Source organism: Gymnogyps californianus, chromosome 18 (assembly GCF_018139145.2).
Source record: "Gymnogyps californianus isolate 813 chromosome 18, ASM1813914v2, whole genome shotgun sequence".
Classification (NCBI taxonomy): Eukaryota; Metazoa; Chordata; class Aves; order Accipitriformes; family Cathartidae; genus Gymnogyps; species Gymnogyps californianus.
This window is the reverse complement of record NC_059488.1, coordinates 11,489,348-11,601,756: the sequence shown is the minus strand read 5'-3', so window position 1 is coordinate 11,601,756 and position 112,409 is coordinate 11,489,348. Positions and strand designations below refer to the sequence as shown.

General features: G+C 40.8%; 2 protein-coding genes across 4 annotated transcripts; one reads left to right on the top strand and one right to left on the bottom strand.

The window, feature by feature from the left end:
* Positions 1 to 5,507: 5,507 nt before the first annotated feature.
* Positions 5,508 to 32,601, top strand: PSMB7 (proteasome 20S subunit beta 7). Its single transcript, XM_050907818.1, has 8 exons — positions 5,508 to 5,569; positions 5,689 to 5,782; positions 6,159 to 6,256; positions 6,573 to 6,713; positions 8,020 to 8,135; positions 15,977 to 16,035; positions 30,283 to 30,434; positions 32,384 to 32,601. The coding sequence occupies exons 1-8, from the start codon at positions 5,508 to 5,510 to the stop codon at positions 32,493 to 32,495; spliced, it is 834 nt and encodes a 277-aa protein (XP_050763775.1). The 3' UTR covers positions 32,496 to 32,601.
* A 2,884-nt stretch (positions 32,602 to 35,485) lies between these two features.
* On the bottom strand, positions 35,486 to 104,323 carry NEK6 (NIMA related kinase 6). Of its 3 annotated transcripts, none has more exons than XM_050908035.1 (10): positions 104,300 to 104,323; positions 78,217 to 78,338; positions 68,936 to 69,076; positions 67,520 to 67,582; positions 61,884 to 61,994; positions 58,339 to 58,447; positions 56,979 to 57,086; positions 46,564 to 46,658; positions 39,811 to 39,924; positions 35,486 to 35,806 (listed from the first exon to the last, which is right to left on the bottom strand). In XM_050908035.1, the coding sequence occupies exons 2-10, from the start codon at positions 78,307 to 78,309 to the stop codon at positions 35,696 to 35,698; spliced, it is 945 nt and encodes a 314-aa protein (XP_050763992.1). In that variant the 5' UTR covers positions 78,310 to 78,338; positions 104,300 to 104,323; the 3' UTR covers positions 35,486 to 35,695. The 3 variants fall into 3 exon arrangements, with proteins under 3 accessions (XP_050763992.1, XP_050763990.1, XP_050763991.1); XM_050908033.1 differs by lacking the exon at positions 104,300 to 104,323 and adding an exon at positions 103,969 to 104,040 and having other exon boundaries at positions 78,217 to 78,341; XM_050908034.1 differs by lacking the exon at positions 104,300 to 104,323 and adding an exon at positions 103,969 to 104,040.
* Positions 104,324 to 112,409: the final 8,086 nt, after the last annotated feature.

The window sequence follows — 112,409 nt, the reverse complement described above, 5'->3', positions numbered from 1 at the left end:
GCTTCACATTTCAGTGCATCATCCCCTTGACTGCACCACTTGCTGCTCCCAGCTTCCACCTCTTCTTTCAGTTTTCAAAGTAATGGAGACACCCGCTTGGACTCAGGTCAACTCTCTATTTCCTGTAATGAGTTTAAACACCGCAAATAAATCTCCTGCTTTCGGAAGCTACAGTTGCACAACAAAGAAGATCCCTGAGAGATCACCTTCTGTCCAGACCCGGGCAAGCACTTACTCGATTAGCTTTGTTTTAGCCACAGGTTGGTAAAGTTTTAGTCTATCTAGTTCTGATCTTGTCAGAATTGTATTTAAATTCTTCTGACAGATTCTTGGCCTGCAGTTTGTTAACAGATCGTTGTTGAGGCAAGATGTTTGAAATTAGAGCGGTTCTGAACAGGAGAGACACATGGCGCATTTATTCTCCAGTTCAGTGATTATCTCTCTGCCTGGCTCGACTCCTAAAACAAGTTCACCTTGGGACATTACAGGAGTTGCTGGCTAGTTTGGGAACTAGTGAGTGTTTGTTGGAATATGCGCAAGACACAGCCATGACCAGGGCTCGGGCGCAACTGCAGTATGTGCTTTCAGCTTCTGGACAATTTGCATCCCCTCTGGCCAGCTCTAATGAAAACCAGTCCCATACAGGGTTGGACGGTGCAGGGCCCCAGTATATTCTCCCATGAATTCTGCAGACAGACGTTGAACATAACAGCAGTCGGCCATTCAGTTATCTGGACTTCATGCAGCAGAGATACCAGTGTGGCTACTCGTAGCACAAGAAAGCATTTCTTGGGTTTCTCTAACTGACTGTCATTTCACATGCATGTGCCAGGGGTGATTTGTCACCTTTCATTTTGAATGGTTGTAGGCACCAGTCCCATAGCCACAAGCTAGTGGGCACCACATTCCCACCAGTGCTATACTGGGATCCTTGCTGACTTTTACCTAACAGTGCTGCAGGCTTCACGGGTGTACTACAGAGCGCTCGAGACTGTCTCAGTGTGTGCAGCTGGTGGGCTGACTGTGGCTACCAGGGCTGTCTGGCTGTCCTTCGAAAACCTTAAACAAACAGGTTTAGGTGCCAAGTTATTCCATCAGAGAGTGCTGGAACAATGGAAACCCTCTGCCTGTCGCTCTATCCCGTTACATAAAACCACTCTTGTCTCTGCAGGATCAAAAGCCTCATCTGCTAAGACTTTACGTTTTGCAACTCCCTTATTCTAGAGAGCAAAAAATTGACTGATGATTTACACTTGTTACCCTGAAGAAACAGCATGTTTGTCTTTCATACTGCAAGAGCAGGTGCAAGCTTCATAGAGTAAAGTTGTACTGAAGATTTTGTTAAACATTCCAAGTTACCCAATGTCTCTTTAAATAAGGTCCAAGAATTCAAGATGTCATTTGGCACTCACGCACAAAGAAAGCGCTGAATACAAAACGGGGAAACCAGGCAGGGTATAAATGCAGACACCAAAATACCTGGGAGTTTATACGTTATATACACACACATGCTGTAAAGACATAGGCCTCAGCTTGAATGCCCACCTGTTGAGAAAAACACTAACATTCCTTGTATCCCAAATAAGTTTTCAAAAATGTATCTGGAGTGCTATTTAACTTCCCTGTCAGATGTCTTGTAGGATGATAAACCTAGATTGCCGCTTTGTTAACGCTAGAAACTTCAGGACTGCTTAAAAAAAATGAGAAAAGTTTGCATTCTTCAGGCTTCAGCACAGTTCAGCATGCCAGGTGAAGGTAAGCCCTGAAAGCGTGTGGCCCTAGATTTTCAAAGAGGATATTTCAGACAGTACAAAGATGACCTTCCTCATGCTAAACAGAAACTGCGGAACAGACCATTTGCCGTCTGTCAGGGTCAGGAGACCATGCAAGCACTCCTTTATATATTGGCCCAGAACCTTAAAAAATCATTTACCGTGATACTCTTTCCCCCAGGCTTCTTTCTTCTAAATACTTTTAGAGCTACCAAGCTCTTCAGAACAGGACCATCACATGATGTCTCTTCCAACCCAGTACGGTGGGTACCCAGCGACAGCGGTTACCCAGCGACTAGTGACACCACCCATTACCCCATCATCTGTTCAGAGGAACGCAGGGCAGTTGTCAGGGTTCAGTGGTCCTGATGACACCTGCACTGGAGGACTCTGAAGGACTGTAGCAAACACGAACAAGGCATCTGTGTATACAGTGGAGGACATCAACCCAGAAGCAAAGTTTGCAATACAAGGGGTGTGAAAAAGCCCACGTAAGATGTTCAGAAAAGATCTTATTCTTAAGACAATCAGTTGTATCTACATAAATGGGACTGGAAATAGGTATCCTATAAAGTTGAGAGGGAGAAACAAGCATTTGTCTGAATCTCAGCCAGCCATCAACCAGCAATAGATGGAGCTAGTGGTGCACCAAGACGGCTTTGAACTAGGGAAGAGATGTACCTGCACATCTGCAAAAAAGCCAGTCGTGTACCTGGGAGGATAGGAAAAGACACTATATTACCAGAAGGTAAAACAATAATTGTAGGACATCTGCTTAGTTGTCAAGGACCAAGAGGGAAATAAAGCTGTTGTCCCCTCTAGCTAAAACCTGCTGTTTCTTTTTCCCCAGACTCCCAACCACCAACTGCTCTACAGTTTGTATGCCAATCCAATTTTGACGCCTGTAATTCACCCCAGAGACTGTTTATTTTAACTTTATCAAGTGAAGAGAAAAACAACTGTGTTAGAATAAAAAAAGAGCATCTGGCAGCAGGATATTCTTTCTCTCAGACAGCTTCCCAGCCTAACTGGTGTACAAGAAAATGGGATTTTAGTTACTCAAGGTTTGAAAGAAGGGGGAGAAGAGAGTGCAAAGTGCGGGTTCTCTGTGTGCTTATCTTAAAGATGGTCTTTCACGGTCCATTGGAACAAATGCTCTCAGTATATTGTGCTCCACCTCAAAAGAGGCAGCCAAGCCTCATCCAGGCCCTACAGGACACAGCAGCGGTGAATCCACACACAGGACACTGTCCGATGTAGCCTATGCCAAAAAAAGTGACCCCTGGAACTCCACCAGCTTAGTAATATATCTCCAGGAGCCCCTGGCCTGTGTGGGACAGAGCAACACGGCTTTCTGACAGTCAAGAGAAACCAAAGGGCACTTAGGAAAACAGACGTGTCTGTTCCTTTTTCCAGATTTCGAGTATCAGGCGCCTCTCCCCCCCTCTTCAGTGGCGCAGCAACTTTGAGCAATGTCAGCACATGTCACAGAGTTCGCCATCTGCAAGGCGTCCTCAGTGAGAGCTTGTAAATCAGAAGATTGCTCGTTTCCCAATCCCTAGCATAAGCTGATTCTTTCATATTTCATGACAGGACTTTCCTATTCACTGGCAGGGGCTAGTGCCACGCTTGGCTCTGCAGCTCCTCCAGTCTGAACACAGCGGGTGTTTTTTTTCTGCAAGACTGGCACAGTCAAGAAAGAGGTTGGGGTTTGGTTTTCTTCCCCGTGGCTGTTTCTGTTCCCTCCCATTGGCAAGTATTTTTGAACACTGGAGGAAAAAGCAGACATTGCACAATAGCTTTGCCCACCCACCCCATTTTTGTTTGCATACTTTCATCTGCGTAACACACTGATGGAGAACATTCATTTTTAAATAATGAGGAGGGACTCTGCAGACTTGGTCTGGACACATGGGACCCTAGTTTCATTTTTAGGCCATCTGCTAATTGGGTACTGTTCAGAGGGAGTCTGCAAGATGTCTGACTTGCTTCTGATGTAAGAGCTGTCGTTCCTCTTGGAATGAAACGCAGGCCTGCTCCTCTCAGCAACGCCACCTACTCTAACGATGTCGTGTTCTGAGCATTAACTACCTCAAGGAAGACACTTTACTTGGTAAAATACTTGGGAGAAAGTTTCCTTTAGGCAAGAAGACAATGCACTACTTGCTTTCCTGTGTTGTTCTAGAAGAGAAAGGGCCTCATGGAATTAACATGTAATGTTTGGAACAAATAAAATTTTACTTTTTTTTTTAATCAACAAGATTTTTAATTTCAGGCACTTATACATTAGAAAGCAAATTAGATATGTGGTAGACTTTGAAAAAATCTCACTACGTGTCTGCCTTGCTTTAAAATGCATCCTTTCTTGAGATGTTTCCACAAGTTCTTTTCTCTATGGATACATTAGGGCATTCCTTTTAACAGGTCAGTAAGCTGGAAGAAAAGTTAAAGTGGAGGTTGGATGTAGTGTACCAAGAAAATACTAAGTTAATTTTACTGACCTCCTTGACATACAGCAGGACTTCCCTAATTTTGAAAAGGGGCATTTATCTTTTTTCTTTCACCATATCACCATTAACAGCACAGCAATTTTAGGTGGGTTTCCATTTTCTCATGCAAGTATAGGTTCTTTGTAAGATTGAAACATAAAAGTTTGGGATTTTTTTCCCTTTTTGTCCTTCACCATCCTTTCATATTCTTTGAAAGTCTGAAAGCTTTTTACAAAACCCATTAGACAAGTCCTACAACCCAGTAAACACAGCATTACTTCCATTTTAAATATGGTAAAACAAAGGCAAAGGAAGGAATAAAAAGACAGCCCAGGTTTACACACAAAAGCACAGTCAGAGCCTGGACGAGCATCTCGTCCGTTCCTGTCCTTCCCTGCTCCGACCAGTCCTGTTCCCGGGGACCAAGGCACCTTCTTCATCATCGATCACTGAAGCACGTCATGGCCGTTGGACGAGCAGGCGGAGGAACGGGGTTACGCAGCTCGTTTAGCGACACAGGACAGACCAGCATCAACTGCTTAGTATAAATTACACGTATATTGGTAAGGTTTGTCTGTGCAGGCTTTGCCACCGCTCGTTTCGGCCTGGAGCGGCACCAGCACTCGCTGCCCAGGGCTCAGACACCTCCAGCTTCAAACCAGGAACAAATCCTTCCCCGTCCCACCCGCCAGCGGTGAACGCGCCGTCACCCACGGCCGGTCTGCGCCCAACTGCGTGTGTTTAACATCCCAGAGATGACCGTGCCCTGTGCACAGCGTCTGCTGCTGCTGTAGCGACCAGGCTCGGTCTGCTGCCTCATGCATTTGAGAAACCCTCCTCCTCCTCAGAAACCAGAGGATTTTGGTTTCAGTCGCCCATTTCCAGAACATCAGCAGGCCGCAAGCACGGAGGGCAGATGCAGACACGAACCAGGGCAGGATCAAAGCCAGGCACATCCCCCGCAGGATCGGCCGGGCCCCCAACCCCGGGCCCTTCCCAGCGTCACCGGGGCCGGTAACCCCGGAGAGCCGCTCCCGCGGGCAGCACCCCGGCCATCTCCCCCCCCCCCCCCCCCCGGCACCGCCCCGGGCCCGGCGCCACCGCCGCCATTTCGCGGGCTGCGGGCAGGGAGAGGCGGGCTCGGCCCAGGCCCCGCCCCCACCAGAGGCCCCGCCCCGATGCGCGCACCGGAGGCTGACCCGGAAGCACTCGGCAGGCGTCGCCCCGTCCCTGCCGGAGCGATAAGATGGCGGCGGTCTCCGTGTTGCAGGCGCCGAGCGGCGGCTTCAGTTTCGACAACTGTGCTCGGTGAGGCGCGGGGCGGTGTGGGCGGGACACCGGGACTGGGTCCTGGTGGACAGCGGGCCGCGGGGGCCGCGGCGGGAGGGAGCCCTCCGCCCGGCTCCACTTCCCGCCCTGTGTTGCAGGAACTCCCTCCTGGAGGCCGAGCTCGTCCAGAAGGGACAGCGGCTGCCCGCCGCCCGTAAGACGGGCACCACCATCGCCGGCGTCGTCTTCAAGGTGAGGCGGGCGCCGGGCGCGTCCCTCCGGCTCTTCGCGGCGTTAGGAGGCCGGCCCGGCCCGCGGGCAGCTCCTCCGCCCTCAGGCCGAGGCGGGCGGGGGCGCGGCCGCCCCTCGCTCCTGAGCCGGGGCCGGGGAAGGGCCGCTCGTCCCCGCGGTGGCCTCGTCGGGAAGCGGCGTCCCGGCGCGGCTCGTAGCGGAGGTTCCGCGGTGCTGAGTCATTCTCGGTGTCCCCGGCCCCGCGTCTCGGCCTGTGCGGAGCCGGCTCCTGCGGGCCCCCCGAGCTGCCCTGGGCCTTGCAGCCGATCTCGCCGTCGGTGCCGGAAAGGTCCCCTTTGGAGATCAAGGCTTTGGGAATAATTCTCTTTTTCTGTAGGATGGCATAGTCCTCGGAGCAGATACAAGAGCAACTGAAGGAATGGTTGTTGCTGACAAAAACTGTTCAAAAATACATTTCATTTCCCCTAATATCTAGTAAGTATTAAAATTGTTTATTGTGTAATGGTATTGGTAATTGTACTGGGCTTTTTAGCCATGGCCTTTGCTAACAGCAAATATTAAGGTGTACTTTAAAATACCTTAATTTATTAGCAAGGCTTGGGGATTTTTGGTATTTCATTTACACTTAAAACAGGCTATCTTGTTTCATGCTGTGAAAATACTGACTGTATGAGAACTTAATTTGCTCAATTTTGTAATGAGACAATTTCTACTTGTGGGATAAAGCAGAGAGTTATTTGTTTCCCCTGTCCTCCCCACCTTTTCCTAACTTACTCTTAATATTTTTCAGTTGTTGTGGTGCGGGAACAGCTGCAGATACTGATATGACAACTCAGCTGATTTCTTCCAATCTGGAGCTCCATTCGCTATCTACCGGACGACTTCCAAGAGTTGTCACGGCTAATCGAATGCTAAAACAAATGCTTTTCAGGTAACTGAATGGGTTTCTTGTTTATTAACAATGCTGTTAAAACCACTAGATAATATTTAAGCTCCTGTGAAGGAGCATCCTTCCTCAGCCTACTTAACCTTCCTAACAAGACTTTAGGAAAGATTTAACAACTACTCTTTGCTTCATAGGCTTTTGAACCGAAATGGAAGAGAAATCAAGTCTATGGTGTTTTAGAGAATTGATAGTATAGTTGTACCATGTTGCTAGTGTTTACATGGCAAAAATAGAAGGACAATAGTGTAATAAACTGTTGATCACACCCATGGAAACTGTTGTGTATCTTTGTGGTGAGATGGCTGGACCAGTAATAATCTTGTAATGTGCAAGCTTGTAAAATTGAGAATTTCATGTGACTAGTAATAGAATCACTACCTCAAAATGTTTTGTGTGTGTTTTTTTTTTTTTCAAAAGAATGAAATGTTTAACCATTTGAAGCCCACAGCTGTTAATATAGAAGTCAGCCAGTGGTATAGTGAGATAAATGAGTAAAATGGTTGGAACTTGTACTGCAGTTATCCTAAGATTTCATTTGATTGCTTGACTGATCACAAACAGTCAGTGGCAGCTGAGTTTCCTAACTAGCAGCATGATGTAGAACATGCCCTTAGATTGAGGGCATACTCTCCAAACCTTCAAGTATTCCAGTACTGTTTAGTACTGTCTTCTGCAGAAGTAAAAAATGCTGTTGAAAGATAAGGAAGGAATGAAACGAGTGTATTCAATTAAAGAGATTTTTCAAGCTATTGGAAAGTCTCCAGGAAGGTGAAATAAAGCGGTGAAAAGAAAATGCTTTGTGCAACCAAGGGACTGAGATAAGTGACAATGATTCAGCTCAGTTGCTTAATGCTGTATTGCTAGACAGTTTGCCTTTTTATAAGTGTGTCACAAAACAATAAATTAAGAACTTAAAGCAGCCAAGAACATCTCATGGGGGAAATGAAGCAATATGTTTTCTTTGAAGTCTCTAAATAAAAACTTAATTTCAGATACAGGAATTCCGTTTAAGGCTTGAAAACTAATCCGAATTCTCTCCCTGTTAGCACAAATGTATCATGCAGCCTACTTGCTTGTCCAGTGCTTGCTTGTTCTGCTTGCCACTGAAATATACCATATTTTAGTAAACTTCTTAATTTAAACTACTGCTCACAGATAGTACAAGTGGCCTTTCTATTACGGAGATGTACTTGGTGTAATCGTGGAAAAATTCTCAAATGCATACATTGCGTTAAAAAGAACCGCAGCTTTATTGTGGACTTTCAGATTCACATATAAACATTGCTCCTAGGTATCAAGGCTACATTGGTGCTGCCCTAGTCTTAGGGGGAGTAGATGTCACGGGACCTCACCTTTACAGCATATATCCCCATGGATCAACTGACAAATTGCCTTACGTTACCATGGGTAAGTGATACTCCCTCAGTATTGTAACGCAACTGCCTGGTAAAAAGGGTGAATGTTTCAAATTACTATTTAAAGTGTTTTTACTTAAACTTCATTGTTTGCTGGGAGCTCTACAGACTTCAAAGATAAAGTTGTACCCATATTTGTAAGACAGGTGCACTGTTCTATTTCTTCTCTAACGCTTTAAAAACATGGGCTATTATACTATTTAAGCTGCCAAAAACCTGATATTAGGAAAGTTGCTGTGTGCATTCCCTAGCGTACCTTAAAGTAAGAGAATTGTGGGATTCCCATAAACTTGCTGTAAAAAAAAAAAAAAAAAAAAAAAAAAAATCCTAAGAAACTTGATTTGCAGATAGTACTAACTCATGGTTCATATGAAGTCTCACTTGGGGAATTACATTCTGCCTGAAGTTTTTCTGTAGTTTCGTTAGGAAAAAAAAATGTGCCTTGCTTCTCCTTTGGGACGGTTGTATTTCTGTATTTCTTGCTAAGTAGCAACTGTATTTTACTCAAGAAGGGTGCTTCACTGTAGTAAAGCAACACCTGGTTTACTTGCTACATATAATAGTTGGTCTTAACTACTGTATGGAGCTTCTCAATAAAGAAGTTTAATTCTGTCTGTTTTAATTTCTGCTGGGGTCAACTTGACATTAGTAGCCCACCATCAGGTTATTAAGTGTTAGTACCTCAACTCTTCTGTCTATGTAACATTTTCTGTAATAGCAGTAATTTGAGCTATAGGTATATGCAGTGCTGTGTACATCTCGTTCAGTTTTGAATTAGGGATTGTGATAATACTGAAAGCTGAAACCACAGATTTTTGCATGCTGCTTTGGCATTTAGGTACTACCCTGTCAAGACCAATTACAAAAGCAATGTTCAGGATATATTGTAAAATACAATCTTGGTAAATATATTCTCATTTGCTGTTTTTTCAAATATAAACAAGAATATGGGATAACGTGGAAATAAGTACTTTGTGGTAGCAGAATGCAAATCATAGATAGCTTGCCTGGAGTGTCCTGCCTTTCTCACTTAAAGCAGAAACATTGCTGCATTACTTCCCAGTTGTACAGAAGGAGATGAAGAATACCTACAGGAGAGAATTAAACTTTTGAACTCCTCAGTGCTGCTTTGCAGTAGCAATAATTTCAGGTTGTGAAGTGGCTCTTGAGCATATACCCTTTTACCTGTGATCTTGCTAAACAACCCAATTAGAGGCCTCTTATGAGTATGTTCAGGAAGACACTGTATTACAGAATACAAAATCTTCATTTATCTCTAATCTTGATTTGTGAATTTAACTTGTCATTCCTACTATGTCTTCTAACTATTCTTTGGTCGTGTCCTCTAGATAAAATTGTTTCTTTAGACATCTTGTTCTGTTTCTTAATTACTGAGGGATGCTTGGAGAGTCCCTGTGGTAAGAATCCTGAAGTAATAAGCTATAAGCTTTGCGACTTGCAGGAGAGCCTTAGTGATCACCACCATCCTCGTGTCTTTTTGAGAAGGGAAATAACACATGCATTGTTGAAGGGGACACACACATCTTGAAATATTACAGAACTTGCCCAGTCTTTGGCAAAGGGAGTATTTTCAACAGTAGTGTCAGCTTGTTTGATTAGTTCTGAATTCTTTTGTGATTTATAGGCAGTAATCTGTGAGTAAAGGGTAAAAATGGTAAGAGATGTCACAGACACTGGTAAGCGATTAAACTATAGTGCCTTCTGAGCTAATAACATTCTTGTGCAGTTTCATCTGTGGCTTTTAAGGTTAATGCCCTACTGAGAATATCATATATCTGGAAAAAGGAAAATTCCAAACATAACCAGGGTTGCAATAATTTTTGTTCTCTGATCACTCAAGAAGACACTGTATCATTTCAGACTTGTGTTTCATTTTGAAGACTTGGGTGATTTTAAATGAAAGCTTGGTTTCAGTAGAGCTATGGAAGTGTAATGTAGAGTCCAAATAAATATATCAGAAAAGAAAATTGATCTGAAAATGAAGTGTGTCAGGTTAGTAAATCAGATTCAGCCTGTGTCTGATGCAGCTTTTGTGCTGACTTTGGTGGGAAAATATAACTTTAATTTTAGTTAATCTTTTTCTGTTCATGGTTGGCATCTCTAGATAAAACACCTACTTACTATATTCTTGGAAGTGTTAAAGATTTTTCTTTTTCTTCTGGATCTTTGCGCTACTGAAAGGGTGCAGCTGTTAAACTGAATCCTCTGGTTAACTGTGTAAGGAGAACTGTGATCAACTTGCAGAAATTCTGCAGAGGCGGTGCGGGACCAATAGATGGTGCCATTACTTCAGGAACTGGGGAATCAGTTACTTGGCAAATGAAGTCCCTCTAACAGTCATGTGATGTCATTGTTTAGCTTTTGATTATATAAAAAAGTAAACGTCTGATTCTTGTAACTGCCCTCTACCCAATTTGTAGTAAACTGTAACTGACTCTATACTGATGGCTGCTAGCAGTTGATTGCCTGAATAAAGTCACAGTTTCCGTTATATACATGGTTACTTTCATGCCTATGTTTTAAAAGCTTTCAAATATGGCATTTCTGAAAATCCTGGCCACTCCTCTTTCCCTCCATAAAAATAACATACTAGCAGAATAAGTTCAAACAAGTAGGAAGTAGAATATCAATGCATTAAGTTCCTTGTAGCTTAAACTTTGATTTGCTGTCAGCTGCACCAGGTCTGTGTCTGGTGATTACATGTTACTTTTGGCCATGCTGTCAAACAAAGCTCTTCTCCGCATAAATGTCCTTTACCTTTCTACAACCAGTACACTGATCCTTTCTCCAGTGACTAGGATACATTTTAGTAAAAAGATTAGTTTATGCATATAAGTGAAAGATAGAACTGAGACAGCAGAAAAAGTATCAAAGGTCAAATCGGAGATAGTAGTTGGAATTGTATTTCAATCTTATTTAGACTAATCTATTGTTTGCTATTTTTTTCCAAATGTTCTAAGGGCAGCTTATTAAATCAAGGTAGGTATCTTTGGCCAGTTGATTTCTGGAAATTCAGTATTAAATAGGAAAGGTGGTTGAGGTGTTGGGTTTTTGTTTGTTTTAATGGGCTGGAGTGTGTTTGTGGATGGACAGAGTGGTGTCCTCCCTTGCAAGGGAGATTTAAAAGATACTCTGTGCTTACTCAGGAGTGAAAACATCAAATTAAACTGTTTATGCTGACAAAGGACAAAATTGGGTTTCAGCAAACGATGCAAGATTGTCTGATTGCTTGGCTTGTCTAGGAAAGCTTCTGGCCAAGACTTATAATGAAATGCATGCATAAAATTAAAGCACTTGAAGTCTGTAGTTCAGCTTTCGGAAACAGTAAGTATGTTCCAGTCGTCTCTAGTGGCTAAAGCTAGTCCCCTGGTACCAGTGTTGCTTCATATTCATAAATCAGCTCTTCATGCATTGGCAACGTCGTCCTGCAGAGCAAGCACTACCACTGCTGAGACTCAGCCCCTCAGCCAGGAACCAGGGTGAAAAATGATCCCAATCGATGGGGCTGTGGAGATCACCGAATTTTTACCTAGAATGAACAGCAAATTGAATAACAATGAGTGCGTGTGAATAAATGCCCTGTCAGGGAGCCCTGACACTGATGGATTACGAAGTGCTAAATGTTACTCTCTCAAGGCTCTGCACATCCTCCAGTGTTGCAGGCTGAGGTAGCAAACAGGTCCTTGGGTGATGAGAATGAACTGTGCTTAGCAATAAGAAGTTGTCTTCAGTGAATGTTCTGCTAAAAAGATCCAGTTCATCTATTTTAGAAAAGCTACTGCACTTGCAAAACACAGTGGAAATTATTGTCGGCTGGATTTTTTTTCTGTGTATCAATAATTATCTTTCACTTTAAATCAGTACTGAAGTGGTACAACTGCTCAAGTAAAGACCAGATGGGATTTTTAAAGTGAGTTTATTACAGTTGAGTCCAGAAAATTTTTTAATAACTTAGTTGTGAAAACTTATGAAATGACCAATGTTTCTTAAAAAAGAAAAAAAAATCTATTATAGTCTCATAACTTACCTGGTTCATGCTAATTATCAGACTGAAAAGCATTCGCCTCAGAGCTTTGCATCTCACTTTCTGTAGTTCTTTGTAACTTGTTTGGTAATAAATATATATTTAGATGCTAGATTAATACTTCCTGAATATTTGTTTCTAAAGTGTAGCTTACTGAAAATATATGTAAAATAAATTCTTTGGAATTGATATGGCATTTTTTCTTGATGATTGTGTTTCCAAGGTTGTTGAAGTGTAACCATTCATAGCAGTTAGTGGTTTCTAAAAATCTAGCTGAAAGGTTTTTTTTTTTTCCTGAATGTAATATAACACAAATACATGGTGACTTTACCAATTATATTTCAAGTATCCTGATTGCTCTTAATGGAACAGTTGTAAACTTCCAACATTTAAAAAAAAAATTCCAACAAAGAAAATTTCCTATTGCTGCATTGGTTGTGTGTTAAGATTTCAAACTGAAGTTATCTATCTAAGATAAATATCTGGTTTGGTATTACTTTGAATCTGAGCTTAGTTAAAGACGCTATTTAACGATACATTATCTCACAGCTTTCCGGAATGTTTTAATAGATTTGAGGTTGAACTGCTGCATCTTAGCAGTGTTGAATCGTAACTGGCAGTGACTTAAATCAGTTATTGTGTGTATGAGGTGGGAACGTCTATCCCTAATTAATGGATGGTGTTTTGCAATGTTTGGATTTTATCTTTCTCCAGACATTATGTTTGGGAATTGTTAAGCGTGTTTCTACATAAAGGCAAAGCATGCTTGTTAAAAATGAATTATTGGTGGGCACTGAATACATGGACAAGAGAACAGCTGTTTCCCCACATACAAACAAGTTCTCCATAGACCCTTAATATCTAAGTTTTCTGGGCTTTTATAGGTCCTGCAATAAGAAAACCATACTTCTAATGTTTACTCAAGTTCACAGATTTTATTGCCAGCTCTCCTGTTACAATGCATAGCTTTCACAAGTCAGTTGAACTACTTGGAACATTGTGGGTTGTTTGGATCGTATGTGGAATTTGACAAGTAGAGGGAAGTCGGTGTAACTGGATAGTGAAATTCGCAACTGTGCCCAAGCAACTGTCCACTGCCGGTTTTCTGCGTTTCTGCATGGACGGTCAAATGATGGGGTTTCAGTCCACCAGCAGTGCAAAGAGGGGGACTGAGGGATTTTTCTTAGTTAATGTGCTACAGGTGAATATATGCACATCGTTAGTATTTTTCAAAACAGTTCATATTGCTATTGTCAAACAGCAAATGATTTGTTTTGATGGAGAAACTCGGAAGTGTACATCTATTTGTTTCTAAAAACACAGTATTTACATCTGGTGCTAGTAAGAGTAAAGAATTTTCATTGTGCTATTTAAAATCACAAAAATCTGTTCTTTCAGAGAATGCTTAGCTGTGCTGTGAGACTATTGCTAAGGCACTTTTTTAAATGCAAGCTTATAAAGCTTATGTTTAGGATTTATAAGCAGTAGAGGAAAAAAAATGAGTTTATTTGGCTTTTGCAGCTTTACTTCCTGTTCTGTTAGAACCTTCTTGGGATCTTGGTTTTCAGATGTAAATGTCTACGTGTAGGTTTAATTAAATTAAGACTTTCAACAACTCTTTGGAAACTTACATTACAGGACTGTCTGCATTTATTTAAAGTTGGTATTACGTTTGGCATTTATTTGCATCTTGGTAACATAGTGAGATAATTCTTAAAAGTATAATTCTTTATGTATAAAGGACTTCATGTAATGTAACATAAGGTTTCTCCCCCCCTGCCTTTTTCTTCTTTATAAGTCTACTGAGTTCTTGCCCATAGGTTCTTTTGGGAACTTCTGTTAAAAAGGAGCTGGAGGAATGCATCTGGTCTGAGCCATCTATGAGATTATTGCAATATTTGTTATTGATAATTTTTATTTGTCAGTAGAAGTTTTAAGAAATTAAGACCACTTTTTCTTAGCTCTAGCTAACGTAGTAATTTCTGTCAGATACTACCTTTTATACTTTCATTCTTGCATGTTTTTTAGTCTTTATACTCTAATTTTTTCAAAGAACCCTTATCTAAGGGTAGGGTTGTTTTCTAGTTTGAAGCTTCCCATTCTGCTTATGGTAGGCCTTCATTTGAGTGTAGTAAGAATGTGGTCCTATTTTGAGACCATATCTCTGATTTTCCACCCCCTCATTAGAAATGTTCCTATGTCATTCCACAAGAAGAATTTTTATGGTTCAGGTCCTGTATTTGTTTTGGAACACACCTTATTTTGACCTTGTTTGAAGGATCAGTAAAATTCCTTTTATTTGTGATTTGTTCTGTGATATCAGCTGTTTGTATCAGCAGTTCATTTCTGCTGTTAGTTGCTTAAAAATCTTCTTTATTCCCAGTTTCAGCATTTAAAAAATTGAGTCATGTATTGCTCCAAGGTGTAAATGAATAGTCATTGCCTGTAATACAAGTACACACTTAGAGTGTCCTACTGCTTTTAGATGTGATGTATTTGGTACTGTAAAGGTAATGATCCTCAACCACAGCAATATTCTGTAACAGGAATATCTGTCATATTCATTGGGATTACCATGTTCATTGATTTGTGTCTGTAAATCTGCTGTTTCTACCCTTTAAATTTGATCTATAATTGGACCTCCTTAAATGGTTTGGGTAAGGTAGTCTGTATTTTCTCAACAGTGTCACTGTCAGCTTCTCCTTTTTCATTATACATTCAGCAGACTTGATAAAATCAGCAGGACACCTCATTTGAAACTGTTTAATCGCTGCCTTTTTCTTTCACTAAACCATTGAGGTGGTCAAGCGATATACACAAATCATTTTAAATAGAAAATATGGCTTTCTCTGTGACCCAGCTAAACAGATAGCAGTATGCAAAACAAGTTAAAAAGTAATAAATGCCAAAAAATCTTCTAATTGGAGTAAAAAATTGCAGGTAACTTTATTCACTCCCCAAAAGTAGCGCTCTCTGAAATATGGTTAGGGCCACAGACAGACAAGATATCTTCCTGAAGACTCACTCTTTCTAAACAAAGCAAGTTTACAGTTTCAAATAGTATCATACTGCTTTTCATGTTAATTTACAGAAAGCACATTTATAACACCTGCAGTTACAGTGCTTTGGGTAGAGATGGCTTCTGTTCCATTACTACACTTGCACTACATCCTTTAAGAGAAGTAATGTTAAACTCATGTTTTTGTATCTGTCATTTTGTCTATTCAGCTGTTATTGTTCAATGTAAAAATAATGGCACAAAGTAAATGCATAATAAACTGTTTAAAAGTAGATATGGGAAATAACCTGATGGCAGCAGCCAGCTACCCTATTACCATTGCTAGTTTACTCATCCCCATGCGTAAAGGTGACTGTGCCAGGGCAGCTCGTTAAAGCAATCTGTTCATTCTGAGTGTCTTAGTATTAAGTGACATACCCTCTAACGTGGCAAGGCACAAAAGTGGGACAGGAGAAATGGAGGAGTAGGAATTACAAACTGTGGCATTCGGTTAACTCTCTTTTTCTAATCTCATCTTCGTATCTTAGTGTTCAAAATAGTAAAAGGTCTGTCAGAACAGGGACCATGACAATTCTGTGTACACTAGCTATAAATTTAGGATTAAATTAGGTGCTGGACTTGAGAGTTGTAGACACTTTAGAGTGTATAGTAAGCTAAGGTAGACTTCAGTCTGGTCTGTGCTGCTTATATTTGTTATCTTTTTCTTTAAAAAAAAAATACTGTATCTAAATACACTGGCTAAATAAATGTCCTAATTTTGTTACCATAGGTTCTGGATCGTTAGCAGCTATGGCAGTATTCGAAGATAAATACAAACCGGACATGGAGGTAAGAAATTTTTTTTTAAAGCTTAGTGTTTCTTCCCTCAATAATTCTGATGATTGTAAGAATTTAAGAGGTTTGAAGCTTTAAAAAAGTTAAATCTGCTCTAGTTTCCCTGCACTTAAAATGTACTAATGTCAGCTTACTGCAAAGCTGTAAGAGTTGATGGTCAAAATAAATTTAAAGAAAAATAGCTTCTTGCAAATTTATATATGGAAAAAACTTGTGTGATTTGAATGTAGTGAAAGCTTTAAAAACATACAACTTACTGATCATAGTTGACTTCAGGAATTTAACAGCCCTTGCATAGTCAATATTGCTGGTTTTCCGTCAGTAGTCAGTCCTTCTCTCTTAATCTTGAAAAGAGAATGCATGATTGTAAAAGCAACAAAAAAATGTTCAAGTAGTGTATGAAACCAATTAGATGTCCGGTTGATTGGGTATGTTCAAAACTAGTAACTGCACTCTTATTTTTAATACCTATTTAAAGGCTGATTATCAGAAGATTTATAAGGTTGTGGGTGGTTTGTGTTTTGCTGATGGTCTTGATAAAAATTGAAAAATGTTTGGTTTTTCATTATAGAGAATCATTCAGGAGAGCTAAAAGCTGGAGTGTCATGATTAAGATCAGAATAAGTTATTCAGTTTTTTTATGAATGTATGCAGTACAGTATTTTTGTATTATCTATAGTATTTCCTTACACTTAGTTACACCATGTTCAGTGCCTGCTAAACTAAACAGTGAAAAATCCAGTTATCTGCAGAAAGACTATTGATGAAAATAAAACCAAAACAATTAAAGGGCTTTCTGTGACCATATTTTGTAAAATGCCTCAGTAATGTCAAGCCCTCTTTTAAACCGTGTTAATCTCTTCAGAGTTTCTGTGAATGCTCTTTCTCATTCCAATTGATTAATAATTTCACAGTAAAGAAAAAACTGAGAATTGAACACAAAATTGAACCCATTAAAAATGACTTGTAACACTAACAGCTGCAATCATTTAATCCTAAAATGCAGATGTAACAAATCTTACAGCCATTTACTATCACTGAATAACATGGAAAAGGAAAAAGTTGATTTACTTCAGAAAAGGTCTTAAGATGTTCCTCATCTTTGTACTGCAACTGCTGTGGGTCACTTCCTCCCTTTCAAATATTGGTGTGACTGCAGTATATTTTCAGGTGATGATCCCATACGTCCACCTAGTTCCTCTCTAAAATAGGTTAATTAAAGTTAAAATTTAAAGTGATATGTCATACCCTGTTACCTCTCCTGAAGAAATGTGCTGTGTAATACCACTTGATATAAAAAAAAAAACTCAAAACTTGTTTTGAGAAGTTTTCAAGTAGTTAAACTGCTTAAGAGTTTGTAATAAGCAGTTTTCCAGTTATTCCTGGAACTGGCTCCTTTTCTGTCAGCATATATGAAATAGTTGTAGGTGTGGAAAATTATGAAAACGCAGCAAGATCAGGATTCCTGTGTCGCTGCAGTGTTTTGGGCAATATCTGAAGACACTGGACTTCAGAAAATTCAGATAAATGCTATCAGAAATATTGGAATATTTTTAATAGGCACTCAAGTTTCTTCTGTAAGTAGCATTACACTAGATGACTGATGGAAAGAACCACTAGATAGAGGTAGACTCTCTACTTTTTTTTTTTCTCTCCCCTCATGCCGCTGTAAGAATGACAGAGTCTCTTTTTCCAGCCTCTTGTGTGACTGTGCACTTGGCATGTGTGCTATTCATACTGAAAACATGGACTACAGATCCTTGGAATCAACAGCTACAGCATAATAGTCCGCTTTCAAAGATACAAATGTCAAAGAGCTGTGCTGTGAAACTAAAAATTTCATTTTATTCTCAGCTAGTTTTCAAGCCTGTATTTTAAGTCATTCTTCATGTAAGAGCAACCAAAAAAGGCACCAAAAATGGGTAAATCTCCAACTTTTCCTATTCAGAAAGGTCATCCTAATTAAATTGTCTTCATACACAACCATAAATGGCAGCAGATATTCACTGTTATAACAAGCACGTAGAAATGCAGCCTACCAATTTGTTGAAATAATGTTTAGATCTGAGACTTGCATGCACCTTAACCTTTCCTTTGTTTTTACTAGATATTCTGTTATCTAATAACAATTTAGTAATCATATTAACTAAACCAGCAAAGTTTTAGGTGATAAAGCTCAACTGTACTCTTAAACACTTCATATTCTGTTACAGCTGCCAGCTTAAAATATTTACCTTCTAAGATGTGGGTTTTTCTCAGTAAAGCAATGAAATAACAAATGATATTTCTATTGAAATTAAAACAAATCTGAAGTACACTATATATATATATTTATGTAAAATTTGCTATGAAATGGCAATGATAAACTTAAAAATCCTGGAGACTCATTTAATAAAATGGGTAGAGGATTAATATTTTTCTGTCAAGATCAATACTGCTTTCTTTTGCACTAATTGTCAGAATATCTTGCTAGGGCTACTGGAGGGTAGTGGTGTGCTTCAAGACCATCACATCACAGAAAAATGATTCAAAGGCAAACTGTCCTGCACCCTCTGGTATCGACTTGCAAATTAGCATCTGGAATGTAATTAAACAAGCTTAATGAAAGTAGCAGCTGAATACTACTGGAAAAGACAATCAGCTTTTTTGCCTCTGATATATATTCTGTACTATTGAAGCTGATCACCAAACGCATCGTGTGAGCACAGTTAAAAAAAATTAGCATTTATTTGAAGAATAGGAACTGTTTTTCATTCTGTTATGCTTTTGGCATGCACTGGTGTCCCATGAGAGCCATGCCACAGCAGATAGTGCACAATATTTATAAATCCATGACAGGCAATAATAGCAACTTGAAAAATTCTTTTGCTAGAATTTCAAGTTGAGAGCTGCCAAAAGCTGAGAGGATCAAATCTGCAGTGGCAGCTGCTGTGCCCTACAGTTAGAATCGTAGACTTTGAAGATGCTCAACTTAAAAAAAAATAAAAAAATAATAAAATAAAAAAAGACGACTGCAGGCTTAGCCAATTTTTGCAGGTTTCTAGAGCCCTGGCTCTCTGCCTTTTGAAGATGAGTTGCTGAAGCTTCTACCACTGCCTGAGGCATGCTAACACCAGCAGGATGTGTTTTTTTTCCATAGACTTAGTGTGTCTTCAGATTTAAGTAGCACATGCTTTATCAATGCCAAGTGTGATGGTCCTTTCCCTGGTTGCAATGCCGGGAGATGATCTTTACCCAACATCCTTCAGAGAAACTGCTAAGATAGATGGTGACGTACACAAGTGCCACTTCTGCAGTCTGATTTATGGAGGCATGTTTCATTATGAAGCAAGTGCTGGCCTCTAGAGGAACCATTATAGATTGCTGAAGATGTGAACACTTTCAGCCCTGAAGGCCTGTAGATGCTTCAAAAATGTAATGCCAAGCACCTAACTACTGTGGAACAATATTAATCTGTCATGTGGGCAGCTATAGATCTACTTTAAAAAACATAAGTGGAAGAACTGCACATCTAATAGAGTGTTTTGAGCTTAGATCTTTCATTGCAGCCATTTTTTCTTTCAATAGAGTTTCAGTAGAGTAGCCACATGGTTTTTAAACCTTACAGTCAGATTTTTGCAAATGCATTCATGCCTTCTGGTGTTAAACAATAGTGAAGAAATAGTCTGAGTCAGTGGATATGGAAACCGTCATGATCTGGGAAAAAAATGTCTACAGTATTAAATGCTGGAATTCTGGATTTATCTATACTGTGGTTGTTGAATTCCTAGGGAGATTGGGGGGTATTATATATGTTATTCTGGTATTTGACTTCTGGTGTTTGAAAAGTAGAAGCTTTTTGTCTGTAGAAGAATTACTTGATGTACAGTGAGGCTATGTCGTAGCCCTCTGACAAGAGCTTCATGTTTAAGCAAGGAAACAGGCTGCTTGTAACTTCATTTCTTTTCTGTATTTCATCAAAACAGCCAGGTTTAATAAAAAGAGGATCCAAAAGGAAGAGAATCAGTAGAAGCCACAAAGCAGAACTATTGCAGGGAAAGAGAAGTAAATCTTTGTGTAATGAGTTCAGGGGCATGGAATAGGTGGGGAAAAAAAGGAAGGAGGTAGTCTGGCAGATATTTAATAATTATTTCTAAAATAGATCACCCCAAAAATGGGAGATTGTATTTATTGTCATTTATTATACCATTTTAAGTGTAGCAGGAAATCAAGTACTGAATGAAAACAAAAATACTCTGGGGGGGCAAGAACAGATTAAAATTCAGAGGGGGCTGTTCTGACTATGTTCCACTTGGAGTGTAGGCACTTACCCTCCTGCAGCAGCTGTGCTGTCCAAAACACTGCATCTTGTGCTCCTACCAGTGATTTGCACTCCTTCACCTGTTGGCCAGGTTTGCTTTTGTGATCATTCTGCAGTGATTACTTTTGCTACCTTGTTTGGTTTTGACAAACATGGGTTAGGGAGCAACCTTATGAGTGATTCAGCTGGCAGATTTGGGTAATCCTCTGTAAAAGGAGAAGTGACAAGCAGACAGGAGGAGTTGGAGGTAGTAACCTTTTTCAGTTAATAGTTGGAGCTGCCAGAGTACCTGTGTTCACAAAGAAATTATAGGAAGGAAGAGGACTGGAAGTTGCAAAATGTGTAGACTCAGGCTATTCTGGTCCACAGTTTTGTTTCTGGCTTTGCCACTGATTTTTGAGGTACTTTTCAGCAGCCCCATATCCCCAGAGTGAAGCAGCTGAGGCATCGAGAATGCTTTCCTCCGGATGCTCGATGTGTGCTGACGGTCTTTGCTGTATCAAAGTAAAAAGCAGTCTAAATGCAACTTCCACTGTGTTGAAAGTTGCATTCTTTCTTCAGTAAAAAATACATCAGGCATAGTACAAAATATTATGAAAACATGTCACTTTCTTCCATTTTTAAACAGCTGACATACAGATCATTCAAATGTTTCTGTGCTCATATTTCCTACTGTCCTTCAATATGGTGGTATTATTTTTGTTTATTAACTACTGACAATAATACTGAGCTATTTTTGGAAACTGTCAAAACTCTCTAATCTTCAACAATAGTTGTCTCATCAGTCTTATTTAGCCTGCATCTGTGTGATTCAAGGCTCAAGAGCAATGACAAGCTGCATATGAATTCTGTATTCATTAGTGATGGTGATCAAAATGCCTGTGTCCCTGCCATAGGGCTCAGGTGTGGAAGTCTGCAGGCTAATCCCACCAGCTGACATTCAGAGGTTTAATGACTCCATAGGAAGGTGACCACTTGCTGGGAGGTTTGTCGGCTGAACTCAGACAGCAGACAATAGAGATCAAGCCAGACTATCAGAGTTAAGCTGGAGAGCCTGCCTGAGATACTTGAACCCCTGTTGGTGTCAAACACAGAGATTAAGTAAATGGGGGGGGGAAAATCTGACTCTGTGAACAAAAATAAGTACTTAGTATTTATGTGCTCTGTGTATCTGTTTATTTCATTACCCAGTGACAATAACCGAGACTGTTAGTGGCATATCTTCACTGCCTTTTCTGACAGAGCTCCTGGCGATACAGATTTCATGCTTTCTATCCATACCTGTATTATTGTCTCCTTCAGAGACATGAATTTCCATGGGTAAATACCAGGTGTTAGTGCATACAGTAATCCAGAAAATAAAGGCTTATCATTCTGTTTCTTATTTTTAGATTAGATTAAAATTATTTTATGGTAACTTGGTTTCTGCTTGACACATTGGACAGTTGGTACTGTTCTCATCTTTCACAGAATTGTGCCTTGGATTGATTTCCTTTGCAGAACTAATGTTAAACAGGAAATATGAGGCTGATTTAAAATGTGCTAGCTAGATGTGCTCTGGAATGGCTGGGATTACTGGAGAAGTGTTTTGAGGTGTGCTTTTTGAATATATCAAAGCACAATTTCTGTGCAGAAATCAGGTGGGAAACTGCCGACAATATCAGTCCGAGTTACCAGTGATAACCAGTAGCACCTTCTTCTAGTTTTCTGTTTACAGACTATATCGAGGGCAATAAATTTTACCTTAGTTTAAATTGGGCCTTGCTGCATGACAAAGAGCAACAATTTCTTCACCTTTATGAAAGTAACACTTAAACTTTGTATGTAATAATGTAGACAAGCTAGTCAGAAGCAGGGCTCCATGTTAAGAGATCATTTCACTGCACAGGGTAGATGTAGGAGAGGTAATTATTTTTGATGCATTTCTCAGGAGCAGGTGTTCCCGCTTCAATTGTTGCAGTTTGTATATCTCCCATAACTGCAGAACACAGGCAAAACATACTGGGAAATATTTCACGTGGCACGAAGCCCGAGTGCGGCTCCTGCGGCGAGGGCTGTGGAGGCAGAGCGCGATTTCTCTCTGAGCAGGGAAGGGTGAATGGGCATGAGGCGGAGGGTGGGAGTCAGCCAGGGCCGTCGGGGAGGCTCCCTCCCAGCCAATAAGCTTTATGGAGCGTTTTGGTGTATTAGGAAGGAAAAATTAGCAGCGGGCCCAAGACTTCTTTTTCCAAATAAAACGTTGACCTTCATTCCCTTCCGTCCTTTTTTCAGAGGTAAAGTAATAATCATATGAACGGAGATTTGCTTTATTTGAAGCCAGACATGGTATTGCTGCATATTCTTTTTTTTTTGGTATGCAGTAATAATATATGGTAACTTTAATCGTCATCTTTGGCATGGTTTACATATCTGGCTACTTCCTGGTAGCTCAGGTTCAGTATGTTACTGTATGGTAATGCAGCTGTACAGAAAATTGAGGGTATCACATAGTCAGACTGGAGCTTGCAGCCTGGCAGAATTTATGGCTCTGTTACTGTTGAGCGAGTTCTTTTTATTTTGAGAATCGGTTCCCTAAAAAAAACGTGAACTTCACCCAGACATAAGAAGTGATGGATTAAATGAGTTTTCATATTCATTCTTAGTTCAGAGTAAGGGGATAGTATTAAAAGAAATCCTGTGGTTGTGAGAGGAGCTTGTAATTTAATCCTGTACCATTGGAAATATGTATTGTACTAATCTTCATGTAAGGAGTGACATATAGGAACTACTGTTATTGAATAGTAGTTCCGAATCATATAAGTTTCTTGCCTTGGCAGGTAATTTGGCATAAATTGTTAATGTAAATCCAGGTTAGTGGGGAAGACGTTATTTTACTAGAAAAGATAAACTGCTGATTAATTCAGTATAGAACTCAATTACAAATTGAAAGTGTCTCTGCGGGACACCAGTACCCTAAAGACAGCAGATGTTGAATTGATACTCCAGCATATTTCACAGTGGTATGAAATATTAACATGGTTTATTATACTTGTGTGGTGTACAATATCAGAAAGGGGGAGGTGGTGATGAGTCTGGGCTTGCAGGCGTCTACCATCGGAACATGAAAAAACTGTAATCACTGAGAATAATAATTAGGGACTAAGGTGCATTTTATTTGAAAAGTTCTTAGTAGAAAACAGTTAGAAGAATAAACATTTACTAACATATTCACAACAAAACTGACATCAAATGCAGTAAAGAATTACCTGATCTATGATTCTGTGATCTATTAAGGAATGAATGTAGGTACATTTGTGCGAAAACTCGAATTGCTGAGTTTTAACAAGACTGCTAGGTCAGTGCTATGCTCTAATTTCTTTTTGCATAATTTCCTGCCCATGCCATATTTGTGCTGAAAATTGCTACTTCCTAACAAAACTAATTTTTCTGTATTTTTTGCGTAAAGTAGGCAGCATGTTAACCCTGATGTGTTCATAATCCAGGAATTTAAGCAAGTTGGGTTTTTGTCTTTTAATGTACTGTTTTGGTGATGGTGGCACAGACAGGCTCTGTGGGCTTTGCATTTGAGAAAGTGCCCAGTGATGAATGGAGTAGTAGTACAGTGGCGCAAGGAAATACAGGAATGTATATAACAGAAACTGGCCTGTGCTTTTTTCCTTTCTTTTAAATAGAAGTCCAGCTTTGAAATCTTGCAGAGAAGTTAGAACTTAGACAAATGTATTTGAATTCACCATTCCAAACAGAAGGCATGTTCCACAGTGTTTGAATAGGATGTATTCTGGAGAGAAAATTCTAATTATATTTAATAGTCTGAGTCCTTGACACTGTTTGTCGTGCAAATATTGAGTCATTCACTTGCCTTCCTGCAAGTGAATGAAAGTAATGTTTCAGAATTTGGAGCATTTTAGTTTCTTGTTAAATAAGGCTGTGGAAACAGAGCTGGAAAATAACATGATACAGGTTACCTTGATTTAAAATAACTTAGCTGTTTAACACACAAAGTAAGAGAGTTATTTCACTTCCCCCCTCACTTTTGCTTTAGAAACTACTAAACTTCTGTTTATCTTAGTCTTTAACAGCTGTTCAGTAAAACTAAATAAACTTGTATATAATATTTGAAGGCATATTTTTCTCTAGATTTAAGTTTTTTCTTTAGAGCATACATGATTCCAAAACAGCATACTGTTGAAATTCAGCAGAATGGAAGCGATGCCATCTTTATACAGGGCACAGTGTTAGTCCTAGATATCTTTAGCTAGCTGAATTTTTCCATCACATGCTGGGAACAGTCTGACAATTTCTTTATGCACAAACTGGTGGTTGTTCCCAGGACCCATCTCTGTGTTGTCGTGCTCCATGTCTGCCTGATGCTGCTAATCTCACAGATCCTGATTTTTTTTTTTTTTGTAACCCTTTGCCTTTGGTGTGATCATTGCTTTAATTCTTTCTACTTGCAACTTCTATCCTGTGTTTGTGCTGTGGTTATTTGGCATGTCAGTTTAATCCTGTTTTCTGTGATTTGGAATCCTGATCCTACATATTCATCACATATCTATTTTAATAGCCTGTTTTGCATTGTTTGGACTGTTAAATCTCAGCATTCTGCCTCTAACTTCTTTTGTGACTTTTTAGAGCACAAACAAAAGATGGTGGAGGAAGAAGGGCAAGGGGGAGAGCTAGAAAGACTGGCTACTTTTTAAATTTCATTCACCTGATCAAAGATGAAAGAAAAGCAAACTATTTTGATTGTAGCACAGGTCTACTTAAAAAAAAAAAATTATGAAACAAGGTATGTCATTCATCTGCTTACGAGGTACTACTTGAAATGCGTACTTTTTTTGGTGAAGACTTGTTAAACCTGAGTAGTTTAAATTACATGTGCCAGCCCCTTTCCAGCTTCAAAAGGTAGCCAAAACAAATTCATTCTCACTAATGGAGTCTTTCAACCTCCCCTTACAAGAAAAACACAAAGTACTTTGCTTCTCAGTTTTGTTCTCTCTTTGGACTTAGCCAGCAGATTTTAGCATTGCTTCCAGTTACATATCGATCTCTACCACAACTTCTCCCAACAGGCAGACTTACACATCCTCTCACATGTTGTAGTCTGCTGATTACTCTTCCAAAGCCTAATTATGCTTCTGTAGGTGCTTATGTCCTTCAAGAGGTATCACTTTCCTAGCCCCAAATTCCCAACACTCCTTTATAGATTTATTTTTTTATTATCCTTGTCCTTCCTGAAGCTTCTGATTTTTTTTTTCCTCTTCTCTTCCCATGTGAGTCTTGTGGATTCTAACTTTAAGTACGATCAACTTTTTACATTATATAATTTGAACAAATTCCATTCTGTTGTAAAAGACAGTTGTGATAAGTATTTGAATTTTTTTATTTTTACAAAAATTGTTATACACTATCACATTCATTCTATACTAATATTCATTGTGCAATATATTTCAAATTCTTGGTAAGACTTACTATTGCAGAACTGCACTGTGTGTCACATATCTAACAGCGTACTGGTGACCTGCAGAAGGTATTCATTTCACTTTGGTAAGAATTAAAAAAAAAAAATCCTTTCTACAGTTCTTAAATCTGGAAAAGGCATCTCCTGTTTAACTTGCTTGCGAAGTTACAAAATGTTGAGGAAATGATATTCACAAAGCCGTTCCAGCTGCTCCCTTTACTGCTGGAGGCATAATGATAAACTTGTTTAAAAGCTATTAGTAAAGGTAGTATTAATATGATGTAGAAATAGCCACATCTTCTGTAGGAAAGTCTCTTTTCTTTTTTTCCTTCAGTAGCATTTGAAATCTGGAAATTGCTTAAGTGAGAAGGGAAACTTGATTCAAGTCATATACAAGAATAATGTGTAAAAGTTCCTTATTGGTGCTGTTTGGGACTTGCACCATAGCAGCTGTGGAGAGGTAATCTATCAGTTCTTGAGTGTCTACAAAATGCAACTCTCCAGATAACAGGTTTAAAGTAAAGATTTAATACAGGCTCTATCTACTATGATGTTGCAGTGACAGTTTAAAACTCATTCTCTAAATCTCAGCAGACTTTATAGCTAGCAGTGGGCCCATATAAAGCTTAATGGCATTACAACACATAAATCATCTTTTAAAGATGCTACCAGTAGCGCCAATATTAAATGCAGACAATTGTCTGTGTTATAAATAATTTATCAAACACCATTTCAGATTAGCCTTCCATGCTGAGTTATTTATTTTAGCCTTTACTGTACTATTCCTCAGACACACTTTGAAAGATCCATGACTGGTCACTTTAATGAACTTGGGGGTCTGTTTCTTCCCCCCTCAAGCACTACGGTACATCTGCGGTGACCATTACAGGGCTGATCTGGACCTCTTTGCGCCTTTTACAAGTGCTGCCCATTTGTCATGTAGTGGTAAATGGAGTTGCACATTGGAGTCCTGGGACACATTGTGTGATGTGGTGATGGAGGCAAACAGATAGCTCTATAAAGTGCAGCTTGTCACGACTGACTTGTATTACAGTGCATCACTCTTGCTGTAATCTCATTTAAGCAGCAGTGTGGACCCGAGAGAATGATATTCCCAGTTAGCTTGGTCTTTGCAACCATAAAGTAGGAAGTGCTCCTTTTATATACTCTGAACTTTTAGGGTTTTTTAAGATTAATTATTACAGTGACTCATTCATGCCCCTGTACTTAAGACTCAGTCAGCACTTTTCATGCTAACCCCCTATTTTCTGATTGTAAAATAGCAGTCCTTGCTAGAACTCCGCACGCAGCATCTCTATCAAGGAATGTTGTGGGTTTTTTTCTTGTGGCTATTCTGGTCATCTTTCTAAATTATGAAAAGAGGAGGAGTAAACAGCACTGAAGCAGAGTTTTCTAAAATTAAAGCTATTCCAGGTTCATGAACTAGGCTGCACTTATCAGATGAAAGAGCTGAGATTACATTTTCGACTTTCTCAGTGTAGTGGATGCCTTAGTGCAGTTACAGCTGAGCTCTACTGACTGTACTGGGTATTTTTAGAACTATTTTGATAACAATAGGTTGATAGAGTACATTTTAAAGTAAATAAAATTTAAATTAGTGAGAGGACTCTGTGAGAGAGATTAAATTAAAAGGGAGAGTGGAACAAACCTCCACCAATCTGCTTTAGTTTTCCTAAGCTGTGGTGCTTTTCTTATACTAACACTCACATAATAGCTTAAAATTATTCTGGTTTTGCTACCACTTAATTTTTAAAACACATCTACACGTACTTCTTCGTTTTATTTTAGTATGTTTGCTTTCACTATAGTACTAAAATACCCTTAGCATGCAACAAATCAGTGAAAGTAGTCTTCTATCAGTTGAATGAGGAAATACTTGCTTATCAGAGTTTTATTACCAAAAACACTGAAGAAAGGTACAGGAATTATTTTTACAGCATGGCTGTTTTGTTCTAGTCAGCTTGGTAGAAAGTGCAATTGAATTTTTTAAGAGTAATACTAATAAAACTGGGAGTGAAATAAGAATTTATGCTATTTCTACAGCTTACTGAAAAAAATGCCCCCCTCCCTGGTTAATACCTTAATTAAGCTGTTAGAACAGGAATACTGTTATTAACGAGCTCTTTTATAGAGGGCCATCGGAGAATGCCGAGTATGCGCTGGGAGCAGACGTGGTTGTAGCTGAGCTAATTTTGGGCTCCTCTTCAGCTGCACTTGTACACGGGGGCTTGTGCAGCTGCTGTCTGAATCAGAGGTTCTAGGAGCGGGCTGCGGATCTCAGCATCATTATTTTCCTGTGGCAGGATACTGGCAGAGACACCGAGGCCTTTAAAATGAAGCAAACTTTAAAAAGCTGCATTTATCAAAATCAGCATTGACTATTTGCTCTTCCATTCGTGATGTCTAGTGGCAGAAGATTATTCAAAGGTGTGAAATACCAGCAAAGCAATGACGAGTGAGCATGGTAAACTGAGTGTTCAGTTATGATCGTGTTGGGCTAGCTGAGCAGCAACTCCCGTAAATGACGTGAGGATAAAACGGAGTCCAAATTTCTTTGTTCATACATGTGTTTCAGTCTTATTCTGTCTTTACTGGAACAGGCGTGCTCTAGTGGTAGTTTTCAAGTAAGTTCCTTATACACCTTTGAGAAAAATTAAGGGGTGTTACGTGCTCTGGTATGTACTCAAGAGAAGACTGAAGAGTGTGTGTGTGTGTATATGGATGCAATCTGTTTTCGTTGCATTCTGACACTTTCACCAGATGACTGGAGCACTGGCACTTACTCTGCAGAGGCTTCAGTGGAGCTGAGGGCGCAGGACATGTCCTTGCTGGTTTTATCTCTCTTAGCAATTAATGGGGTGCAGGACAGAGGACTCGACCCCCACACGGAATGGCAGGGCTTTGTATCCTTTGTTGTAAGGACAGGCACACGTCGGTACTGAGAACAGATGCCTGTACCTGGTTTTTACAAGATTTAAAATGACACATCAGGAAAGTTGGTTTGCAACATTTCTTCATGCTCACCATCTTCAGTGCAAAACTAAGGATTTACTGGCTGTATCAGATTATTCCTAATAGCACTGGATCTGATCCATGATTTTTCAATAAGCTGCCTTTGAAATAAAAATAAGCCCTGCCTGGATCTGTAGAGGGAGCCAGCGCAGCTGCAATAGCCTTTACTACAAAAGAGGAGGTTATCAGGCATATCACAACTTGTATTTCTGATGCCTTCACATCAATACCATTCATGCATTTTATTGGGGGGATGAAGGTGATTACAGATCTGTAATATTTAATGGAGAGTTTGATGAATTTGAAATGTTTCCTTGTAAAAGACACTCATCTGAATGTTACTTGTGTTTGTGTAACGCAAACGCTATTGCACTCTGTTTCAGGCTATTTAGACTGCTTCTAAATAGTAAATTCTCAGTTAGGTGCAGCATGCGTATTTCAGCAGCTGCACGTTTGCCCTTTTAAAAGAAAGTAGATAGACAAAACCTGTAAGAAAGCAAACATTAGAACTTCTGCAGGATTAGTGCATGGTTTCAGAAGCAATAAAAATGGTGAGCTTTATTTCCTGTTCTAGTTTTCTCTTCTAGTTTTGTTGCAAATATGATTCTAGCAGTTGTACAAAGTAATTTAGAAATATGATTTTGAAATATATACATACAGTATGCATTAAATGAACTATATTAAACATATATTTTGCTTTAGTTACCTATGGAATTTCTGCAGTGTACAGCAGAAAAACTGTAGCAAATTTTCCATTTTTTTCACTCAAATGGTAAGAACTGAACTACGAATTGCAGTATTTTGACAGAGGTGCCTTGTTTGACCGGTATTTTCAGCAGATTTCTTTAACTCTTCTGCACTTGTGTTCAGGACTAGAATTAAAAATACTGGCCAGCTGCAGTTCAGTACAGAGCAAGGCTGCTTTACAACACAGTTACTATTGAGCTGAATAAATTTTGCAAAGCAAGCTATGTTACAAAATCATAGAAATAATTTTGGTGCTACAGAGGATGATTAAATAGTCCCTACCTAGGGAAGCCTTGTAACTAAACTAGTCTGAATCTTTAATTTGTATGCAACTGTTACGCAGAGGGCTCTACAGGGAACTTGTAACGCACATGTGCACAAAAGCCTGGAAGATAAAAATTGTAAAATTTATTTTCTCCATTCGTGAAGACAAAAATCTTAATTTTGCTTCCTTGACTGTCTTTACTAAGTCTGGTCGGTCCTGGGGGGTGGTGGATCACGAACAGGATAAGAGGTTGTCCCTGTAGATAGTCCCACTGTTCAGCACTGCTGTGTTAATGCTCTGCAGTACTCGGGTGATGAAGGCGGCGCTGGTATCTCATTTATTGTTCTGAGAGCTCACAGCTTCCACCGTCACGTGGACAAACACTTCTGTGAAATGCCAACACTTGTGCAATGACAGCTTTTTTAACTTTTCCAGGAAGAGGAAGCCAAACAGCTTGTGAGAGATGCTATTGCAGCTGGCATATACAATGATCTGGGCTCCGGCAGTAACATAGATATCTGTGTTATAAGCAAGAACAAGTTGGATTTTCTCCGTCCATATGATGTGGCCAACAGAAAGGGGGACAGGTTCGTATTCCTGAAGCCGTGCGTTATCCATGCTCTTCCCAGCAATTCCTACTTTCTGTAATACTAAATTTTGTCAGAGTGATCTCTAGATCTGTATATGAACGTCAGCTAAACAAGAAAACAAAATCAGTGGCTGTACCTGCAGTTGAATAGAGGCTGCTAGTGGCACGTACAGATGTGTGAAGGAAACAAATGAACTGCTTGCCTGCTACTGCTTTACTGTGCCAGGAGGCTGCTCTTGAGTTTCAGGCAGTTCGAGAAAGTCACGAAGCTTCGTGTTTGTGACTGAGCAGATACTTGGGTTTCTCTTGCTGTCAGGTAGCAACAGCGTCTTGTGCTGCTGTGTTCTTGCTGAAATTTGTGTGCTGTCAGAAAGACCAGTGGCAGCACTGTGCCCTTGGCAGTTCTGGGGCTTTGAAAAAGCAGGGTCGGGCAGCACAGCCTGCCATTGGCCACTACATGCGAACTCACTGCAGGACAAAACCAAAAACCAAGAGAGAACTCCACAACTCTAGCCTGTGACTACTAGGTTGTGTTTTATTCTATTTCTAGAGGCCCCTTCTAGCCAGTGGCTGGAAAACCTGCCCTATGCAAGACTTTTAAGACAACACAGACATTGTTTTGATCGCTACAGTTTCCTCAAAATTGTCCAGAAATATACTGTGGTGTGTGGAAAGGACAGTTTACAGTAAATACCTAAATACAGCAAAGATTTTTTTTTTAGTTGGACTAAGCTTGAGCCCCATTTCATGTGTAAGTAAACTAAAAAATGCTTGTAAGCATTCATGCTTTCCTAATCAAACAGTCCTCTCTCAACCATTTCCACTGTGTAGAAACTTGTGCTTTTTTTCCCCTAGCTCTTTCATGTGGCAAGCCCCTCAAAAAGGCAGATTTCTGTACAGCCCCCCCATTTTACTGTTCTCAGTGTTCACTTCCTTAAAGCACATGGAAGGGTTGCACAGCATGTGAAACTGTATTATAAATCCTTCACAGAGGTGATGTTACTCTGCTTGTTTCCTTAAGACAGTAACTCTGAATCTCTTAATTTTCTGTCATATATCATGTGGTCTTGTCATACTGGTAATGTTCAGGATGCAGAGGTGATGAAGTTCTGAAGTGAGCAAAACTTGGCGCTGGCAGATTTTACTTCTGAACACTCGGATACATCGCTTGGTGAAGTACATTACATATTGCCTCATGGGTGAAATCCCAGCCCCCGAGGCAGCTGAAGGATTTTGCAGTTTTGTACTTTCATGTTATGTGTAACGAGTTGTGCAACTTTTCAATCCACTGCCAAAATAGTACAGTTTAAAGAAACTGCTTTTTCCCTTCATTTTAAGGCAGACACAGTGGCCAAAAGCCGCACAGAATCGCACTGCTCCAGTTAAGGTCTTTTGCACTTCTTACTCTACAACTCCATAAGGCTGACACTTCATTCTGAGCAGAAACATCTATAGGTGGTCAGCTAGGAGAGAGTTTTTATTACACATTTTAAGTGAGATTTTGGATTCTACTCCATAAATGGCTGAAAAGGGTGACAACTCATTTAGTCAGATGCAGTTAAGATTTCAGAAGCATGGCTTGATTACAGGCAGTCTTAGTGTTAAATGTTTGCTAATTACCAAAGCTAATAATTGGTAAAATTATTTTAGAGTTGCAAAAAAAATAAAATTGCTTGTTCTGAGTGAGAGTACACACAAGAATGTGCTATGCTATGAGATCCTACTTATGTCAAAAATTATTTTTTTAAAGACTGTGTTTCCTAAAAATGCTAGTTTATCTGAAACTTTATCAGTTATTGCAATCAGTTCAGATTTTGCAGTAAGCATTTTTCCTTTGCACTTTCATAGGAAACTTCTAGAGAAAGCTGGTTAGTTGTAAAATTTTAAATGAGAGTTTTCCTATGTAGTACTGGCTTCCAGCTTAATTTTCACCTATTTCTTTAACAGGTATGGTAGATACAAGTGTGAAAAAGGAACTACTGCTGTTCTCACAGAAAATGTAGCACTCCTGGAAATTGAGGTGGTGGATGAAACCATACAAACCATGGACACGTCCTGAACCATCACGCGCAGCCCTTCTCTCTCACTGGAGACCAGCACGAGTTATGTTTAGAAGCCTTCCAGCTGATACAGAATAAAGAGGGTTCTGACCCTTCTCCTACCTAGTGATTGTACGCGGTGCTGATTTCTTTTGCTGCTTTTCCCTTCTTACGCTGTTGAAAATGTGAGGCGCGTGCAGAACAGCACTGCGGCGTCTCACCCTGCTTTTTAGTGTTGTGGGCTGTGAAAGTAAGTTGGACTTCACCCTAAAAGAGCTGTATTAGCACATAAAGAGCACCAGGCTCCTGGAGCAGATCCCAAGCATCATACTGTCACTTGGGGCAGAACAGCCACTACGTACAACGGCTGTTTTGTGACTTCACTGTAGGAACAAAAGAGGAAGGGTAAAACTATTCTGTGTAAGCCCCATTTGACAGGTTTTAATTTAACAATGTTCTTTTCTTGGTGGATACGTACCAGATCAAGAAATGGTATGAAAATAGTGAGCGGTGGTGGACCTTGACCTACAGCAGAGTGCTTCTACCTGCATTACAGGGAAGTAATACTGGTTATCATGGGATGTTTATGTTAATTCTTCCCTGTTTCCTGTAGACAGAAACAGGATACAGAGTAGATCCAGCCTCCACACTGGCACACACATTTTCATTTCTAAACTACATGACTGAAGACAGCATAATTCAAAGTCTAATTGTCTTGTTACTTGCCTCCACTTGGACCTTTTTTGTCCTAAAATCCTGAGCTTGTACTATTTGAGGTAAGCTGATTTCAAACTGTTTCATACAGTACCACATAATCCTGGGGGGGGGGGGAGGCGAGCAGAAAATCCACCTGCAGAATTATCTTCTCATTTAGTCAAAAGGGAAGGCGTATGATCTGCAGGCAGCTCCAAAAGGTTAATGGGAACCAGGCCCTAGTCTTAGCATCCTGCAACAAACATGCAGAAAAACAGCTTTAGATGTGCCATAATATAGAGGCACAGACTGATACATAGTTTTCCATCCCGACGACTGATACAGTTCATGTAGTCCATTCCTCCCTTTTCTGGAAAAGTATCTACACATAATAATAGCTGTTAGGAACAGTTTCACACAGAGTTAGGCCTGGTTTCAGTGTTGTGCAGTTTTTTTAGTATTTTCCTTAATACTGGACTCTTACTTTTTTTTAAACAAAGGTGTTTATTTTGTAAATCATTTTTTTATTTATCTAAAAATGCACAATTGCAAAAAATTACCTTTTGAAATACATTTACTTATAAGCACTAATAAATTTTATGTAGCAAGAAAGTGACCAGACTTCTCAAGATACTCAAATTTAAGCTGAGCTTCCCTGGAAGCCAAAGATCCTTTTCCATGTTACACCAAGAGAGGCGCAGCACAACCATCCCTCTGAATGTGTAGCTGCCACCATGGCTTAAAGGAAATCTGCAGTGTAGACGTGACAGTCTTCAGTCTTAAATCTAAGAATTGCTAAAGACACTGGGTATAAATTAAACAAGTTAGCCTGGGAATGTTGGAAGCAGTTTGGTGCCTCCACTACATTCGTGTGCTGATCTGAACTTCCTGAAGCTCTCATGAGAGCAGCAGGCTCAACTTTCTGCAGAGAAGATTCAGTAAAATGGCACCTTGCATTAACGATACCAACATTATTCACAGCAATTAATAGCTTTTCTTTGCTACCCTATATAAATATTTTGAAGATGGCACTGCAGTTTTCCTTTAAGTAGAGCAAATCAGGTTAAAAAAAATCCACTAAAAGCATATATATGTATGTAACCCTCTAACCCTATTTCCAAAAAATTAAGGATTGTATGCTTTTCTTAAGAAAAAAACCAGGCACAGGCTGCATTCGAACTGTCACACACGAATCTACATTTTGGCATGAGCCGCCGTCACACATGGAAGCAGCGCTGTAACAGTACAGGCTTATTTCGTTCCCCCGCTGTAGCCCTCGAGACCGTTAAGTGCAGCCCTGTTCCTCTGAACAGGCAAATGAAATGGAAACACTTGAACGTGAATCCACGTTTGTTCCTAAAGCAGTGAATATTTTTCATCGACAGTAATGAAACAAATCATTGATTCAATGAATGAATTTAGTTGGTTGAAAATTTTCATGTAGTTAAAGAAGATGACTCCTTCAAATCAGGTTGAGATTTTATAAAAATTCACATTCTGTAAATTAGCTTTCACAGTTAAATAGACGGGGGCTGATCCTTATGTAGAATTAGATACACAAAGCATTTTACTTATTTCTTTTTTTTTAAAAATTTTCTAAGTGTTTGAAACACTGCTTTGCTTAAGTTTTACCTATAGTACCTGACGTACTACTGAACGTGCACAAGTATCTTCACCAAAATCTAGTTGGCTTAGTTAAACACTGGTTTTTAACAAGAACTTGTAGTCTAAAAAGAATCATACCAAATGGGAAAATAAGTTTAAAGAGAAGTTATTTGCAGAAGCAATGCTTGTTTTGGGGTTGGTTTGGCATGTTTTTCTTGTTTTTTCCCCAGGTACGTGCTTAACTCATCTCACTGGCTGTAGCCAAGTTAACAGATAAATGCATCAGCAGAATACTCACTCTAAGTTTTCAATTAAAAAAAAGAAATCTTGAAACAAATGTGTTTCCCACCCCCCAACCCTTCCCAGTTCCTAAGTCTGAAGAGGAGGGAATTAATAAAAACACATAAATGGCTGCTTTAAAATATACGAAGTAAAAACTGAATTTGCTATTAACCATTTGCAGAAGAGGCAAAGTAGCAGTTATACAAATTACACAAAATCTACTGTAATTCTTACATTAGTATAAAGTGATTTCACTGAAGGAATTATTTCAATATTTCACATTACAGTTAAGATAGAAGGGGTGTGTCGAGTGCTCTGACACCCCTGTTAATATCATCTATCCTAGATTACACACGACAGTTTTAAGAAAGGACCCTTAAATGATCTACATCTGTAACATGTTATTGGCCTTAAAAAAAAAAAAAAAAAAATCACTTGCAATACCTCACAGAATCTTCACTTTAAAGCATGACCACCTTGTCAGAGTCCTTGTCAAATAACCTGCAGAAATAATGGAGCATCTTGCTACGAGTGCTCAACCCTCTCACTTGTGTGACTAGGCACCAGTCGGTTTCATCTGAGAAAAAAAATTCAAGTAAGACTGAGCTGCGCTGGCTCCTTGAGAGCGTCTGCAGATGGTTCATGTGCTGGAGGTCCAAACATGCATTTGTTTTGCTATTTGGTGCACGTAACCAATGTCAGGTCTTTGATCTGGATCAGGGTATATGCACATGCTGACCAGCTCCCGCAGCTGAAAGACAGGAAAACACGCATGCAGACGTGAATGAATGCGCCGATTTCTTACTGGAAAAGGCTACAGGAATGTTTGTCCGACCACTGCAGCCCAGGGCAGGAGCTGGGAACCTCTCTTACGCGGACGTTCCTGGGCAGATTGCGGCACGCGTCTGTCTGTCCTGTCCCGTGTCCCCCCACCCTACAGAAGGGCCAGGAAGAACCTTTTCCACCAAACCTTCAGCAGTGAAGATTTAAGTCTTCCACACAACACAGTGGATTTTACATCGTCATTTACAACGCGCTAGTAGCATATACATACCTAGGGGTTCCCTGCTCAGTGGTTTAGTGTGGCTCTACAGAGAATGCCACCACCACCTCTGATCCGTTACTCCTGACACTGGGAGTTTCAAAGCTGCTTTTTTTTTTTTTTTTTAAAAAGTATTTTTTCCTGGGGGATTTTTGATTCACTTCAGAGAACCAGAGCAGAGATGACCAGTAGCATCAGACGACCAGCAGCTCGCGGTCAACAGGAGTCTGAAGCACGAGACAGGGCGGCGGGCTGGCAGAGCGGGGAAGGGAGCCCGGCGCAGGAGGACCCAGCGAAGTGCACCCAGGGCGCGGGCTGGGGAAGCAGCGCGGGGCAGAGGGAGGCACCAGTGGCATGAGCAGGACATGGATGAAGGAAGGAAAACCGAGATCACTACCAGAAATCTGACGGAGCTGACAGGCAGGGATGGACTTTTCAGTGCAAACGGACTCTGAGGAAAGGGGGAAGGAGAGGGAGGGGTTTAAAAACGTGTCCTGAACAGAGCTCTCCTGTACGACTGCACTCCCCTTCCACACCAGTCCCTGGTAACAACCCAGTTCAAGGTTTTTAATGTAAGAACAGCACTTGTGTATCTTAAGATAGCGGAGCATGGCTGTCAAACACCAGTGTTTCCTAAAAACCTTTGTGAAGAAGAGACTGGTCATTGATTATGTTTAATAAATAAAATGCAGAAGGGCTGAAGTCTCCCCACCTCCCAACCCTCTTTATTGTGCACATGAAAGATTGTAGCTTTTAATTATACAGACACTGAAAGCTGCTCGTACCCCCGAGGCACCGGGAGAAACAGCCTTGAGCCTCTGATCTTCTCACATCCTCCCAGTAGCCACAGTGCCAATTATTTTAATGGTAATTAAAAGCATGACCATACAGCTATCAAGCACACGGCTTCAGCTCCATTACTGAATGTACTCAAGTGAGGTTTTCAGCCCTGGATGGAGCAAGGCCCCACGCTTCAAGTTGTCGCCGGGCCCGACGCACGTTTCAGCGAGGATTCCTGCAGGGCAGCACGCGGCCGAGCGGCAAACACGCAGGCAGGATGGAGGCAGGGGCACACAGGCAGTGCAAGCAGCAAGGACACGATGTAATGCAGTTCCTGCTAACCACCCTGCCTGTCATTTTGTGTGTACACACTAAGAGCAATACAATCCCCCGAGCCAGGCGATCTCTGGAGTAAATCCATCTCCATTGCCTGGCCCTGGCCCATTCTCTCCTAACTGCTACGGTGACGTTTTCTGATTCATCTGAGGGCAGGGGGGTGCTGCCTTTATAACCGTTAGACCCCAAAGATTAACATATACATCAGCCCTGATCAGACAAGATTACCACAAAACGCCCACAAACAAATTAAAATGCTTCTAAAGCTCTGACCAGAGCCTGGGCTTATCAGTACAATTTGTCCAACCAGTAGCTGTGCTCCCATGTAAATACAGCACTTAAACACAGCCTGGGAAGTTCTGTCCTCTATTGATGACCAGGACAGCACAGGCGTTTCACCATCATCTACAAGGAACTGGCGGACCAAGCCTTGATAAGCACCGCCAACCAGTATCTCCAATTACTAGCAAATTTATTCCTGATACAGAAAACTAATGCTGGCTGGAATCCCAGCTCCTCCTCCTGCTACAAGCAGCATGCCACTTGATCACAGGAGGATTTGGACTGGTTAGCCACAAAAGGCTACGGAGAAGAGGAACATCACTGAAAGGAAACACCATTAAAGCAGGCATTCTTCCATAAATGCTCTGCCTTGTTCATCTAAAACAACGCTGCAACTAAAATATTCACGTGACCAGCAGCCAGCCTACAGCCGAAGCTTCGCTTCGAGACCACATTACTGAGGCGAAGGAAAGACATGCCGATGGCTCTGGAGCATCACTGAAAACTGTGGTAGCGGGCACAGCCTAATCCTCACCCCTGCCCTCAGGCGGGAGGATGGAAAGGCTTTACTGCTTTCCCACATCCCTCACAAACCTGCAGCAGTGACAATACTAGAGTGGTTGTAAAGACTCTGCCCTTTCAATCTAGAACAGAGACATTCGCTCTTGAAGGAAAATGCGTACGTCCAGACTGAGATAACCACCCACCCACAGGCCACGGGAAGAACAAATTCTTTCTGGTGCAACTTGCTGCTGCAGGCAGCTGCCTCTACATTTCTGATCCTGCCTGCCTGCACGGTTTATCTAGCTTGGCTGCTGGGAGACACCAACACACCTTTCCCTTTGGCTATCCACTCCAAAAACATCTGAACATCCAATCTTTAAAAGTATGCACTAAACTGAATATTGTTCATGGTGGAGTCATGTTCTAATATTCACAAAATTGAAGCTCTTTGCGGCTTCAGTATGAAGCAGCAGCTAATGCAGCGAGATGAGCTACAGCCAAAGGCACAGCCCTCCTCAGACTTTGTCAAGCATTCTGTTAATAGTGTACGAACACCATCTGGAGTCTAGTTCTCTGGGACCTGGCGCCTTTGAGCTTTAAACCATCCTTCTCACCCTGGATTGTATCACTACACTACACAGTCTTTAGCACTGCCAGAGGGAAGCAAACAGACAGTAATTGTAAAGACAGGAAACACATCTGTCAACTTACACTAATTCTTGCTGCCAGCAGGCATATCCTGAAATGCATGCTACAACAGCATGGCAAATGTGAATGCACAGAGCCAGGACTTGCTGCTACGGCAGCTTGGGGTGGGGGGGGGAAATTTTAAAAATTCACTTTTCCAGAACAGTTCTCAAATAATTTTTTTGCATGAGTTACTTCACAAGTAAAAAACTAAGTAAAACGTAAAACGTGTGGTGCAGGAGGCGGTGCACCCTCTCAGGGTGGAGACCAGACTGTCTGCTGCTGGCCACGTAGAGTATTTCCCCTGCATCCTGCCTCTTGCTCCTCAGAACTCTGAGGCGGAGTAAAACAAAAGAAAACCCCCAAAGGATATGGTGAACATTTCAAATTACATTAGCTATTTCCTTTCAAATAGAAGGTAACTGTAACTGAATGAGGAGGTAAGGAAAAACAGCTAGTTTGTCTAGGTAAGGGGAAAAAAAATAATAAAAAAAACCCAGCTCAAAAGACCCTAAACAAAAACAACACGTGTGTTTGCAGCTGAAGTGAAACATCGCCGAGCAAGCACGCACAGTGACAATTTTTTTTAATTTTATATACTCCAGTTCAGCTACTGCTGTCCATCCCTTGCTTTCATATGGACAAAACCCAGACTTTAAAAAGCCCCCATACAGCTGCTGTATAGATGCTTATTGCATTAAACTAAATAGCTTTCCTCGCCCTATTTTTCTTAAAAAGAATCTTTCTCCCCTTTGTTACACACTGAAGACTTCATAAACAAAAGTTTAAGCACTGTTTTATGGTATGTTATTTTAAGGGAAAGGAAGCGAAGGAGAGGGCCTTCCCACAGTTCGTTGTCGGTTTCTGCCAGCATCCCAGACTTTCAGTTTCAAGATATTCCCCACATTAAAAAAAATCTTCTTTTCTGTCTTAATTTAGCTTGTCAATATTCAGACATCACGACGACAGTTTCCTTAGCCAGCCCTAAAGATACCCAGGACACTCTGGCCATCTCCTGTTCTGCCTTGGATGTGGGGGGCTTCTCCCGGGTTCCCTTTCCCCTGTGCAGGGGAACTTCACCGCACCCCGCCCCACATTCCCCTGCAAAAATGCTCCCAATTTACCTTTTCAGAATAATGTTCAGCTGGAAGAGGTGGGTAGTCACATTGCTCTATTTTTTGGCAAAGAGAAAACAGGTTCATTTTATCTCCATAGAAAGGACTCTGAAGAGCTGCCATCTGGAGAGAAAAAACAGAAAATATTTCAGAAACGCCAAGGATTTAATAGCCCTCAGTGCCGCTGATTTGCAAGAGCAAGGTTTGTTCTTTGACAGTGAGCAAGTGAAGATGCTGCTCCCCGAGACTGCCCACAGCCAAAGTTGCTCCGAGGTCACGACAGTTGTGCACACCGTCACAGGGCTTGTGCCAGGCGCTTCCCAACGCCCTACCGTCCTCGCACGCAAGCGTCAGCGAGCGGAGCTGCAGCAGCAGCGCGGAGCTCCTCCTGCCACGCAGCACCCTGTCTCCGTTCAAGACGCGGCAGTGCCAGTCCTGCCGCCTCAGGCAGCCAGGCCCCTGCTCCGACACTGCTGTTCTGTGCACCCCTGTGACGCCAGCCCCTCGTCCCTGCCTCCCACCGGAGCCAGCCGTGACCACGGCACACGGCCACTGGGCAGCACCAAGCCTGGAAAAGTCTCTACGTTTTCCTGTCACTGGGATTCTTTCTGCCCAAAACGTTTCAGATGTGGGACCTTGGGTGCGTACAGGCAATTCTACAGGTACACAGAAAAAAGTACCTTTTTCTAAAAAAAAAAAAAAAACCAAAAACCACAAAACAAGAAATAGGATGCTCGGACCATAGGGCAATAGCTTAGAAACCAACCGGCTCAAAGTAGACTATGAAAACCTCTCATAAACACAATCATCTCTTTTAAAAAGTAGAAGTTCTTCTGCCTTGGTGTTTCAAACCACGTGTCGTGGTTTCAATCCTCCTCGGTTATGACCATATTCAGTTCATTTACTCTCTGTGACTGGCAGATTTTTAATAGACTGCTACAAAGAATAAATGGATTATTTCTGGACATCTAGCTACCTAGAATATGAAGAACCTTATAAGCATGAGCAATGTACTTCAGCCTTTAAAAAAAAAAAAAAACAAAAAAACAAACAACCCACAAAAAAAACCAACCTCAAAACAAACATCCCCTCCTGCCAGAAATCTGCTATTCAGAAAAGAGCATCCCAGGCAGATTTGGGAACCAAACTACTGAAACTTTTCCTAATCAAACTGGTCTTTTTTCTCTTTCAATTCTGTTTTATGAATCCAGTATTTGCATCTCCAAAAATATGACAGATGTCTGAGATAAACAGGCTGTTCACACAGCAAGGAGAGCATGACGGAAGGCTCTGGGTGGGGAAGAATTCCTTCCAGGGCATGCGGAGACTCCTTACAAAGATATATTTATATTATACTTAAGTCTCAGGAAGGAAATGGCATCTTTGTGTGCGGAAAACCATTTACACTGCAAGTTCTCAACCAGGAGGTCTAAACGAACACTGAACGATGAGCCTCAGAAAAACAGCCGTAGGAACACAGGCATTTTTGAACTTACAAAACGGGGCTTAAGTCGTGTCTATTAAAGGCACACACGATGAGCTAAGCACCTTCCCTCTCGCTTTCCCACACCAGGACCCAAGCCCAGCAGACCCACCCGCGGCCGCTGGCCATGCTGGGCCCATCGTCTTCTTAGTCCAGGGTGTTACTCAAGTGCTGCTCATCGCTGCTCGTCACTCTCACCGCCTGTCAGAGGCGGCCCCGTGCAGCCCAGTGATACCTCCTTCTAATGAAGCACCACTGGATAACTGCGGATATTATCCACTCTGTTTAGATCTCTAAGCTATTTTGCTACAAGCCACATCAAATCAGCAAGCTTTTCATACGGAGGCCAGCTGAAGTTGATGCTTCTCACTATGGCTTTAACAGGGGGTTATTTGATGATTATTAGTCTTTTGCTCATTACCATGCGCTGTGAAAGCCATCTGAAGAACGCTGTCTTGTTGCTGACACACACAGCAAGCTCCCAGCAGAATTAAAAAAAGTCAATACTAGATCCTCCACTCTATTATCCTGCAGTTAGGAATCAAGATTGATGGATTATTAGTGATTTGGTGACAGACAAGTAGTTTTGATTAGGGCAGGGTTTTGAAATGCTGCGTTTGGGCTGGATTTCCAGCAGTAGGACGGGCCCAGCGCAGAGGCATCCCTGAGCTGCCCCGCACCCCGGGCACCGCAGGAGCGGGCTGCAGCCGGGGGTGTCTTACCGAAACCTCATTACCATTAACACACGTCCAAGAGTTAAGCAATGCAGGACACATCAAGATAAACTCTCCTTGGTCAAATCATAAGCCTATCTTTTAAATAACTTAAAGTTATTATGTTTCTTCCTTGCTTACTTGCAAGACATATTGGATACTCTGTGAAATTAGTGAAAACATGCCTCAGCTGCAGGGGGTCACCTTGTGCAAGACAGCCGTGCAGGGGTGTGAGACCCTCTGCAATGAGTTCTGAGCCATTACGAGAAGTAGTAAGATAACCTTGGAGATTAGGCCAGAATGTATCTCCTTAGGTATCACCAGACTAAAATATTTTTCAGGAAGCTCTTCCAGAGGTATTTATCAGGTATCCAGAGAGGCTTATAAATGGCAATACAGAATATACAAAGGTACCCAAGTTACACTGAAGGACAAACTGAGTACACGGCTCCCAAAAACATCTCAGAAAATTCCAGGCTTGTTCAGTTTTCTGTCTGTAATGCTTCATGCAACGTGGCTTGAGATATTTGCTGTGCTAGTGGCATTTACTGTGCTTCGCTGCAGGCTGAGCGAGAAGAGGAATTACACCTTTAACAGCTGCACAGAACAGCGGGTTGGGGAACGGGCACACTTTTACCTCTCTGGAGTTTCACCACTATTATCAGTAGTAATGCTAAGCCATTCCTCGTAGCCCTAGAGACCTGAGTTGCCCAACAGGCTTGTGAACAGAGCCCCAATGGCCGGGCGAGAGCCCTGACAGCCCCGTGCTTGTGGCCTTTTGGAAGTCTTTGAAGGCAAAAGGTGATGTTGCATCGCCGTTACTTCATTACTGTCATAACAGTAACAGGCAAATCAGTGGGGAAAAAATTACAGACTCCAATTAGAGACTCTAATCTCCAATTAGAGATTGATAGCAAACTGCTCTCAATCAGTTAGAACAAAACTGGAGCACCCAGCACGCAAGATTGTTCCAAGAAAAACACTAATGGGCACATTAGGGAAGGCACAGAAGGCAATCAAGGGTTAAACAAGGTCTCCAAGATTTCAATACAAACATCAATAATGCCAGTAAGGTTGAAAGGGATTTTTCAATTCCCATTAACTTTTCTTTCCAAGTCTAGTTAAGCGGTCATGGGCAAAAGAGGAGGAACGAAAAGGAAACACTGTGGGGTTTGGGGCTGGTAAACGCAGGAGATTAAAATGGAAAGAGATAGCACACGCATTCTGACTAAAACAGTCAGGTCTGCGAGGGTCATGACCACAGGCACTCCAAATATCTCACTAACAACAGTTTGTGATGCTACGGTGGGGTTTGCTCCTGACATTTTGATTAGAGCAATTACCACAGGACAGCTAGATCTCCATTTAAAATGACCACCATGCAGTATGACTGGTTAAAAGAGAGAGAGAGATATATATAGGAATCACTGTTAGTGTTTAAATTGATCGTCTTGCCCGAACCGCTAAAGTCATTGCTTGTAGCTATATTCTGGGAATTAACAACTTATTTTTATCCCCTCCAAGTTATCTTGCTGACAGGTATCTACAGGAAGTGAGGGATGAAGACAGTTACTACTATATTGATAAGATTTAATAAAAATCACTGTATGATTATCAATGTCAAAGTTAAGTGCTGCTATGTGGCATCACATCCCAAACCCCTCAATGTGCCCTAAGTGAATTCCAGTGGACATGCGTGTCTCTGAAGGCAATTTGTACATTAAATCTCTCTGCAGCTTATCTACACAATCTATCTGGAGAAATATCAGAAGTGACTCATAACCAAACAAACACCGCTTCCTTACTTTTAAGCCAAATGGAAAAACATTCTCGTTACAAGAAATTAGTGAAGATAAAACACAGCTCCTTCAAAAGACACACAAATTTGATTTTTAATTTTCCACATTCTAGAAAGTTTAAAAAGTCAAGTAGCTGTTTATCTACTGAACACAAAATTGGTATCTGTCCAGTCCTCCTTGGAACTTGCAAGATCTCACAGCTCCTGTTCACAAAGTTAAGGCTTACCTACGTAGGAAGTAAATTTAAAAATGCTTCACATGCCAAATCTTTCACGTTACTATAGTACTGCTACTCCTACCAGAGAATTATGTTTAGTGCGCAATTAAGTCAGCTTCTTGAAATATAAGGAGTACCAAGACTACTGTGCCATAAGGGGACCATATTGTCTGCAACAAAAACATATCTTAGCACAACGCTAAATATTTCTCTCTGCATAAATCTGGAATCCCATCTCCAGCAGAGCTCAGCCTCAGAAATGCCTCAGAGCAGCCTGACGGAGAAGCTGTACACTACAGCAGCAAACGAGTAGCATGTCCAAGTTGGGCAACTTGGACTGTTACTGATAGACTTGGCAAGTCCAACACACCATGGCAGGGCCAAAGTCCTCGACTCAGCAAAGCTTTAACCTGAGAATTCCTCTTTAGGCCCAATACGTGAAGCGTACCTGGAATTGTTCTGCATGATGAATTACTGGGAGCTCAGGCTTCCTTCCCCCTGTTCCCACAGAAGAGTCTCCAAATTCCTTTTCAAACGCTACTAGCAGACCCAGGTACATACAGCTATACTGTACCATTCCAGTTTTCAGTATCTCATTAGAAGCATTACAAGCAAAACCATCCTTTATAAAAACATACCAGCTTCTTAATGGTATGTTGCTGCTGCTTCAGGAATTATTAAAAGTATCTTGAATTCTTTCACTAGAGGTAATGAGAATTTGAGGATAGGCACAAATCCACTCAATTTAAGCTCACGATTTTCCAAATATTTTTGATCAAGTACTTAGTAGGGTTTCTTACACCCTCTCTCTCCCTCCTACCCCATGGAATTTTAGCAATAAAACAGTGATACAACCATGTCCGGCTCCAGTGTTTCCACCAAAGCAGATCTTCCCTTCAGCAGATCTGGCGGCTATTTGCTCTGATACTAGGAAGGCCAACGCTGGGACTTTACACTGCTCACGGTGACGTATGGGGCATTTATGCCAGACACGCAGATAAGTCTTTTTCCTTATGAAACTCTATGCCATGTCAAGTGTACAGGACAGTCAGCAGTTGTGAGCAGGCTGTCTGAAGCACTGTGGAGATACAGTCTTTGGATGGACACTGGTAGGAGTATAAAAAGAATGGACAGTTGTGGGGTTTTTTCCCCCCAAGAGCATTTTTCAGGCCACACAAGTTCGTAGCCACTTCTGGGCCAGCTGTGCTGCTCTCTTACATGTGAGAAGCAAAGGGCTGTTGGAGTTGAGCCCCCAAGACTGCTTAAGTCCCTTCAGCAGGATTTTATCGATTTATTTCACTGAGTTCCCAGCACCAATCTCTCTCACTGAAGATGCACACCACATGGCACTTTCACACTCTGCCAACAGTACATCAGCACCTATCGAACTGTATGACTCAGGGCTTGGTAACACACCGACGACAGTGGGTTACCTCGCTGAACAAGCATTTAGTTGTATTAGATGAGTGTTCTTCCCAGAAGTACGTACCAGTGACAAGCACTGAACTCCTGCTGGGTAGAGCGATGTTACGGGAAAATTTACTTTTATACTGTCTTGTCCTAAAAGGTTTGTTTAATCAACTAGCTGAAGTACATGCTCAACTATAGTAGTTTTCACATCTGATGTGTACACAAAATAAATTACATTTCTGTTTATTCTCTAATTCCATGTGGTTACGAGAAGTTGTAGTGAGACGCAAAACGTCATCAGTTCACGTAATTCTTATTACTAAATATCCCAGGGATTTTTAATTCTCTGGGCTGGGATAAAAGCTTTCTAAATGTTGACCTGCACTTACACTTGAATTCAAAGATGCATACATCTAAAAAAAGATTAAGATTAGATTATAAATGAGGACAAGACTGTTCAATACCCTTTGATCCCTGCTGAAAATGAAATCACAAAACTCAAAGTACTGGTATAAAATCATAGCGCTTATTTTCAAAATATATGTAACAGCTTTTAAGAAGAAGTTGCACACTAAGCATGTAGTTCATACAAAGTGTGCCTGCTTTGTATCTGTGCATTTGGCTAGAAGACAATGTACAATTAGAAAAAATCCCAGCTGTAGTCCAATAAAGTTAGAGAAACTGATTCCACATTACATAAAAACTCTATTTTTCTTTATCGAAAGCTCCTAAAATCAAAATACTCCAATGGGTCAGAATTCAATTTAACGAACCAGTAGCTCACATTCAAATGAATTTGCTACGTTTAAAACCAAGGCAGTATTCAGGAGAAACTCTGAATATGCTGCGCTAATAACAGCTCTGCTCACAGTAGGAAGAAAGAATGCAGTAAGCTGGCTTGTTTATGTCTATATCCTCAACATCTGCCGTGACCTCCTAATTAACTTTGTGTAAGTACTGTGCTGTATGGCACAATACCTTTGCTGTTCATGCTCAAAAAGCACATGATAAGCACAAAAAAAATTAACTTTTCATAAGGTTTCTCAACAATTAAGCTAAAGTAAGTCTGACCTACTCAATTCCTGTACTGTATTGTGCGGTTAAGACAAACCTGGGAAAAAAAAGTTAGAAGATACTTGCCTCATACAATAAACAGCCCAAAGACCAGATATCAGATTTAAAGTTATAGCCGTTTTCATGTATTCTTTCTGGGGACATATAGTATGGAGTTCCCACTGTAAAAAACAAACAAACAAACGAGGAGTTATCATCTTAAAAAGTGACTGTGCAACCTGTATTATACAGAAGTTTGACTTCATTAAAGGATTAAGTTTAGCACGAATAGCTAATTAGAAGAGATTGGCACAAAAATTTGGAAACAAATCATGGTTTCGAAGGCGTAGAACCAAATATATCATCACATACAGAGCTAGAGGACTGGTGAACATTACTGAAAATATCTTCTGTATTTTTGAAATTTGAGGAATGTTTTCCTCCCCTTCCAGTCTTCCAAGCACCTTCCGAGTGTCTCAGACGGACAGAGCAATCGTAAAGGATTATCCTCCTTTGGTTCACGCAACAGCATTGAAACGGCAAGTCAGATGTCATGAATGTGCCCTGCTACAACAAGACTCCTGTGACAGCATATCGACTGAACGTTCACCTGACACACACTGCACTAGCAGCATGACAAGAGTGGCTCCAGATATGACGGGGTACCCTTTTTAAGAGTTCAGGAGACCATTTACTGCAGCAGAGAAATGGAAGTAACAAGCCCAGCACCAGACAGGTATTCAAAAACTTTCTGAAAGAACCAAGATAATCATTCCAAACTTTAAAACACTGCCCCAACTTGCAGTCACATCAGAAGCTGTGGGATTTCTATGTACTTCCAGAAGCCTGTATTCTATCAAAAGAAATTTACTCCAGCATTTTGGACAGAAGTTACAGGAAATTATTAATAAATTCCTTACCTCAAAAAGGTTCTTTTTTAAATCCTAAATAAGTTTCAGTTGTGGTACTGAAAACACAAGACATCCTGGCAGTCTCAACTACATCAAATAATCCTCAGATACATCATTTATTAAAACATCCAAGGACTTTATATGCTCTCTTTTCTCCTGCTTCCCCTGCCTGCCCGTCCCCTGTCATTTTTTTTTTTTTTTCTTTCTGCTTTTGGCATTCCAGTGTATCCTTCTCCTAATTAAAGACCCTTCCTCACAAGATGGCAAATGTTTAATTTGCCTGTAACATTCAGTTTACAATTTCTCCATTTGAAATGCTGACTGCAGACAGCTGGAAGACTAATAAGCAGATGAAGGATGGTGTTAGAGGTGGAGGGGGAAGAACAGCCACCACCTTCCCCCAACGCTCCTAAGGAGGGGTTTGCACACTGTAGGAAACAAATGGGTTCTGGGGCAGAAAGCAACAGCTTCCCGAAAGGCAAAAAAATCAACCCCCGCTGAGTGCACAGATGACCCAGCACAAAGCTGCTGCCGTCAGTGCGATATCTGAGCAAAATCATTTTGGGGTCCCTCTAGCTTAGACCACGCCATGCTCAGTATACGTGTGAGTCCAAATCTTAACTGCATTCCTCTGTCATCCAGAAAACCTAAACACAGGCCAGGATCCCCTTGATACAGGCACCATACAAGGCCTGTCCTCACAGGACAAAAAGATGTTTACAGCCCCAAAGAATTCACAACACATCTATAAACCAAGACACAGAGGAACAGTTAGAGGTGGGGCAGCACCTGAGGAGTCAGACAATACTCGTTCTCAGTACATCAGCACCCTAACAGAAGCTGGAAATCAAAGAAATACAAAAATCTTCTCTTAGGTTATTTAGTCAAAACAATGAGCATTGATTTGAAACGAGTACTGTCAATGCTAGCATGCAATTATCCAATTGACTCCAAAGCATCCTCAACATTCCCCCTTATGTAGGTCTTGCTGGAAGTATGGATGCCACATGCACCAGATCCTCCCAGTTTAACCCATTACTAAAGTCTCTACTGTATCAGCATTCTGAAGCCCTAAGTTTTCTGTGGGGTAAACTGGGATTCATGTTGCACCAGCTACTCTGCCTTAAATACTCAAGGCATTTTCTTTCTCTGGGGTGAGAACTAGGCAGCTTACCTCAAAACAAAAACAACAACCCGCTCCCCCCCTCAAACCAACACCCTTCAATCTTTATTCTACATTTTTGTCACACATTTATATGCCCAAACCTTGAGTCTACTGAACGTCAATAATTTTTACGCAGAGCTATTCAGAAATGTAGCATTTAATGTGAAATTAATCCTATGGCATCGGTGTGAAACATAAGATGTTACAGGAATACATATATAAAACTCTACTTACCAAAATAGAACAAGTAACCAAGAAAGGGGACCACTGCCCTGACTGGCTCATTTATTTGGTCCCCCAGGACTTTCAGTAATCAGCTGCCCTATATGATAAACTCTGCTTGTGCTTGCAGGTCATTCAAATAAGAAATTACTTCACTTTGAATGTGAAGAGTACCCTAATGTGAAGTTACATTTTTGCAAATTCTATACAAACTACAACACAGGAAAAATAACACATGGAGATTATTATATTTCCATGCTGAGTAATATCATATCCAGCCTAGGCGCATGCCAAACTGACATTGTCCCAGATCCGGCTGGTTTTAATTGCCAGTGAAAGGCCTCTATGTATGGATGAGGCCAGAGTTCTGTTAATAGTTAATAATTTTTAACAGACTGCACAGAGTAACTTCACAGAACACCAAGAGCAGACAGGACTCATTCAAAGAACCCAACAAGGCTTTCCATGGATCTCTCCCATGTGCATGCAAGATGCACACAATGGACAGCGCAGCTCTCCAAGTAATTCCCACACATTTGCCAGATTTCTGTACAAGAACTGACTTGGTTGGAACAGCACTGATTCATTTTCCTGCTTAAAAATATGCAGCTGCAGAAGAAACGGTGATTCATTATGTGAAGTTCTTGAAGACAGTTTTGGAAGTCCCCACTGAGCATCAGTGTGTAAGACACTTCCCTACCTTCAACTTCTCAGTGCTGCTGCTTCTCTCAAATCTGCCAGGAGAGCTAATGGAGCAGCTGAAGCAGAAGACATGCTAGCCCTTCACTGACAGCGAGTACAGGAGCTGAGCACGGGTGGACAGCAGCACACAGCTGGCAAGAGGGAACACGAAGATCATTCCCACTCTTGCTCCCCGAAGTCTTTGTGCTTCACAGTGCTGGTGCCAGGGGCGGCCTCCAGCCATAGCTGTTCTTGCGATCAGTTATTCTGGGTCACTGCGTGACAAGCTCAGAGCAAATAATAACGTGTGGGCTCTAAAGTTACGGCCTCGCCTTCCACGTTTGCAGGGGTCTGCTTGGTAGGCTAAAACTGTCGTTTCAGATAATGCCTTAAAACAACCTTCGATCAAAGCAGAATGACAGGGTTTATAATACGGATGAGTGCGTTATAGTCCGTATTTGATTTTCCGTGCATTAGTCTGTTCCATTATATTAATAGGTCTATGGAGCAGTCCACGCCTGAGCTGATTTTATGAAGTCTACCTTGCACATTTACCTATCATTACTGTAGTGTTGTCAGCAAATGTACGAACAAGCAGGTCTCTGCATTTCAAAACTGATGCATTAATTTTTAAATAACTGTCATGATAAAAGACTGACAAGCCCAATTCTCTTTATGGCCTGTCCAACATTACGTGGGAATCTCCTGTAATGAGCATCTACTAGAAAACCGCACAAGGCTTCCAGTGCAATCAGTCAGGGCTCACCATTGCATTACATTAGTCAATTTGACAAGAGTAGTCTAATCAGAGACTATTAATCAGAAACTTTCTTTGGCATTTGCCCTGCTGAAAATACAAAATATTGTTCAGATTCAATATTACTTACCAGGTGGTAGAGTAGTGCCTTTAAAGTTATAAAGGTCACAAAACCGTAAAGAAGATTATGACTAAGTAAGCATCTTCCCATTCTGTTCCTGAAAGTTGCAACACTTCATTTGAATATCAGCCTACTTCAGCGATACCAGAACAACATTTCTTCCTACTCTCCCCAGCACTGTCTGTGAGCACAGCTACAACACCCACACGGACCAGAACAGCTCTGGGATACCTGCAACACCCAAGGTAGGGAAATGCTAATTATTCCCAGTTAGATTAGGAGCAGAGTCTCCTGTTTTACCAGGAAAACACACAGGCAAAGGCAGCAAAGTTATTCCAGAAATAAAATCCAAATTCCTTTCCTCTCCTATATAGTCTGAATTAAAAACCCTACCCGTGCAACTACAGCAACCAGTGTGCATAGGTACTCTGAGCTGAATTCCCACATCTGCCACAGAAGCACCCAGGTGAAGAGCTACGTTACTTCTGAACTCAGCAAGTCTTTCACTACACAGGGAAGACCATGCTCACCCATTCTGAAAACATTTTTCAGCTTGAATCAGAGGAGTTTTGTTGTTGTGAAAGTGACAGCGGCTGAGTTATTAGAGGAGTCACACACAGGATCATTATCTTCTATACAGAGCTTCTCCCTGTGCAAATACAGTTCAGCCAGGGATCAATGCTTCCTGTGAAATTCATCCTTAGCTGCTCATAGGCAGAAACAAGAGAAAATCCGATTCATACTTTTAGGAGGCTCCAGAGTCTCATTCACTGAATTTAATGCGCCACAGACGAGGCTCTTGCAGCAGTGCTTCTCCCACACCTTTAGGCAGATTGTCATTAGACTGAAATCAGTGCAGAATATTTCCAAATATTTTAATAGGGTCTGTATGTTGGGGTTTTTTAAATGCTATAAAAAATAAGCATTTCTTGAAATTAATCAAACTCCATAGCCATATTTGGCTGCAAAGTACAAGAACAAGTGATAAGGAAAGCTTTTATTGTTCTGCGTTCACCAGCACCTTCCAGCTACTCTTTAATACCAAGCTGAACAGTGTTTCTGAATCTATCACTTTTCGTTCTCACAGCAGGGAACAGACTTCTGAATATGAAAGAACCTAACAAATTCTGACCTTTATTGTATCTTTACAGAGTATTCCCAGTTTCAAACCAAGAGATATCAGAGCGCAACGCGGGCCTCAAAGGGGTAATACTGATTAAAGCATTCCTTCATTCTAGAGATGTTCCACTCCTGTCAAAACAAACTTTGCAATGTTTTGAAATACTTGTGATTTTTGAAACATGCTCATTACAAATGAAAAAGGCAAAGAACTATGCCCAAAAACCTGAGATGCCATCCATGAATTACAAAAAAACACCCAGCTTTTAAAATAACAATTAAGTATTTCCAGAACTATTAGCTTAGCTTTAACATGTAAGACAACACTATTACATATTCCATGAACATACATACAGTTGAGAAAAATATTTTAGTATGTTTTAATAATATCCAGTGGTGCAAACACAGCAGGGAAGCAATTCTACTTGAAAATGAAAGTCCACTCCTCTCACCTGTCTCATCTCTCCAGACATGCTTGTAGGTTAGCAAGAAAAAATTACAGCATTATTTAAAAAGGAGTCTAGTTCATAAGTATCTGTTTCTAAACATCTGCATTACGTGGGGTGTATTTCCAACGAGAAGGCTGAGCTCTTTTCCCAGAAGGAGAATTTGGGAATTAGCTCAACTTTTGGGAATTAGCTAAAGTGAAACAGTGGTCAAAGGCACTAAAATATACTTTCAATTCCTTCGAATCTCAGTGTGAGGTACCCCCACTAATTGTTTCAAGGAGGGGAAAAGAAAAAAAAGATTAAATCTACTTATTCTTACAAAAGAGAATAAATATTTTGTGCATAAATATTGCAGCTGTTTTTGCAAGACCTGTTGCTCTAAGCTCTCTATTTTTTTCTTATTAGTATTTAATTACAGACACAACCCTACCAAAGTCCTTATAGTTTTTGAGGTTTGTTGTTGGTTTTTTTTTTTTTAACACGTAGGTAGTACAATATACCTGCAGTAATTGTGCAGCAATCTTTTCTTCCAGAAATACCATGCTACAGGCACAGACCAAAAGGCCAGAATTTCTCAAAATGCACAGAATATTAGCTGTTTAAGTTTTAAGCAGATTTCTTGTGTCCATTTTTTCTTAACAAGTACTGCTTACTAGCCCCTTGAAGTACTGTGATTTTGTTTCAGATGGCAAACTGGCTTGGCAAGCAAAAGGGGGAAAAAAAAAAAAAAGGCAAATAGTCCATTTATAGAAGAGCTGCTCTTATGACTGCAGTTGCTCCCTGTTTGCCCTCATATCCAACAAGAAACCAGAAGAAACATGTAACACCCCACGTACTCCAATCCAATGCTATTTGCATGTTCTAAACTGGGAAGCTTTGACTTACATGCATTCCCCAAAAGGAAAATCTGCTCCAAGTTTATTCTTGTCCAAGAATAAATAATTAATCATCTGCTCCAAGACAAGACTATTCTGTGTAAAATCGTTGTTTTGGTTCCCCCCCCCCCCCCTTTTTTTCTTCAAAATGTAAAGCCAATCAGAAGCTTTGGATAATGCCAAGTTTATTTGGCTAAAAACAGGCGTTATACCAGTTCACAATAAAGTTATCCATTTTAATATTAATAGAAATTCTCTATATTTATTACAGCTCCTAGTAAAACAAAATCTACCAGCTTACTGTTAAGTTTTCCAAAGTCTACGCAGTTTTCCAAAGTCTATGCAGTTTTTAAACATGCTCTGATATTCATAATTTTTGTCTTCTAACTAATTAGGTTTTATAGCAAAGTTAATGACTTAAGGCTATTCTAATATGCTTGTTAGAAAGTTTAACTGACAAGATATTTCACTGGATGCCCACCTCAGAGATCAACAAAATAAATAATGGACACAATCAAACATTAAAAACAGACAAAAAGTTACACCTAGCCCTATTAAATCTTGAATGAAAGAGACAACACTTGGAAGCACATCACACACCAGTACTATAAAAATCAACCCAAACTGCATGGTGTCACACACCCAAACTCCAGCATCCAGATGTCATTTCATCATTACTGGGTGCAAAGCCTTGGGTTAAGTACAGTCATTTTCTGTAGTGAAATAGCCTGTCAAACAGGTATCATATGGCTCCTCCGGGGAAAAAAATAACCACACAAACAAAAGAAAGAAAGGGAAAAAAAAGAAAAACCACTATGAATGTAGTAAAATGCTCACATTATAAACTACAAAAGAACAGGCTGTAAAAGTTTTTCAAGAAAATAGTAAGCAGTACTGACAAAAAAAAAAAAAAAAAAAAGAGGGGGAGAAGCATTCCTCCTCACTTCATGCTGAATTGCCCCCCCGTTCCCTCCTACACCCCCCAATAAAATGAAGTTTCTGTGATATGCAAATCTATCTCCATTAAACTAAATCCTGCAGCTTCTGCTACAGGGGACCTTAAATTAGGAAAGGAAGGACGGTAAGCCACCATGTTGTAACAAGTAGTAGTAAAATTCACCTTAGCTACACTCATTACCTTTAAAACATGGGAGTTTTCTGGTAAAGCTTGTGCATAAAGAGCTCTCCCCTATGGAAAAGTATCCCCTGTCTTCTCTCTCGAGTCATACAGGGAAAAGGGGAAGCGGCAGAAGAGGTGTTACCTGGTGAATTCACCCACACGCTCCAGCCCCCGGCTGGGTTCCGGTGTTTATCACCCATCCTGCAATACTGCTGCTTTTCCCAACACCGTTTTGTTACTGAGTGAGACAGGAGGTGTCCACGTTTCCCCTCTCGCAGGTCTGCCTGTGGAGGTTTTTCAGGGGCTGGGGCTTTCCCTGCCTCACAGTCACCCGCTGCCCCAGCGATGCTCCCGACCGGCCGTGCTGCCGGTCAGGCATCCTGCCGCTGCTCCCAGCAAGGCGCTCGCCTGCATCTCACGAGCTGTGTATGGGCAAATCTTTCATTTTTCTTTCATTACCCCGGCATGTACTGTCACTTAATTTTTATGTATGCAATCCTTCCTGACAAATATGATCTGCTGCCTGGTAATTCATCTGACGTTCATTCTGTTCCTTGCTCTAATTACGGCTCCCATTCCTGACACGGCGACGGCCGCGCCGCCGCAGCCCAGTGGTACACCTGTCAGACGGGTTGTGGTACTGCCTAATGCCCTTTTATGCCAGTCTGATGCTAGCAAATACAACGAAAGAAAAAAAAAAATTAGATGAATATATTTGCATAAGCCACGCGTTCAATTCATGGGTCAGCAGCCAGAGAAATGATGGTTCAGGGTGGTTGCCGGGGCAACGCGGCTACGGGAAGTGCCCGGCATCACAGCCTGGGTCCGTGCGGGTACCACGCTCTGGTTTGCAGGGTGTTCATCACTCACAGCTACTTAAACAAATGTCTTAATTAAACCAAAACCAAGATCAGTAGATTTCCTGCTGCTACAAAACCTGTATGTCTGGCAAATTACCAAAAAAAAAAAAAAAAGCTTCAAGTCTGCATATTTTTTGATTGTTAAAATGTTCTTTTTACCTGGATACAAGAACCACTGGAAATGGTGGTGTGCCCATCCCTCCCACAACACAACACGCTGTCTCCAGTATCACCCACTGCTGCTCCCTGAGTGTTTTGCACCTTATCCACCTGTTTCCAGGATGCTGTTGATTTGAGGAAGGGCAAGGTTCGCACAGAAGAGGCTTAACTCTTCCTACACGAGCTTTCTCAATTAAGAGAGAGCAAGCCTGGTAAAGGTCACAAGCTTGGCTTACATGTGCAGCCAGTTTCCAAGCCCCAATTTATTCTTATTAATATAGTAAGTGCAGCAGTCAAACTAGATAAGATCATATAATTAGACATGATCATATTTTTTGCCTGTTCAGATGATGTGACTGTAACTTTCTGTGAAGAGGATTTATTTTAATCTATTAAGTAAAGTGTGTATATATCCTAGGATAGCTTTTGATGCATATATTTTATGGAAGTAGGCTGTAGAAATGCCTCTTTTTTTTTTTCTTTTAAGCACACACAAAATAAGGTACATATCTTCCTTTCTTGAGCACTGAGAAGCCCCAGTGTTGTTGCTGAGTATTATCAATTAAGTTCGTACACATATAAGAAACAATTGAGCGAGACTCACACTCAGTGGAGGAAATTGCACAAATAGTGTAACAAATGTCGTGTGTTCCAAAACCAACTGTGAGAGTTAAATGTAAAAGAGCTTAAATACTGCACTAAAACCCAAAGTTCCTTCACTGCTGTAACACAGAAGTACCTTTCTGACTCAAAAAGTTGAGACCCATTAACAAAAACAGAAAAGTCAGCCACCTCTCAAGAGATTACAGACACAATTATGAAATACTTTATACTGTAAGACTTAAAGAATGAACTGTATATACTGTATACTTTTCTATAGCATTGTAATTAATGCTAACAGTAAAAATGAGGGAGAGAGGAACCCAGCTGCTCTAAACCAGTCAACTTAATTTCAATTCCCAGAAAAATGCTGGAGGTATAATGATACTACTTGTAAAACACAGAAAAAAGAACACAAAACGAATCATCATTATGACTGGTCCACAAAACATCATGACAAATGATGAAATTTTTTTCCATGATAAGGTAAGAGGCTTCAGAGGGAGGGAAACAGAAGCAACAGATGTATTACAACTTCAACGCTTTTATCAAAGGCTTATATACCTTTACTTATAGGCAAGCTGTTAAATCTGTCTAAATGAAACTACTTAATGGATGCAAAATTGGTCGGAAAAGCAGTTCACTGTCAAAGTAGAAGGCTACTTCAAGTGAAGTCCTGCAAGACAGCCCATAGCTCTAGTTCTGTTCAACACAGGCATTAACACGGGGGACCGTGGTGATGCTATTGTCTTTGTGGATAACAAGAAGCTGGGATGAACCAAAGCACAGCAGAGTACAGAATAAAAATTCAGAGTGATCGCAAGTAGGATAGTCTGGAAATGGGATACGGTTCAATAAGAATAAAAGCAAGGTACTACGCTTTGGCAAGAACAATTAGCTGCACTGACAGAAGAGCAGGAAAACCACCTTGAGATATGTGGAAGACATTAAGAAAACCTGGATCTTTAAAGCCTAAGCTGAGTTTCACGTGAAGTCCCTTTTTGGAACAGATGAACCCTGAGGGCTTTGAACACTTCCTTCACCTCAGACGACAGTCACAACTCCTGTTCAGGGCAAGATGGCTGATCAGCATCTGCTAAAAATGGTGGTGGTGTAACATTTAATTCCAGTAAGCAGAGTGCAGGCAAACACGCTATTTAGAGTGGAAAAGCTGCATTTGTTTCATTTGCTATAAATCATACACTTACCAGGCCAGACCTTCCAGAAAAAAAAAACAAACAAAAAACCCAAACAGAACAAAACAAATCAAGTGGTGTTTTAAAACAAAAAATACCTATTAATTCCATATGAAGCGTATTTAAAATACATATCACAGAAAAGGTAGTATGCATCCACTGAATCAAGCTTCTGTCATAGTAAGAGGACAGACATCACTTCTTTTGAACATCACAGCTGACAACTGTATGGCAGTGCTTGCTTAACATCTACAAGTACCATCTTACCTAAGGAATGTGCTGCAGTGGTTTTAGAACTAAAAAAACGGCCTAATCCAAGATCTCCCAGCTTCACCACCCCTGTGGCTGTTATAAACACGTTGGCTGGTTTTATGTCTGCAAGAAGAAAAAGGTAAAAGGTCAAAGCCACAAAAGGTTATTTGGTTCTACTACTGCAATAGAAACATAGCCTGGAGCGCACTCTGTACAAAAGAGGCTTGAGCAGAACCATGTTTCTTTATAGCTTTGATAGGCTGAATCTTCCAAGACTTCAAGCTCCGCACATACACAAAAATCAGAGTATACTTCCCAGCACACAAGAAATACCAATGAGGGAAAATGTAGGAAACAGCACAACAGAATAGAGACAAGCTCTTTAACCGATGGAAATCAAAGAAATAACTCTGCTTCTCTTCGGAAATGATCGTTTTCTACAGGAAACTGTACTGCCCACTATCACCCCCTCACACCAAAGGCTAATTATTGTCCCACATATAATAAATTCTGGGCTCTATACAGCCCAGTTTGTTCATGGAGTGTAAAAATTACTAGAACCCCAGCTTCCCAAGCAGTCATGTCAGGATTGAGTTAGTGAGGCTCCTTCCTCACGTTAATGCAGACTACATGTGTGAGGCTCCAAATTACAGCCACCAATTACAGACCTAATTCAGGTACAACCGATACACAGCATCAGGGGATGTATAAAGGAGCAAAAATGGTGTCACGTTGCTGAAAAAAAATAGTGAAGAATTCACTACTTCAAAGGAGAAAGGAAATAACAAGCAGTAGAGATTGGTATTGGTGCCTTTTGGGATATTTGCATTTCCTGGGTCAAGTCCTTCACAAAGCATTTCATTTATGCTGAAAGAAGCAATGTAATTTTTGGATAGAGCTCAAAGTTACGAAAAGTTCCAAGACAAGAGATTCAAAAATAATTAATGAAAATAGAGAACACGTTATCAGAGTGTGGGACATTTGTATTAATATTTCAGAAAAGCTTGCAAGATAGAAAAACTCTTCTAAACTCTCTAAGGTCACACCTAATATAATGAAGACTATTTCTTAGAGTTCACTGTATCCAGTAGTCTCAGCATTTTACTTCTGACACTTTTCTAATGGTAAGTTTGACACTTCTACTTAATATCAGTGTCTGGAATACAAAGCAGCTCATCTTCCTAATACCACACTCACTTCGGACTGAATCCTTTAACAATGAGGTAAAGAGACAGAAGGAGAAATCCATCTTGCAAGCTCCAGCCTCTCTAAACATGCATTGGCTGAACATCAGCATAATTGTTTTTGAATGTAGGCGCTTACTAATTGGAACATTATATTATTATTCAGTGAAAAGAGACTGAATTAATGTTACCTCTGTGCATCACCCTGCGGGAGTGCATGTGTTCAACTGCACTGCATAACTGCACAAAATATTTCCACACCGTCCTTTCCGGGATTAACCGTTTCTGCTTTTTAAAATACTGTGGGAGGAAACAAATAAAAGATCAGTGAAAAAGCAACATATTTGACTCGTTCCTGGACTGGTGTTAGTCAGCTGTAGGTTGCTCATGTCTTCAAGATCTGCAGCAGCACGACTTTTCTTCTGATTAGCTTTTAACTCCTTCTCTCTGTATGTAAACTTCAATGCAGCTCACTAATTAACAACTATTATGAAAAATACACTTAAATAGGTTTGACGTTTTTGAATGGACACCAATTATAATTAGCATTAATCTCCTTAATTACCTTGCAAAACATATTTAAGGCATCAAAACAACAAATGTCTCAAATATTTTGCCTTAAGTAACAAAAGATCGTTAAAAAAATAATCTTGTAAACATTCATTATTGTACAGTCTATTAATAACAATAAGGTAATCTGTTTCCCCTTTTTAAAAGATGGCCAGAGCATCAATAAAGTATCCATGTTTCTTCTGTGATCAGGTAGAATAATATATTCTATTTCATGCATAATAGGAATACTAAATTAACTGAACTATCTCTAGTGAGACAGAAAGACACTACTGATCAAGAGACACACAGATCTGGAAAAAGACCGTTTTGTGTGCATTTATGCAGCGCCAAGTATAGCTGAGTCCGGATTCAGTGGACCTCTGGGCACTAACAGCTCTCAAATAAAATAATTGTAAGCATAATGCACACAATACAAAGGAGTGCAACATCGTGATGGTTCTCTGGAATACTGAAGTCGTCTTCCCAAGCAACTTATTACAGGAATAAATAACCAGCTGCACACTTCAGTGAAGGCTAAACGTCATATATCTTCAACTACTCTTTCTCCATTTCAGAAATGCACAACAGCCGTCTACATCACACGCAAAGCGTGACCACTTCCTCCAAGGCATCTCAAGATGGCACTACTTCAGATTATTGGTCCCTGACTTCTCATTGCTTGTCCCTATGCTAGATACTGAGCCAGTTCTTCATCCAGAGCATTAACAAAATACACTTATAATACGCTTCCAGAGGTTTAAGATTTATCCTCATCCTTTGATATACAAGGTGTCATTGGATAACGACCATCTCTGAAATGCTGTACACCCTTCTAGCACACTACAACTGCATTTTCTTTTGCATCGTACCCTTGAGAATTTCCATCAGCAGCATGCAAGAGCAAGAATAAAGGAAGGGAACTGGTTGTTGCCCCTTTCTGCATCTTGTGCTTTTTCCTCTCAGTACAGACATCTGATGTCCGTTGTCACATTTTATATTTTATGTGAAATGCTGTTACTGGTTTGTGTTTGACTCAAGTAACAGCAAATTTTCTTTTGCAGATCAGCTGTGAAGGGGCACGACTGTGCAATTCCCCAGGCAGCAAATCTGACAGATTGCAACAGTTTCAAACCAAAACTTGATAGAGAGCACAGAGGAATTACAGAGGGTAAGGGATAAAGTGTTATATACACGATAAAATTATTTAATTCTCATTAAAGTATTTAAGAGTGGATATGCAAGACCACAAGTGATAATTTTCTAAATGTCATGTCCAATAAGATTCGCCTGACATTTACAAGAAAGTCCCAACTCTCCAGTGGGTTATCCTGCAGCACTCTCTTACATCAGCTTTACAATACCTCATAAATAATGCAGGCACCAGGGGCGTGACAAAGACAGTCCCTGTTTTTATCACTCTCGCACCTTCAGAGTGTTGTTACTGCTGCTCCTACCGCCTCGCCGAAACTGAAAATCCTCGCATAAGCTTAAATTCCCAAGGGACGGGTGGGGCGTGGGGGTGACAGAGGGGCAGGCAGGCAAACTCCACTGCTGCAGTTAAAGCTGTACTTAGGAGGAGATTTTTGTTCCCTTTTGGTTTTAGGGGTTTTTTTCCTCTATTAAAAAAAAATGGAATGCCAAGATTTGCACCAATGGAAAAACATAATTTATATGACCTTGAAAAAACCTAGTGCATCTTCTTCATGCCTGCGATAAACATGTGGAAAAACAGACCAGACTGGGGAGCACTGGCAGAAAGAATGCAAGTTACAGTTCTGTTCAAGTTATCAATCTAAGAATCTACAAATTATGCTTTGGAAAATGTAACTCCTATTTATAATGACATAAAAAGTAATATAAAAAAAATTAAATAACCAACCCCGATAGATAAATGAGCATATTTATCAGTAGGGAATGTTTTAAACTAAAAACTGTAAATGACAAAAAAAAAGCAAATATTTTATATGATCTCACAATTATGTAGGTAAAACTTTTTATAAGCTAAGATTTAAAAATCAAGCAAAACACTTGCACACCCCAGGATGATCACAGCCCTAACTCCTGCTCTCACAATCCTCACTTTTTTCCTATCTTTAACTGCAACTACCAAAAGCTTGAGATAAACTGCAAGTTTCCCAGGATCTGTTGGGAAAAGGGTAAAACATACAAGAAGCCACAAGAAGACAGTGAAAGATGAAAATACACACGAGCCCTCCCCAGGCAGAAGGACAAGCTCTGTCTCCACAACCCTCAGTGAGAGCAACCAAGACCCTGGCACTCGCGGCTGCAGGAGGCGGCCGCCTTTGGCGCGAGTCACCGCGCACTCGAGGCGGCGGCACCAGCCCGCACGTACAGCTTCGGTCACCACCGGCTCGTCCCTCGGGCTCGGGGCAGATCCGACCATCGCCCCTGCTATTCAGCGGCTGCAGAGTAAGGCCATATCTGGAATTTTGGGGCTGTCCCCAGGAACGTCTCTGCCAACTGCCTGTTCCCAGCTCGCTCGCCCAGGGGGACTCTCCTGTGAGATGGAGCAGATTTTCATGGGTACTGTAAATTTAGCCGTTGACTATGGACTAAATGGATAACTTGTTTGACAGCCTTTGGCCTAGTGCCTCATAGCTCTGCTGGCAAAGAAAACAAATCTGTTAATAAGATATTTTAACTGTGACAACAAGGAGGAGAACTTCCCAAACATTCATTTATGATAATTACAGAATAATCATGGCAAAAATCAGGTAAAACATGGAGAGAAGGTTGAGAGTGCTAACAAACATGATAGAACACATCTGTTCTCACAAGGGATGTATGTCTAAAGATTAACATGTCAAAGAAAATATAAAAGCAGGTGGTAACAGCTTAACTAAAGCTGGTTTGCAGCAATACAAGTATTCCTAAGAGCAACATAAAAGAACAACAAGTACTTGAAACATTTTCTCAAACCCAAATCCCCATTGCAAAGAAAGTCAATACACTTTCTTGAATGTCTTCAGAGTGGCAGACAGGCTATGCGAATAGTGAATCTAACAATAATTAAATCTCCCCATCAATCACAGACTGGATAAATCAACCTTGCAAATAACACATACGTCCCACCAAATCAGAGAGAGGCTTGTTACCCCCACCGCCTCGTGCCTCTGTCTAATCCTGAACGTTTGTAGCACCTCTAGAACTGACGGGTCCATACCTTAATCATCTGAGAGAGATCACCAGCGTCGGCCAGTTCCAGGACAATGTTAAGTTCATTGTCTTCAATAAAAGAATCCAAATACTTAATTATATTGGGGTGGTTCAGTTGCTGCAGATAGAGGGAATGCAAGAAGAAAACTTACAACTCTGTAGTAACGACAACTCCAAGATACAATACCTGTACCGCTTTTGTAATCATTATGCAAAACAGTTCACAATAGGTGCAACTACAAACTGTGCTCTGAGTCACTACAGACAAAAATCCTGTAAGAAATACCATTTATCGCAAGCACAGCACAATAAGTGTCTTCAGTAAAGAGCAATACGGCCCAAAATAGCATGAAACAACCTTTTCTATTGTAAACTCACAAAATATTTACAAGCAATGTCCTGAAAGAAGCTTTGTTAAGCAATAACTGATTTTTCCCCCATTAAATACAAACAAAAACCCCAACTGTTGATTACAGTACTCCTTGAGGTCTCTTTGCCCCTTAGAAGAAGAACAGAATTAAGTTAAAACTCTGATGGAGGAATATAATGCACAAATTGCATAGGTCAGTTTATTTTTCTGATTATTTATGCTTGCATCTTCACTAATTACTTTTTTTCATTTCAGTATAGCTGCTTCTTATATTCACAACTGATTTAACTTTTTCCTTCTATGTTTCTTAAAAAATTGCATCTTCTCAGATTGTTACACTTTACTCACAGGACTAAATTAAGGAACAGGCTCAACAAATTAAAATTTCTGTTTTAATATTTTATGTCTGAATTTCTTAAAGCGGAAAACTGCAATTGCTTAGAAGATAATGTAGTATCTGGAGATCTCTATTCACTCTCTCTTGCTCATTTTGCTTTAGATTATCTTTCTCTTGTGCTCTTAGAAATGCAGTAAATTTAGAAACTACTAAAGTGAGCATTTCATCTACTAAACAGCTGTGACTCAACCTGTCTATTCCAAGGGTTACAAAGCCAAAAGAAACACTGTTATGATCCATCACGCTAATCACTCCTCTCTGCGTGCACATTAGGGGATAGATTCTCCTTTGCAATGCCTTGACACTAGCACACATTAGCGTTAATGGGATCCATGTGCAGGCATCAGGAGAAGAACATTCCCACAAGCCCAAGCCTTAAATAAATAAATAAATATCATAGCCCACCATTTCTGTTGAAATTTCTTTTAAATGTCTGCTCTCAGGTACATCAATCAAAGATCAACTTCCAGTGAAAAAAGCACCCAAATCACGAGCAGAATAGCCCCTGACACCTAATGCACATCAGGGTGCCTTTGCCCCCCACGTCGTCACACGCACCGTCTATCATGGCAGACCCGATGCCTGGGTCCTGCATACTGCTCTTGTAGATACAGTTAAGCCTATGATTTAAGAGATGTTTTCTGTCCTCTTTAGGATGCTCTGATGGGAACTCTCTCCTGAGTTCCCAAAGGCATCGGGGAGTTCAAGCTGTCAAGCCTTTTTCTAAGCCTCAGCACCACGTGCCAATAAAACATAACATCAAAATACTACAACTGTAACGGGAATGAAGACCGCACACAGCTGGGAGAGCTACTACGCTAACATTTTTCCTGTCCTGCACCCCAGCCTTTACTTAGTTTATTGTGTATAACAAATCCCAACTTACTCAGACCCAAGCATTGCTTAACTGGTATAAAGAATTTAAATATCTGTTTTGTGAGACTGTACACACTTTTTACTGATGGTTTGTATTGATCTAAGAGAAACTCATTAGATCTAAAAAGGAATGTTTCTTCTATTATGATGAAGTTGTATAAAATTTAAAGCAAACAAACAAAACCACCATGCTAACTTCTGTGCTAGCCCTTTTGATGAGCAGATCTCCGAGGGCTCCCCTTTCAGCAGCAGAAGCTGACAGCGCCCTCCGCCAAAGCTAAGCAGAGGGATGAGTGCTCGAGGAGCCACCTTACTAGACTCTCTTCTCTGCTGGAAAACACAGGAGACTGCCCACGACCTTTTAGAGGTGTGAATGCAGAAGTATACATTTTTTCTACGATTCACTGACCTTTGAACTCTGTTCTCCCAGAACAGCCAGGTAGACCGCTCTGGAAAAGCCAAACTTCCATTCTCCACTCTTTCTCTTGTCAAACTTATTTTAAATAAATATATTGACTCTTGGTTTTTTTTATAACTATTGCATATTCATGTGGCATGGAAAAGGCTACCTGGATTTTCTTTTGTCAGAAGGAAAGTACATTCATTCTCACAAATCCTTAAATGCACAAAACATTACAAACACTTTATCTTGGGTTAATGACATTTCCTATTTCTTTAATGCATCCTAAAAGTATGATGGCAGTTAATGCCTGATGTGTATGCACAGCAGCACTGTCAGCAAGAGGCCTGTGGAAGGGTAAGCCGCCTCTAAATGAGCGAGTGTGGGTGCTGGCAGCCCAAATGCTGATTACAGCCACATTATTGAGCTGCTTTACCTAAACCTTTTAGCCAGAATTACACTGAAAGTAATATACAATTTTGTCTGGCTTCTGTTAAATTTTGAATAATTATAATTCATTTACAAATCACAAAAAACCCCTTTGTTTCCATGGTCACACAGAAGTCTTTGATCAAAAAAGACAAAGTATTATTTTGACAGGGATGGACTACAGCAAGTCTATGTGATTCCTTCACAAATTCCTCAATGGTCTACACTAAAAATAAAAACAACAAAGAAAGAAAAGCTCTTACAGCAAGTTGTTTTAGTAATAAATACTTCATACTAGACACCAGAATTTAAAAGCAGCAAGAAAGTTTTAAAAATATGAATATCCCATATTACACGGCCAGACACTAGACAATTGCAAGGCAGACATGTACTTCACATCAGAGTGATGAAAAAGAGCTGAGCAAGATTTAAACAGACTCCGAAATACTGTGCTGAATTGGGTCCTTACACACTTACACTTTCTAGACACAAGAACAAGTATCTTAACTGATAAACTTAGGAAGTGAAATGTATTTTATCTTTCAATATAATGACACTGAAATTAAAATTATTGAGAATAAATCATTCATTTGAGAAAAATACACTTGTCCTACTTCCCTGAAGCTGCACGCACACTATTCTAAAGGAAATCAAAATGTGAAAAGCTCACAACAGAACAAGAAACCCCATGAAACTTCGTAAAAAGCCAGGCCGGAGATCACGCGTACTCTGCAGCAAGAACTGAAGTCTCACTTTTAAAACTTTTTCCTACTTCCAGGCACAGACTATTCTGCCCCATGCTGCATAAATGGTAACATCTACTGCCCAGCCCTGAGAAGGGACCTGTGTCCTGCTCTGATGAAGCAGCTCTGAAGTTTTGAAATAGGACTTTTCATGACTGTCCCAGCACATGCACATACAGACCTTCAGTTATTTCTCTGAAGCTGTGAGAACAGGCAGCATGGGAGCGATCAATTAGCAAAAGATAAATTGCAGATATATTGATCTGATCAGGTATTTGTGTTAGGGCACAGAGTGACGTGCAGTCCAGCTGCTGATGCTGACACACCAACCCTCCCCTGCCTGCAGGCAAACCCTGAGTAACTCTGCCCGGCTGCCTGCGGGGAACAGCCAGCGCCTGCACCGGGTTAGCAAGCATGCTGACCAGAACAGCATCATCAACACGGCTCCAAAACTGGTAACTTCAACTTTGATTACTTTTTACTTCTTATCTGCTGATCTCCTCAGAAGCTGAGCTACATGCATCTTGGCTAAAATTCAATGGATTTTGTTGGCTCCGAGTTGAAAACTAGCAGTCATTTGAAGGAAGTGAACTATAGGCAATATTAAGAAATATATCCCCTTTGCATCTGTAATACAACAGGATTCATCAAACTGACTTTTTAACATACTCAAACTTTAGATTCCTTGGATGGTGCTACACAACTGTCCAAGTAGGAAGATTTGTTGACATTCAACAATAAATAATAAACTACAAGCACAGTAATGTTTTGCATAATAAACAGCATATTAGTATGTTTCTGTAGACTGTTGGCAACCATTCTTGCTTCTCCCTTCACCCCCAACTAAATGAATTTACTGGGATGTTTTCTAGTCTTCTGTAAAATATTATGCAAAACAATCTGATTTTATCAACCAGTATTTTTCAAAGCAGAACTGCACTCTGCTGGTAAAATGGAAACTCCCTCCCTCCAGAGAGCTCCAGCTACTATTTTAAAAAAAAAAAAAAAAAAAAAAAAAAAAAAAAAAATCACAAACAAGGAGTTGTAAGCATGGCAAACATGCTACTCTGCTCGGAAGACAACCACCAAAGACTTCAGAATACGCACAGATATTGCTTAACTCTGGACAAACAGGAAGTTTTTAACTTAAACGCATTGGCTCAGAGACAGATACAACAGCTTTTGACTTCAAAAGGAGCTGAATCAGGCTTCCAATACTGCCACAGCTTGACTAGACAGCTTTGGTGATGGTGTTAGAGTGGGGAGAGTAAGATAAAATTTAAATGACTTCAGCAGTGGATAGGGAAGCCCTCTGTAGCTCAGTGCATCGTATTCACTTTCACAACTCAGCCACTATGGTAACCCTGGTTCGATATGTGGCTTCTTGGTGAGCTTTACTCAAGAAGATAAGTTGCCTCTGGTCATCCCACACAGGTGGATGGGAGCTGACCTTCTAGAGTCTCCTGTCATCGTGGGTATTTTATTTTCAGTTTCCTCTGATTCTAATAAATTTGCACATTCTGCTCTGAATAAATCCAGTGCAAATTTATGACATCTTGTCTTGAACTCTGGTTATGGAAAACTGTTTAGATTACCTAGAACCCAAAAATATCACAAATTCTCTTTCTGAATGTTAATGTTGGCATTATTTTTCTCCATGACTGTTAAGCAACTGAATCACGTTCACACAAACTGCTATCTTCATGTTTATCCTGTATGCCTTTGCTACAGTCTAGCAAACTCAAGCTTTGTCTACAACTGCATGAATATAAATCGACAATTTAAATAGAAATACCTAAAATCACATTTACAAAATGAATTATTTAGTACTTTTAGAATTAAATTTGAGTAGCTAAACTAAAATTTTAGCCTTCTGCAATCTGTTGCATTTACTCAAAATAGAAAAAGTGCCATGCATATATATTTTCTACCAACATTTTGAAGTAAATTACTGAGATAGAATAAAAAAATCACTACTTGGTTTAATCACTTAAAAAACACTCTCTGAATTCAGAGCCTTTATCTAAACTACCATTTTTCATGTGTGATACATATACATAGACGACATGCACATGCAAAACTGTTTTCCCATTTAGCTAGTCCATTAATTAGTTTATTTTAAAGTGACAAACAAATCAAAACACACAAAGGGCAGAATTTACATGCACCTCTGAAAGAGGAGTACTTGTGGGTTTTTTTATGACAGAAAGATTTTTAATAGATTCCTTAGACTATAGGCAGAAAACTCAATAAAACTGAGCTTTAAGACAAAGAACTCTTGCATCGTGTAGGCATTCTAGCTTGCAAAAGAAAGCATAGTGTGCTATATAAGCTTTATTTGCCATAAAAGGCAAATGACTGTGGCCAATCTGAAAACAATTTTCTTCTCCAAACAAAAAACAGAAAAAGTCATTGTGAAAATTCTTACCTTCAAGAGGTCAATTTCTTTAATGCAATCTTGCCTAGCCTTGGCATCCATCATTTCAAAAATCTTCAAAGACAAAAACATAGAAGATGAAAATGAAACAACAGCAAAAAAAGAATTTTATATTTTAACAAGAAATTGATCTTTCCTCCCCCAATTTGTATCTCCTCTACTGTAATGAGTATTCACACAATCCCCAGATCAAAGAAAGATCAATGTTTTCTTTATTTTGAAACCACTAAAGGGCTAGCAATAGGGTAAAATTAATTTTAGAACCTGTAGGCAATATTCTAAGCAGCACGAAAAATAAAGATATAGTTTGTGAATTTGCTGACATGATTTTCAAAACATAGTTCAGTTACTATTAATTTCACATGGTAAATAAAAGATAAAATGTTTACTTTTTTCTTTTAAACAGAGATATAGCTTCCACTGATTTCTCTGTAAAATTAACAACAATATTGAGCATTAATATTCATTCTGTAATAATCAGAGTCACTAGACTCTAAGTCACTAGAAACAAGAGTTTAAAGGATCTGTTGAAGGATTAAAGGCAAATTTCTTCAAACCAAATGCTGTTCTGAACACTGCACAATACTTTAAGCCAAGTTACAAATCTATACTGCTTGCATGAAAATTTTTCAGAAATTCTTCTAAAACGCCTTCAGCAAGCGCAGGCATTTTTCCCTTTCGTGCTCTTGTGTTCTCATGACTCATCTGTGTCGAGATGGCAGTCTCCTCGCTGTATGAGTACGGCCATCAGGGCCTCATTCCTTCACACCCATTTACTTATAATTTAGTGAACCCTTTTTATAAAGTAAAAAGTGAAATTAAAAATAAATATGAAATTGCACTACTGCTACATAATTTTGATTTAGAAACATTATCCCTCATCATCTCGGAGTGGGTTTAAGACCATGTAGTGCAAACAGACTGCTCAAAATGGAAACAGGGTCCCATATAGGATATACGGGCTATATGGAGAAGACAGCCACAGAGGATACAGCCGAGGGGCCGGCAGGAGTGCAGTGGGGCCACTTGGCCTCTTATATCCAGATGTAAACTGAGCACCATGAAACTACCCTGACTTCATCGGTATTTGTAGAACTGCTTTGAGACCTTCAGAAGCATTATTCTTTATTCCTTATCTTGAAATAATAAAGTAAAAAAACCAAACCCTCTAAAACCCAACTGAATAAAATAAGAAAGCAGAGTGTTGAGTTTTTTTAATGTAAAAATATTAAACCAGATCATTCGGTGCTCTCCAACCTTCAACTCTCAATTTATAAAGCATTTCATTGCATTACTGCTGACAAAAGAATACTGAAAGAGGTATCTGACTCAAAGTAATCTGTGTAGACACTTAAAACATTCCCATTCTACTTGCTAAATAGTAAGACTTTGAACTTAAATGCTCACCTGAACTTTCTTTAATGCCACAGGTTTTCTGTCCAGAAGACAAGTTGCTTTGTAAACTTCGCTGAATTGTCCTCGTCCAATCTTTTTCTCTATCTGAAAATCTGCCAATGTGCAGCGATATGGGTATGACGTTAAATGTCTCTGTTCAAGTCAAAAGAAATTAAATCAATGAACTAGAAAAAGGATGCAAAAACATGAATTTGCATTTCCAATCTGTCTTCTTTATGACTGCAAACTAGCAGTTTCTATGACTAATCATATTCAGGATAAATTCCTCACAGTAAGGACTGCCCAGCAGAAAAGACAAAGAAATTTGGTGTTCGTTTGGTGTACAATGGACAACGGAGTGGTCTGGCTTTCCTTTCCCCATCTTCAATTTTCTTTGCCCACTTCAGACAATACTGTACCAGAGCAGTCGCAGCATATAGCCACAAGCGCGCATACACGTAACGGCAGAGACTTGCATAAAAATATTAACCAAACCATAAAACTAGTAACGGCTACCAAAAATGTACAGACCAGAGTTAAGATTGCCAAATGTGCACACCCTCTTGCTCTCATTGCTGATGGTCAAAAATTTAATCTAGGCTGATCAGTCTATAGATAATTCCAACCATAAATGCATTAATTCCTAGTAAATGTATTAGTAACATAGGCTGAATTAAGTTAAATGACTTTTTTAAAAAGGAAATAAAGTCTTGCCTTCTGTATAAGTAACTAAGTAGTCCCAAAGTACTGTCTCCCTAGTTACACACCCTTTCATCAACTTTGCCTGCTTCTGTCACTCGGGAGATGCTGATGCCTACTTCTGAGCAGTCTCAGGTAAATACCCAGCCAGGCAGGTAGACACAGTGTAACGAGGATTACGTACTCCATGGACTAGGAATTGCTCCCTAGAGCCATTCTGGTCTCTTCTGTAATTAACATGACTGCTAGCCAATGTTTAAAAAAGAAACTACGAAAATTAATTACTTAAAGTTGCCATGCATGCCAAGTAGAGTATTTTTAAGCTTCAGCATCTCGAGCCATTTCAGAGTTCCCAATGAAAACCACAAAAAGACAAGCACACAACAAAAGTGGCAGGGGGGCTTCCCAGGGATGCAACCATCCTTTACAGCTGAATCGTTAGCAGACAATCCCAGCACAAGCCTCCAGGGAGAGCAGGCCAGGAGGGCTGGATGTGTTAAGGAGATGACTACTGCTACCACTGTCATTTCCTAACACAGAGGGGTAGGGCTGGAAGTAAGATTTAAAATGCCGGTAAAGCTTTCAGTCCAGCATCTTTTGCCAGCACTACACACAAGACAATGTGAGGATCTCTTACAGTGTATATTTATTTTGACAAGTAAATAAGTTTGGACTTCTTTTCTTTGCAACAGAAATAAAAACAGCTACTATTCAACAAGCAATAAAAAGTATCAATCAGACATTTGAAAAAGCTTCCAGATTTCAAGGTGTGCAACTCTGAACTACAATCACAGTTATTTGGCAGAGGTTTTGTAAACAAAGTTGTAAAATTCAATGTTTTCAAGAAAACTCTCCAATAAAGTCCCCTAAATAGTAATTTCTGGCCCACAAACTGCATCAATCAACCAAGACAAGCTATTTTGAAAACTGTCACCTTTACAGCACCTTTATCACAACAAACGCAGGAGAAATCCCCACAACGAAAGCTACTCTACTGCAGGCATACTCAAAAAAAATCATTACGTTTTATAAACGCTGATGATACAGAGATGCAGATACAAATCACAAACCAGACAGTGAAAAGACTATCAGGCCTTTTTGCTGTCATCTTCCCCCTCATCTCTCTGGCAGTGAAAGGCTGTTTGGTGCTGGAGCTTGCTTTGCACTTCCACACCACTGCCCTGTGTCAGCCCTTCAGAACTTACTGAGGATAAAGCTCTGCAGTTATGAAAAGAGAGAACTGTTGCTAAGCTGAAAAGCTTAGATGGTTATGAACTTCAGAGAAGACAAAAACGCAATACCAAAATGTCCAGCCGATGCCTGCTAATTCAAGTAGGCACGTTCCAGTTGGAAATTTCACTCCAGGCCATCATGATCATTAGCTTTCTCAGTTCAAGTTCCCTAAAACAGCAAACCCACTCCTTTTCAGATGAAACGACACTTCAAGTAATTATTTTTGAAATGCCAAGGCCACAGGTAAGTTTTTCCCATTATGAGCATTTAAATATTCTCATACTATGAGAAATCTCATTTTTCTAGGCTAAAGATGACACAATAAAAATTTTAATTCATGAACAATAACCTACACAAATAAGAAGGCTGCATTAGAATTTGCTGTTATTCATGAAGGCGAGTCACACAGAAATAGGAAGCTAATTTCATCAAGTATTTCCTTTGAACAGTTCAGGGAGTGTTCCCTTTTAAGGTCACTTTAGTCTACCCTATACCCTGACAGAAGCCCCGTTACCCACCTTACTGCGCAGCCAGCATGGGCTGCAATCAAAGTTTATGTTAGGAAGCAAAGGAAGGTTACTCTCAGTACTTGCGCTGTGCTTGAAGTTGTACTGCGTTTACAAGCTATAACACAGCAAAATAAAAATTAAAATGAAGATTCAGGATTCGTTTCTCTAAGTTTTGCAGTGTATACTATACAATAAAACAGGAGTATCCTTTCACTGATGAGGAAAAAGGTAGCCTATGGGTCATCAGATAAACAGCAGAATGTTAAGATAACACTGCTTTATTATTTACATACATTCCCCTTTAAGTTACTAAATTATCAACAAAGTAAGGCAACATGGGATGAAACCAGACAAGCAAATATTCAAAGTAATCAGCCCCTGCAGCTTTCTCAGTTTAAATTGTCGCAATCTCTCTTTGCAGGGATTTGATAAACAGGAATACTCGTCAATATACATCACAGTAATACAGGAATACTCATCTCATTCCACGGAGTGCTAACGAAACATTAGTTTACGTGCATTTTTTGTGTGACAAAATCACCAGAAGAATGTCTGAACACAAGTATTTGTTCAACTTGACTGGTAACTAACCAGGCACATCTCCATTTCCCGACTTTTTTACATATGAGCTACTAAGCAAATTAATTGAGCTGTCCAGTCAAATCGCTTTACCCAGCCAAAACAAAGGTGTCTATATAAAATTACAAAACACTTTTTCCTAATTAAAAAAATAGAAAGGAATCAAAGCATTTCCTTAACTGTGAACGTGTGCCTCCTGAGCCATGCTCTTGAGTAGTAAGAAAGCTTGAGCAAAAGCTTTTCTAACTTGGAGTTAACATTCACAACAGAGGCAGCAGTTTTAATGAGATTTTACAAAGCAACTACCACAAAATTTTCTTTTTAAGGAAGAAATCCATGCTGCAATCAAGGATGGTATCCGTTTGCCCTTCATAAATCATTAAACTGTGTGTTTAAACCAAGAGTGTTTAAGTGTAAATTAATATTTTAAGCATGTGCCAAGAAATATCTAGCAACTTCTTAACTTGAAAACATAAATAAACGTTAGGCAAGTGACAGGGTGTATGTGTGTGTCCTAACCACTTTCACATGGTTAGCACATAAAGTCTGCTTGCCATGCTGGAGTTAACGCTGGGTGATGACTGGACACCTTAGCTGATACGTTCTGGCATCCTCCAGGACTACAGCTGCACATTTACATATGCAATGACCTAGATTTGCATTTGCTATCACAACCTATCAGACCTAATTAAAGTAATGGAGCTTTAATACAGGCTAGAAGATGTTTGATTACGGTATAAACCAGAGAGCATGCTCAGGTTAGACCAAACCATACCAGAAAGCTCCCTATTGATTACGGCAGTCTGTTTTCCCACATCTGTTTAAAATTAACCTTCTCTTATGCTTTACTGTACTTAAACGTAAGCAGGTAACTCTTCTAAATACTGTTACAAGGACACATTTAGAATACCTAAGAAATATCTACCTCCTCAGAATACCATCCCTATAGTCTGGCCTTGCATACATTTCACTGATTTCACCACTTTTGACAAGGGGAACTCCGTTTTTTTCAAGTCCTTCCATGTTTAACCACTACAATTTTTCATAAAGCTGCCAAAGAACCAATACCTATTCATTCAAATAAACCACGATCTTTATTTCTGCAAATCTCAGAGTTTTCATATACAGATATAAATTGTGTGTAAAACTAGATACCATCGTCATCTTCAAACCTGTTCAAAAATAGATTTTCTCATTTTCAGGACAGATTCAGGGTCAGTGAAGGGTTCAGGTCTGCATGAATACAGTAAAACCACGCCACTGTCTCTGCAGATCAGGTTTCAAGGTCAACGATGGAGCTTGATTTAAAAAAAGAAATAAAAAGGAAAAAAGGGGAGGAAAAAAACAACCAAACAAAAAACCCTCCAACCACTGGACCTTTAAAGACACCATGAAAATTGGGCTGTTTGCACATTTCTGTTCTCAGGACAGCTGTAGGAAGGGGACAGTCTGGGAAGAACTAGTTTTGAGACAAAGGCTGTTCTCTTTGTCCACACAATGAAGTCTCATTCTTCTACTACTCCATTAAAAAAAAAAAAAAAAAAAAAAGCCAAAGATTAAAGTCAATTAATTCCTCATTCGAATAAAGAGGCTATTCATTTTTAAGAAGAAATGCAGAGATTATTCCAAGAACAAGCTATTCTGGACAACATCTCTGGCATACATGTTCTCTTTTAGACGTAATCACTGATGTGAGAGCAAAAATTTCAAAGTTGGCAAAAGCATGCAACAACAGCCCTCGTCACAATACTTAAGAGAGAAGTTTGCCAGAACTTTCAGCCTCAAATTTTGAGGTGTTACAAGATTTTCTGCAAAACAGAATTAGTAAGGTTTTGAATTATTAAAAAAAATCCAATGAAATAAAAGCTTCAGTTATATTATCTTGTACGCACCTGAACAGACATGCAGCAAGGATAAGAAACTTAATTAAAGATTAATAGGAGTCTCTATATACCAGATTATAAAGCAACCCAGGCAAATATGGAGGATGACAGTATTAGAAAAGTTCCTTGCTATATACTTGGTGATAGGATGTAGTTTCTACTTACACTTCCACATTTGCGGGGATGTCCGTTACAGTGCTACCAGAGGCACCTGACCACAGGCGACTCTCTGAGCATGCACGAGTACAAACATGCCAAAATTTAGAACTGGAGATTTGATACAGTTTCTTCCAAATCCTTCATACGCTGCTATAACTACATGCAAGCTATATAACCTGCACACATTTTCTGTATTTTTTTTAAATGAGTAGTTGTACAGCTCAGAATTTGTATTTTGGGATGAGTAAGAAAAAAAAAACTGTTCTGTAGAAAGACTTTCAATCTCCAGAACAATTAATGTTTGGCCAATAAATTTACCTCTTTGTAATTATTTAAGAGGGGAAAACCTGAACAGGCCTGAGAAAACTATCGAAGCAGCCTTTCCTGCAGCCTCTAACCTGACATTTCAGGCAAAGGAGAGTACTGAGAGGCTGAAGACCAAAATATCAGTAAAATACTAAGATGCTGCAGAGCAATGCCTGTATGACTGCTTCTCCCAGAGGCATGGAAAAAAATAAGCCTGAACAAGCTGAAAAAAGGGAAATGTTCACTGCTAATTGCACAATATATAAACCCAGAGTGCTAATGTTAATTAATAATAAAGTCAGTTGTTTTACTGCTGTCTGATTGGCATGTGGAAAACCGGCACTAGTCATCGGTCTGCTCAAATGGCTACAAGGTCATGAGACATTTAGATTATTTGTAATCAACCTAAAAATTGTTAAAGATTGGTTAACCAACAGTTAAAAAGTCAGACACTACAATCTTCAGATGCTAATAAAAGCATCTTTCCTGTAGAGCCATGAAATGAAATATTCTTTAGAAGAGTAAAAACATACTTGCCCAATTAATTTTCTGAAATCTCATTAAAAAATTTAGCCCGACTAAGTCATACACTTCTGACCTGAATTTTAATTATCTTTACGCTGCATATAAGGTTTTTTCTGATATTTGCAATGCATCGTTAATTTTAAAGGAATGGTTTCCTTGCTTCTGAAGTGCATACTTCATCTGAATGACATTTACCGTAAACTAATTTCACCTTTAAAAGACATCTGCGATAGTAGATGGGGAAGCTTCAGCCCCTCCAGTTGAACACGTATACATTATAAGCAATGATTTACTATCAACATTAGTGTTTCAAACCTCTTTATGATGTCCCAAATCATACACCCATCTCCATTCAATAATGCCTACCTGAAAAGAATTTTGCTTACTTTGAGGCTGAAATTCCAGTGTGAATTTATGAGAACACATTAGAACAGATTCATTAAAAAAAAAAAAAAAAAAAAAAAAAAAGAACTTCTAAGCTCACAAGAGATGAGGAAACATTTAAAATACAGATTATCCTTCAACCAGGTAGTCCAGTAATTTTTTAAGAATACATCAGGTTTTTCAATTTGCAGTTTCAAAACTAGACTACACAGTCATCATAAAATATCCTTAACCTGACCTGTTACCTAGAATTTAAAGTTTGCTGAAGAACTTGGCTTGAATTTCAACGTTTTAACGCCCCTATCAGCAGGTATTTGTACTAGCTTATAACAAGGAGAGAGAGAAATACCAGCTTGAAAATAGTACACCACGGTGATATTCAGAAAGAAATTAATATTAACATAGAAATAATGTAAGCATTTCAGAAAACAATAAATTGAAGAGTCTTTGCTGCTAGATGACCAGTTCAAATCTACCTTCAATTCGCAGGCCAAAATGAAACTACCATGAACAGCTCTGCTGCTAAGCTGTGTGAGTATATAAAAGGGTTGTTTAAAAGTGAGTTACTGTGTTTATTTAGTACAAAAATGAAGTCAAAAATTATAGCTCTGTATTTTTATATCACTGATTTACTCCTAAATAACTTTTATTGCTTACTGCTATAAACACTAAGTAATCTAGAGACTTAAATAATTGACACTTTCACTCCGGAACTTTACTAGAAAACGTTCTGCCTCTTGCTGATGAACTTCATCAGGGTAATGCTGGGCAGGTACGGGAGCCAGAAGCTAAAACTGATTTTATTGGGCCTTTTTTGTATTTATATATTCACTTACTCTAGAAAACTTCTAAATATGAAGCATTACTCAGAAGTGTCATCTTATTACTAAACTATAGTAAAGACAGAAAGAGAAGTCTGATATACTTACTCATAGCTCTAGACTAACTAGTTATAACACAGAATTAACACCTCTGTCAGAATGAAAAAAAAAAACCTTTAGGAAGCAGCGTAATTATAGGTGAAGTTTCTACTAGAGAAGCACTGTTGCTCTGGTCTTTTTGGGGGCGACACAGTAGTTTTGAATGAAAAGGCTGGAAGGAAGCGAGGGCCATTCCATACAAAAAAAAACCTCTCTTTCATCCAAGACTCTAAAAGCGCAAGTTCTGTTTTTCCTGCTTAAGCTTTTATCCCTGCCATTCGTTACATTTCTTGTAAGACAAGTTTGGTCAATTTTTCCTTCCCAAACCTCTCTCTCTTCCACAAGCTATTACATAGCATGTCTGCATTACTTATATCTTCAGAAGAAAGAAATGATGTAATTTTGGATTCTTCCAGGTAATAGGTACCAGAAAATTGAAAATGATATATAATTATGTTCCTGCAAAATGGAAAATCAGAATTATGTAATAAGCAATCATATCATGCCATCAATGTAAGGTAGCCTGCCCTCTAAATAGTACAATTTTTGTTAATTTCTAAACTGAGTTTGCTGAGGAGACACATTTTTTTCAATTCTCTGGTAGACTGTATATTTTTGTTATTCAGCTTTTTTCAAATTTTATTTTAAAGGCAAAAACAAAGGAAGTCTTTCTGCAATCCTAATTCCAAACTAGATCATTCTCAGAACATTTAATATACTCAGAGACCTCCATTAACACAACTTGGATATTAACAGAGTTGAGGGGAGGTTTCACTGAACAATGACCATACAGCAAAATGAGCCCACTCAGCATCAGCCTAACAGCAGAACATAGATTATTAGCTACTAATTACACTTAACTATGTCATTACAAATTCTAACATGTGCTCCAAGATGCCATGAATGTATCTGCTGCATAGGAACACTTCCTAATCTCGTTCATGAAATAATTACAGGGGCTCTATCCTGCCAAATGAGGCAGTAATTAACCCTAATTGCTCAAAATGCAACTGGCTAATTCTAGGAGATCAATCAAGGGGATTCAATTATTATTAAATGACTTAATATGACAAATTGCTACATTAGGAGAGGGGGGCTTTGCTCCATACAACGTTACTTTCCCAGCAGTGCTGCGTAAGATACACTCATCGTTGCACTCTGTGTGTAGGCAACTTACCGCTTTTGCAAATCCTATACTGTGTTTTGATACAGCTTTCCTAACGACCACTTCTTGTTCAAGGAACCCGGATCACCACGGGACTGCACGTTTGGAATGACAAACGAACACCCACAGCCCCCTCCCCAAGGTAACGTTACACCACAGTTGCAACAGTCGTCTGACAGCTTTTCCATGATGCTTTTTGTTTACTCCTTAAAATACACACAGGTAAAACTTAATTGCTCTGATAAACAGACAAACAGTCTAAAAAAGGCAAGCAGCCAGAATTCACAAAATACAAGTTTCATGATTACAGTGAAGGTATCGACATTACTTTGAATGCAGGTCTAACCCTAGTTTTAGCCCACTTCTGCAGAACGGCGGGGGGGAGCGGGGTGAGAGAGAGAGAGATGAGCTGCTATACTGAAACTTGATAATAGCACAGACAAAATACATTGCGGGAGAGATTCCAGAGACACACAGGAAATGAAGTCAGAAAGCCTACAGTTTCATGTAGGATGAACTTTTTCTTGTATTTGGTAATTACCTCTGCAGCATTTATTATTAAACTATAAAAGGAGATAAAATACATTTATTCACTTACACAATCAACTGCTTTTCTTTGGCCTTTTCTTCAAAGAATCAAAGAGAAGAGAAAGCCAACACAGCACATGTTTTTATAAGATGATTTAAAAATACTTGCTTTAGGCAAAATTCAAACTATTTCCTTTTTCTCTTATTATCATCAAAAAATTGGATTCAGGAAACTGGCTGGCTGGCAGAATCCCAAACTGGATATACCTTAAAACTGCTATAACTGCACTATAAACAAAAGGGGGGGAGGGGGAAGGCTAAATGCTAAGGAATCTATAGACCTTTATAAAAGGAAGGGAAGAAAACACAGAAGGAGAAAGATTAGAGAGACACATGCACTTACCTGAGGATCATGCTGGTATTCCTGCCCCGGCAGCTTGCAAAGAGGGTTATTCTGGTCCCCTAGATGATGTGGATGGTTATGCTGCCCTTCCATGGTACCATACCAAACTCTGCCTCACAGTTCTGCTGGAGTTAAAAGGAAGAGGGGAGAGAGAAGTCTCATCACTGTCCATCCAGCGCTGAAAGCAAGAAACTCTTTTAGGGGTGTGCCTACACGCGGTTGTACATCAAGACAGCAAGAATTGATTCCTCCCCTTTCTTCCCCGGATTGACTCACGCATACAATTCTCAAAGAAAGAAAACCCTTATCTACCAGCAGCCCCACAGGAGCTCAGCTGGTCACTGACAGACCAGAACGCACCCACTGCCGCCTGCACGCTGAAAGGACGCAGCAACAGGTCAAAGCTACCCTCGCTCTTCCGAGATTAGAAAACAAAAATACCAGTATCACAAATATTACTGGTATCATTTCATAATAAGCAAAATAGCGGAAAATGGGTTTATTTGGTCAGTGGTATGTTATCTACAAAAGATACTGCTTTTGTCAACGGTAACAGCAGCTAGCATTACTTCCCCTAGAACTACTGAACCTAGATGATCCCCAACGGTATCAGACACTCAGTGGACAATTCAAGAAAGGTTAGCACGTTTCCATTTGTAACACAAAAGCGACAGAAAGTCCCACCAGACAGTTGTAGTTTTCTTTGGCCAGAGACAATCTAAAAGCATAGCTTTACCCACATGCTTTCTTCCCCACCCCCAAATTAAAAGTTTTCATGCAGGTTGGTAAGCCACAGGAAGCAGTAGCTAGAAACCATATTAGATTCAACGAGATCAAAGTATTAGTCTAGGAACAAACAAACTAACAAGGGAAAATTCCACGAATGAATTTGTTCCAGTTTTACCTGCAGCAATTACTAAGCACAGTTTTCCAGCAGAATTTCCTACAAAGATTACAAAATTAAAAGGACGAGGCATTGGAGAAGACAATCTAGCAGAAGTTATCAGATACAGAGCTTACTGTAAAGAGGCAAAAATAAATTCACCATCACTGTTTGCAATGATCCTTCATTTTCACTCTAAAATTACCCTTCACCCTCTAGAGACCAATTCAGTCTCCCCTCCCTTTTTTAAGTGCAAAGATCTTGTTTGTGAAGTTCTGAGTCACAACACAAAACAAAATTTAACCTTCATTTACATCGGTAACAGTTGGTGAAGAGCTGTGAAATGCAGGACTTGTAACATAAAAATTCTACACATCACATCTTGGATCTACCTTGAACCAAATTATTTCACAGTACGACGAGATTAGTTTTATTTTGAGCAGTATCATAAAACCAAGGAAAAGCTTGTGGGTAACAGGAAGGAGAGAGAGACACAAGGACTTGTGTGAGAGGGCTCAAAAAAGAGGTTATAATCAACCATAACACAAACTAATTAGAAGGAATTGGAAGTCTGGTAGTCAGTTTCCTTTTTTTAGAATTTAAAAAAAAAAAGGGGGGGGGGCGGGGATTGAAAAGTGAAATTCCCACAATGGTTGAATGAGGCAAAGGAACTTATTTCCCAAACTGGACGTACCAGACTTGTCATTATTTAATTGCTGGACATTTGAAAACGTCACCCAAGTCCAACACACAGCAGTATGGGTACGACTGCTCTCGACCGCTCATCACCACTGTGCAGAAATCCCGCTTTCCTTCGAGTGTGTGTGTGCAACTGCCGTGCCTCAGCATCAGGACAAGCCACCCCTGCCCACGAACCCCAGCCGTGATGCTGAGACCACTCTAAGCGGTTTCCATGCTTTCCCTCTCACAAGGTCCCTCCCTGCAGAGGGTGGGCTCAGACGCTGCAGTTTCCAGGCCAGCACAACACAGTAATCTGCAGTGATAGTCTGCTCACCTTCAAAAATGGTACCGTAAATGCAGAAGTTGTAAAGAGCTGCCCATCAGGCAGCCGAGACATTCCCAGTGCTGGAACACCACTGTGATCCCAGATTAACTAATCCTCCTGTGACACAGAGCTGTGCACAGATTTCAGGAATGCTGTAGTGAACAGTAACAGGGGGCAGTTACGGGCTTTTGGCTGAAAGCCTTCCAGATACATCTTCTGTTTGCAGAAGCATAAGAGACTGAACATATACGTATTTTCTAACCCTTCTAGGAAACAAAAACCATACTGGAACTATTAGTGTCGTCAGGTCTGAGCCTGACTCTGGGACAAATCCTGGTAATTTTATCAGCTATTCAGGGGACACTTTGAGAGTGGATCACAGTGCTCCTTGCTCCATGCCAGTTCTGGGGTCAGGCTCTGGGCCCGAGCAAAGCCAGTCCTCAAAATACATTCACATCATACACAGAACATGCACAATAAACACACTAACGTCCTTTCCCCAAAAAGGACTGTATGCAGGTTTTTGGGGCTCATTTAATAATGTTATTCACAGCTAGTTATTCATTATCCACACACGCTCTAGGTAATATGTCATTTAGAGTTGCATTGTTGCTGTCCTTAGCAGCGACTAGAAGCCTAATGGTGACAAGGGCAGATTTAGTGGCCAACACAAGCATTTGCAGAAACTTGTTTCAAGAGTTTTGGCAAGTAGTCACTCAGTGAAAGAGCACAACCTGACCTCATTAGTGTATTAATAGTGCATGCCTGGCACTTGGGCAATGACTAACTCTTAATTTAAAATACAAAGGTATTTTAAATATTTGGGGGAGTGGGGGAGAAAATATGATGGAGAAGGATTTCTGTAGCAAGTTGTGCTTGGTTCTTTTAACAGTTGTCGGTGAAATAAGCCTTTAGCTCTGGCAGATCTTTCCCAACACCAGCTACTGTAACACGTGCACACGCAGTATTGGGGACAAAGCGGAGAAAAGGCTCTTCTTGTTTCTTAAGCAAATGAACTTTCACTCTAACACTCACTAGAAAAGAGTTGTGAGAGCTGGAGTACCTGCTGCATATAAACAGGCTAACACATGGGTTGCTCTCAATAAAAACAGTTTCTCAAAGTCAGTACTATGAAACTCCAGTGGGAGAAGGATAATCACTATTAGTCTGAAGAACTTTGATTTTCAGATTCCTTCAGTATCAGGCATCTGCAGGTTTATTAGTAACCAGGTGAATACCTAAAAATAAAAATGTCTCTTAATATCAACCTTAAACTGTCCTATGAAATTGCTACCTTATATTACACTGCCAGAACTATCTTAATTATTTTATTATTCGTGATTTGAAGAAAGGCTGTTTACTTGAAGGGAGAACACAACACACGTTCTTTCTCTTCTAAGTCCACAAGCACAGAAAAAACACTGCTAGGGACTGCAGGCTACTGACAGCCTCACTTCTTGCCACTTATCTCCAAAGGAATTCAGAAATTTCACATTTACAGCCTCGAGATAAAAGGCATGTCCAGGCAGGGTCATGTGAAATATCTGCAGTCTAACACTGATCAAACATCGTATTTACTGCGTCCTGCCTTCGGAAAGGACTAAAGCTCAAAAAGAGAAAAGGGAGTTATTTCTGAATATGAGAACCCGAGTCATCTGATCATCTGCAAATCTGGGACATTCCTAAGAGAACCATAACTTTCCAGCTGCCATAATGAAACTCAAGGTACAATTACTTACCATGAGGGATTAGACAACGGGAAGGCAATTAACAGCTCAGAACAGCCTAGCAGCCACGAGCGTGTATGGGAACGTATTAGGCGGAGTATTTGGGTTTGGTCACTGTTTGTTTAAAGCACTACAGCTGGAAGCAAAGGAAGAAGTAAGAACAAAATATCAGCTTTGAAAAGAGATACGGCACAGCTCACATGACACCAGCTCCGAGCCCGCTGACACCTACGGGACAGCGTGTCCTGCCTGAAGCTGTCAGCTCGGCTATTCTGGGCTACTGGCAAGCACATGTTATAGGTAGACTGGAAGGGGAATCCCCAGGAAGGGGCTTCACGGAGGGTCTTCAAATAGCAGCCAACAACACAAAGGCATTCATTATGTCAAACAAGGTACACAGATTGCACAGAATTGTAATTCTACAAAATTCTACGGGGTTTTTGAGATTCTCTCTTTTAAAAAGCCTAACTACAGAACCAATACTGCAATTATATTTTTAAACATGAAAGTGTTGAGCAAAGAACATGACAGTGTCCGATACAACTGCTTAAAACCAGTGACTTTCACCCCCATTCCAGATACTTGCTCTCTCCCGAGAAAGTGACCACATTTTGATCTACATTTTACTAATCCTGAAGTTAGTTTGGATATTAGCTGGAACACGTTAGATAGGAGTTATTTTAGGCTACTGAACAAAAACCATAAACACATAAGAAACGTTTAAATCTGTTTAGCCACCCCTTACCCCATCACTCCATTCAGGCTACACAATCTGTGCATTAAGTAAGTTATCTCATGGAATCCAACAGTTACCATGAAACCCTTCCTTGTAATTAACATAAGCATTTGAATGAGATGTAGCATACCAGAAGTCCTATCTTCATTCCTTTGAAAAGGAATGATCTTCTCAAAGTTACTTGTATGAGTTACAATCTCCCACCTCACTCAGGCTATACAGGCTAGGATGGAAGTATCTCATGCTAAGAGAAGCTGTTTCTATATACAGAATCATGTGAACGTTAACCACACCGCAGTAAAAAAGCTGAACTACTTAACATTTCGGCTTAGTTAAAGCACGTAATGCCTCATTAACTGACGGTGATATTAATAGGTAATGAATTTTCCTTTAATCATTTTTTTAAGTCGCAATCTTAAATGCAACACTTCATTCACCAACATCTAGAACCAGTGGCCACCATATCTAAACCAAAGTTATGTCTCCGCATCTAATTCAGTCTTTGACCTGCATGAGAAGTGGGAGAAAATAAATCTACTATCCTGGTGTATTTTAGGATGTAACTCTACTAACAACTGGACCAAGATCAACAAGTTTACTTTATGTGTCACTTCTTAGCAGCAACAGTATCATGGACACAACACAGCATCAAAGAAATCAAATAGGGTAGAAAAAAAAGCTACTCAACACAAAACCACGCAGTGACAATAACACTCCAGATTCGGTCTCATTTCCTTATTATCAACTGGGGGGGATCGGGGGGAGCAGTTGCAGACAAATAATTGAAGATTTTTTTATCTGTTTAAACAGCCAAAGACAATAGTAGGAAATAAGACAAGAGGTCTTGGAATAAGCTCTCTTAACATTGGCACGTTTTTACTTTACATTGTTCTAGCTCTGCGCTTTTACTTCTCAAGTGACAGGCTTTTTTATTGTTGCTTCCAAATTTCCTACAAAGCTTTGCAGTGTCAAACATTTTCAGACTGGGTCTTGACCATGACAGTAAATTAAAACATTTTTAAATTCCATGAGGCATCACATATCTTTCCAGAAAGTGGATAAAAGAACAGGATCATCATCTGTGAAAGGCATTAGAAGAACAACCTAACAGCTTTCTGGAATTACCATGAACACTCAAGGATCTCATACACCTAAGTCCCCAATAACACATATGCCTCAGAAATCCACATACACAAGAGGAAGGACTGCACACAGTTCATAAAATCTGTTGCAGCATTTTCCAGCTTTTGAAGAGAGATTTCCACCCTATTTTAATCAAACCTGAAGCATTTACCTCCACCTCCAGAAAAGCAATTACCTGCTTTGGGAACTATACACTAAAAAAGAAAAAAAATGACAGCAATTGGTTTCCAGTCCTAGAGAGAGGAACAGGTAAGCGGAGCAGAAAACCATGTTTGTGCCTACTGGTAAATGAAGCACAGGGAGGAAGATTTCACCGAAGCTCTATTGATGCAGCATTACTTCCAGGATATTCCAGCCAAGCCGTGTTAAGGATGTATCACAATTGTTTTAGCACTTGGGGTCAATTTTAATCAGCCAGACAAATTCCAAATTACTTGGCTTGGCTGCCAACCAATGTAATAACTTCTACAACAGCAAAAGCGTCAGCAGTTCAGGTTACTTTCAACATTAGCAAAATCAATTACCTTGTATATGCCATCTCGGTTTTACAATAACAGACACAAGCTCACCTCCCTCTGCACCAACCACAAAAGTACACTTATCATACCAAAATCAGAGGGAACTCTCATGAATACAGAATCCACTGATGTTTCCAATTAATAAAATATCGGTACTTAGCTGCATAGTATAAATAAAGTGAGACATATGTTGTCTTGGTAAAGCTTTTAACTTTCTAATACAAGAAAGACATCATGACAGCATAGAGCTACACACAAAAAAATGGCAGTTCCCATATAACTGAATGGTGCAGGACTGTTTGCCTGTACCTGATCCACTGGGGGAAAGAGTTTCCGAAAACAATGGAAGGAAGTGAAAGATTTCCAATTAAATCAGAGGCCAACTTAAAATAAATAAATATTTGAGAAAACATAACTGAACTCAGTGTAGAGCTGCTTCACTTCTCCCAACAGATCTTAAGGTATAAGCTGAGAAATTTTGAAAACAATGCACTGAAAATACTCAAGGTACCAAAACCTTCCATCTCATTTTCTTCAGGTTCGTATCTCAATAGTTTTGCAGGCAATTCAGTTACTCTCTAAGAATTCAGAATAAATTTAATATAGTGGGGAATATGACCAAAGCCCACGTGGGATGAGCAGCTTGTTCTCTCAAACTACAACTTGATGTATGTTTGTCTGTCACCATGTGCCCTCCACTCCATAGTGGAAAAACGCAGAACAGAGAAACACAAAACGTATGTCCAACTATGCCAAAACACCTAAAGAAGAAAAGACCCCGTCCGCGCAGTAACATGACTGGCACCATAGTCTTCAAGCATCCTGCCACTTACTGTCACCCTTCTGCAGTACAGTTATTACTGCATACTGTGGCAGCATTCACAGGTAACCTGGAGTTTTTACAAAGCAAGGGAAAATAAAAACGCTCTTGTGCAGTCAGCTCCCCTACCACATCCCAAGTTGCAATTCCTCTTTGGGTACCTAACTGTCCTTCCGCCCCATCCCGTCCATCTGACACCTGAATCAGTAGAAAGCAAAACAAAACACAAAACCCCATCGAATCCCGTGGTACCTTGCAGGTACCTGCCAGGTGGGATTCTCAGAGCAGAACAGCCCAGGGCACCTGGTAGCAAAGGTCAAGATCATTAGTTATGAGACACTCATTAAGGAGCAGAACCTCAGCAACATCTTGGCGTTCAGTCTCACCCCACTGCCCTGGGTGCAGCTCCTTTCTAAACCAGCTTGGTGAAACAGCTGTGACCAGTCTAATCAGGTATCACCATGTGTCTCTGGATGCCTCAAACTCAACTACAGGCCAAATTATTTGCTCCCAGATGTAGAATCAACGTGATAGGACCGTGCATCTCTAAAGTAGACAGCAAAGCAGCAGTTTGAGCGCTCAGTGTTACAACCGTTTTCTGTACCAATGCTCTTCACCTTCCTGCAAGACACACCAGCTGCTTCCATGTGCCCAGCGTTCAGCTCTGCTGCTGCCCACAACGCTGGAGGAGCCAGCAAACCCAAACACTCCAGCCATTGCTAAACCTATCCTCAACGGTCAGGGACACAGCAAGGGGTGGCATTGCACAGAGCAGCTCTTTCTGTAATACATATTGGAGACTTCACAGTGAACAGCTTTGTAAATGCAGAACGAGCCACAGTAATTCCAGCTTTCCCTAGTACTGCCACAAAAAGTATTCTGCAGAATGAACTACAAGGTCTTCCAGTTTTGCACCACTTCCTACTGTAAAAGCGACACAACTCCATCTCGAGGAGTCTCAGCATTCCTGGCTGTGAAGTGGGGGCAGCTGTGCCCTTCCTGGAAACGTTATGGGGCTTTTTGTACCTTTGACCTGCTCCAATGCCCTCAAATATCATGCAAGATACAAATATATGCTTTTCCACTCAGTTAGTGTATCCCTCTCATATCCTCTCACTACACAGGGACTTGGGAGGGAGAGGCAAGCAGCTCTGTTTGGGTACCTTATGTGAAACAAAACAAAAAGGCCAGTCTCAGTTCCAGAAATCCACGAGTTGTTTAAACACAGTCAAGTACATTACTTAAACTACTGCATAAATTTCCATCATTTAACATATACAAAGAACTGAGATTAACGGTGAATAAAATCCGCCAGTGCACACAAACCAGGCTCCTAGGTCAGCTGTCGATATCCGCAGCGGATGCGCTGCCGATGGGAGCCCAGGCTCTCCCACCTCCCCTGAGCCATCAGCATGCTGTTCACTGCAGACTCCCCAAAGACTGGAGCAATGCAAACTATTTTACAAAATAAACACAACCACATCAGTAACACTTTCTTCCTCTCTACTGCCCAATAATATTCTTCCTCGTGCTTGCTCATAAAATAAATCTGTCAGGATACTATACGAGATTACCTATATATTTAAATGATGATCTTGGCTTATGATTACATTATCGCTGTGGTTCAGGGTACGTGCTGCGGGGAAGGCAGCCCAATCCTAGGAGAGTATTATTTTCGAGTGACTTTTATTGTCCATTATCTTACACCATTTCTGTCACAGCTATGATGTCTGGTAGGAATAGTTCACAACAGAAATATCTTTGTCGTTAGTATTCTCATTGCAATTTAGTCAGATCAACCTTTAAATCTCATCCATCATACTGAAGAGCTTTGGCAAAGCAAGTGCAGTAATATATGCTTCCATGCAAAACCTAATTACAGGCTAGGTTAAAAAGCCTACCCCATTCCTTCTGCAGTGCAAGGTGACAGGAAATCCTGAGCATCCCTTGGTTTCTCACTCTCCCTTTTTGCTGGTGAAGTGCGTAACCCGTTCATTACAGCAGACTGATTCTGTCTGGCACATGACAAACTTACTTGAACCTAACAATTAAACTTCTGACAGCGTTTCCAAAAGCAGAGAGTATTTACTGTAAATCCTTGACAATTTTTTCCTCTCTGCTCATCTCTCTCAACAGTCACCTTATGATGACTGGAAATTACCATAAGCAAATAGCAGTCTAACATCCAAAAAAACCCTCATGTTAATATGAAATACACACCTGCCAACACTGAAAAAAAATATGAATATGACTGTTAAAGGAAACAACATGAGGAATGCCACTGAAATGCATGAGACAGGAGAGAATGCTGCAAGAGTAGAGTTAAATAATACGATTCAGTAAAAAACTGTTCAGAAAGAGCTGCCTACACAACATACAGCTGGCTGGAGCGCTGCGGTGGCAAGGCTGCCTACAAACACCACCAGCCCCGCAGAGGAAGGACGGTACGGTTTGTCTTACCCACAGCTCCAGATTGCAATGAGGGAATTCAAGCAAGAACTGTGAAATAGAGTGCAGATATATCACCAGTAAATAGTTTCAAAATTTTAGGCTTAGCATCAAGATGAAACTGTATGTATAGATATACACATGCAAGTGTACCACAGCATGAGTTATATACACCTGCAAAGCCCGAGAAAGCATAAAATACATGGAAGCACAAACAGACTCTTAAAAACAGTATATTAAGATCGCTCAGTTACACAACTCTGTTAGATTTAGTAATGCCATCCATGACCAAACTGCTAATATATTATCTAATATAACTTTAATCATCCTCATTGACATAAGCTCTAAAGGACAAATGAAAACTGGCAGAAATCAACTTTCCTAGCCTTTAGTATCAGGGAAGCTCTAAAGGGTAGGCCCTGGATGTAGTACCAAAAGTAATAAAAGCATCAGTCACCAAACACAGTTAAAGACAATAGTTGTGTTTCAAAGTAAAATTTTCTTTATCAGTAGTTTTAAGTACTAAGGACCCCAGTTGTGTTTTTTTAATTCAACCTTTATTTGAATTTCATTTAACAGATGGATATTTTTGAAAACTTTCAGAAGCATATCCTCATCCAACCTTAAATAACTCATATTAATAGAAGTTACAAATATTCAAACTATGGAATTGACCTCACAATAAGAAAATAGAAAAACATATTTATGAATTTATACATTCAAAATTTTACAAGTAGCTGCTGCCCAATCAAAATGCAGAAACCAAGTCACAGCCCTCAGTGAAAATTGTACCTGCAGTTTATAAACCCCTAAAAAGGATGAGGATGCTTATAACAGATTGACCACTGAGCAGAAGAACAGTGTTTTAATCACACCTTCCATTTTACGAGCATTGGAATTACCCTGAAAGCAGGTGCAGACGGGTTTGTGTTAACAGTTTGTGCAAACTAGATCTTCAACAGCCAGTAACAGAGTGCTGGCTTCTCAAAAACCCAAAATCCACTAACTGAGAATGTTTTAGTAAAATGGCTGAAAAGCCCTAGAGCTTTTTCATACTATGTCAACAACTGATATTCATTAAACAAATGCTGTGACAGACACTGTAATTCACTGTTCCATACCTAGGAGCAAAATGACATTAAGTCAACTATTTAAAGCTATTCAGAGCCATCTCACTGTAGATGTCAATAAAACAAATGCTTCCTGCCAATAATTAAGTATCTGTGTCAAACTTCCCACTCTCTTTCAAATCACTCTCTACATCCAGCTCAGGTCCATATCCACGTTTTAAGCAATCAAGATTATAATTTCAAATACTCTGTATTCTAGTTTGGGGACATACCTAGTAAAATGACTTGAAAACAGCAAGGTCTGACACAGTATTCTCTGCTCCCCAACTGTATTACTATGCCTGAAGATGCTACTTGAGTTTATACAATACTTTCGATAGAACATTTCGTATGCCCGTTACTTTCATCAGTTCTCACCATCAACCAGGAAGGCAGTCAGCTTACTTCTAATTTTGGTTTAAAAAGGTTTAATCTGAGTTAAGCGTTGGTTCGGTGGGTTTTTTTCTTTTCCATATGTTGTAGTATCAGCTCCCTAGAACTTGGTCCAAATCAAAAGACATAATTGTTTGTAAAAGTCCTCTGAATACATTTCAGATACCATGTAGCTCAATGCATCGATTACAAGGGATGGTTTCACAGGGCTCCTATTACACAGTCCTAGGATCAGTGCCAAGAGTACTTGGTGATTTATAGTTATGACTAAGGAATCAAGGTGATAAGGTAAATGTTCCTTTTCACCAGCCTAACTGGACTATTCCTACCTCTTATTTCACTGCACAGAATTTCCTAGTGCAAGACGACATGTAAATATTTATGTACAATGTTTGTGTAAGATGTAGATAAATATCAAATACATATTCACATCCAAAATTGAGGATGGATAGCAGTTAGCAGCATTTAAAGTGACAATAGTTCCTTTGTAGAGAGATAATACTGTAAACACAGCGCAGCAACAGTAGGTTGCGTTTTTCCCCAACTAGTTTTCACTTATGTATGTTTCAGATAAAGTAAGAAGCCAACATACCTTAATTTATATATCCTTCTAGTTGCAATTTTAAGTCTTCCAAAAGTATGCACTATATTCATTTTTACAACCTTTGAAACATTAGAGATAGACCTCTCAGGCCACTACTGGTGCGAACAAAACACATGTTAAAATTAAACACATACTAAATCTACCTGGAATTTTACTGTATTGCTTACTAAGCATGCAACAACATGCTCATCTTTTAATTTATAATGCAATAAAGCTTTCAAGCCTGAAGCCAAATTATTTAAGAACATTTCTGTTATCCTTCTCAGAATTCATTCATTTCTGATGAAGGAAAGATTAAATATAGGCTGGAAATATATTCATAACATATACGTTCACAGAAACTGCCAGACATTTTCACATCATTAAATCATAACTGAAATAAGTAACATCACATACAGCTATGAAACGCACACTGTCTGTACCAGTAATGTCAACTTCATTATCACACTGGCTGTACAGCCTCCCTTCCGCGCATCAAGGGAACAATCAGCTATTTGCACATAAGTAAGCAAACTTACTGTACTACCAGCGAGTTGACAATCTACATGTGGAATACAAACAGTTTCCACTCTCAATCAACATCTGAAGAGCCCTTGTAAAAAAGAAGAGCCAAAAATCAAGTAGCAGGGAAGACTGATTGTTCCCAACCTATGGCGAAAGCATCCAATTTAAGCCAATCCCTAAAATAAGTTTCTACCACATGCAATTAAGAATCCAAACTACTTCCACAGCTTGTTCCTATCAAGACATCTTTAGCAGCTAGCCATCTCAAACAAGAGCACAAGCAAACAGATCATCTTAAGCCAGTAAGGCAAAAACAGAAGCAACATCCAAAGCACAAAAAAAAATTCAAGTAAGCTCTGCTGCTACAGCCCCAAAACCCAAATGTGGGAACTGTTCTCAGAAAGCCTAACAAACATATGACCTTAAAATCCTAACAAAGTTTTCTATAAATACATATATACATATGTGATTAGAAACACCACCACTTAGCACTGATAAATACCTTTTAATTAGCACACTTCCAAGCACTTGACAAATATTAAGCAAATCTCACAGATACTTCTGAAATATTGCTGTAATTTCTCAAATGTTTAAGGAAATCTTAGGCAGACCAAAGTAAAAGAGCAAGCCCATGTCAGATGGGCTCAAAATCCATGAAACCTGCTGTAACCACTCTGCTCACGCAGTTTATCTCTACAGCCATTAATCTGAGTCTTTAATAGCCACCATATCTGTCTCAACTACAGGGAAAAGGAACAGAGGAAGATGTAGATATATATATATAGATATGTGTTCACCCAACTTCAAAACATCGAAACAACAGCTTGAAGTATTTACATTTCTCATAATCAGAAGAGGAAATGATGCCGAGAATTATGCAGCCCAGCCAATCAAAAGATTCATATGATTCAAATCCAAAGACAACTTCAAAGCCACCTCATAAAACCCTATGCAAAACTTCCAAGCAGCCAGATGCCAGCATTGCAGGAAGAGCTTTCACAGCATCTGGATCTTGCAAGTAACAGCCAAACGGAAGCAGAAACTCTTCCCCATGTAAAAAGACTTAGCATTTTTCTACTTACAAAAATAGCTACGTTAGAAATATGTTTGTATTTTTTCCACCTCAAAATATGCTAAATAAGACTATTATCAATATTGCTGTAAGGTGTCTTATCCAGACTAAATAAAATAGCTTCCCTACACATTCCTGAGTATCCGGAACTAATGGCACCAGTTTTCCAAAAATTAATGCAGCTCTTTAGTTCATATCCACACTTCTATATCACTGTACATAACACATCTCCATCTCCTTTCCCACATAGGCACAGTTTTCCTCAAAGAATGAGATTCATTCACCAGTGCCTTGCAGATCAAGTCTACAGGGTAAAACAAAAAAGATCTGTTCTTTATAAAGTCTGCGTAGCTACTTTTATTACTTATTTTGATGACAGACAGGGTTAATGAAGTTCTTGCAGAGAACTCTCCCTTTCCTGGGCTAAATGCCCAAATTCTTTCAGGATTCACAAGACTTGTCTATTTAAATTGGGTCCAATTTTTTTCTTTTATTCCTACAGAAAGGCCTGCACAGAATGTTCTGAAGAGAAACTGGGAATTAACCTTTCAAGAAAATTATAACTAAATGTGCAAGCTCTGTGTAAGAGACAAATCATATTTCACACTATATTCTGCCCTCCATGTAACAATTTTCTATTATTCTAATCAGCTTCAATGTTGAAGCATAAACTCAGTAGTATCAGATTATTAAAAACCATAAGCTCACTCACGCAAACAAAAATCTTCTATCCTGCCCACCCTGCATTTCTTTCCCAACCTCCCCGACTGCCAAGACACCGCATTGATCTCGGATTAATATATGCTGTTAGAACATAAATTCACCTATTTGAGGGAGCTAGAAAAATTATGCTTTACTTACCAAGACAACAGCTCCACAGTTTCACTTGCAGTTTCTCGTCTGAAAAATCTCTGCTATATACCACAAGGTGCCTTTCAGACTTTCCCAGCTCTACGGCAATACATTGATCAGAGACTGAGCAGTTTCTCACCATACAGGCAGAAGAAATCGGCAGAGTGGAGAAGACTTGCCCTGCCCTGGTCTTTCCTTCCCCCTAAAACTGAGGTCCATCCCACAGTTGTTTTGCAGATATTACACAGTCCTTCAGATAATAATAAAAAACCCACTTGTGTCAGAGAGCATGAAACCAAAAAATTAACAGACGTTTGCAAAGGCCTTTACGTTATGTTTTCAAAATGCAGCATCTGTTCTATCTACCACCAGATACCCACCTATCAGCCACAGCCATGACGAGAAGTACTTAGGGTTAAAGCACTAATGCAATTAAAAGAAAGAAACGAAGAAGTCCAGCTGAGGCACAGAATGCAATTTAGCTTTCACCAATCCATGAACTAAGTAAAATGTAATTTTCCAACCATCTCAAGTTACCGGTTTTTAAGAGTAATTATGCAGAACACAGCTGAAAATATCTGCCATGGACCAGCTCATCAGCATTCAAAGACAACTGTTTAGCATCAGACACAAAACAAACACAAAAGTTTGTTTCAGAAAAGAAACACAAATATTTACAGTATTTCAAAACAAGCTACAATATGGTTTAGTAATATCAATGCAAATTATGCTGACACCTTATTAATACCTGTGAATAACACACTACTAGTCATCAACAGAAATAATTTTTCAAGTCCAGCAAAACCCATGCGCAGCTATCCTCGACCAGTGAAGTAGCAAGCAACATGGCAAAGCAAGTGCAAAAGCAGAAAAATAAAAAGTAAAGAGCAGTGATAGCAAAGGATCAAATTGACCTAATGTAAAACAAACCAGCTTAAAGAGCTAGTAGAAAAATATAAATTAATATTGATGTAGCAATTTATTTGGAAATAACATGAATTGCTGTATTAAGTGTCCAGACTTGACTGGAGTCAAAGATGGGGACAAAACACGCCTGTCCTGACTCCATACTCTACTTCGCTCTATCCCCTAGACAGTATCACAAAATAAATCACCACAGTAATGTCAGCAGGATGCTGCAGGGATTTATGGACATTTGGAAAGCAAAAGGAGTGTGTGGGTAAGGTTTCTATAAAAACAACAAAGCCGTTTCAGTAGCACGCATTCCTGTGAATGGACAGAGTTCCCACACTACAACCAAGAGCTGCATAACAACTTGTTTCAAAAAAGTAAATGCGTGGAAAAGGGGAACATGCAGAAGAAAAACAACATGCTTAAATAAATAGAAAATATTTATTAACGAATTTGCAACATCTACCAGTTGGTTGACAGACGTGGACTATTTCAGATCAAACCAAGGCAAGAGAGAGGTGAATCCAAAGTCCCAGAAACACGAACCCTCAGTGTAGGGAGGCAGAGGCAGGACTAGACCATCCACCTTTAGAGGTCAAACCCAACCTTTAAAACAAGGAGAGTTCTTTTGGCACAGCAGCTAGTGACCCCAGCTCCACTGCATGACGACTCGCTCCCTGAGGAGTTTACAGTCTAAATCAAGTGAAAAGCCTACTAGTAAAATGATAGTTAGTCTATGGAAGAACATAACTGCCACATGCTCTCAGCAAAATGTACAGCCACGTACTTGCAAGCACCAATATTTCACGCTATGGTAACAGCATGAAGGAAGAACTATGGACAACAGCAACTGAGTCTGGAGGGGACTTAATGCCACATATTGGATGCATGAACAAAAGCTACCCTGGTTATTACTGCTGCCTGATGACTTAAGAGTAGATATAAATTTAAACATGGTCTTGTATAACAAATTAGAGACAGTCTCCAAAGGGAAACTATATTCCCCACATCATCTAGCTGCTTTTACCAAACTCATTAGTGCCATCTATGTCACCACAAAAATGAGCAAGCTGCACTCAGCTGTCCCCAATTTCAGATGAACAATAGGAAAGATAACATGCGACTTGAGCACAGTCTGATAAGACTCGCGATGAATGATTCATTTCAAACTTTACTTCCTTTGGAGCACCACGTGCAAACAAGTTGTTTAAAAACACACACAACACTCTCATCTCCTGCCAACCCAGGCTTCACTTTCACTTAAGCTTTTCTAGCTGACCAACTTCTCGCACACCAGCCGGAGGAAAGACTCTGCCAGCTTCTCCTGCCCGTCCCACAAACTCTGAAATAAAGCTGACAAAAGGCAGGAGGGCACCTCAGAGACCTGTGCCACGGCCACGCTGTGCGGGAGACAAGACACCAGCACAAAGCTCCCACAGGAAAGGAGCTGTCTTTAGGAAAATGTAAAACCAAATACTCCAAAAGGTGTGCCTAGATGTGAATAAGGTGACTAGGAGAGGATGGTCCGAGCAGTGCGGAAATACTGTTTTTCATTGCCTTGTTATTGATGGAATGAACCATGCTGAGGCAGTAAACATTTGACCTTCCTATTCCGAAAATAAAGTTCTTGTTTTCTTCATTACCCCTTTCTAATCCATAAGTAAACAGAATATTGAGCAGTTTTATGGAAAAAAAAAAAAAAAATGGGAACACCACAGTGTGATGTGCTTACAAAACAACCAACTCCAAAAAAACCTGGCTGAATCTTTGAAAACAATACACACTTCATTGAGAGCAACAATCTACAGTACGTTATGCCAAAAATGCTACAAGGTCTGTTTGTCCTTGAGAATGAATCATGGTTTACCCCTGGGAAGAAAGAAAAGTGCAAATAGAACACGGGTGCCTTCGGGGACTTACTAGGTCCTCAAAACGCCATCATAGATGCTGAAACCTGCTTTTGTAGCAGAAGCTTCATCTTGAAAATATACAACAGGAAAGCATAAGAGAAGAAAAGCTGGTAGATTACACTTCAGCATTCACAGGTAACAAAAGGAAGAGACCTCAGCACTAGACTATTTAGCATCTCTGGCCTTATCTACCTTAGGCTTTCCAGAAAGTTTCCTACCATTCTACTGTTTCCAAGAGCTAGTGGCTGCATGAGTAATGACGGATGCTCCCCAAACCTAGGGTTTCCAAGTCACCAGCAATTTTCTTGACTACACATACCTCTCTCCCACCCTACAGCTCCAAACTTACTCTCAATGGGTAAAATGCTACGGAAGAAGGCATGCCCCTTTGCTACACAAGGATCACCACCATCAGGTTGCACTGCTGTGGTAATGCTGACAGTAGCAAAAGGAGCAAGGGGAAAGGCAATTTCAAGAAGAAAAACTCCAGTGCTGGGAGATAACTTTATTCTCTCTTTCCATAGGCCAACTGAAACCCCATAGAGTCAGAGCAGATTTTCACTTTAACATGGACAACTACAGTGAGAACATAAAATCAAGTCAGCCATCCCTCCCTACTACAGGGCCAAACCCTCCCCTAGAGAGCTGTGTGCTCACAACACAGCAAAATGTTTGACTTAGAGCAATCAGTTTCATCAACAGACAATCAAAAATTTTTAAACAATATTTGCAGCAATTTTGACTTAAGTAGCTGAAACTTGATTAACAGTCTTTTCTTCAGAGAGAACTGCTCCAAGTTTTCCCTCTCCCTGCATTAGTGATGAAGCACAAAAGCGAAAATAAGGCATCACAGTCACTTTGAAGTACAAACCAGGGAGACTAAAAGAAATCCCAATCAATAAGTCACAGAGTAAGTTACTGTATACCTTAATATACAAAGAACTAAGAGCAAACACAGGTAAAGAACCATACCCAACACTGTTTACCCTTGGATGGTAAAGTTCTTACAACTGACATAATGTTATAAATTGAGTAATTGACCCGCAAGGAAGTAAGGAGCTCAAGAGAGTTAAAAATTACCCTATAAATACCATGAAGATTAACAGATTTGTAATACCCACCCAAGAAGCGCTTACTCTAAGTAGAATGATTATGAAAACACAGCAAGAATATTTACTACATAGTACTGAGTTCAGTATATACAGACTGCCACAAAAGGCAGCACTGGTTCTTAATATAGTGACAGCTGAAAGTCACCACTTAGGTTTCCCAACTGATTAAAGGGTAGCATACAGACACACACACTTGTGACTTATTTGCTTCTTTGGCATACATTCATGTACTTTTTAAAAACCTTTTCAAGGCTGTTTGGGGTTTTTTTTGTTCCAGCTTAACATTTCTGAGACTTTTGCACAACTCTGACAGAAAAGCTAATGAAATACTGACAGCACGAAAGAATGAAAGCAGGACTTCCATGAATGAAAGAGGAGGGAATTTTTGTGTCCATATTTGTTGGTATCTATTCTACCCTGAGTCCCTGCTCTTGGAGGAAAGGAACCTTAAAATACCTACAGCTTTTCTCCCCATCTCCTCACTGTAATGACATACGTATGCCCCAAGAACCAGAACCCACCACAAACTCTCCAAGTCAGGCCTGACATTGAGAGTGTTCCTATGCAAGAAACAAAACGTTCCAATAAGGAGAAAACCCACTCCTTTTCAGGACGGCAGAGACAAGTGTCCACAAGGTTAAGAACAGGACAGGGACTTAAACTGAAATTCCTGAAAGGAATCGTACTGAATGTTGCAATCCATCCTGTAGGTCAACATTCCCCAATTATTGCACCATCCGCAGCGATTTTGATCTCCAACTCCACAGTTTAAGAACGACTACGTTAAGAAAAAAGTTACTCTCCCAAGTAAAAGAGGACAGTTGGCTCTAAGGAAAGAAGAAAAATTGGGACTTATGTTATCCTGCGCCACTTGAACCAGGAGGCAGCGGCTGCCTCAGAAGCAAGCACCACCGAGCAGCAAGTACGGACGAAACAGCTCAGGCTGTGCTACCTCCCAGCACACCGGCTCTCAGAGGGAGCAATCCCAACTATCCAGCACCCGTTTTTCCTGTCAGCATGGACTTAAAGCTCCGCTTCATGCACGCCATGAGTTTTCAACAGGCTGGTGGATATTTCCCGCCTCATAGCAAGTGGGCTTCTCAAAGACCAAACGACAAAAGTAACTGGAGAACAGTATCTGTCACTGAGCTGTGCAAAATGAAAGACTTGCAAATCCTCCCCAGGGTGTGGAGCAACACCTGCTCCGTCAGCAGGCTGGGCTGGGCGCGGGGTCACAGCCCTTATCAGTTCGGTTTTTGACCCCTGAAATTCTAGCGCACTAGGTGAGGCGACTATGATTCACTTGGGTATAGTGCACGGAGGAGCAGCATTGCGACAGCATAACAGTCCTGGGGAATCCCACCCAGATCAAATACCAAAGGATGTTTCAGGCCCGAAAGGTGGGATGCTGCGTTGAAACGAGACACTGAGACCTCCTCAGGAGGGTCCCTCAGCTGTCTCCTGGAAATGCTGAAATACATATCTGGGGACGCACCAGCCAGGCTGTTGACAGCCACTCATTTTGTAAATAGCTGTGGCAGCGCAAGACATTATCACCCCCTCCTCAAAGGGGAATCTCTGCCCTTTTCTCTAGCATTGCCACACTCGGGTTTATTGCCCTTGATTCCTCAGTTAGGTTGGTTTATAAGAGCTTTAAGCTCACCGAACTAGCATTGCCTGAAATGTGCCAGGGAGCACTCCCACACATCATTCTGCAACCAGCAACACAAGATCGGAAGCAATCTCTTCCCCCTAACCAGAAGGCTCATTTCCAAAAGGAGTTTCTGGAACAGCCTCAGTAGCGTCTCCATGCTTGGAAAAAACAACACTTAAACACAATTTCCAACTGATGTTACACAAACAATCCATCCACGGACTTAAAAAAAAAGTGTATTAGACATTATATTGAGATAAATCAGTCCAGGGGTGCAGCCACATTTTACAGACACAGTGAACTGAAACATGCACGGACCACTGCACCTGCCAGCTCCCAACAGAGAAATCAGAATAGCTTCACAATGAGAACTGCTTGAAATTATGACCAAAACCAGTCAATGCTTTGATAAAACGACAAAATAAACTGCCTTCCTAAAAATCAAATGCATTGATCTGTCAGGGTTGCTGCCCGAGGTCTGTCCAAAGGCAGGGGATGCTTGGCACCTACTTTGCCACGTGAAGCACATACAAAGGTTGGAGTCCAGAACTGGAGACCTAAGTTACTCAAAGCAAATAAACACAAAAACTTTAAGAAGTGCCTAGGGATTGTAATATATCTGTTAATAGTCTCGGGGGGGGGGGGGGAAGATAGCGAGGAAACAATCACACGGGAAAAGCTTTATGCCAGCAGCAGCAACTTTTTAATTTAAAAAGAACAATCTTACCATCTTCTGCATTTTGTGATCAGACATGTCGTAACTATTTCAATAAGTTTTATAATTGCCATAGTGTACTAGCTCACAGAACAATAAAACAGCATATCCAATTTACAATCTAAAACTAAATTCATGTAGTTCTGTGCACAAACTCCGTTTCTGCCATCTTGAGATCTTGGCAGAAAACACTCAACTCTAACAAAAATTATGCCTTTCACACCTGCTCTTTTTCAGACTTCATTGCACTTGGACTCTATTAAAAATATGGATTTGCTACATGCTTCCTTGACAGTTTCTAATCTACCTGATTTTGTTGTGGAAAAAACAGTACAAGAACAGGACAGACAATACCACCTTATCTTACTGAAACACAGCAGACTCTAAAGAAGTAATTAATAAATTACTTTGACTGCTAAACAAGCATTTGTGAGGTTTCAAGAATGCTTTCGAGTACGAAATTCCTAGAGTCTCATTCACTTACACCATTTGGTTTCAAATAGATAGAGTCTGCTGTCAGTTCACTTAAACGTGTAACAGGAAACTCAAATTTGACTAAAAGGTTGTATTACATTACTACTGGTTTTATATGGAAACCTTTTTAGAAGTAAGAAGCTATGGGGAAGTTTTTTTTCCTCTCCCATCTGCGACAGACAGCTGTTCACTGCCTGGAATCTATGATAGCAGACACTTAAAGTAGCACCAAGCTGAAGTAAACACTTTAGAAATATAATTTCTTTAATTGTACTGACACCGTAAAATTATTTCCAATTTATTGCATCCTGCCATGTGATAAGCTGTATCATACGACTAAGCACTGGAAGCTAAATATACTGTTCTAACTGAGTAAAAAAATATTTTTTTCTGAAATATTTTAAAATGTTAAAAAACAATCCAAGAGACTTCTCACACATGTACAGCAATGGTGCTTACAGCAAGTCCAGATGTTTAAATACTTAGCACAGGTTAGAACTTGAAGCAATCTTGATCCAATCCAATATGCATATAAAAAATAGGCCAAGATAGAAAAAGACCTATCTACCCATAAAAAGATTTGACAGCTTTACAGACATCTGCATTCAAACCACTATTAAAAATAACTCCCTGTGGTTTTCTGTTTTTAAACAAAATTTAGCTTACAAGCTCTAGAACTGCCTGCTTCGTCACACGCTGACACAGAACCTTAGTTCTCCCTGTCCTACATTTCAGCCAACTAAAGACAGCAGCTTCCAATCTGGCTTTAAAAACAAACGCACACACCTCCACACACACCCCCGAACCTGTAAGAAATTTTTGAACAAGTATTTTATACAGCTTCATTTTCTATGTAATTTAGACACACTGCAGCAATTTCAACCTGCTGGAAAAAAACGCTATGATTTTAAAGTCAGTTTTAAATCTAGGTTTTGCATGCAAATTTTTTGGCCTCTGTTTTTTTCTTCAAAAAGAAAAATATTGTCTGGGCCAACACTACCTCTCAGTTTGAACATATTCTTCTTCTATCTCCTAGATACTATTTTTTCTTCCTCCTTTTAGAGACACAGCTCCACAGCGAAACATGGAATACAGAAGTGGAAGAGACCTGTTACATCACATCACATCCAACGTGCTGTGTAGCCGACAGACTACTGCTCCCTTAACAGCATCAGGCCAGAAGGGTCCAGCCTGCTTTCCCCAGTGCACATCCTAGTCCCTCCGTCGCAGCAGTCCTTTGATCCCTCGGTGGGTCAGTTCCCCTCTAGGAAAAGGCAAAGATACAGCTACGGAAAACACAGATCACCCTTTCAGCAGCCAAAGAGTAAAGTGGTTCAACTCTCTTACTTAATCAAACTCTTTTTGGTTTTTTCCCTCCTTCTTTTTTGGTTCCTTAGTTTTACACCAATTTACTCAGCTGAGCCAACTCACCAATATTCAGAACACCAGCCCTGGCACAGGGGAACAGAGAACACAAGGGAAACCATCCAGTCTGGTAGCACCAAGCTGTTTGATGTTAGCTCAGCCATCTAGGGACTCTGTGTGACGCTGAGACATACCAAATCTTCCTGATTCTGTTATTCTCAGCTTTCAGATAAACTGTACTTATCTTCTAGGGCACTTAGAGATCTACTGATGAAAAAGCACAAGGAACTTGCTGAGTACTTGCATGAGCTTGTACTAAAAGCTTTACAAGGGGAAGGGTGAGTATAATAAACACAGCGTTAACAGGACTTAGTAACAAAAGAAACTATTTTCAAGGCCTCTGCCTTTAACAGGACAAAGTGTTAATTCTGTCCATTTTAGACAACCTTTAACTTCCACACGATTTTATACTGGGAAAGGCCATTTTGTCTGGTGGCACAGACACGCGTGAGCTTCCTCTGCTGCCATGCCCGTCCTGTAACCAGTAGCAGAATGGGTCACTGTTTTCTTGCCAAAAGTCACATTTTCAGGGTCTTCAGTGATGAGTGGTATCAAGGCAATCATGAACTCTATTTCAACCGCATGAATATTTAGTGTTTGCTTTCAATATTGCAAGAATGTTTTTCTTGCATCTTGCATTTATACTGGATACAAAGACACGTATCACGTAACATCCTACAAACAACCTGGTCAAGCACCTGGCTAGGTGTACACTGAATTAGTCACCATCATTCCCATAAAAGGTAAAACAGACTGGTTAAGTGAGTTTACAAGACAAATGCAGGAGTGCGTGTCACAGGTAGAATGGCTATTCATGACTTCCTTAATCATAATTCTGTGCTCAAACCACGCAGAGCATCATGGCCACTGTCTGTCTAGATGAGTGTTGAATTGTAGTAATACTGAGGAAGTTGCAATTAAAAACATGTTCATTCAATGGTAAAGATGAGCCCAACTTCTAAAATGAGGTTCCACGTATTTATTTTCCTCATTTGCTGGAGATCACCATGAACAACCTCTTCTATAACATCCAAGAAAAAGCAAATTAGAATGACAAGGTGGGCTCTTAAACTCATTTTCTGTAAGGACTGTATCCCAACTAGGCCTTCATCTAGGACAGCGCAAAAGTCAAGCCCCAGAGCTCATACTGATGCCCACTTTCATCATTTCGTTTTTGAAATCTTCCTCTAGTACTTCCTCTGCTCCTCCAGCAACATACGGTCAATTTTCTCGCTTTAAATTCAGAATGAATACATTTGATTTCTACCGCCTGCCCCACTTGTTGGCTGCTCCAGTTCACACAGTCTAGTCTGTACTGCCATGTTGTTTGTTGTGTATACATTATTCATAGCCTTGAGGTTAAATATATTTGGCACCACATAAAGTAGCAGGAAAAGATGTTAAAGTACATCCACTAATTCGTCTTCTACACATCTAGAAAGTGTGTTCTGAAGGTGCACAGGAGGGGGACTTGTTGGTGACTACCCCTATTTTACAGCTAAGAAAGCAGAGGTAGAGCAGGAGAAAAACCCACACAGGTATTTCCAACTCCTATCCCCACACAAAAAAAAAAATACTCATTTTACTCTGAGTAAACAATCATTAATAGATCATTCAGTATGCAAAAAACTCCTTAAAGCCACTGAAAGAGGCCTTCAGACCAACAGGTAGGTCTGAATAAAGCCAAAAAGCACGCCAAGATAAATCTCAGAATCTCCCACTATTTTCTCCTGTACAGCCTCGATTATTACAAGAAATGAGAAAAGCCAGTGTAGGCTCAATATTTTCAATGTACATTTAAGTATTATATATTGACATAAAACTTTTCGGGTAGGATCACAGAAGGCAAATACTACCAGAAAAAAAAAAAACAACCAACCCACACTGTTTCCCAGTGTGAGCTTGGAGTCCAAGTTATTCATCTTCACCTGCTTTTCTCCCAACAAAATGAATACTGAAGAATTTGAAAAGGTACATTAAAACTTGTATTCAAATCACATGTCTGTCCTCTCTCGTAAAACATGTATTTGTCAAGAAATAGAATTCCAGAGGAAGGGGGGAAAACGAAACAAGCAGAAGTGTTTTATACGTCGCAGGTGTTAAGAACCCAAAAGGCTGATTCTGTTCTGACAATTCCTTTGGGGTGACAGCAGTCACTCACACTCCGTCTAGAAATCTCACTTCCCACAGAAGATGCTCTTTTTCCACCATAATAAAAGTTCCTCCCAGCCCCCATTTTTTTTAGGTCTCTAAGGCACAGAGCCATAGGAAACAGGGGCAGCAACATTCTTATCTAAAAGAAGTTCCTTTTTCCCCCCCCTTTTTTTTTTTCCTGTTGTTGCTTAAAAGAATATGACTGTCACAAAGAATGTCGACAGGAAAAAAATAACAGTGGAAAGAGTTTGATTCAATGTCAAGAAATGTCTCAAAATGTAAAAACTGTAGAAATGCTGCAGAACTTAAATGGTTTCTTATAATGATTCACAAAAATGAACTTTTAAAGGAGACACAGAAATGACAGCAGGACAGTCATAATGTGTCAGGAACTTGCATCACCGGACTTCTAATTGCTACAATATTTCCTATCAAACTACTTATACTGCAATAATGCCATAGGCAATCACTATTGGCAGAAATATTCCGTGTGCGCGAACAGACAGACAAACAGATGGATCTCAGAAATCCACCATTACCCTACGCAAGCATAAATCACACTTTGGAGGGAATAACATGTTGGGGGGAAAAAAAAAAATGGTATTTCATAGTTCAGCTCTAATATGTGCTCTCTCAAAAGCAATGTGGTAATCCCTAAAGCACTGGTTTTATCTCAGAGTTCCTATCTTTTGAGATAGCACAAAAGAGAGCACCCCGAGAACAGGTACGCTCCTCTCCCAGGAGGGGATGAGGGGAACGCCAGGAGCTGCAGTCTCAAGAGACCATAAGGAAGAAGCAGCTGGGGAGGGTCTCAGGCCAGCGCCCAGGGACTCCCGGAGACCCCGGGGTTCCCTCCACCGGCCCCAGGAGCTCCCAGAGCCCCGCAGAGAGGCAACAATTAACGACGAGCACATACCGGGCTCTCCGGTGGGGCAGCACACACCCCTCTCTGGTGGGGCAGCGACACTTGGAGGGGCACGCGCGGGGCGCTCGTACGGGAACCGCTCCGCCGGGGCATGTGGGCTTGGCAGCGCTACTGCTTTTAATGCAAAACCAAAAAAAAAAAACCCAACTCCAGAAAAAACTCTGCAATGACACCAAACCACACAAATATTCGTATTTTTGTAACAGTTTCAACTCCGCTCAGATCTTAACGCTGCCAGACACCACCTCCCCGACAGGAGCCGACGACGACCCGCCAGCCCTCACAGTTTTGGTGACATTCCCGTTCATTTCCCACTCCCGCCCGGGCACGTGTCGGCCCCGGGGCCGGAGGCGCGGCAGCTCCGGCAAGACGGAAGGCCACCAGGCGCCGCGGCCCGGACCCCGCGCCGGGACGGCTGCCCACACGCCCCTCGGCGGCCCCGGCATCGCGGCCGCACGCCCCCCGCCACCCCTCGCTCGACCCGCGGGCCGGCCCGGCCGGGACTGCCCGGGCCGGGGGGGGCCGGCGGAGGCGCGGCAGCACCGCCTGAGGGGCCGCGCGGCGCAGGGGCCCGCGGCGGGCACACCCCCGGCACGGCAGAGCGCGGCGCGGCCCGGCCGCGGCCCTCGGCGGCCGCGGGGCCCTGTCGTGCTCACCTGCGGCCGGCGAGGCGGCGGAGAAGCGCCGGTGCCCGTCCCGGAGGGGGCGCGGAGGGGTGGGGAGAGGGGGGGGGGCGTTCAGGCGGCCGCGGCCCCCGCAGCCAGCGAGCAGAGCGAGCGAGCGGCGCCGCGTCCCGCAGACAACTTCGCCGCGCGCGCTCGCCGCCCGCGCACGCGCTGCCCGCCGCCGCTCGGGCGCGCGCGCCCCGCCGGCTGCCACGCAGGCCGGGCGGGCCGGGAGCGCGCGGCGGGCGGGAGGCGGTGCCGCGCGGCGCTCTGCCCACCTGCCGTCCCGCCCGGCGGAGCCGGCAGCACCGGCGCCGCGTACCTGGGCCGCTGCCGGTCCCGCTCCTCGGCGGGGGGGTGGAGGGGTGTTTTTTTCCACGTCCCGCGGTGCGTCAGCGCCGAAGCCCGGCGGCCCGTGTGGAACGGAGCGTGAGCGAAGCCCTCCCACCGCCGCCGCGGCCTTTCCTCCCCCGGAAAACGACGGTTTCCCCGCGGCCCGGGTGTCAGAAGAAATGCCCGCGGCTCCCCCCGCCCTGAAAACCGACACGGCGCCTGCTTGCGGGGTTTCCCGTTTTTAGCTGCAGACTCGCGATCCCGGGATTAGCTCCTTCCGCCGCCGCTTGTGCAAGCCGCGGGGCGGCGGCGGCCGAAGCAGAGCCGTTGCACAACGGCGGAGCTGCCGCCGCTGCCTTTGCTTTTCTTCCATCGGTGCTTTTGCAGAAGGGTGATTTGGGGGGCGCTGAGTTCGGTGCTCGGGTCCTGCACCGCCGATAGATCCGATGCATTTCACAGCCGTGGCCACGTGCCTGAAGTGAAGCACATACATGTTTTTGCAGGAATAGGGATCTGAACGGGTCCAGCTCTAAAATACGTTCAGCATTTCAGATGGAAAATCCTTAATTCACAAATTGCTGTGTTTTGCAGATGCAGACAAATGTTAGTACTTGGTATGTTTAAGTTGAATTTGAACTTGAAATTCAACAGGATTTTTTACAAATGAACAAAAACCTGAAAGTGAACTGCACATAAAAACGAAACTAGCAAGTCTCATCTAATTGTCTAAACTGGGCGAAAGGCGTGCGGTAGCAGCATATCTGGTGAGAAATGCGATTGCTCATATTTTGTCAACTTCCGTACTCCAAGGCCTAGCTCCATCAGAAGGTGTTTGCTGGTATGACTGGGAAACTCCTAGTGCTGTCATAGCAGAAAGCGCTAATGCCAGCATGACTTAGAGCAGTTCAGCAAATGAAACAAGCTATGCAAGCAAAAGCACCTTTTGCCAGTATAACTTCATTTCTACTCAGCCCTTTGCCAGTTAAAAATAATACTTTTTTTTTTTTTAAAAACCAATCCTCTAAGAAAGACTAGTTGAATTGCTGTAAGCAGTTAGTGTGGAGCCGATTACAGCTGCCACGGCAGCTGGGATGGGAAAGGCAGGTACGAGGGAGGGAGTTCAGGTCAGCCCGGTTCGTTAGGACTAACACCAGGCACCCCGAACGAAACCGCGCGCACGCGGGGAGCCCCGTTCTTTGGGACGTGACTGGCACTTTCATCCCGTTTGTCCTGTGCCTTGGCCTTTACATGTTTCCAGATTCCTTCAGGTGTCCCGCTGCTGCAGTTAGCTGTCTAGAGAAGACAGTCAAACGCCATGACGCCCTTCCCAACAGCACCGAGTATTTGTTATTTACATTCCCTGGGAGCTGCAGGGAAAGGCCCCACTCTGCATTCTGTGCATTACATTCATGAACATACAACTTCCAGGGAAATGCTTGCAGCCCGTGTGGAGTGTAACGCTCGGCTGCTGCGTCTCCTCTCTCTTGACTGATTGCATCACCTACACCTACACCAGAGCTGCGGGGAACCTGCTACCGAAGACATTTTGGTTCAAACAAGTCACTTTTTCCAGCAGACTCCACTCACATAGTTTAAGCTCCAAAGCGAGTCTCTGTTTTGCAGAACCTGAAAAATCATGGCAGGTCTTTGCTCAAACGGCATTGTTTATCCATCGAAACTCCTACTTTTAGGAAAACATTCTTGCTAAAGCAGTGCCACCTCTGGCATCCAGAAAGACAAGAAACTGCAGCAAATGTTTGCGGGATATTCAGGTGGTTTTGTAAGATTTGAACTGTTTCTTCTGGAAATGTCACTAGGTTTTGTTTTTGTTGTAAAGTTGTTTACACAAAGCTAATACAAATTCAGTGCATTCAGCTTGGGTGAATATAAACATGATCCTTCCAGGGGCTCAAGTTCCTGATACATCTCACATTTAAGATACTGTAAAACTAGATTCTCTCTCCCTGAGCATTTCTGATAGCGTAAAGAGTTTTCTCTCAAGGGTACAGATGCCTGCACAGCTATGCAATGCTTCTCACTAGAGACAGAGCAATAGACACAACAGATGGAAACTAAGAGGCCACCTGGTTTTAAAGCAAATCATATCATCAATCTATCAGTACAAAATCTGAAACATGGGAAAGTGCTTAGAGAAACAAAATTAATTCAATTTTTTTCTCCAAACTCAATTTTCCCAAGGTCTGTTTATGTACCATTTGCAAAAATGCATTTCTTTCTCTTAAAAAGAGAGTGTCAGTGGATTAAGGTATAAAAACTTCAGTGTTTTACATCAAAACAACGACAAAAAAAAAGATCTTTTGTTACACTGCCGTAAGTTACCGTCTTTCTATTCAGAAAAGCTGTTTTTAAAAATCTGCCACATTCTTATGCACAGCTTCAAGATCCAGGTTTTTCATTGCTAAATTAGACAGACCAGACAGAATTACTTTAGATTATCAACAGCAATTCAGTTAGGAAAGAAAATTAAATTTCCTCAATTAAGTCTTGACAGAAATAGACTTTCTTTCATAGTCTATGCTACGGTTCTGTGTGAAATTCTCTTTTAAACAACCCTCAAAGTGAGAACTTTCAGAAGATGTTTACTTCTTCCTTGTTTCGCTCCCTGCAAGAACAGCCACGAATCGATCCTGCGGGCTGGCTCGCCCTGGTGTGTTTAAGGCCACGCACTGATCACATCCCCTGCACAGCGACACCTCCCTTCGAACACGGCGGTCTGTGCCCAAGGACGGCCAGGTTAGGCTTTATGTCTCCAGACCAAGTCTCCTGAAGTGTAAGAAGTGTATTTTATACACATCCATCTAAATGAAGGTTGCACCATTCACAGATCTCAGCTAACCATTTTCATTTAATCAGTTTAATTATTTTACACAGTTCAAGGATGGGTTGATGTATGTTTTAATCTACGATATTTAAAATCCCACTGATACAACTGTCAAAAGGACCTCTTAGTAGCTAGTGTAAGCCTGAAGATCAGCCTGTAAAGAATGGAGGACTACATAGATAAAAGTATTTTAAATAACTTAATTTTTAACCTAAAATACAAGGAAATAGTCTTTTATGCCTCTAAAGTGTTTATGGCTAATACATGGTTGTAGAGCAACCACCACCTCCTCATTATTTAGAGCCCAAATGTTTTAGTACTGACCAATGGCTAGTGAGGCCACTTTAATTGTTCAGCCAGAACCAAGCATAGCAAGTAAGCACATAATATCAGTGGAAGCTGAGAAAATTAAACAGGAAAATTTCTGTATTACTTTTGGGTATGAAGATTCCCAGTAACAAGTCTGTTTTGGAAAAACTGGAATGATCTTGACCCAAATCTTTAAGGATTTTAAATCAACATACAGTCAATTTGATTGATTTACTTCATTCTGAGTGCTAAATGCAACTGTCACTGTATCCTTCATCCTCAGTCCATTATCGATAAAATCCTGCCCTTACTGACTTAATATATGCCTATTGACTTATTTGTTATTTTCCATTCTTAATAGCATACGCTGAGAGGACTCTGCTAGAAGTTATTTTCAGAAAAAAAAAAACCAACCCAAAACCAAAAACCAACCTTCTTCCTCGAATGAAAATTACAGAGTTTAAAGAGAGTCTATTTTCCAGCAGTAGCTAGAGAAGATAGGCTGTGAACGTCTCTTTCCACAGACATAGCTGCAGCATGTCTTCTCCACACACACGCTACATGCAGGCTGACTTTCATAGTGTGTCTGCAGCCTGCACGCTCGGTTCTCATATTTCTGTAAGGTTTGAGTCCCAGAGGAAGCATTAATGCTAAAGGAATGCATACCAGTGTGGAACTAGTCTAAAAGTCAGTACAAAATCTCTCCACCAGATTGCTAAGAGAAACACCTCTTTTTTACCATATTTAAGATCTGTAGATTGATCTCATGAGCATTTGTGCAGCAGTTTAGCCTCAAACTGATAAGAGTGCTGCAAAAAGAGAGAAATAGACTCAAAGGAGATTAAAAAATGCTGGTCTTCAGGAAGATAAGGCAACCTAGAGCCGCCACGTGACCCAGCGAACGCTCCAGCTCAGCTGCCTGCGGATCTCATCAGGGAACCAGATGTGACCAGTGGCAGAATATCCTTCGCAGCATGAGATCTGGAGTATGTGATTGCCATCCAGGAAAGGGGAGATGGGAAAGTATGATGGAGAAAATGTCCTTTTTTTATAGAGTTTAATTGCTTAGAAGAAAGACACGTTTTCTTTTAAAGAAGGGATGCTAGAAAGCAGGCTCAGGAAGGTGTCTGGAAGAAGGAGCAGAAGGATTTTTCACATGGACAGAAAATTTAACATTGCTTCCTCTTTTCTGGTGATTGTGTATTTTAAATGATTAAGTGGCAGCAGACAGTTCTCATTCATTTCTTTGGTCAGTTGAAAACAGGGCAGGGCGGTACAGAAAAAGTAGAAGAGGCCTGTTGTCCCCTACTAGCAGGGCAGGAAATTGTGAGTTTTCATTCATGAATTTGCTCATTCTCCCGTGCGGAGAGGACAGCTGGGGAGAGGTGTTTCACCCCAGCAGAGCCCCTCCGCATAGCTGAGGGGCAGAGGGAACGCCTCTGTGTCAGCCATAGCACACTCTCCTTGTTACATCCAGGCTGGCTGTAGGGCCGTCCCTGTCTAACTGTCGGGGTGGTACCTACCACCACCCCAAACTGTAAAGAAGAGAGCTCGTGGCATGAGCTCCGTGTTGCCTAGCAGGGGCTGTGAGATGGCTGTTTCTGTTGCTTTTGTGGAAGGGCAAGTGGAAGGTGGAGTTTTTCAGACACACAGGCTTGTGGTCGCTGCTTATTTTGGGGAGAGAGGGAGGAAGAGAAAGTTTGCTGTGTAGAGCTGGAGCTGGGACACAGAGTAAGCTGTGTGTCCTGCACACACAGATTTCACTCACTGTGCTCTTGAGAGAGGAGTTGTGGATGCCTTGTCTCAGCCCCTAGCAAAGGATTTGGAGATGAAGCCTGTGCCCTTGAATTTGTATTCAAACAAAGAACAGAGAAGTAGTGCAGGGAGCAGAGTGCTGGGGTGAGGCCCCCAGCAGCCTGTGTTGCCAAGCAGATGGGCTGCCGTGTTCTCAATCAACTGCAGTTTTTAAGGTCATGCCTAGATAATGAGCATCACAGCACTCAAGCCTACAGATCATGAATATATGGATGAATATTGACTCATGCATTTTCCTTTCTGCAGCTCCGTTGCTGTAACTTCCCCTCTGCTCCAAAGCCAGCACATCTCCCTTTTGGTGTCTCTGCAGACTCTACACCACCCTCTGCCTGCTCACAACTCCCCGGCTTTTCTGGCAGCTCAGCTCTTGACAGCGTGTGGTCACTGTGATCTCCCCTGCAGCCAGCATCTCCCGTGGTCCTCTTTTGGGAGCTTCGTAAGGAGAAAGCAGATAGAACAAATAATGCCAAGCAGTACAAGGTTTCCTTGAGGTAGATTTCAAAGAGTAAGTCACACAAAAAGGTAATCCCCAGCTGCAGCGCCTGCTCCTTAGAAGTCCTTCATCACCACTAGAAGGTTGTAGGTACTGGTGAAACGCAGGTGTGGCTGCCTTTGCCGATACAGCAGGACCTCAGCAACAGGCTGAACAACCAGGAGTCACGCTGCACTATGAGAAGCAGTCTGTGTGTCAGTGTAAGGACGACGCAAGAGGGGGTCAAAGCAGAAGCAAATATCTAAACTTCACATCACCACACACAGGCCAGCTGGTTGCCGCTGCTGCCACCACCTTGAGAGACTCCAGCAACAGGGCAGAGAGAAGGAAGGACAGTGGTGGGAAGGAACCCAAAGAGGAGACCTGAACGGTGTCCTGCACCATTGCTGCAGGCCGTGGCTAGACCCAGAGCGGATCCACGCAATAGGGAGAAGGAGCCCCACAGATATGTCAGCAAGGAAATGTCTAGTGAGGAGTAACTCAGAGGGTTGGTAGGAGACCTTGTGGAATTGGAAAATTATCCAGCCTGCTGTGATCAGAGGGTCACAAATCTGAAACAGGCTGTGTGACACAGAGCACAGGGAGAGGGAGGCATGTCACTTCAGTACTTTCTCTGATACATCCCATCGTGTGCTATCTGTTGCACCAGTTTCCTTCTCTTAACCATCTTGTTGGCAGAAGTGTCTGTACTAAGTCAGCAGGTATCTAAGGCTTGCTTTGAGAAGCAAGACTGGCCACACCACACATGGAGCAATAAAAATCAGAAGCGGCGCTATTCTATTGCTGTTTGAGCTCTAAGCTGCATGCCACACTACTTGTGTTACAGCTTACACTGCCATTTGTGCTGGAGTTTGAAGCACCTTAATTCAAACTAGTTGCCTCCCTCTTGCTTCTCTGGGTAAGGTTTGAATGTGGCTCACTGGGCTGGAGCCATAGAGCACACTGACACATGGGCAGCGTGGATAACTGGAGAGCTTGGGCTCAGGTGTGAACTCAAACCATATGTTAAGCTGATAGTAAAGATACACCATTCTAACTAACTGCTTCATTATTGTGTTAGCAAAGGCATGAGCTTTACTGCTCTGTCTCCCCTATTTTCTTAACGAACTGTCATAAATTGGCCCGTGTTTATATAGTCTCTGGTCGTTAGTGAGACTCAGATGCCTTCCCTTACTCAGCCATGCTGGAGTTCTCTCTTTTTTTGCAGATTTTGCTTTCTTACAGTTCCATGAGTTAATTTCTTGAAAAAGAAAGAGAAGAAGGAAGAAAAGGAAGGGAAAGGGGAAGGAGAAGGGGAAGGGAAAGGGAAAAGGAAAGGGAAAGGGAAAAGGAAGAGGGAATGGAAGGGAAAAGAGAGAAAAGAGAAGACGAGAGAAGAAAAGAGAAGAGAAAAAAGAAAAAAGAGAGAAAAGGAAAAAAGAAAAGAGAAGAGAAAAGAAGAGAAGAGAAAAGAAAAGAGAAAAGCAATTGAAGCCAGATTGAGCAGCTCTGGCTTTAACAGTCCTAGGCCCTTCCCCTATTTTCCCTGACATTCCTCCTTGTGACCCCTTCCAAGTGTTCTGGGCGAGTTTCGCAGGAATGCACAGTTATGCTCAGTCTCCGTGAGCACGGCCTGTTATTCAAAAGGAGTTGGCAGAGCTTTCCAGCTTTCACAGCCAGATGTTACGAGTGTGACCCTGCCAGAAGCTGCATGCATGCACCTTCCCACTCTCAGCCCCCTTTCACGGGGGATAGTTTCTGAAGAATCTATTCCGGGTAATACTTTCCTTTTGTGATTTGTTCTCTTCTTCATTTCTAAGATCTGTTCATAGCACCACCATAATTTCATAGCTAGAGAAAGTGGGATAAATTTTGCCATAAACTTCAGTGGGAGCAGGACAGATTAGTAACGTTGTAGGATTTCTGGATCCTACTCATGAGTCAGGACCCAAACTGTGCTTGGTGGTGTGCAAAAAATACAGGACAAAAGAAGACTCCTGCCCAGAAAAAGCTTGCGGGTAAGTTTTATGTTTCAGACTAACAATATGGGTACACAAAGACAAAAGAATGCAAATGAAAAATGAGGCAATATTGGTTAGCATAACACACAGGGATCATACAATATCAACAGCTCTTCTTCCATCTTTTCTTCGTCTTTTCCATATATTCCTCTAGCTTATCCACAGTTACAGTGATGCATATACCGAGATGCGCAGCCAGGATCCAATACTTTAGAAGTGCAGCAGTGTATCACTACACACTGAATGACAGCACTACGATTTTATAACTTCATGTCCCACGTGATGTATGCATACAGGAGGTCTAAACAGTCACAATTGGTCTTATCCAACCTCCTCCCCTCTCTTCTACTGCTTTTCTTAGTTTTGAACTAAGCTATAAATTCTGTGGGACAAAAACGTCATCCATTGTAGTAGCACATGGGATTCCTGATCACTGTTACACTCTCTAAGAGCTACCACACTACAAATACTTAACATATGTCTCAGAACTAATGACTTGTCACTTCATTTAATTTATCAAGATGTCAAATGGAGATTATACCTTACCTCCAAATGAGCAGAGGTGGAGGTGGAAATCATGAAGTTTAAATTTAATACCATTTTATGATCCCAGGAAACAAATGACAAATTTAACCTTTAA

What these genes read in the sequence shown, in the direction of transcription:
- NEK6 (XM_050908035.1), bottom strand. Translation starts at nt 78,309, where the DNA reads ATGGAAGGGCAGCATAACCATCCACATCATCTAGGGGACCAGAATAAC. An exon ending in TGGCATTAAAGAAAGTTCAG is followed by an intron (nt 67,583 to 68,935) that starts GTGAGCATTTAA and finishes TTGTCTTTGAAG; the next exon opens with ATTTTTGAAATGATGGATGC. An exon ending in AAGAAATTGACCTCTTGAAG is followed by an intron (nt 61,995 to 67,519) that starts GTAAGAATTTTC and finishes CTCTATCTGCAG; the next exon opens with CAACTGAACCACCCCAATAT.
- PSMB7 (XM_050907818.1), top strand. Translation starts at nt 5,508, where the DNA reads ATGGCGGCGGTCTCCGTGTTGCAGGCGCCGAGCGGCGGCTTCAGTTTC. An exon ending in TTCATTTCCCCTAATATCTA is followed by an intron (nt 6,257 to 6,572) that starts GTAAGTATTAAA and finishes AATATTTTTCAG; the next exon opens with TTGTTGTGGTGCGGGAACAG. An exon ending in ATTGCCTTACGTTACCATGG is followed by an intron (nt 8,136 to 15,976) that starts GTAAGTGATACT and finishes TTGTTACCATAG; the next exon opens with GTTCTGGATCGTTAGCAGCT.